At 36.5% G+C, this 144,179-nt stretch overlaps 13 protein-coding genes, 2 long non-coding RNA genes and 1 pseudogene across 24 annotated transcripts in view; 4 read left to right on the forward strand and 12 right to left on the reverse strand.

Moving 5' to 3' along the window:
- Nucleotides 1-3,099: 3,099 nt before the first annotated feature.
- LOC120331905 (uncharacterized) lies at nt 3,100-14,406 on the reverse strand. 6 transcript variants are annotated; one of them, XM_078113964.1, is made up of 9 exons: nt 14,250-14,406; nt 12,545-12,602; nt 10,313-10,412; nt 8,890-9,027; nt 7,676-8,503; nt 7,264-7,419; nt 6,531-6,673; nt 5,402-5,595; nt 3,100-4,754 (listed from the first exon to the last, which is right to left on the reverse strand). In XM_078113964.1, the coding sequence occupies exons 2-9, from the start codon at nt 12,593-12,595 to the stop codon at nt 4,667-4,669; spliced, it is 1,698 nt and encodes a 565-aa protein (XP_077970090.1). In that variant the 5' UTR covers nt 12,596-12,602; nt 14,250-14,406; the 3' UTR covers nt 3,100-4,666. The 6 variants fall into 6 exon arrangements, with proteins under 6 accessions (XP_077970090.1, XP_039255017.2, XP_039255016.2 ...); XM_039399083.2 differs by having other exon boundaries at nt 6,531-6,700; XM_039399082.2 differs by having other exon boundaries at nt 3,100-4,751; nt 6,531-6,703.
- A 2,440-nt stretch (nt 14,407-16,846) lies between these two features.
- On the forward strand, nt 16,847-19,442 carry LOC120330850 (tRNA pseudouridine(38/39) synthase-like). Its single transcript, XM_039397810.2, has 2 exons — nt 16,847-17,562; nt 17,933-19,442. The coding sequence occupies exons 1-2, from the start codon at nt 16,884-16,886 to the stop codon at nt 18,952-18,954; spliced, it is 1,701 nt and encodes a 566-aa protein (XP_039253744.2). The 5' UTR covers nt 16,847-16,883; the 3' UTR covers nt 18,955-19,442.
- A 296-nt stretch (nt 19,443-19,738) lies between these two features.
- LOC120330848 (uncharacterized) lies at nt 19,739-33,407 on the reverse strand. Of its 4 annotated transcripts, none has more exons than XM_039397807.2 (9): nt 31,041-31,545; nt 27,813-27,937; nt 27,222-27,338; nt 25,420-25,585; nt 24,137-24,253; nt 23,101-23,317; nt 21,937-22,160; nt 20,629-20,796; nt 19,739-20,207 (listed from the first exon to the last, which is right to left on the reverse strand). In XM_039397807.2, the coding sequence occupies exons 1-9, from the start codon at nt 31,177-31,179 to the stop codon at nt 19,975-19,977; spliced, it is 1,506 nt and encodes a 501-aa protein (XP_039253741.2). In that variant the 5' UTR covers nt 31,180-31,545; the 3' UTR covers nt 19,739-19,974. The 4 variants fall into 4 exon arrangements, with proteins under 4 accessions (XP_039253741.2, XP_077969624.1, XP_077969625.1 ...); XM_078113498.1 differs by lacking the exon at nt 31,041-31,545 and adding an exon at nt 31,628-31,649 and having other exon boundaries at nt 19,746-20,207; XM_078113499.1 differs by having other exon boundaries at nt 19,746-20,207; nt 27,813-27,933; nt 31,041-31,126.
- Nucleotides 33,408-34,804: 1,397 nt separating this feature from the next.
- LOC120330849 (ubiquitin-conjugating enzyme E2 J1-like) lies at nt 34,805-38,615 on the reverse strand. The gene has a single exon (XM_039397809.2). The coding sequence runs from the start codon at nt 38,555-38,557 to the stop codon at nt 37,667-37,669; it is 891 nt and encodes a 296-aa protein (XP_039253743.1). The 5' UTR covers nt 38,558-38,615; the 3' UTR covers nt 34,805-37,666.
- LOC120330847 (sarcoplasmic/endoplasmic reticulum calcium ATPase 1 pseudogene) lies at nt 38,600-46,282 on the reverse strand (annotated as a pseudogene).
- Nucleotides 46,283-54,062: 7,780 nt separating this feature from the next.
- LOC120331091 (uncharacterized) lies at nt 54,063-62,759 on the reverse strand. 2 transcript variants are annotated; one of them, XM_078114101.1, is made up of 6 exons: nt 62,694-62,759; nt 59,417-59,656; nt 57,912-58,145; nt 57,262-57,346; nt 56,582-56,690; nt 54,063-55,695 (listed from the first exon to the last, which is right to left on the reverse strand). In XM_078114101.1, the coding sequence occupies exons 1-6, from the start codon at nt 62,710-62,712 to the stop codon at nt 55,513-55,515; spliced, it is 870 nt and encodes a 289-aa protein (XP_077970227.1). In that variant the 5' UTR covers nt 62,713-62,759; the 3' UTR covers nt 54,063-55,512. The 2 variants fall into 2 exon arrangements, with proteins under 2 accessions (XP_077970227.1, XP_077970226.1); XM_078114100.1 differs by lacking the exon at nt 62,694-62,759 and adding an exon at nt 61,951-62,222.
- A 4,156-nt stretch (nt 62,760-66,915) lies between these two features.
- LOC120330726 (uncharacterized) lies at nt 66,916-74,878 on the reverse strand. Its single transcript, XM_039397630.2, has 5 exons — nt 73,562-74,878; nt 72,400-72,612; nt 71,734-71,976; nt 71,012-71,150; nt 66,916-69,001 (listed from the first exon to the last, which is right to left on the reverse strand). Exons 1-5 carry the CDS (start codon nt 73,617-73,619, stop codon nt 68,806-68,808), a joined length of 849 nt encoding a protein of 282 aa, XP_039253564.2. The 5' UTR covers nt 73,620-74,878; the 3' UTR covers nt 66,916-68,805.
- Nucleotides 74,879-76,557: 1,679 nt separating this feature from the next.
- Nucleotides 76,558-80,495, reverse strand: LOC120330725 (caspase-2-like). Its single transcript, XM_039397629.2, has one exon. The coding sequence runs from the start codon at nt 80,348-80,350 to the stop codon at nt 79,091-79,093; it is 1,260 nt and encodes a 419-aa protein (XP_039253563.2). The 5' UTR covers nt 80,351-80,495; the 3' UTR covers nt 76,558-79,090.
- Nucleotides 80,454-83,753, reverse strand: LOC120330727 (glutathione S-transferase kappa 1-like). Its single transcript, XM_039397631.2, has one exon. The coding sequence runs from the start codon at nt 83,686-83,688 to the stop codon at nt 83,020-83,022; it is 669 nt and encodes a 222-aa protein (XP_039253565.2). The 5' UTR covers nt 83,689-83,753; the 3' UTR covers nt 80,454-83,019.
- An 18,322-nt stretch (nt 83,754-102,075) lies between these two features.
- On the reverse strand, nt 102,076-103,459 carry LOC144424546 (uncharacterized). The gene is made up of 3 exons (XR_013476749.1): nt 103,244-103,459; nt 102,637-102,708; nt 102,076-102,548 (listed from the first exon to the last, which is right to left on the reverse strand). It is a non-coding gene; the product is annotated as an uncharacterized LOC144424546 (long non-coding RNA).
- Nucleotides 103,460-107,423: 3,964 nt separating this feature from the next.
- Nucleotides 107,424-111,338, forward strand: LOC120328611 (uncharacterized). Its single transcript, XM_039395144.2, has one exon. The coding sequence runs from the start codon at nt 107,493-107,495 to the stop codon at nt 109,197-109,199; it is 1,707 nt and encodes a 568-aa protein (XP_039251078.2). The 5' UTR covers nt 107,424-107,492; the 3' UTR covers nt 109,200-111,338.
- Nucleotides 111,339-113,271: 1,933 nt separating this feature from the next.
- Nucleotides 113,272-114,708, forward strand: LOC144424381 (uncharacterized). Its single transcript, XR_013476668.1, has 3 exons — nt 113,272-113,485; nt 114,022-114,093; nt 114,182-114,708. It is a non-coding gene; the product is annotated as an uncharacterized LOC144424381 (long non-coding RNA).
- A 5,439-nt stretch (nt 114,709-120,147) lies between these two features.
- On the reverse strand, nt 120,148-128,064 carry LOC120328633 (uncharacterized). Its single transcript, XM_078113338.1, has 4 exons — nt 127,755-128,064; nt 127,282-127,350; nt 126,827-127,090; nt 120,148-125,959 (listed from the first exon to the last, which is right to left on the reverse strand). The coding sequence occupies exons 1-4, from the start codon at nt 127,969-127,971 to the stop codon at nt 124,260-124,262; spliced, it is 2,250 nt and encodes a 749-aa protein (XP_077969464.1). The 5' UTR covers nt 127,972-128,064; the 3' UTR covers nt 120,148-124,259.
- LOC120330782 (uncharacterized) lies at nt 128,061-132,439 on the reverse strand. The gene is made up of 2 exons (XM_078113339.1): nt 128,920-132,439; nt 128,061-128,705 (listed from the first exon to the last, which is right to left on the reverse strand). The coding sequence occupies exon 1, from the start codon at nt 132,302-132,304 to the stop codon at nt 130,637-130,639; it is 1,668 nt and encodes a 555-aa protein (XP_077969465.1). The 5' UTR covers nt 132,305-132,439; the 3' UTR covers nt 128,061-128,705; nt 128,920-130,636.
- Nucleotides 132,440-132,552: 113 nt separating this feature from the next.
- On the reverse strand, nt 132,553-135,487 carry LOC120330781 (uncharacterized). The gene has a single exon (XM_039397695.2). It carries the CDS (start codon nt 135,423-135,425, stop codon nt 133,500-133,502), a length of 1,926 nt encoding a protein of 641 aa, XP_039253629.2. The 5' UTR covers nt 135,426-135,487; the 3' UTR covers nt 132,553-133,499.
- Nucleotides 135,488-140,806: 5,319 nt separating this feature from the next.
- Nucleotides 140,807-144,179, forward strand: part of LOC120331055 (caspase-3-like) — a 5,011-nt gene continuing 1,638 nt past the window's right edge. The window contains exon 1 of the mRNA XM_039398078.2: nt 140,807-144,179. This exon is cut by the window's right edge and continues 1,638 nt beyond it. Coding sequence (XP_039254012.2) covers nt 140,865-142,307 — 1,443 coding nt within the window. The 5' untranslated portion in view covers nt 140,807-140,864 and the 3' untranslated portion in view covers nt 142,308-144,179.

Here is a 144,179-nt window from a genome sequence, read left to right on the forward strand (position 1 = left end):
ATAATTAAAGTTCTGAAAAAATGCTACGAGAATAGGTTTGCCAACCGTCCCTTTTTTCAAAGAACAGTCCTTCAATTAAGCTCTTCTGTCCTCGTCCTTCAATGAATTAGGAAAAACGCAAATTGTCCTTTATTCCTGGTATTACTGTGAGACTTGCAAAACATTGATCTAGTCGTGGACTTCGTTTTAAGTCTCAGCTAGAGGCATGGAAGGGTAAACAGGTGAAATACTAGAATTGAAAACTAAACAAAAAGTAATAGCGCCGAAGATAACAACTTGGTTAGTGGAAACAAATGGAAAACAAAAATTAGAAACAATCAACATTCTAAATGATGGACAACGAAATAATAGGATTCGGATAATAAAGACTACTTTGGCATTGCTGTGCGGGCTACCCAAAATTCCAATTTTACATACTTGCTTCGCAAAGAACTAAGGAAAAAGAGATGGACAGGCATTTTATATGAAACATTGCACCTAGTACACTACAGCACATCACAACGTCGGATTTTATTTACAATGAGGAAATCAACCAAAAGACATTTCGATTTATTTATTACTCATTCTGACACTGCTTTTATCTAACTCACTAGTTCGCACTCGTTCACGCCAATTTCATAAACACAGCCCGATCATGTCCGTTTCGAAGTAAACAGTTTTAAATTAGAACCTACCGCACCTGCATTTTGTTTGTAACACAAGTCAGACGCCCGAACGCTGGAACGATAACACGTTCGTGTTTTTATCTTCTTTTTTGTAATATGTTTGTGAGTGTAATATCATGGGTGAACAGGCACATGTATTTATACGTGTTTTAAACCCTACTCGAGGTTTTGCCTGTTTTCCCGATTTCTCATTATTCTGTGTGTTTGTTTTATGTGTTCATTAATTGTTATGTGTATGTTTTTTGGGGGGGAAATCAAAATAAAGATTATTATTATTATTATATTTGAAAACAAGAGAGCTACGCCCAAATATATGGACACGTCTGTTCGCAGTACAGTACGGTTTACCGTACCGTCAGATCACAGTCTACAAATATATTCACACCAAGCGAAGCAGTACAGTAGGACACAAAATGGCGTCCGATGCCCGCAGAACGTTCAATGACGTCATAGCAAACAAAAACAAATCTCACAGAGCTAACAGAAATATTTAAGATGAATAAAAGTAATAGCCTTCTGGGGAAAAATTTTATCTTCAACCACTGAAAATTTCAAAGCAATTGGTCCAGCATTCGAAGAGAAAAGCGGTTTTTTAATATTTCCACTAGGTGTGTTATTCTGTGTCAAATAAAAAGAACAACATAATATTGGAACGATCGTTATGTCCACTACGTGTCCAAAAATGAATAAAACATTAAATAATTATTGTACAGTGTACACTCAAACCATGGGTTCCCAGCCATCGTGCCGCGGCACATTATTGGTGTGTCGCGAAGAGGTTTCATTTTTGAATTTATTTCAAGTGATTCCAATTTCCAATAGACAGTTGAAAGTTAGCACATCGACTTACAGACCCGCATTTTAATTTAAAACTTAGAAAGAGTATGAGAGTAAATTAAGCTGCTCATGTATTTAGTCATACTTTAAGCCAAGCACTGAAAACGCTTTTTTACGATTATTTACATTTCCTGGATTAAATTAAACTATGTCGCTGATACTTAGTTACTAGGCGTTTTCAATGAACGTAGCATTCGATAACATATTATAGAATGAGGCGCTAGTAGATGTGTGTGCGAGCGCAAGACAATCGACAACGAACGCAGGGGCTGACACTTTCCATATCCTTTTTTTTGGGGGGGGGGACTTGGATTGCCAACCAAAAAAACACCGCGGCAAGTATCGTTACGTAACAATACCCTTTCGATGTCATTCTCTCAAGTATTAGCATGTCATTTTACCACTCATATATTCAGTATCTAGGCCGCTTTCCTTGGGCACGGAGCTCGCGGGTACACATCGCTAAACCGATCTCTTGAATTCCGCGAGAATTACCCCACGGCTCTTGCTAACAAACAGAAACGACAAATTTGAGAAGTCGTATTTGGGTATTGTTTCAATTCTTAGTTTTACATGAAGCGCACCAACACCGTTTCGTAAAATTAGAAATGTCAAACAAGGTAACAAATTATTGTGCGAAATTTTTCCCAAATTTTAACAAGGAATTAACATTTGACCAGTAGAATTTCCATTATTGCCGATTTATTAAATCATCATTTGAACTCAAAATAACATTCAGGAATTACGAAATGACTTTGCAGGATTTTTATTCACCATTTAATACGAGAAATAGAAAAGTAAAATAGTCAACTATCGCCGTCATAAATATCCGCATTCCGGTGTCAGAAATTAGCTTAAAATTTGGAACTTAATTTACAAACGGTGACGAGAAACTTCAAACCCGGCGCAAAAGATTAAAATCACCGATCTGAACGTTTAGTACTCCCAGGAATATAAACTTCGACGTTCGCCTCTGCGTGGGTATTGGTCCATGTAAAAAGAAAAAAGACGGTCGGAAATAGCTCACCAACATTAGAATGACCAGTGTTCTGAATCCTGTTGTATATATATTAAAATTGCCCGATATTCGATAATTCGTTAAAAATTTCGAATTATTCGGTTCGATGAAAACATTCTATTTTTCTCGCCCTCGCGATAATATGTTTAAATCGAAACATGATGAATTGTAGTTTGTAAGATATTTCTTCTTTAGAATAACCAGAGCGAAATGAGCCGCACGAAAGTGGCGCAAGAGCCGCACGTTGTACACCACTGTTTTAGAGACCAAGTATACAGTCCTACAGTGCAAAGGGTGTTCATGTATACTGCACTGATACAGTTTTTCCGAAATTTATATGATAGGATAATTTTTCCGTGTTTATCTTAGGAAGACGGAAAGCTGATAAGCCAGTCAGCTTATTCAGATGGCCCACCATGGCAGTTTCTTCAGAAAGGCGTAGCAATCCTCTTTCACCTCAACACTGCTCAATATTTTACAAATTTTGGGTCAACCATCATTCCTTCCCCAACAGAGTAGTAAAGATCCGAGCCTAGACTTCAATTGTTTGATGAAAATAGGTTTAAAATGTACGGTATACACACTTACACAGACAATTTATTTACAAAATATTATCAATTGGAAGATAATTGTAACTTTGCTGCAACATTATGGGAAAAATAATAATAGTGTCCGTCGTGTATTTAACATATACATGGAGGTGTGGTTATTAAACAGAAAAAGACAAGTATATTTATATTTAAAGCAGTGACTCTCAAACGCTTTAGGCCACGTCCCTTTTTAAAATTTGTCAAGTCTCGCGCCCCACCCCAAAAATAATCAGCTAACAATAAGCTACAAATAACAATTATTACGGCGAAAGTATGTTTTATTTTTAAAAAATATGTTGAAAATATATGGATGGAATCACAATCTCTAAACAATGACGAAATGTAAATATCCAGGATAAGGTAAATTTAACAAATATTTTTATTTTTAATTAGCTTCACAACCCCTCAAAAATTTGTTCACGCCCTCCTTGCGGGGCGTGCCCCACCGTTTGAGAATCACTAATTTAATGTACATACATATCACAATATAATAAAACTTGATAATGTACTTTTGTGAACATTGAAAATTGAGATAAATAGCATTGCAAGATGGTGTATTGAGTAGCTTGGTCTGCAACTGTAGGCCCACACAACAATTACTTATTGATAATATATTGAAAACACACAGTGACAACAATTTATTTACAAAATATATATCAGTCGCGAAAAAATTTCCACTCGGCTAAGAAAGAATGATATAAAAAAAATTCTAAAATAATGATAATTTACAAATTGAACTGAAATGCTCTGCGACGTGGTGTATAGAATCGCAAGTGGGAGATTTTATATCAGAGGTGAGCATGTTTTTGACCAGCTAGACTGCCCAGCCATGTAAGTGTGAGGTAAAAAGTTTATAATCAAATTTAATTTTACAGTAACCCACTTACTTACAAAAGCAAAAAACGATAAGCCTCGTGCCAAAACTAAATTTAACCGCAATCTCAGCAAATTCTTAGAGCTATTTTTAGCTATAATATGAAAATTTGGTTTTAATTCGATTGTAGCAGAATCAGGCAGGCCCGTGGGCCAAGGCCTTAAACTACAGTGGGATCAAACTTCATAACTGCACATGCATATTGGAAATAAACCTTTATTATTAAAGTCAGAATAAAAGTAGAGATTAATACCTATTGATTGGACATAGTATTTTTGTAATCAACTTATTTTATCATAAAATCGTCTTGTAAACAAAAGTTCGCCAAAATATGTACAATGATACCTGAAAATTAAGTTTTTGGATTATATAGGATAGGATTTACATATTTATCCAGGGGGAGAGAAAGTTCGTAATACGGCTTAATCATATGGTGAACCACGGCTTCTCGTCTGGTTACCAGTCCATGTCGGGTATGTGAATAGCAATTGTTGGTACTGCCAAAAACAATATCAAACATCATTATTGTACCGATGAATTTTAATTTCTGCTTTTGTTTAAAAATTGTTCATAATTTTTTGGTTCCATAAAAATATACATCCCCTCCAACCATTGTACACAAATTTTGTCAAATGTGCCAGTGCTGTTCACCAGCTCTTGCTATTTTTAGGAGTTTTCCAAGTCAGTTCCACGGGTCTCCTTTGATCCCTTTCATTTTCAAAACTTGGCGAAGTTGAGTGAAATAATTCGGGTCCGGATATCCAAAACTGCTAGAAAAAATTGCATTCTAAAATGTCATGGCCATATTGTGTAAAAAAACATATTGTTGCATATATCTACGCTGTTCATCGATAGCTTAAAAATGAGTCAATGCAAATACACCAGTTACCAATGTTACAAGTTATCAGACAGAAAATTTCTGCTTTCGTAAATACATAAATTTGTGGGAATTTGTTACATATCCCGGAGGAGGGTGATTTTGATACGACGGCATAGCGAACCACAGACTTTGTTACCAGTCCACATCAGGTATGGTATACTAAGCCAATTATTAGTTTCAGATAAATGGATTTATTGTGTAAGAAGACTTGAGCGATCAGAGATCACAAAAACACCCCACGCAACAGTTGTTATATAATAAGCTGGTGGTTTCCGAAGTGGGGTCCTCGGACCTTTCGGGGTCCGTGAAGCACTTTCACGCTGCCCCATTGTATTGTCACAGAGCTGTGAGCTTGTGATATCACAGAGAGAGTTCAATTGCTGCCATTACCAGTTAAAAAAAATTCTAGGGGTCTGTCATGGACACTTTTTTAAAAAGTTTGGGAACCAGAGGTATGAGGAATCTGTCAAAAAGTTTATGCAAACGTTTAAACATCAAAAAAAAATAAAGAGAGGTGGGGTTTTATGAGCTACTTACTTTTCTGGGCCACCATCAATACTAGATTTGTGGGGAATTTCACCCCAGATTAATCTTCCTTTGCCGGATCCAAATTCAGCAAGTTTGAACGACAAGCCCGAGAGGAAAGCATCAGAAAGCAAATCACGAAGTTGGATTCCTTCATCACAATCTGGCAAGTATGCAACGAACTTACGTGCATCATATGAAATTCCCTATGAAAATAATATACTTAAATTAGGGAGATATGTAAACCAAGTCTGCCCAACCTTTTTAGTGTTGCCGTTTGCCAGCCACTTTCATGTGAGAAAATTCATTGAGGGTCGCAAACTTGAACACCAGCCAAGTTCTGATTTGAGTTAGCATTCACAAATTACATTTAAAAAACAAGTCTAGGCTAGGGCTGGGCAAAATATTAGAATAGCAGTCTACTACTCTAATGCCTGGTGTCACAATCACGAAACATACTTTAGCCCAGGGGTCAACCTTTCGTCGCTCGCGGGCCAAAATTAAGGATTGCAAGTCATTGGCGGGCCGCACATATTTTTAGAAAGTTGAAACCAAACAGATGATACTTTTATAATAAAAATCAAGCAGTGATGCATCTCTCGAAAGGAATATAAATTTATTTTCTCATTGCATCTCAAAAAATGCCATTTGAATTCTTTCGGCGCCATTGAACCCTTTGCACTTAGCATTAACTTTCCTGAGTTTTGTTGCCATTTGTCTAATTATATTTAAATTATAGGCTCATTAAATCAGTAATTGTGAATTATATACTAGGTTACTAGGTTATAAGACAATTTAGTATACATGTGTCTCACAATAAATTCTGTTACATAAAGAATATAATCTACAAAACAGCCATTTTGTTACTATAATTCAGTGAAGCGATGCGGGCCGGATTATATTACTCTGCGGGCCATATCCGGAAGCAAAGCCACGCCAGTTGACGGCAAACTAAAGCAGTTTTTCCACTTTATTTCATATTAGTCATTCAATTTTGCGACACTAAAAGTTCTACATGCCATTTAGTATTTGAGCTTATCCTTGGGTCATGAGATTTTACAAAATTCATGGGTTGCTTGAAAGAAAAGGTTGGAAACCACTGGGTTAATCCCCCCTTTTTTTTATCAGAAACATTGTTCACCTCGAAATCTCCAAAAGGAAATGAGTAAGTGATCTCCATTGTCCCAAACTCTTCATACCCTGGCAAAGGTTTATTTTCCAACCAATTAAGTAACATCTTGCCATTAGGTGGTTGGTCGTCTATTATTCTTAGGTTCTTTATATCTGATGGATATTTATCTGCAGCTGAGTCTGCTATTATAAACTTATATGAACCAAAATAAAAAAGATTTGCAGTTTGTGTGTAAATGAAAGTTTTGAGCGATCAAATTCTGAAAAAATAGATAGTCCTCCTAGGTAACAAAAGTCTAGACGAAAGCCTGTTTCAATTCCAATTTTAATGCCGAATTCGACTTATAGCTAGAATATAGCTATTTTATAAACTTACTTTGTGAAAACTGTATTTTGATAGGACTATAAACAGGGTGCAAAACGGAACCCAGGTTATTTGAAACATATTTTAGGAAGAACACAACTTTTGTGCAAAACGTTCTAGATTACTGAAATTGTCTGGTACAATCATACACAAAAATAAGTTCAAGTTTTCAATAATTTTCAAAGTAATTAAGAAATTCACGAGTTCTTGTTTTTCGGAGTCAGTGAGCGGGGTCACTCTGGATTTATTCCAGTGAGAAATGCTGATAAAACCGAGCGAACATGCACTGTCATTCACTTACAGTCGTAAACAAAGAGGGCACCATCTTAATCAAAGTAAAGGTGACCATCAAACTTCAATGGGATTACATTTCACTGACCTGCAACAGTCTCATTCTTCTTTTTCATTCGTAATTCCATTTCTTTCATCTTTTTTGCAAATTCCTGTTTCATTCTTTCAGATTCTTGTTTAGCCTTTTCTGTCTCATTTCTTTGTTTCTGGAGTTCTTCTTCGAGACTAGCGGAATTAACATTGACTGAAAAACATAATATGAAAAGTTGAGAAAACTATCAAGGTTGCATTGAGCAACTTTGAGCATTTTAATGTAGGACTGGTCCTAAATGATCAAAGTCTATTAAACAAGTCTTGTGTTAGCTAGAATCTACCGTAACATATGCTACAGAATAAATCTATATTCAGTCTGCTCCAATGAATGGCGAGACTTGACAAATTCTAAAAAGGGGGTGCGGCTTAATAAGTTTGACAACTACTGAACTATATGTTTTACTTACACAATTTTGGTAATGGGCATAGGAGATGCCCATAAAAGCATTTGTGATCTTGAATTTCTTTCAAACTCGGTCTGTCACATGGATCAAACCTGAGCATCCAACCCACTAAATCTTCAACTACATTAGGGAGTTTGGAAAGGTCACGATATTGGTTTCGTTTTATATTGCGATTCCAGTCATCAGGGTCATTGCCAAATGGGTGACATCCTTTGGTCCATATGAAATACATAACAAGTCCCATCGAGAAAATATCAGCTTTTTTGGATATAACATCAGCGTTGTATGTTTCTGGAGCTCTCCATCCATCTGTCCCAACCCGTAAGGTACTCAAATTAGTGACAGATCGTCCACTTTTCATTTCTTTGCTCAGCCCGAAATCGATTATCTTCAACTCTTTTCCATCATCAGATACCAAAATATTATCAGGTTTAAGGTCTCGATGAATAACTTCATTTTTATGAATATGGGAGATGCCATTGATAAGTTGATCTGATAATTTCAGTATCATTCTCTTCTCAATATCCTCTTTCTGTTTTACAAATTCAGTCAGGTTTTGAGGTCCACATAGCTCCATTGCAATGAATATATGTTTGATTGGCCCAGTGTTGTAAACGCCAGATTGTATTATATTGGCAACATTTGAATGCGGGCAAAGCTTGACAAGTATTTTTGCTTCTCTCTCATTATCTTCATTGTGTTTTAGCGATTTAACAGCAATTTGTTTTCGGCCAAATTTGTCATGAATCTGCCATCCTTTAAAGACTTCACCGTGCTTTGAAATTTTTTCATGGTGATTCAGAAAAATAGATTCATTCAGACGGATGAAATCTGAAAAATAAAAAGTATTACTAAACGTAAGGTTTATTGTGGGCAGAATTTAAAATCTGAAGATGTTGCAAAAAGGTCAGGTGGATAAAAGTCAGGTGGATATGGGATAAAATTATAAAGTTCCAAAAAACGAAGTACCTATATCGCTCTTCAGACATACTTTGCTGTCAAAGTTATCCAAGGCATATAAGCGCACATTTTTGTCTGTCTCGTTGAATAATGATTATTGATAGCAAGTCAGAAAACACCCGGTTTTCAGTATATCGTTCCGGAATAGAACAAAATGGTGTCGGAAAAGACATATGAATTTATGTCATACTGCAAATGCCGCAAAATTGCATGTAGAAAAATGTTGAGAATAAAAATCTAAAGCTAAAAAATCTTACCTGGAAAGGGATTCGTATCCTCATCATACGGATTTGGTTTTTCATCTGAGTTTGTTGGATTGCCCGCTTTCACTTCTCTCTGTCTCAGATTGAAATCAGAACAACCAGAGAAGACATTTGCAGCATTGACATTGTGGTCTGAAATCAGAAGCAATATTGTAGTGTATTCAATCTTTAGTTATATATATTTAAGCACTAAGTTTCCGTTTCAACTAAAGATGTATCGGTATCGGCAATATCGGCCATTTTTTGGAATCAGTAAAAGACAGTAATGTATATGTATCGGCTAAATGTAGACCGATATTTCTGATATATTTAGCTTTTCAAGATGAACCGGAATATTTTAAGAAATAAGTTATAACACTGATCTTGAGTTATTTTTTGCTCGGTTGGAGCGTGAGCTATGAGCCATGCACTCCCTACCCCAGCAAGTATAGGAACGGGAATAAGATTATCACCTGTTTTTAGCTAATTATCAGACAAACCAACTCAACTAATTTGCATGTTTTCGCTGCCAAATATTTTTGACATCTTCAATAATACCTGGTAAATGGTAATCATGAAGAAATATATTATATATCAAAAGTTATAGAATATTCGTGAATGTTGTGATGTGTAAAATACAAAACATGACATTATTATTAGCACAGACTGTATCAGTTTGATAGAAAAATAAGGGAAACATTTATTTATTCCACCATCAACAGTAGCCAAACCAAATGAGTTTTTTAATTTAACACCGAGATTACTGGCATCAGCGCCCTATGCGTCTGAAACAATTAACGCCTGTGGATCATGAGCATCAATTTCTTTTAATGTGATATATATCTTTCTCAGTCGGAAAAAAGTGTTAACTATTAATAAGCTCAAACACTATTGTTTTAACCCATCTGCCCTACACACTTGAAGTAATAGTTACATAGTATCGGTATCGAAATATATTGGCTTTTTCGAATATCGTTATAGGCGTTTCTAGTTGGTATCGGTATCGGTGAGAAAATCCGTATAAGAAGAGTTTGAAACAAAAAGTTGCCAAACCAAAGGGTGGCTCATATGCGTGCAACTCTGATCGCACTTGTACGAAATGACGACTTGAACGAAAAAGTATAACAAAATGGAAAGCCTTGCCACAATTGCAAAATATGACTGTCCACTGGTTAAAAGGTTAGACTTTTAGGATGAATTTACATATTTATCCTGGGGCAAAGGAAAGCAAATAAGGCGATAAGACAGCTTAATCATATAGTGAACCATAGCCTCTCGTTCGGTTAGCAGTATATAGTATTGGGTAGGCAAATCCGAAAAGCAAAGATTACATATTTTACAAACTTCAGTTGCCCCTCATCTAGCAGTTGCTACTTGTTAGATGCATAAGAGTAAAGCAATGGTCATATAAATAGAATTATCAAAATAAAACGGTTACCTTGCTTCAATACAATCATATTTTGCACATTCTGAGTAACAACTCTGGCTTCACCGACACTGGTTGAACATACTTGTGATATTTCTTTTCCCGAACCCAATGCTTGTAGACAGGGATGGCCAATTCGAATAAAGTATTCGAATGTATTCGAATATCTCGTCATTCGAATATCGGAATTAGCGTTCATAAGAATATCGGATATTTGTGTGACGTCACACATTTTCGACGGCGCCCTCAAAACGTTTCCGTTGAATGAAAACATTCTCGATAGAAACTTGCGCGTGATTGTTTTCATCACTCATCAGCGTAACGTGTTATTTTGAGGCCGTAAACGCCTTTACGTTTGTGTTATTTTCTTTCAAACGAAAATTTTCCACAAATTTGTTCCACATAACGAAGACAATTATTTTATTTTGTACGCGCACGGAATTGTGAATCTGGTAAATACGTTCATCGGCGGCGAGTTTCTAAAGACAACGCAACTTTTTGATTGAAAAGCGGCAATTTAAAATACTAATAATAAAACCGTAAACAATATAAGTTTTATTGAGGCCCGCGAAAATTTGAAAAACGCTTTTCTAGGCAGTGAAAATCGCAGAATTTCGTGTGCCTCTGGCACACATCATGTTTGGTCGGCGTTTAGAAACATATCGTCACGAATTGAGGGCGGGATTTGCCTGATTATCCATTACTTTAAATTGCCGTCGAATATTTTCAAAGTATATTTAATCAATTTTATTTTGATGAAATAAATTTCACTCCGAGATGTTACAGAAGATTTACGGATTTTTCGAACGGTTTTATCTAAAAATAATCAGAGTGGCAGCATTTCGATTGAGCGGAGACACTGTTAACAAGTACATCTAAATATTTGCCGAATTCGCAAAACATTACACGGATCAAAACATTATTTAATCGGGCAGTTTACCACACGTTTTTATTTTTATGACCGCGGATTGCAATGGTATATAAGAGTGGTGAGGTTTTTATTTTGTCGACGCAACCGCAGGTTAAATTGAAGACAATTAAATTAATAATGAAGCAAGACATTTTAAATATGCCCGTATCGGTCACGAATTCATCACTTTGCACAACAGAAAAATATATTGTTATATTATTTGTTGTAAAAGTCGACTCTCTTAACAGGTGGCAGAATACCTATTTTTACTGCTAAACTTTATATTCATTGTATGAAATGAATTATACTCTACTACACTCAACAGGATTTTATATCATTATTTGAGATTTTTCTAACGGCGATAACGAGTTGGCAAGATTGCAAAAATACGTATTAAAATTAAATACATCAGGCAGTTTATCTCGTACTTTTAGGTCACAGATCGCCGTGGACCGAATAGTGAAGTTTTCTTTTTTTTGACGTAAGAAGAAGCAACCGCGAGTTGCGTTGGACACATTAAATTAATATATAAAGATATTTTAGAAACTCGTAGTTGTCATGGATTGAATATTTTACGTAATAGGATGATCATTATACGCCGAAAAGACGGCTCTTTTAACGATCGCGGAATCGCGGTGGGTGTTACCAAAGTCACTTTGGGTGTTACAGGCGGCAATGGGAGTTTCCGATTTCGAAAATCCTGGCTGCGCGGCTGGCAGTGGTGGTCATTTATCCTCTACTAATTTATTTCTAATTTCAAACACAACAATATGTTACACATAATAACAATATGGTTCACATAAATTAATATACAAATATACTGGTAGGTAGTAGAATACTCTATGCTTAAATATTAGAATTTTTAAAGGCATAATGGATTTTCGATTATTGTTGCTTGTTTCAGTTGCCTGTATTGCCAATAAATTTTATTACTCTCAGAAAATATACACAATTATCTGAATACAAGTAGTATTTTTGTCAACAGACTTGACTATTATCATAATATCATGGTACCAATGATAGAAAACTCCTTGGCTATCTTTTCATATGGTCATTTGTACAAAGTGAATAATTTTAATAAACTGACTGTGTCACAAGTTGCTATTATTTTTTATTGATAGCTATAAACTATCAATTATCTTGTGTACATATATTGTTGGTTTGTGGCTTTATTCTGATATTTTTATTGAAGCTTATTTCCTAATTTACTGGGTTTTAATAAACTAAACAAAAATGTGTTATTTTCGATTTTAGAATGTATTCGGAATTCCAGATTCGAAAACATTATTTTAGAATGTATTCGGAATAGTTTAGTATTCGGAAATGGCCATCCCTGCTTGTAGAATACTTTGGACTGAAGATTCACTACTTTGAACTAGTTCCATGCTGGGACTGAAACAGAAAATAATTTCTAATTATAAGTGCAATGTGAAAGTAGTGTTTAAACATTTAGGTCTCGGAACATCTTTGATTCAAAACCAATGCCAACATTTTTTTACTATTTTGTTTACTGAGTAGTTTACCCTAAGCTTATCGCGTTTTCTTTTTTATTCAAATAATTTCTCTGTGTTTGTCTGGTGGGTGCGCATGTGAAATAATATAATAATTTTAGATGAGTGAACACGTACCATTTCTTCTTGGCAAAACCTTCCATCTTACATTCTGTACGTTTTAAGCCTTATCTAGGCTTTTGTTTGCTCTCCCGATTTCATAATGAGTTTTGATTAATTTTATCAATTGTTCAGTTGTTTTTATCAATTGTTTTTATCCCGTGTTATGCTGATTATAGAGTCGAAATAAACTTATACTTACCGTATTTCCCGGCTAATAAGTCTACCTGGCAATTAAGACATGTCTATTTTTAGCACTCAAAAAGAGGGTTTTTCTATATACCCCCCCGATAAGACAAGGTAGAAAACTTGCTTCTCTGTTGGTCAGCTAAACACTAATATGCGCTAATAATTGTATATGGTTAGAACCAGATCATGTTTATTTGGTAGAATCATACTATGAGAATTAACTATTCATAAAAATAAAAGGGTAATTTTTAGTTAAAAAGCGGCAATCATTTTGAATAACATATAATTTTATATGGTTAGAACCAGATCATGTTTGTTTGGTAAAATCATACTCACAGAATTACTATTTCCTTAACAATAAAGCGGTAATTTTAAGTTAAAAAGCGACAATCATTTTGATCGACCTATTAACCCGAATGTTGAAATAAGCTCTGAATAAGGTGTGAAAAGAAGTACAATGTACGACCAAAGTTTGTTAACAGCTGTGTTTTCCTGTCGGCGTCGAATGGGCAAAACAGAGGGGTCATAAATCACTTTATCTCTGTGCCGGTGTTTCTCTTTAAAGTACCCATAGCCGGCCGTGAATAGGTAGGGATATGAATATGACAAATAACAGCTGCAAGTACAAAGTCAATCAAATAACATGATGGGAGACCCTTTGGCGTCATCGAGTACATAATAAAAAATATGAAACTAAATATAAGGTTCACCCAAATCATGTTTTAAGCTTAACCCCTAATAAGACGACCCCCCAAAATCAGGTCACAAAATTGGGTCTAGGAAAGCGACTTATTAATCGGGAAATACGGTATATATACCTCAATATAATTGTGTGGGCAAGGCCGAATTGTAAAGGTTTCAGAGTGGTTGTGTAACAGTGGCCGCCTATAAAAAGCATTGTTTTAAGTAAAGATGAGAGAGCTTAGCAAAAAAAGTATAGACTGTATGAGAACTATTTCTCATAATAAAAATGGCTATTGTACTCTCTTGAAAATTACTGACCATGCGGTTTGTACTTGGAACGTTGGGGCTCAGTATATATATGTCATTCACTTATAATAAATTCGCGCTCCTGAAGAATGTGAACCAAGATGGCGGACACCGGAATGTTGTATGTGTACCAGGTTAGGGTTAGGCCATAATTTCAGGTACAAATACTACGGGAGTCACTTTGCTAGTCCCTGAACTCGTAACAGAACTAAAATAAAAAAAATTGGAAGGGGACCAAATACGTTTATACCTTGAAAGTTGCGATTCAGTTAATCTGGTGTCTATCCAGGTTACTGTGTCAAGATCATCGTCAATATTCTCATCTTGAATAGTGTGAACAAAAGTGTGTTATTGCAATACTGTAATAAAAAAATGTACAAAACACAATATGTAAATAGAATGTTGCTGCAATAAAAAATACTTATTGATCTCCATTCGGGTTTAATAAAATTTTGACTCCGATTCTAGCTTCAAACTCTTGAGAAAATCACATTTTGAAACAAAAATGTTGGTATATGCAAACCTTCTACAATATACTGCTTAGAACGCTTAGTAAATCTAATGCTTTTTCGTTCCTATAGTGCAGCGGTTCCCAATCTTTTTGTTCGTGCGGTGCCAAATTATCAGGAAACAATAATCATGGAGCACTTAAACAAAAACAAAAAAATGCTGCTCTTTAATAGGACTCAATATCGGGATGTTATTGTGTACTTTATGCCCTTTCACAATGGTAAAAATATATGCCTAAGGAATAAAGGCAAAAGTCAACTCTTCTTCCTAAACTCTGCCTGTCGGCTGAACTCGATTCAGCAGATATATAAATTGCAGCTCACAACGTTGCAACAAGAGGTATCTTTATCTATTGTTACGTAACAACAGAGGCAGACAGACACTACTGCACTAGTAACAGAATGCAACCAATATGAAGAAAAGGTAAAAAGAATTTATTGATTCATATACACAACATATAAAATAGGAAACAATAAAACATTTATAACAAAGACAATATATAAAATGTTAAATCATATTTTAGTTATGTTTAGCACAATTCTGTTAATTTTCGCGGCGCAGCTGACAACACGCTACGATACGATAGTTTTGGGAACCGCTGCTATAGTGCATTTTGACTCATTTTATCACCACTGAAAGTCTCAAATTCCGACACCCGACAACTAGAAAAGGCTACAGCGGGTTTAAAAAGATGGCTCCAGCAAAACATGCCAAACTCAGCAGTCCTTGTAGAGACTCAATGGTTTACACTTTCATCACTCTGCCCTTAAGAATGGAAAATCTCTGCTACCTGTATCTAAATAAGCATCTTACGGGAATAATTTCCTTAAAAATTCAAGCCCATTGTTCCAAACTACCCTACTCTACTTACTGACTTACAACTTACTGTTGTAACAAAAACAGCAATCTCAAGTAACAGTAACTCAATCTACAGTAACAATAACAGGAAGTGTGCTAAGACTGTAAAAAGGAAGTGTAGACTGGGATAGGGATAGGATAGGATTTACATATTTATCCCGGGGGAGAGGAAAGCCGATAAGATGGCTTATCCATATGGCGAACCACGGCCTCTCGTCCGGTTACCATTCCGAGTCGGGTATGGGATTAGTTATATTGTTTGTTTTCGGAGGCATGGACTTGGTGGTGGAGGAAGCCGTAACCGACCAGCGGTTACGTGAACCACCCAACGACGGCGAGGAGTCCAGCAATCCTCTCGCACATAACCATCCCTGCATGGGTTCGAACCTGCGAACCCACACAGAGTAATTAGAGGTGTGGTGGCGAGCGTATTCCTAACGCTTAGCCCGTTGAGCCACACCGCCGCGCCACATAGGCACATAGCCAAGCTAAAGTTATTGCGCGTTGCGCCATACAAAATAAGATAAAAATATCACAGTTTGGAGTAACACTATATCTACATTATTACAAACGTTGCATTTCGAGATTTATACGAAGGGTCTGCCACGTGAAATACGAGTATGTTTGTTTATTTGGCACCTGGTTACCCTCGGTGGCATCAGTGGTAATAACGCCATTGTCATGTCATTTTGCCGTTTATATCTACAAAAAAGGATAAAATAATTTTATCTTCAAATGTTATTTTATTAATTGTTATTCAATGTGAATATGAATCTAATTCAATAAAAGTCCGTGCCTGCCATAAAATGTAATGCCACTGGCACCACCTCGAGAAAAAACGTGCTTCCGTGGTTTCCCTGTTTCTCATTTGGTAAATTTTAGCAAGTGTTTTAATTTGGAAACCTATTATCATGCGTGGTATGTTTGGAAGACAAATGCCCGATTTTGGTGCCGTGCCTGCTTATTCAGATCAGTATCCTAACATTTCGAAGTTTTCTCTGGCAATGTTCTTTGTGATTAAAAGTTGCGCGATTTTATCCATATGCTGTCTGGCCAATCCCCTCTTTTTTGGACATATAGAGTGCATGCTTTATAAATCTGAATACTAAAACAACTTTGTCATTCTTGGTACCGCAAAGCAGAAAAAAATTCTGCAATGAGTTGGGGTACTTTTTTTTTTGAGTTGGGGTACCGGTACCACGGCAGCAAATTAAAAACACAAAACCAAGGCATGTAGGCTGTAATGGAAGGTACGGTATGCCCCTGCTGGTAACACATTTTGGGTATTGTAATTCGGAACATTTCCCATATGAATACAGTTTTGATTTATTTGGCTTTAGGGTTAGATGAAAAAAAGTAGATGAAATTTGCATGATGACCTAAAATCCGGTACATAACCTTGTGAATATACCGGTAATAGTGTCATAAAACGTCATTTTTTACATACAAGACGGAATAGCAAGTTGAGAACTCAAAATGATTTGATCACTATTTCTACAGATTACTAAATATCACAATGATGAATCATGTATATCGTAAGTGCAGACGACTTGTTCCACAAGTGAAGAGACATTCACTCATTTTGGTTCAATGTTGCCAACATAGTAACAAAATTGAACAAACTATATTGGCAGAAGCAGACATTGAAAAACAAAAAGAATCATTCAGATTGTATAACAAAGGCTCGCATGACTTTGAACATTTATTTGATATAAGAAAATCACAACTAGTTTATAAAGTAATACAAATGCAACGTCAAATTGATAGTTACGAAAATACGTTTGGAATTAATAACACGGAAGGGAACTCTAAGATTCGGATAAAACCTCCAGATATTGAAGATTTAATTAACTTTAAAGCGTATAATTCGAGACGTATAGCATTTAAAGTTGTGTACCTTGGTTGGGATTATATGGGCTACGCATGGAGTGAAAATTCTAACAAATTAATCAAAGGCAACACAAATGTGGTGGAAAGAGTCTTCTTAGAAGCTCTACTCCGAAAACAACTCATTCAAGATATTCATCATACTAATTTGGATCGATGTGGGAGAACTGACAAAGGCGTGAGCGGACTCGCACAAGTAATTTCAGTGAATGTGAGAAGTAACTTAGATGGGGCTTATGGTCTGTGGCGGTCAAAAAGAAAAAGAACGTCGAATATGAAACGGGCGAAACCAGATGGAATTAATGAAGGTAATTCAAATCTATGACCATTTTCAGTAATCAGTAATTTATTCCTTCACCATACTGAAAATACCAACAATACATACACAAATTCAAATATAATTTAAAAAATCACACTTCAGGGTGAAAGTAGACGTCGAAAACCAATTCTGGGTATCGAGCGGCGGCACCCGCGAGACAGTCTAATAAAACATGATAAATAGTATAAAGACATACTAAATATGTTATTCAAACAACCACAGGTATGTCAAGGCCACCTGTTACATACAAAGCAGTGGTAGTTTTAAAAAAAGAAACTCGACTCCAAGCGCCGCAATCTAGGTAACCATAGAAATAGCTGTGCAAGACTGTCTCTTATGTATAAATCTATATTTCGCAGCGTTGTCGAATACAACAATCAACTTAGCACCAGGAAATTCATCAGATCAAGATAGTGGCCTGAAATTGAACGAAGGGTCTGCCAAAATCGAAGAATGGATGAAGTATGACTTATCAGATAGATCACTAGACGAAGGGGAGATCCCGTATGTGAAATTACTCAATGAAGCTCTTCCTGAAGACATCAGAGTAATAGCATGGTCACCAGTACAAGGAAAATTTTCACCACGTCGTGCTTGTTTGGGGCGAACTTATCGATACTTTTTACCACGAGGAAATCTTGACATTGACCTTATGAGAGAGTGTGCACAAAAATTTGTCGGGAAGCATGATTTCAGTAATTTCGCGAAATTATCAGCTGATAGTATGAGAGAGGACGCTGTGCGTGTTATCAAAAATATTGATATTGAAGTCGTATCAAATCATGATAGTGGTTGTGAAAACGAATTCGATATTTGTGCGATCACAGTGACGGGGGCAAGGTTTCTGTATCGTCAAGTCAGGTTTATGGTTTCAATTTTATATCTCATTGGAAATGGGTCGGAGTGCCCGTCAGTCATAGACGATTTACTTGATATTAATAAATTCAAAGGACGGCCCACTTATTCATCGATGGCGCCTATACCGTTACTTTTATTTGACTCTGAATACCATAACAATGCTGTGGACTGGCGCTGGGATTGTGGGGCGTTAGAAACAACTGCTATCTCCATCGCTAAAATCTGGTCCGAAAAAGCTATTAAAAGTGAAATTACAAGGACTATTTGTGAATACGCTATGTCAAAATTAACATCGGAAAACAGGGAAGAAGTTGAAAACTATATACATGGTGATTTGCTGCTCCATGATGGCGATAGCCACTTTAAAAAAATTGCAGACATGGACTTGTGCCAAACTAGGCAAGAGTTTTTTGATAAACAAAAAAATAGATCAATACGAAGATTAAAAAAGAAAGGGAAGTATTATGAAGCGAGAGATTTGAAAGATGAATCAAATTCAAAACTTGTTGGATGGAGGTCTTAAAATAACGGTTTTATTAGCAATGGAAAATTCAATGCAACATATCTAATAAAAGTCATTACAGGCAGTCTGCTACTTGTTTGAATAGGGTCTTGTTAAACCAATGGATATGCCCAATTACACAAGGTGGCCCAAGCATACAGACATAACAATTCTTCAACAGAGTGAGATTAATATATCTGTAGATGGGCTAAATTCAAAACCAGATTTTCTAAAATATTGCCAAGTCCAAAATTTTAACTGTGAGGCAGTGCTTTTATTTACCAGACCCTTTAACAACTTGATAAAAAGGCTGGGATCCCTCGTACAAAAACCCACCACTAATGCAAAAATGTGAGATTTTTTATTAAGTTGTTAAAAGGTGTGGTAAATAAATCCACCATTTTTCGAGTTGGAATTTTGGATTTGGGCACCGGTAGGCTATTATCACCACCACCGCTTTCAGGCTCTCAATAGTTTGGCTATGCTGGACCAAAAGTAGCTGCTCTTGGAGACTTTTTTTGAATAAATTGGAGACTTTAAAAGGACTGGAATCTTGCCTACCCACTTCATTACACGACACTTGGCATTTGGACACCAGATATTTGATCTGCAATGCCAAGACAGTTAACTTTAACCTCCAGGAAATTGTGCCCCACAAGGTGTGGAATATAAAATAAAAACATAGGGCCATTTGAGCAACTATCACAGCTTATACTAATCATCACTTGGGATCATCCTTGACACACAAGCACACACGTTTTTATTAAATTCCTTTTGAAGCTACTTATTGCTACCATCAACCAATGTGCTTTGATAATCTTTCGCTGCCTCTCATCCATTGCAGTCAAAACATTGTACGTTTTTCGATGTATTCTTTTATTTTTTTGTTCAAAAGTACATACAATGTTTTTCACAGTTTAGAAATGTGCAAATCAATGTTATATAATTAAACTCATGATCTATTGTGAAAATAACAGTTAATGGAGTCGGGCAGAAAATAATGCCATAAAAAATCAAATTGAAAGAAATTTAAAGCTCTTGCTATAAAGATTTGGAAATTTCTAATACAGCATCAGCCAGCTTTTCATAATCCTTTATTTCATTATGTAGATGACAAGATATCCTGACATACAATTTATTCTGTATACATTTGATTGGAACTTCTATATTATAGTCGTGGTATAATTTGTCTTGTATTGCTTCCCCATCCTCAAATGATGCATCTGGTTTCTCGCTATATGATGATGAAGGTAGAGATACGCAGCAAAGAAAACCTGGAATTGAGATAAGATTTTTAGGCGCTCCGGAAATATGTGTACCAATATGGAGGTAACTAATTTTGTTCGCCTACTTTACATCAAGTTGTGTAAGTGAAACCTATTGGCTAACACAGACAGCACCCTAACACGAAATAAAACAATGCCGTAATCTGGTACACACACTACAGGAGTATCGAAAAGATGGCCTAATATCAAGTTGTGTAAAGGAACTGAAGCCTATGGGCAGAGGGTATATTTACTCACTTGGGTAACACAGACAGTCCCCGAACTCGTAATAGAACTAAAATGATGGAAAATCGGAATAAAATTATGGCCTAATCTTAACCTGGTACACACGCTACTGGAGTACCCTGGACACTCCACATCCAAAACGAATATTCTCTGCTTTATATATAAAATATATGAATCATCTCACCATTCATTACTAATGGAGCTATTAATTCAGATTTCCATTTTCTTTGTAACAGTTCAACAGCTTTTTTCAGCAATTCTCTGCCGTGACTTCTAATATTTTCCACACCGACTTGCTTCCAAAAATTCAGCACCGCATGGAGAGATAGAAAAGCAGTATTGTCTTTCAGACCTCAAAAAATGTAAAAAAAAATTTCACATTTTTGATTTGAACAAGGAAATAATGTTATCACATAGGTGTGAGCTGTATGTATGTATGTTTATTCATCTCGTAAAAGCAATATAAAAGAATTAGTAATTATAAATACTGAAGACCGGATGTATGCACAAGACCATACGGGCCTAAAACACGAATGTGCGGCATACACCCCTTTTGATATGTATAAATTATAATAAGGTAAATCAAATATGTATAATATGGTCCTTTATACAAACAGTTGTGCAAGGAGGGTGGGTGGATGCGGTAACAGGGATATGGGTGGAGTGTACAAAACTGTTTGTACAAAGGAGTTTGTTAGACAAAACAACATCTATAAATAGAGACACAACACAACATGAAACACACTGCATGTAAATATAGTAATTACAATAAGTATAAGTATAGTAAGTACAATACCATTGAGTGAAGATACCACATACTATAAAACGGGAGAATGGTCAAGTTTAAAGGGTGTGGTATGCACACTTCAGGGGTGATAGTGTTATAAGTAGTCTATGGCTGTTCTGGCAAAAATGTGACCCTACATGTTTTGGTGAAAGGCATGAGGGTTGAACAGTGAAACCTTAAATTGGGCTCAATAGGTCCACCAAAGGGCTATTTCACCCAAAAATGTAAACGCCTGTCTTTATTACACTTAAGGTTTGATTGACAGCTTCCCGAATCATACTCCATATATCAGAGCATAATTTTATTCAACCTGATTATCCTGTGGAAGTTCGAATTTTGTGAAGGGTAATTATGTGCAAGCAGAATGCAGAAATCGTCACTGTCATATTGTGGTTTACATAACTGGCGGTCCTTACAACTTACCTCATCATTTAGTCAATGCGTTTAAAGCAAGTACCTGGTTAACTATTCCCTAACCCATCATGGACTGTCTGGCCAAAGGGCCATGACCACCATTTGTTTAAGCGGTCTTATTGCCTCCAGGAATAATAGGTTGAGAATTAAGCTTTGTTACGAAGAAGCTTAATTCTCAACATATTATTCCTGGAGGCAATAAGACGGCTTAATAAAATAGTGGTCATGGCCCTCTGGCCAGACAGTCCATGATAGGTCATTCAAATTGATAAACGGAGAAGACTTTCAAACCTGTCCACAAAAATTGTGACTGAAATCCGCTCTCAAATCCATGCGAAACAACGAGACTTTTCACTGTTGGTTGCAGTTCCTTTTTCACATATAGAAAAGCACATCCTTTTGGTGCACATAACCATTTATGTGCATTTGATATGTAGTAATCTGCACCGAGATCTGTTAGATTGAGAGAAAGAGCACCTAATGCATGTGCTCCATCAATGAGAACTGGTACTCCCCTGAAATATAAATGAGTAGATTTACATCCCGAATGAGAAGAAACCTGATAAGACAGATTAATCATATAACAAATCACGGCCTCTCATCAGGTTACCACTCCATGTCTGGTATGGGATTAGTTAGTCAGTAATTTGTTTCGGATGCATGGACTTGATGGTGGAGGAGACGTAACCGACCAGTGGTTACATGAACTACCCTATGGTGGCGAAGAGTCAAACAATCCTACAGCACATAAATAACACCACGTGAATTCAAACCTATGTGGTGGTGAGCGTATTCCTACCGCTTAGCACGATGCGCCAAACTGCCGAAAAGAATTAAGACATATCGGCAGTTCGAAACTACATCTTGTTGTTGTTGTGGAAAAATCCTTTTTCTTGCAACTAATGGAGCAATTAGTTTCAAATGTTTAATATTTGAAGGGGGTTCAAGCCACCAAAGGACTATTAGTTTACAAACTTCTTATGGGACACGATATATTTCACCCAAAATTTCGCAGTTATAGTATTTTTATTGAAATGGGGACACTTATCAACACTTATCTCGCCACGCTTGTCTGCCAAAGTAAACTGCTTCAGCTTAGGCCTTTCTGAATTATGCCTTTTTATGTCCATACATTTTGAGCATCTCTTTCACGTTGTTACATATTAAAACATACCTTCCAAGATGCTCCATATTGTGCCCCAAGGCTTCGTGATAAAAACCAAGGCGCTCCGCAAGCTATTCGTTTACTCATTAGAATACTCAATATTTTTTAAATACAAAGCAGCAAATCATTTAACAAAGCAATTTTAGTTTACTCATGGACATTAATTGGTAAGTAACAATATATTTTTCATAAATTTATTGTGGGTCTCTGTAAACAATAGTCAACCTCTTCATAGGCTCTGTAACACCAAAAGATTGAGAAGGTATTAGAACATATAAAACCACAATCACCTTTTATGGCAAAGATCTACAAGTTTCTTCACAGGCATAATGAATCCATAGTTGCTGGGTATATGATCTAACACTGCAATAGTTGTTTTCTCTTTCAAGGTACGATCAACAAGATTTAAGATTTCATCTTCATTTTTTATTGGAAAGTTAATTTTTTCCTCTTGTCTTTTAGCTCCTGTTTTTTCGCTGAGGTATTTGATATTCTTTTTCACTGCACCTGATTATTGAATAAGCATATTTATAACAATGTTTTCAATGCAAGATTGCTCAAAGCAAAGCCCCGAGTCCTCAACTAAAAGTAGGAAGAGTACTGACAGAAGAGTTGCAAGTTTGCTCAACGCAAGGTCATGAACCCTTAACTAAAAGAACAAGGAACACTGATAGAAGTTTTGCTCAAAGCAAGGTCCCAAAGCCCTCAACTCAAAGCGGCGGCGTGGCGGTGTGGCTCAACGGGCTAAGCGTTAGGAATACCCTCGCCACCGCACCTCTAATTACTCTGCATGGGTTCGCAGGTTCGAATCCCATGCAGGGATGGTTATGTACGAGAGGATTGCTGGACTCCTCGCTGTCGTTGGGTGGTTCACGTAACCGCTGGTCGGTTGCGGCTTCCTCCACCACCAAGTCCATGCTTCCGAAAACAAACAATATAACTAATCCCATACCGACTTGGAATGGTAACTGGACGAGAGGCCGTGGTTCACCATATGGATAAGCCGTCTTATCCACTTTCATCTCCCCTGAGATAAATATGTAAATCCTATCCTATCCTAAAAGATTATTGGTGGGATAGTTACAAATTTGCTCAAAGCAAGGTCCTGAGCCCTCAACTAAAAGTGAAAAGAGTACTGACAGAAGAGTTGCAAGTTGGTCTCAAGAGCTGACACTATGATGCCAGTAGTCACATTTATCCTGAAATAAATTTTGAACCTATCTCAAGATAGTAGATTAGCTTGCCAACTAAATTAGCAGCCAATGATATCACAGCAGACACTGTAGTGCCAGGAGTCACATTTACAAAGAAATGAATTAAACCTACCATAAGTAGTATTGAGATAGTAGATGGTGCTGTCTGGAGTCAAGTTTAAACTTTGAAGAACTGAGTTAGTAGCTGATGTTGCATTGCTTATAAGGACCAAGTCTGAAACATCACAACCTAAATGGTGAAAATATTTCTGTGAAGTTAATGAACTCAATGCACCTAAGTAGTTTTGGAGTGATTAATATCATTTTCCAGCAGGCATAGTAATAAAAGCATAGAACCTGACTATAGAAGAACCGCTCTGGTCCTCAAAAGTAAATTGATCTCTAATGATTAGTTGCTTCAATCATATTGCTGATTAAAAATCCCCAGTTCGTGTTCTTGAAATGGCCTGACAATGGAAGCATTAGACCAGTGATTCTTAAAAGGTGGGAGAGGATGGAGCGTGGACAAATTTTTGAGGGGGTGTGTAGCTAATTAAAAATAAAACTATTCGTTAGATTCGAACTTGCCCTCCTTTTTTGAATATTTACTTTCCATCCATGTATTTGTAACGTGTTTTTCCAATAAAACATACTTTCACCTTACTTTTACTGTTGTTTGTAGCTCATTGTTAGCTAGTTATGTTTGAGGGGAGATGCGCCGCGATATTTGACAGATTCTAAAAGGGTAGCGAGGCTCATAAAGTTTGAGAACTACTGGATTAGACTTAACCATGATGGCATCGAAGATTACACATCTCAAATTCCATTCCTATGTTCACCACTTAACCCAAAGTATGATAAATTGGGTGGAAATGCTGACTCTTTGGGATGGCAATAATTTTCGTTGGTCAAATCAGGCTGGATTTCAGTTCAAGTCTAGGTCTATCCCATGACGGCCACCTACCTTGGGCAGAAGTAATCTAGGGTGTCCACTGTCCACACAAAAAAAAATTAAATTGCAAATAAAATTTATCGATACCATATATTGTTTTGGCCCTCGCAGATATATTAAATGAAGTAAAAATACTTAAACAATTACTGATTGAAAAACAACAAACCTGGTTAAGATATATTGAGAACTGACTTCATAAAAAATTGAAATCGTGAAGGGAATTTTTTATAACAAAAGTTTATTGAGGAGACAGGAAAGTTTCTTTGATATAATAGCTTTTAGGTTGTTTAAAGCCTTGTTTTGAACAGTGAAGGATATGAAATACAAAAAATTCAATTTTCATCCTGAGTAGGCTTCCAAACTATGCCATTTTGGCAATAAAACAGTCAAATTATATATCCAAGAAATATAAAATATTGCGAAATTTTTCACAAAATAAAGTAGAAAATACAATAAAATCTCACCGACAAATTCCGCTAATCTCTTTTGTGCATGAATCAGTTGTGGGAAAAAAACACGATCATAGAATCGCACTGGTTCTCGTTCAATATATCTCTGCCATTCTTGTGAATACTCTAATGCTTCTTTCAAAACTCCGCCAAATGCCCCATGATTAAGAAATATGCATTCCTGTAACAGTGTAATAGCTGATAGTTTATTTTCTCATAGAAATTCGCTCAAAGCAAAGGCACAAGAACTCAATCAGGAATTAAAGAAAATGATCCGTCCCTAAGTGAAGTTACAGGCGACCACAAATGGCAAGACCTACTTTACACTATAAAGAAACGTTTTTCAACCGGGAGGAACCGTTTTTTTTTGCAAAATTTTTGACGGGTTTTTCACTGTTTTTGCAAAATTTTTGACGGGTTTTCCACTGTTTTCATAAAGTATTTTGAGAGGATTTTTGCTCCGCGTTGCCTTCAGCTATAGTAAACACTTAGATTTTTAACTGTCTTTGCAAGATTTTCAACGATTTTTGTTTTTTGCATGTTTTTGAGACGTTTGTGGTGGTTTTTCACTGTTTTTGCGAGGTTTTTTGACCGTTTTTCACTGTTTTTACAAGGTTTTTGGGGAGGAATTTTAATCCATATTCGCTTTACCTGTAGTAACACTGAAATTTTAGGGTTTTCCATTATTACAATAATAATTATATATAAACACATAATAAACTACTGAATATAACAAAATGGAAGTTTGACAGAGCGTAGAACAATGCATTATTGGTCCAATAACGATTGAACAAATAAAGGTTTAAAATGAAATTATATTCAGCAAATAATGTTGATATATCACTCCAATATATCCAATAAAAATAAAATTTATGGCATTCATCCTCATAAAATATCTAGGTACGTACCCTAATCCCAAAGTGGATTGATAAATGAGAAAATACTAAACCATGAAATCTATTAATTGCAATGCAAACAAAAAACCACCAGGCTAATAAATCCATTAATAACTTTGCAACAGGATAGCACGCTCAGCAAATTCATTCTTTCACTCCTTTTTATGATGCTTAATCTCACTCCAAACTAGACTTTGGACATTCGATAATGGCTACTGACAAATTTTATTATTCCAGAAAATGAAGTTTATATTGTGGGCTGTCAGAGCAAAGGTTAACAAATATGTTTGTTTTGCAATATTAGCAGCAAAATTACAGACTTTACAAATTTATTCATAAATTTTTTGTGATACTCACACTTCAAAATAATCATCCGACAATGGTTACAGACAAATTTAATTATTCGAGACATTTTACTCCTAACAGGACCTTTTAAAAGTAGCCACTATGGATATGTGAAGAGTTATGATTTTGGACAGATTTCAACCCAACATGTGATGTGTGAAGCTGTTATTTTATGAAAGCAGATGCCAGATATACAGTATAAAGTAGGGGTGGGCAAGGTTTTTGAACCAGGGGCCAAAAATTTTGCCCACCCACACTGGCGGGCCATGTATGTGTGACATAAAAAAAATTACATTTTACAAACAATATTTACAGTGTTACAAAAGAAACAGTTGAAAACAAAGAGCCTCGTGCAAAAACTAAATTTAACTGCAATATCAACAAATTCCTTGAGTTATTTATAGCCAAAACATCAAAATTTGGTTTGGTTGTGGCAGCATCAGGCGGGCCAAATTGAATTAACGAATGGGCCGGATTTGGCCCGCAGGCCGTACTTTGCCCATGTCTGGTATAAAGGGTCATATTTTATTCCATTAACCGCAGTTGAAAATCGAGAAAAATCAAAGTGGAACTCACATCTTCCAGGTAAAAGTGCTTCCTTTTAGCAGCATGGCCAAATTCAAATTCTTTCTCTGCATATTCTTCAAATCCTGGAGGCTTTACTGGTAGTGCAGGTGGAATGTAGTCACAGGACTGTAAAAAATAGACAGGAATAATAATATTTATCTGTGGGATTCCCTATCTGGTTCCCTATTCGCGGGCTATAATTGACCCGCAGTTTTGGAAACACTGGTATAGAGAGTTGCTGACAATGCTGTTGCATTACTGGGCTGTACATGAACAAGTTTTATTATTTTTGGCTGTTTTTAAAGGTCTTTTTTGATTATATTTGACCTGTAACTGGTCCCTATCTAGTTTTGTTGCCTAAATAGGCTGGTTGTGCTACATTGGAGGACGGGCTTCAAACCCAGGTAATAACTGGAAAATTATGCCAATCAGGATAATTTTGGTCATTTCAAACAACATTTCAGTGGCTGCTTGTTTTGAGCCTTATTTAGAGCAAACTGTTAGTTACTCTGTAAAAATCATACAAAATAAACAAATTCAAATAAATTTATACAAATTTGCCGTCCATTGTATTAAGAAACAATAAATCTAAACACTCACCCCAGCATATTCAATCAGATCATCTATGTTCGATGACATGAACGACCCAAATCCTCTCTTGGCAATTCCTTTGCTCTCTCCAATGCTATTTGCTCCATTAGCCTCGGGTTCAGTCATTATTCTATCTTAAAATCACAAATGTAACATTCATTAATATGTTATATTATCATTTTAATATATAGCCTATACCTCATGAGGCTTTGCAGACGCATAAACAGAAAAAATTCTTTATTTTGAGAGAAATTTCCTCCTAGCTTTCCAATTCCCATCTTAATACAACCAAACATCCTATTTCCATCTTAATACAACGAAATACGCCTTCCCTATTTTAATACAACCAAATATCCAATTCCCATCTTACGGTATTCAATAGAACCAAAACATATTCCCATCTTAATACAACCAAAAAGCGAATTCCCATCTTAATACAACCAAATACCGAGTTCCCATCTCAATACAACCAAATACCCATTTCCCATTTTAATACAACCAATAACCCAATTCTCATTTTAATACAACCAAACATCCACCTTCCTTCTTAATACAACCAAATACCAATTCCCATCTTAATACAACCAAATACCCATTTAGTACAACTAATAATCCAATTCTCATTTTAATACAACCGAATGCCCATTCACATCTTAACACAACCAAACATCCAATTCCCATCTTAATACAACCAAAAACCTCATTCCCATCTTATTACAACCAAATATCCAATTCCCGTCTTAATACAACCAATAACCTCTCATACAGCCAAACCATTAATTCCTATATTAATACAACCAAATGTCTTTTCCCATCTTAATTAATACAAGCAAATGCTCCTCATAATAACAGGTATTTTACAGCTTGCTTGAATCATACAATTTGACATGGCCCAAATTTTTTGCTTGGCATTTCAGACAGACTAATTAGAGATATATGAATAGGAACTGTGGCGTATTGCGTATGTGGCTCTTGTCATGGCTTTGTTTGGATTGGGGTGTGAATGAATAAAAAATATTAACCGTAAAAATGTTTCAATAAAATAATTACAAATTGGAAATAATTAAAACAGGTGTTTACAAAAAAATAATAATGATAGATGTATCTCAATTAACCAATAGTCGTTAAAAATTGTGAGTAAAGGATAAAGGAGGCGCATTTTCAAACTTTGCCATTGGCGTGGTTTTATGTAGATGTGCCACTGTATGAGAAATATGGGTAGATATGTCTGGTGGACTCAAGTATTATTTCACCACTAGTAAAATGTTTTATTCATATGGATAAATTATATATCTACAATCTACACATTTACAGGCAGCTTCTTATTTCTAGCCTTGTTTTTCTCAAGCTAGGCTATGACATCACTACTAACTTTATGTTTTGACGTGGCAAAAATATTTGTGGTTTATTTTCCTTATTAAAACAGTGGAGTGCTACACATAACCCACTCATTTTATAAACCAATCTCTATCATATCATGTACGAACCCATACAGCTAGTTTAGATATCATTTCATTGAAGTGAAACAAATAATGGCAAAATTCAACTCTGCCAGGAGTGGGCAACTCAATATGAAAAACCATGAATAAAAAAACAGTTCAATCACAACAGTTTATATAATATTAAGAAGCACAATCTAACATTATCATCTATAATTTTAACGGGTATTTATATACGGTTAAAATTCATTGAAGTGAAATAAATAATGACAAGTGGGCAACTCAATATGGAAAACCACAAATAAAAAAAACAATTTACAACAGGTTGGCTAAGGTTTATATAATATTAAGAAGCACAATCTAACATTATCATCTATAATTTTAACGGAAATTTACATTCATAAAAACGCGCAGGCCGTAATTTGCACACCCCTGCAACTAAGCAGTTATAGATAACTATTGTTCCTTATTTCCTATCAGAGCCACATATCTTCTCAAACATCATAAATAAGTATAATAAATTTCCTTTCTGTCAAGCGAATTTTCCAGCAACGAAATCTGTATTGGTGAAATCATATGAAGTTGGAATTGACAATTATTGATCCCAATTTCCTATCAACTGGTATTTCAAATTGAAACAGTTTCCTCCTATATTCATTAACAATCTTGTTTTGCCAAGGATGGGCCGTGAATACACATGACCTACCGTACCTAGTGAATAGCAGCGGCCATACTTTTTTTTTAAATGTTTTTTTCTTATTATTTTTAACTTTTAAAACCCCGATTTGATGGCATGACCATATTGGGGCCCCCACCTCTCATTCAAGAACAATTATATTTGATCATTGAACCATTGATTGCTTAAAGTGAATTTTAAATCCAATTCTACCAGTAACTATGTTGATTATTCAGACCAGTGCTTCTCAAACAGTAGGGCCGCAACCCACAAGGGGGACGTAGGCAATTTTTTATGGGGCCGTGAAGCTAATCAAAATGAAAATATTTTTTAGATTCGAATTTGCTCTCCTTATTTTAAATATATACATTTCAAAACTTTTTATTTATTTCATTATTTATGTTCCATCCACATATTTTCAAAGTGTTTTTGAACAAAACACACTTTCGTCTTACTATTTGTTATTAGTAGCTTATTGTTAGCTAGTGATTTTTGAGGTGGGCCGCGAGACTTGACAAGTTCTAAAAAATGCGCGCGACTTGAAAAGTTTGAGAACATCTGATTTACACCATCCATACCACAAAATCGAAGTCTTTTTTGTTTTTCAAACAATTTAAAAAGCGATTAAATATAGCAAATAGAATATAAAGTGAATGATTATTACCAGACCTACTCATGTCAGCACATAACTACTGGTAAAAAAAAAAATTTTAATTTTGGAGCATTGCTAATGTCTACCCAGACATACTTTATCAGAAGTTTATAAAAAGCCTTGTAAACTCACACAAGCCCAACTGGATATTATCTATTCAATGCCACTTTGGTATGTAATCTTAGCAGTTGTGTGACCTCATTGAGTTTAGTAATAACCCAAGTATATTTATATTAACAATGACATGGTTAGGTTAGAAACGTAATTCTATGCTTTTATGCCAGTTGTTCGCAGGCCGTGTAACGATTTAATATAGCCCGCCCGCCCGCCGAACTTGAGTGTGATAGTTTACCACTTTATGTTTTTACCCTTTTGCGTTCTAGATATGCCAATTGTTACGTCATTATCACAGTTTAAGCATGTGTATATTCGTAACAATTCAATATTACCAGTATTTTAATTACACGTACCGATATTGATATCATCCCCTCTCTCGGAGTGCAAATATCCTTCCGTTTTTAATTTTGACCCTCGGTCAAACAACTTTGGGAACCACTGCTTTATGTGATTGAAATCTAATAAGCAAGTGAGATCATGCCCCGAAGACATTGTATGATGCTGAGATCCAATACCAAAGTGACACTGTCTGTCTGTTCTTATCAAAGGTATCTGTCTGACAGCATGACGAAAGGACTATATATAACAGACAAACATTACAGGGATACTTAAAAGCTAATAAGATGACGGATGTATTAATAAACTGTTATGTACAAATATACACTCTTTATTCTCTATTCATTGACGCGAAGAAATGCTTTGAAATATTGCGAAAACTACTGCTTGTACAAGCATGAACTGAACATAGTAGTTCATCTATAAGAATTGCCGTTATCAAGGTCACATTATTTATATTTATGAGACAACATATAAACCGTGCAACCACGAGTTGACTGGCTAAGTAAGGTTAAATATAAGAATAAGAAATAAAAAAGACAAGTACAATTTGGAATATTATATCATGGGCACTTTGTAAAACGTAATAAAATGTATAGGCTACCTGGCTATTCAATTGTAAAAATATCTTGTCCACAAGCCTAGCTAACGATTATCAACCAATTATTCAAATGCAACATGGAATTATTATTTCTGAAAAATTTTTTGTGCATTTCCCATCCTCACTATTAATAAGGCCATAGACACACTGCCACTGTTATATTTCAAGAGCTATTATCTTCTTGGTTTAGCATTGCCTACCAATTTTTTACACATTTGGTTGTGTTGGGCATGAAACCATTACACCAACAAAATGAGCCGTAATATAACTTGTCAAATAAATCCAAGATAAACATTGCCACATTCCCCTTATGGTCAATAAGCTATACCAATGTGATATATAGGGTGTCCATGAAGTCTTAAAATTATTAAAATTGCAAAGGGATTTTCATTGCCATATATTGTTTTGGCCCCCACAGATGTATTTAATGAGGTAAAAATACTTATTACTGTTAATTACTGATTAAAAAACAACAAACCTGGCTAAGATATATAAAGAAACCTACTTCATAACAAAAGTGTAATTGTAAAGTTATGGACATTCTGTATTCGAAAAAAATTCCCAAAAAAAAAAAAATTTTATTCTCCCGAAATGAAAAAAATTTATTTAACACTTGAACTTCTGTTTAAGATCAGTAACCCAGGTTGCTTTGCACACACTTATGTTCCAAATTAACTGAGTTCTATGTTTTTTGGGTCACTCAGAATAATAATGGATCTCGATCAATCATTAGTGACAATAGGAAATGGTTTGTCCACATGGTATTCAATTGAACTATTCAAACATAAGCATATGTCAATTAAGATATCTTTCATGCCATGTTTACACAGCAAAGTGGCAGTTTGACAACTCAAGTAGTTGTCTTTAAGGCCACGTTTACATAGCAAGCTAGCAGCGCGCCAGCACAAATTTCTGACTTCAAACTTACACAAGTTTCTTCCCCATCAAATACAGTTTAAATGATGAAGTAAAATCGGGGGAAACACCGACTGTACAGAACGCTGCGAGTAATTCAAGAAAGACCTACTAGGGGCAAGTAATGCCTAGTGTCTAAGCCTAATAACCCCCAGGATTCCCATCAGTTACACTCTAAATGGCATAAATAATGTGTAACATACAAGATATCTTATAATATCTGAATATTCAGAATATGCAAATGCCATATAGTGAAATTAAAACAGAGGATATTGCTTCCTCTAAATAGTATCTTCATGCAGCAAGGCATTAGCTGTAGCTGAACGCATTGTTTTAATAAAAAGTATCCCCATGAATGAAAATAACTGTCAAGATCAGAAATATAAAGTTTCCATATTTCATAAAATGTATCCCCATGAACAAAAATAAAACAGCAAAATTTCAGGTGAGATTTCATTGCCGAAAGCATTCCAGCGGCATCAAACATCTCTAACTACTAAAAATTTGGATGGAACAGGCAGGTTCAATAGTCACCAATAAAAACAATTTTCACAAGAAATAGACAAAACAATCCATATGCAAACTTCAGTACTCCCGTAATATGTATACCAGGTTAGGGCTAGGCCATAATTTGATTACTATTTTCCTTATTTTTTCTATCATTAGTTCGGGGACTGTCTGTATCAGCCAAGTGAATATACCCCTGCCCATAGGTTTCAGTCCCTTTACACAACTTGATGTAAAGTAGGCGAAAAAAATTAGTTACCTCCATATTGGCACACATACTTCTGGAACGCCAAAACTTCACGCCCAGTAAGCCCCGCTGTATCACTAACTATCGCTACCTATACCTTACAATGTAGAATCTAAATTATAATAAACACCATTTTAATATCTTTTATACAGTATTTATTTTCAAATACAATGTTATAATTAAAATGGAGCGAAATAAAACAAACAGGCTGCAAATATTATTTTAATCAAGCACTGTTCACAAACGTACAATGTGGGCACCTTGTTTCAGAGTGAAATAGCACAAGCCAAATAAAAATAACATCAAGTCTATATTTGTGAGTTAAGAGAGTCACACTGCCCTCATAACTTGCTCATGAAATTGTATATTATCGAATGGCTAGTAAAGTATATTTCACATAATAGCAAACTGTTTTGAGGATTGGGGGGGGGGGGGGAGTGTTCTAAGGGAACTCTAATCCAAGACAGGGGTGTGCAACAGGGAGCCAGATACAAATAACTGGGTGAAACCGCAGGCCACACATTTAGTTAACATAGGCTTTCTAGTAGTTACAGGCACAAAAAAGGCATTGTAACGTCATAGACATACATAATAAATTGGACTCGGGTATAGGCTTTGCAGCGCAATGAGATTGAAATTATTCACATGTTCCAGATTAAACTACGGTAAATTAAAACTAGTTTGACGGGCACCACACCATTTTTTCCTTGTGGGTGGCGTTTGCAATAAGATGATTATGCAAAAACGTTAATACAGAGAAAAAATAACTTTATATACACTTGTGAAAATCGAAAAACCAACCAAACCATACAGCCTAATTTTTCTGCACAATAAAATCCTACCACATGATATACAGGGTGTCCATAAAATCCCTTTACGATTTCAAATTTGATATAAAGTCTGTTCTCAGTATATCTCAACCAGGTTTGTTGTTTTTTAATTTTTTAATTCATTTAATAATATATCTGTATTAGGTCCAAAACAATACATGGTATCAATAAATCCCCTTCACAATTTTGAAATTTTTTAGGACTTTGTGGACACCCCTATATAAAGATTCCTAGCTGAACAAGGCCATATTCAGGATATGTTATATGACAAAATTGAAAATATTTTTCAGAATGTACGGTATATTAATTATCTAGTTTCGGCCATCCCTGAAGTATACCTTAAAATACTAGCTGTACCATTTAATACGAATACGGAAATGTAATAGGAAACACATATCATAACCTGTGTGACTCATTATTTCTGTTTTTATTAACCAGTGAGAATTCAATTTAACACAAAATACACGATAACTAGAAATGTTTGCATAAGAACTTGGATATTAAGCAGGAACGGCAACAACTGAATACTCTATTAAGAAAGCATTCTGATATACCGTAGTATTTTCAAATATCACTCAAAACCCAGTCACAATCTTGTAAAATCCTAGAACATGAATCTTGTAATACATTACTGCTTGATATTGCAGTCATGACCACCAATAAGTAGTTTGTATTTTCATAAATTTTTTTCAAATTGTGGAAACTATGGCAAACAGCACCAAGACATATTACATGAAGCAAATTAATACATTCTGGGGTAAAAAAAAACTCAGTCATGATCTGGCCAGAAATACCAAAATACATAGGTAGTGAAAAATGGATTATATCAGTGCTTTCCGTCCAGCTATTCAAGGTGGGTCACGAAGTATTTCCAAATGCAACGTACAGTTTTCGATTAGAAATTGTAGCATTATCATTACGTAGCAATTATGAAACAATGTTACAATTAGGATTATGTGTTGATCTGATAATATCCAACATGCAATCCAATATCAAGTTTCGCATTAATAGTAAATTGCATGGTGAGACATTGTTTCTTTTCTTATCTATTATTAACATCTGATTGTGGGTCACACAGAAAAAAAAATGGCAATAAAAGTGGGTTGCAAACTGAAAAAGGTTGGGAAGCACTGGATTATATAATATAAATGAAAAAATTCTCGCAACGATGTGACATTGTATAGTGAGCTACTCTGCAATGCAAACAATTATATAATTCAGTCAATTTCCAATAAACTTTTGAAAAGCAAATGATTATAAAAAATTAACTAGTAGTGACAATTAATTAATTATTCAAAGTTTAGATAATTTAAACTGTTATATTTAACACAATGACACTCAAAAAATGTCGATTTTAATGTCATTTTATAAAACAAATAATGTTCAGAATTCCATAAATGCATAAAACCGTCCACCCTACAAGATATCCTAATTTTAGGGTCCTGGTAATAGGGAAAAGAGATAAAGAGCCTGGGTTATAATGGATAGTTTAGGATACTTGTTTCAATTCATGAATATTTTGAAAGAGAATCTAAAACATACTGATGTCTACATGGATAGTCTGAAGTGAAGCATTATTAAGAGATATTTTCTGAGTGTTGAGTGACAACGGCCACACTAAATGGCTTGGCAGACTGGGTTCTCTAGGGCTATGTCTCATTACTCTTTCCAGTTATCACAAAGACCCCCTGATATAACTTAATTTAAAACACCAGCAAAAATTGAATTGAAGGAGATAGGCAAGCATACATAAAAACAAAACTTGGATGTATTATACACAAATAGTATTACAATAACATACATAAATACTTTTTCAAAAATTAATGTTAAGAATTTCAACATTTTAACTATGAAATCTCTAGTCATTGTACGGGTCATACACTAGAGCAGTCTTCCCCAAACTATGGGTCGCCTGGAAATACTCTTGGGTGCTTGTTACTGATTTTAACAAAGTGACTGATTTCAATTTCTAGTACCGGTAATTTTTATTATTTCATTTGGTATTGAAGAGTTCCTCATTATATATGTGTAAAGCACCACAGCATAAAAACCTGGCGACATCAGTTTTGCTAATGCCACGATTTGAAAAACTATAATAAAATAGTTTGGGTAATTAACAGGGATTGATTGAATATTGGGCGCTCCAGAAGTATGTGTACCAATATGGAGGTAACTAATTTTGTTCACCTATTTTACATCAAGTTGTGTAAAGGGAATGTAACCTATGGGCAAGGAAAAGGACTGTAACCTATGGGCAGGGGGATATTCACTTGGCTAACACAGACAGCCTCCGAACTTGTGCTAGAACTAAAATAGGGGGATTGGAATAAAATTATGGCCTAACATGGTACACATACTACGATAGTACCAAATATTCGGCGCGTATTACTACAGCCCATTTCTTTCAGCATTTGTGCCAGCAAAGATACTTAAGCAATAAATAGTTCAGTAGTTTAAAGGGCCTGCTTTCACTTTTGTAAATTTATTCTTAGACACTTTGTCTGACTAAAGACTCCTTCATTGTTGCAAATTGCTTGTCTGAGAAAGTCTTGACTTTGGTCAGGCCTACTAATAAATGAATTAAAAGTGTGATGGATAACCTTTGACCCCTCAATAAGGTATAGGAGTTGATTTTGGCAATCAATCATATTCACTTGAGTCAAAATATTGGACTAGTGGCAAAATTTGCTGACAAGAAAAATATTAAAGAGTGAAAGTTTCTTTGGACTGAAACGGTTGATAAGGCAGGATGTGGCTAAATTTTAAAATAACTTCAAATCTAACTCCGCCTCCACCTAAGTGTACCACAACCCAACTAGAAACAAAATTGAAACGTTTGTGCATTTGAAAATTAGGAAAAAGTACTAACTGAAACCCTCAGCTAAATCTAGCTTGCATGTATACAAATTTTACTGCACTATGCATATATTTTTACAATGGGCTATCATTATCATCTGGAGGTGCCAGACAATTTCAATCAGCTGAATTGTAAAGCAAAAAACTATAAAAATATACTATTTTTTCAAGATATAATTTACATGCGCCAACTATCAGCTTTAACATGACAAAATATAAGAAAGAAAATTTCCACCAATCCCATTCTAAATTTTCACAAACCCCGGTTATATTCAGAAATACACCACAAAAATTCAAATTGTATACATGTTCAACCATAGAGTATTTGTTATAAATATTCCGAATAGCTCTACCTTGCAGCTCATTCAATACATATACACACAAATCATTCCTTCAATGCAAACAGTCAATTTTACATAAAAAATTACAATTTGGATTACCGGTATATAGAATTCTTTAAATACACATTTTAGAATTCCATAAATTTGTAATTCTGCTTAAACTAAATTCTATACACTCTTATATGTCATGCTACTAAAATGTGGCATCATAAAATCACCTAATGGCAGGGCATGAAGCCATGTCACCAAGTCTATTCCACCCTAAATACACAAATTAAAATAAACTATAATAAAACTAAAAAAAGAATCAAATTTCAGACGGTCAAAGTTGAAAGGTTAAGGATCATTAAAAAAGGTTTCCTCTTAAATCATAAACCCTGTCTAATCGTCTTAGAAGCAATACGGCAAGAACTACGCTTAAAACAATTATTAACATGAATGGTGTTGAGTCCTCTTGGTGGCGCTGTGCGTTTTGTTGTGGTGGAGGTTGCTGTATTTGCGTTTGCGGTGCTGGTTGTTGGGGGGTAGTAGGGGGAGGAATCGATGAAATTTCTGGGGGGGATGTTTGTCGCTGCCGTAAGCCGTCTGTGTTCGGAGGAGTAGATGACGAATCTTCTTCGGTTGTTGAAGTGCTTGGCCCTTTCTCACTTTCCGATTTCGTTTGCGTTTTTGGTTTCGAAAAATTAATTTGTTTCGCAAGCTCCTCGTCGCGGATTTCACTTTCCGTTTTCTGGTGAGAATCCTGACCTGGTTCTTTCAACAACTGCTTTATAGAACCACAGCATTGGCAACTCCATGTCGAAGATTTTTTCGCAAGATTCTTCCTCTCCTGTGGGCTGTAATCCAGAGCGCCTATAGCTCCTTCCCCTTTAGTAGGCATGAAGCCTATGATGGCAAGAATCGCAGTACGAATACTCCAACTTGGCTGCCAACTTTCAGGATGGTAGCCAGAAATACTCAGACAAATTTTTTTATGTAGTTCAAATCGACCATTCGGTGTTAAAAGCATAATACTTGGTGGCTTCATGGGGTATTCAGGGGGCAGAATAATTCTACCATGGTACATCCCGCCATCAAAATCAGAATCAGACGGTCCACGAAACGTAAAATGCCACTCAAAAAGGTTATCGTCCAGTGGTTGCGCTGAATATTGCTCCGTTGCGTCTTTTAATTCTTGTGCTTCTCTCATTAACCGTTTAACAGCTGGATTTTTAAAGTTATACTGAGACTGTGCCATCTTTAAACGACCTAATTTAAACTAATTAATAATTAATTAATATCTGAAAATGATGAAAACATTACATTCAAGATAATCAATTTTTATCAGATAACTGTACGAAATATTCAGATAACAGGGTGACCGAGAAAAACAGAACACAAGTAACTTGAAACATATTTTAGAGAAAACATAACTTTTGTGCGAAGCATCCTAGATTACAGAAACTCCTGGGTACAATCATGCACAAACAGTAATTCAACTGTTAAATAAATTTTCTTATAATTAAAAATTTATATCTGTTTTTTTAGATCACCCTGTAGGAACTGTTTTAATGTTTTTCTAATATTCTAAAAATAACGTAAAGAAGGACAAGACTCTTGTGGTAGCATAGAGTGAGGGCCAAAAAAACTTGGGAAGGGGGATTTTTGAAACTGGGAGTGGTTGACACACAAAATTAATAAAGAATTAACTATCGCCTGGTCAGTACAGGATTCACATATTTATTCTGCTGCGAGGAAAGCCGATAAAGCAGCTTAATCATATGGTGAACCACAGCCCCTATTCCGGTTACCAGTCCATGTCGGGTATGGGATTAGTTAGCCAGTTAGTTTTCACAAGCATAGACTTAATATTTTTTTATTGAGGTAAATTCCAAATAAAAACTAAACCAGGTATTTCGATCAGTTACTAATAAGGTATTGGATAAATTGGAATTATTGCGCTTGCTAATGAAACTCAAACTAACGCCAATCAGTGTAACATCTTGGCTTGTTGTTTTTAATTTAACTATATCGAAATTACAGGCAGCACACAAGTATGGAACAAATAAAACAGCAATGTTTTACGAAACTGAGTATAAGCTCAATTTTAGATGAAGTTAAGCCACCATTAGAGATACTATCTAGTTATTCAAAGTTAAACACAAAAAAATGGATGGATAGAATAGAAATGATCTACATTTACTTATTTAAAAAGGTGATCACCCAGGGATGCCAGAAATGATTTGATTTTTCAATGATTTGGAAATAGTTACATTCAATACAGCGTATCCAAGGTCTAAGAAAATTTTCCCAATTCTCCAATTGTGATAGAAATAATTTGTTTGTTTCAACAACAACAAATCAGCCATTAGTGACATTTTGAAGCTACAAGACAGGAAATATCAATACGCAGCAAACATTCAAATTTGGACTATGAAAAAATATTTGAAAAAAAACAATTTAAAGACAAATCATTTCACTGCGAATTTTATATCCCATACTTGAAAAGTTTTTTTAAATATATTTAATTTCGGCCATCCCTGGATCAAGCACAAATAAATAACGCCATTGTAAATTTACTAAAAATCTTGAATCAACATTATTTTTACTAATCACAGCAACTCATGCAATTGACGTGAAATAATAAAAAATTATTTTTACACTAATACAATACAGCAAGATCAGGAATGTAAAAAATGAATCGAATATTCCAATACATAGGTGTGCAACCTTTTATACAGGCAGGCTAGATAATTGGTTTTTTATTGGCGGGATAATTGGCGGGTGCACACCATCCAAGATTGGCACTTCACCACGGGTCGCTCAATTTTTTCTTGTGGGCCGCATTTAGCCCACTGGCCGCAGGTTACACACCCATGCTCTAATACATTGGTATTTCATATAATTGGCCGAGGGTTTCAAGACTAAGAGGCAAATGTTAAACGGATAAAGGTTAAATAAAGCAATATTCCTCAAAGTATCCCAATAAAAAGATAGAGTTTGAAAATCAAATTTCTTCGTTTTCCCAGAACAGATTTTTTTGCAAGTTTCGTCCTTCAGATACAGTCAAGGGCATAGCTGAAGGTGGGGGGATGGAGTTTAGATGTAGAAAAACATTTTTCTGTATCAAATATAGCAATATTTCATAGCTCGCACACTTTTTATACCCTTGAAACTTCTACAAACCCATGTTTTTAGCCTCTGGCCATACCTGATAGCTGTTACAATCTAAGTCTAACTTGGTAAAATTTCAAAACTACCCTTTTTTCAATTGGAAACTTTTGAAAAATTATGAGCATACAAAGGTTTCACTCAATTGCCGAAAAAAATTAGAAAATATAATAAATTTTTAATATCCATCGGAAAAGACCATGGATCGTGAAAGTTTTAGAACCACCTTCCAGATTTAAAATTAGAATTATTCAATTTTGTTAACTCTAACTGTTTCACATTCAATAATATTATAATCACAATAAATCTTACAATTTCAATTTGAGATGAAAAAAAAAAAAATTTATGCTTACAATACAAAACAACATAAAGTTAACATCGACAACATATTTTTGTGAGGTGATTAAAATAATCACAAATCAGCAGCAACTTGTGCAAAAAGTGTGATAGGCATGCATAAATTATATTTTCAAAATACCCCGTTGAAACGTGACGACTCGAAAAAGCTAAATAGAAATAATTCAAAACTGTTTAGAGCCATTTATGCATAAATAATATAATATTCCCAAAATACATTTATCCCAACTGTTCAGTATTGCAACAGGCACGTATAAATAATATTTTCAAAATAAGCAGCCGTTAAGAAAAAACTACCCCAGCGTTTCTGAAACTGCTCTCCACAGGACACTACTGGTACACGAGCTTCTTCAAATTGTTCCGCAAAAGAGGGATCGAAATGGTCGCTAAAGAAATCCCGGTTGTACTTTGATGGATCCAGATCGTAAATTTGTCTCCCAACTGGCAACTGCCTTGCATGCTAAACAGGCGGATAGGCCTCGTGCCATGCTGGAAAGCATGGAGTTCGCGGTAACCGTCAGCCTAATTTTTTAATTATCAACTTCACAGCAACATTTTTCATTTTACCCTAGGAGAAATATTTTTGAAACTGCCCAACGACTTTACCGCCATTTTTTTGATGTTTTCTTGATATAAAAAGCGTAAGTGTTTCGGGGGCAAAGAAGTTTGAGAAACGCTGGACTAAACAATGGAAACCAAAGAAAATTAATTCAAATGATGTCCTATTTTGAACAAAGTATTGAAAACCTGGCCAATCAATAAAGAATCCACTTACTGTTCAGTATTATAACAGGCACTCATAAATAACAATTTCAAAATACGCAGCTGTTAAGTAACAGCTCTAACATAACAAATCCATAAAAAATGATACAAAATAATTCCAATTTTGAGTTGACTTTTGATAAATAACAGTAATTCAATATTGAGAGACATGCCTAAAAAGTTCGAAACACCCAGTTATAAAGCAACATTTATAACAATCCAACAAAAAATATTTCAAAATGAAATCCAAATTTGGGCAAATTCAAACGAAACAATCAATGAAGAACTTCTAATTCCTAAATATTCAGTATTGTGCCTGGGATGCATAAATAATAACTTCAAAACATGCAGCTGCAACATCACAGCTATGACAAATCAAACAAAAATAATTTAAAATGAAGTCCGATTTTTAATTGACACTGGCCTAATACAAACTGGGCAATCAATAAATATTTCCTATTACCCAGCTGTTCAGTATTTTGCAAGGCACGTATAAATTATATTTTAAAAAAAAGCAGCTGTTAGGAGAAGACTAGACTATGAAAAACCAAGAAGAAATAATTAAAATTGAATTCCAGAATTTTTATATCCCAAATTTGTGCCAGGTATCGAATTGATTTTTGACTCGATAATGATTCGCCAACCATAAAGTATGACACCCAACCTGTCCCAGGCACGCCTGAAAATATGATATTGAGCTGTTGGTAATGGAGCGACTTTCATAGGCATGTCCAATTTCGAATGACATCAACATATAAAATAAAAGAAATTTTAAATCGAATCAGACTTTCAATTGACCTAATAAAATCTGGCCAATATAACAGTTCAGTATTGAACTAATAAAAAAAAATTTCAAATTATTCCAATTTCGTCGAGCCATAATTGACTTGACCATACCGAATTTACTGTCGGTATATCAATAGAGAATGTCCATTCTCTAACAGTTCAGTATTGTGCCAATACTGGGCCTTAAATATATTAATTTTAAAACACTCAGTTCTAAAGTGAACACTAAAGCAGACCAAATAATGAGATTTATAACAAAGAAAGAATTCAAAATGAATTCCAATTTGTCTTTTTGTTGACTATATAAGTACAAACTAAATCTCACAGTTCAATACAAATTACCAAATAAGATTAATAGCCTAGGGAGCAAAATTTTGATTATTATTATCTAATTTGAAAAAGAAATGAAACTCGACTCAATATTTTAAAACTGATTTTTCCGCAGCTAATAGGAGAATTTTTCACATTCTAAAATTTGAAAAAAAAATGTAATTCTGTTTGAGTTGTCTGACTTCTTCTAATAAAGTAGCAGCACCTGCGGAAACAATGAAATTTGACAAATAACAGAACAGCAAAAACGTAACAACAAAGAGGTGAATTTCCTATATAAAGTTGTCTTGAAGTTTGTACAAGAACATAGATTATTGCTTCGGAACTAGGATGATGGAAAAGCAACTGCCAGGAAAAGAACAGAATGTTCAAAATATTCAGTGAATTGAAAAGTAAAGTCGTTTTTTTAACTGCACATGATACTTCATTGCGCCACATCTTTGTCTGAAAGTTAATCGGTTTTCTTTGAGGTGTTTTCATCTGTACTTTCCACGTACTGTCTCGCTAAATACTTCAATGCTTCGTCGATTAATATAACAGGCAGGGATATGTAGAGGACCATACTCCACTCAGTCCAATTCAGCGGGCAAATTTGGAAAACCATTGGTAGCGGATCAACGTAGAGAATCATGAAATGGAGTACCATGGACAATATAATCGCTCCTATCAGCCACATATTTTGCCATGGTGGCATTTTCAGCAAGGACTGGTTTTCAGATACACTGTTTAGGGCGTTCAGGAGTTCGATGGTAACGAGAACGGATAACGCCATTGTCATAGGGTGTGGATCTTCAAATATCTTACAATCAATTCCCTCGTAGTTTTCAGGATCGGAAGAACAAGTCATGTAATGAGTAAGCTGCCACCATGACACAGTGGGACCGTTATCTGCATACATAAACCACCAAGACGCCGCAGCGACAGTCGCAAATCCAACGTAGACACCAATTACACAATATCTAAACAACAACCATCCACTAATGAGAGTATCTTTAGTAGAACGAGGTTTTTTGGTCATTATGTCCAAATCTGGAGGATTGAAACTTAGTGCAGTAGCAGGCAGACCATCGGTAACAAGGTTGACCCACAGAAGTTGTACAGGTATAAGAGCTTCTGGTACTCCAAGCGCAGCAGCGAGGAAAATACAAACAACCTCTCCAATATTAGATGAAATGAGGTATCTGATAAACTGTTTCATGTTATTGTAAATTGCTCGACCTTCCTCAACAGCCGCCACAATAGAAGAGAAATTGTCATCTGCTAGAACCATATCTGAAGCTGTCTTTGCTACAGCGGTCCCACTACCCATGGCGATTCCAATTTCAGCTTTTTTCAAAGCCGGGGCGTCGTTCACTCCGTCCCCTGTCATAGCTGTAACATCCCCATTGGCTTGAAGATATTCCACAATTTTACTTTTGTGTGCTGGTTCGACACGAGCAAATAGTTTCCCATCAAGGCAAGCTTGTCGCTGTTGTTCTGTAGTCAGTTTATCAAATTCTCGTCCAGTGAATGAAAGTCCTTCAGTATTCTCATGTTCTTCGAATACTCCGATACGACGACAAATCGCTTCGGCAGTAGCTTTGTTGTCCCCAGTAATTACGATAACTCTGATTCCTGCACTCTTGCATTGCTGAATTGCGTCGTAAACTTCAACACGAGGGGGGTCGAGCATGCCAACAATACCGACAAAAGTAATTCCAGATTCATACTCAATAAATTTTGTTGAGTCTGCAAGATCCATATCCTTGGGATTAACCGGGTTATCAATAGTTCCAAGAGCAAGGCAACGGAGTGAGTCTCGTCCTGTACCATATTCAGCCACTAGTTGGAGTATGTGGTCCTTCAATTTCGGAGTCATAGGTTGACGATCCTTGCCGATTCGAACATATGAGCAACGCTCTAACATGCCCTCTGGAGCTCCTTTTACGTACATTTTTGGCCCTGTGCTTTCACGAGGTAGACAATACACACTCATAGACTTGCGGTCACGAGAAAACTCGAGAGTAAATTGTTTTTCAGTAAGTTTCTTGATTTCCTCGTTACAAGCATTAGCTCTATCATGTTTAGAAAGTTGCGAAACATCAGTGTTGAAAACGTTGAGTTTTTCACATAAAACGGTCAGAGCTGTTTCAGTAGCTTCCCCTACTTTTTCATAAACTCCTTTTGCTTCGTTATAATCAAGAGATGAATCATTGCATAAAGCACAAATGGTCGCCATTTCCACACAAGCCTCACTTTTTCCAGCAGTTACAGGTTTGCCATTTTCCGTAACTTCCCCTCGTGGTTCGTATGTTGAGCCACTGATTGAGAATTGTCGAAATTTGATATTGTCATCCCCGGTAACATTATCGACGACAAACATACGACATGCTGACATTTGATTGGTTGTTAGAGTGCCTGTTTTATCTGAACAAATCACTGATGTGCATCCAAGCGTTTCAACGGAAGGTAAACTTCGCACGATCGAATTTTTCTTCGCCATCCTGCGGGTTCCGAGAGCTAGACAGGTGGTAATTACAGCAGGAAGACCCTCAGGAATTGCAGCTACAGCCAAAGCGACCGCGATCTTGAAATAATAAATCGCTCCTTTGATCCAAGATCCTCCGTGAATAGGGTCGTTGAAATGACCGATGTTAATCGCCCATACAGCGATACAAATAATGGTGATTATTTTTGATAGTTGTTCGCCGAATTCGTCAATTTTTTGTGCCAATGGTGTCTTTTCCGTTTCAGTTTCTGCCATTTCGTCACGAATTTTTCCGATTTCCGTATTACTTCCTGTACCCACTACGATGCCGACTGCTTTTCCAGAAGCAATATTGGTTCCAGAAAAAAGCATGTTTTTCTTGTCTTGATTAACTGCTCTTGGGTCTGGTACTGGGTCAGTATGCTTGATGACGCTAACACTTTCACCGGTAAGTATAGCTTGATCCACACGGAGTGTCGTAGATCGAATTTGAGTAAGTCTAATATCAGCCGGGACTTTGTCGCCAACAGCAACCTCGACAATATCCCCAGGGACGATATCTTTAGCGAGAATTCTTTGCACAGTTGCTTTATCGTTTCGTATAACTTTTCCTATTTCTGGTTCGTATTCTTTTAAAGCCTCAATCGCGCTTTCAGCGTTCCGTTCTTGCCATATTCCGACGATAGCATTCGCGATGAGAATTAGTAGAATAACAAAAGGTTCCACAAACGCAGTAACAGTGTCATCACCTTCTTCAAACAACGCAAGGATGAATGAAATCACAGCAGCTAAAAGTAGAATTCTAACTAGAAGATCTTCAAATTGTTCAACGACAAGTTGCCATAGTGGTTTCCCTTCTTCCGCCGGTAATTCATTCGGTCCGTACTTTTTACGATTTTTTTTAACCTGTTCTAAAGTCAGTCCAAGACTTTCAGAGACCCCGAAATACTTCACAACTTCTTCCTTTGGCTTCATATAAGCATCTTCCATGATGGATAATAGTCAGACACTCCAACTGGAGTAGAAATTATTTGTTATGAAGACGGTGGACAGAGAGATTTATTTTGAACTACCTATTATTATTAATTACCGGTACTATTGTGAATATTTTCTGAAATATAAAGTTTTAAATTCTGTGGATGAGATTTTTATATCCATCTGTTTCCTCGAGCACGAAAAGAGGGGCTAGTGAAGTAAATGCTGTAACTGCTCAAATACCGGCTAACGAAAATGTGATGTGGAATGAATGCCGTAACTGCTCAAATAACGCTGAAGTAAAATGTGATATGAAATTTTAATGTATTTTCAAAAAAGTGTGTATGACACAGAAAGAAATTCTTGAAACACACGTTTAGTTCAAATCAAACCTACTCAATTTTCAACTGAGCAGGAAAAAATGAAACTTAGAGTTGTATTTTCACATGACATTTGTGTTTGCCGCTATTCAGGCAGTTACAGCGTTCACTTCATGAGACACAAATAAATATCAGCACTAAACCTATTTCACCACAATTTAAAACCCTAACCACCAAGAATTCAAAAATTTGTTTCAGGCGCATTTCACGATCTCAAGTAACTTAGCCCTATTCAAGTTTGCCTAATTTTGTACAAATAAAGCTCTGCCAATACTCATATCTAAAAAGATCCCATACCAATCAGACGCTTCACAAATTAGGTCTTCTAAGCACAAAAAATTTAGAAATTGAAAATTGATTTAAAAAAGACCCGCATTTTCACACACTAAAGTCAAGACTTTTTCTTTTCAATTCTTTCAATTTCTTTAATTAATTCATTAATCACATATGCGGAAAACATTAACAAACATCTACAACCCGACCATACTGCTATATTAAAAAGAAACTTCAGTAGGGCGCAATTATGCGATTCCAAGATGCCCCGACATTTTGTTTAATAAAACAAACGCTCTATTAGTTTTTGGAACAGGGGCATCTGGCACGACGGCAGATGCTTGAGATCGCAACAAGCTCGTCTCGGTACTAAGTCTTGGCCTAAAGCCTAACAACGGTAGAGATCAACATTCTGACCTTCAACACTGTCAGACTGTACGGTAACATCATTCGCTAACAGTCAAACGCCTGACAGTTAGTACCGGTACCGTACCGGGCAAGTCAGACTGTCAGACAAAAGATTGGAATAGTTTACCATGCGGTGGATTTTCAGGTCTTTCAAAGCACGCTACTGAGACTATTCAAAATGCTAAATGTGCCCTGACAAACTGTATTATAGCACATATATACATAAAACTGTGAATAAGTAACGGTACACGCTTATGAAATAAAACGATGAGCTGGCCTAAACGCCTGGCTTTCACAAGTGAATGACGTAAATTCGGAAGTCAGCTGATCAATGTGTCCCTCCAGCGACATATACGCAATGACGGTGCAGTTGCGAAATTGCGCAACGGAAAACTACTAAGAAAAAGAGAGAGAGGATTTATTTTTTTTTCGTCAAAACAGAAACATGATGATGATGATACGAATAATAATAATAATAAAACAACACATACTACTGTTTTCATTACATGATGGTAACAATACGACCATTTCCGATCATCAGAGTCAGTTACCACCAAGACGTCGAATGATTGGCACCTTCGTTTTAATTTCCTTTAATTTTGAATAAAAAAAACAGTCTTGGAGGCCCCAACTAGGCTAAAATAAATCACAAGGCTATACACGCTACTTTTTTACTTTATACACACTTCCATCGCCGAACAAGCCCCGTAGCCTACACGCGGTCACTGATTGAGCGAAACCGGAATCTGTCTGGTTCGGGATTTTTTCCAAATTGATTATACCTTGGGCGAGGTCGTGGAATGGAATTTAAATACTATATTCTTGAATTGCGATACTAACATAACTAATCCCAATGCACTTAGCTTGTGTGTATATATTAGAATTTCAGTTTCATGAGATCTTTCACAACAGCTTGGTTCGGCGGTGTGGCGCATCTTGCTAAGCGAGAATACGCTCGCCACCACACCACTAATTGCCCTGCGTGGGTTTGCGGGTTCGAATTAATTATGTGCGAGAGGATTGCTGGGCTCTTCGCCGCTGTAGGATGATTCACATAACCGCTGGTCGGTTACGGCTTCCTCCGCCATCAAGTCTATGCTTCCGAAAACAATTAACTTTTCACATACTCGACAAGGAATGGTAACCGGACGAGAGGTCGTGGTCCGCCATATGATTAAGCCGTCTCACCTCACTTAATCCTCTCCCCAGCAAGAATAAATATGTAGATCTTATCCTACGATCGCTTGTGTCGAGAATAAAAGAGCGTGATTGGTGAGAATCGCAATAATGCGAACCAATCACAGGTAGCCTACTCAGTCGATCAAATGAACACGCCTATTATCGCATTTCTGATTAGCCCTCGCGGGTTCGAATATTTCGATTCCCGCGGGAATAATTATATGCGAGAAAATTGTTATAGACTCTTCGCCGTCGTAGTGTGGTTTATGTGACCACTGGTCGGTTACAGCTTCCTCTAACTTTAAGTTCATTTATCTAAAATAACAACTAGTCAACTATTCGACCCTATTGAAATAGTACCCTAGATTTCGAGGTCTGGCTTCAATATCATCCATCTTTAGTCGCCCATGATTATGAGACCCCGGATGGTACAGATGGCCCCTGGTCCCCTGAGGGCGCCACAGAACAGTTGGAGAGGCCACAGCCCACAATGCTGGACGAAAAACTGATTTTACTTTTCTTGTTACAAGAAAACCTAGTTTCATACCGGATTATTTGACAGGGTGTTTAACTTTGTTGAGCCTGAATTGTTTGAACATAATGGGATTTGGTATCTCCCAATTAATATAACAAATTATCACTAGAATGATAAGCAGGAGGCCATGAGTGCTAAAAGCCTCCGGAAAAGGCCACAATTGAAAATTTGAATTTTCAGCGCAATCTGCATTCCTAAATAGGATAGGATTTACGTATTTATCCCGGAGGAAAGGAAAGCCGATAAGACGGCTTATCCATATGTCGAACCACAGCCTCTCGTCCGGTTACCATTCCAAGTCGGGCATAGGATTAGTTATATTGTTTGTTTTCGGAAGCATGGACTTGATGGTGCAGGAAGCCGTTACCGACCAGCGGTTACGTGAACCACCCAACGACGGCGAGGAGTCCAGCAATCCTCTCGCACATAACCATCGCTGCATGGGATTCGAACCTGCAAACCCACGTAGAGTAATTAGAGGTGCGGTGGCGAGCGTATTCCTAACGCTTAGCCCGTTGAGCCACACCGCCGCGCCCTAACCAAACCCTAACTCAATCGCCCTAATCCAACCCTAATCGGATAATTACTGATTCTTTTATTTCGAGCGTTGGCGGGGTGTTTGTTTGGGCGGGGGCTTTGTACAATCCGAGTAATAGCCTTCTAACGAATTTTAAATATCTCATATTTTAAATGGGTTGGTACATTAGTTGTGGAGGAAAGCGATTTTTGACAACATCAATAACAGGAATAATATCAAAAAGATTTTAGCAAATATTCCTTAGTGCACGTCGTTTGAAACGAGTGTAGAAGACATTTGTGAAATCATTATTCTATGGATTAAAGAGATTTCATCTGTGGGCATTCTGTTTGGATCATTCGTGTGACTCATTCTGAGCTGTATACAGACCACGTTTGATACTACTAATATTTGAGCTGATTTATATCTGCAGTTGTTAATTGCGTTTCAATGAGCAAACCCAACAACAAAGAGAATAATTTAGCAAACCATCCGTAGGTCTATTTCTTGAATAATAATTATATGCACTGTACGTTGAAAAGTATGTTTATATTTATTTTCCCGATAAAACGCACACCAACAACTACCATTACATTACAAGGATCTTTTGTACGAAGAACACGCCAGTTAATTATCCAGTTAGCGTTAGGTATGCATATTGCGCTTGGAATTTAAATTTTAAACCATTTCCAACCCCAAGTGGATAAATACTGATTTTTTAGTGTGAAACGTGGCGGGGGTGTTATTCTCAAATTTCACACTGCATTAGTGGGGGGGGCTTAATACAAATGATCCCAATATACAAAAGGTACTTTCAAGTTTAATTAAATAGGTAACAATGTTAAAGGTTAAATAATGAATCTAGATTAGATTTCTCGAGGTAACGTGGGCTATTGTTTTCACAGTGACGCTAACATCGATGTGACGCACTGGTGCAGACTTTTCACAAGGCCTGAGTATTTATCGATATTCAACATCATCTCAAAGATAGACTGAGTTCGTATATGGACAGATGTAATTTGACACAAACTGCGCGTCCCACGCTTGTCGCAAGAACGATAGTTTATCACAATGAGTAGGTTAAGATTGATTGAAGACGTACGTATCTATTAATATACATTATTACTAACCATATCGCATATGACTCCAGATTATTATAAATTAGGCAGCGATACGCTTTGTCTTCCTTGTTAAGACTAGTCTGTGCGGTGTGAAGATTGTCGGTGTAACACCAAGGGGAATTTTAGAGATTTTTGTTATATTAGGGAGATTTATGGAATTTTTGCGAATGGGAGTATCCCAGGCGGTGAATTAGAGCAGTGGTCGGCAACCACCGGGCCGCGGCCCATCGCCGGTCCGCGGAAAGGTTACTACCGGTCCGCAGAAACGTGGCACAAAAGACGGACAATGTCTTAATAACAGGTGTAATTGATTAACAACTCAAACAATAATTAGTTGAAAAGAGTCTTTGCGATTTAAGGGTACTTCGGCAGTTTTTTGGGCAATATTACTAACTGAATACCCCGGCATTGCAAAAAAGCTTTACAGGCATTTTTACATCTATGTGAATTGTGAAGTCGGGTTTTTAAAACTGACAACTACAAAATCGCAGTAGGCTGAACGTAAGAAAACACATTACTTGAATACCATTACCTTTATTCTCTGAATTTAATATCAACCTTTTTATCCTAACACATATAATATATTACATAAGCTTATTCCGTCTGTACAAGGTGGTCCGCCAAAATTTTGGTCAGGCTTTACCGGTCCGTCACCGAAAAAAGGTTGCCGACCACTGAATTAGAGTAATCCTGGTGGGGGAATTTTTTGAGCTATACAACGCATCCGCTCAGAACTAGGCTCCGGATAGGTAATTAGTAATAATTATGAGACTAGTATACGTCTTGCGTAGGGCAGGGCACTACACCCAGTGCTGGGTTAACCAATGAGCAAAATGAGTACGTGCCTAGGGCATAAGAGGAAAGGGAAAAAAAGGGGAAATTTCAATAATCAATTTTTAAATGGCCTCAGTGTATTAAGGAAACAATTCGAGTTGATCAGACCGCGATACTGGCAAGTCTAAAAATAAAGTGAATGTAGGTATGATAACATAACAGCTTCCATAATAATCACGCAAATTTATTATTCTTAAGCCCTCAATTATCAATGATACGAAAACTTTTTTATTTACATAACACCAGTTTTTATCATTATTATTTTTTAAACACGGGGCACCAAAAACTTAAGGCCTCTAAAAGGAATGATTCGGCCCTGTCTTTACCGTGAGTCCATTTCGTGTTCGGAATTCGGATATCTCTATACATAGAAGGGGTCATGAACAAAATTCGAAAAATTGTTTAGCGATATAAAAATGTATCATGTTTCCTGAACTTATTTTCAGTGACCCTTTTTTCCAGCCATCGCAAAATACCAGATATGTCAACAAAGATTTATTGCAATCTCTCTATTCCAGAAATTTTTTAATTTGTGAAATTTAGCGTAAGAATGGCCGAAGCGCCAGAACTTGTTATGAACATCAGACTTGATATACCAGCTGACCGAATTTATGACGTCATAAAGGAAATACAGCATATAAGATGGGACGAATTTGCTCGTCGTGCTTTGTGTTTGAAAGACAATTCTATCGACGAAATTAAGAGTAATTTTCCAAATAATAGCCGAGAACAAAAATACCAAATGTGCAGAAAATGGGAACAAGAATACCGAGGACAAAACCCGGTCGCGGCTTTCGAGGAAATAATCGACAAATTCCTTTACCCTGACCGACCTGAGAAACCTAGAGAAATCAATAAACGGTTTTCATCTCCATCAATGTTGACTCCAAGCACCACCAATGAATCTTTTCGTCAGCATCAAAGTATCGGGAGAAAAATTTGGAACAGCGTGAAGAAAAAACGAAGAAAATTAGTTAAATCCTTAAGTTCCTTGTCGCTCTCAAATTTTCGTCTCAGTGGGAATTACGATCCACTACTCATAAATCCCGATAATGATGAAGCAAGTTTCCGTCCAAGATCGTCAACAAGTGTTGAGAGCCGTCCTCGGGTAATTGAAACGAACAGAGATAAGTTTCGAAATCGTAAGAATACTTGTCCTTCAAGGAGAAGAGAAGATGTCAAATTTTATTAAAACAGCGGACACTGTATATTGCGTATTCAATTGCAGGTCTGTTTTCCTCGGAGGTGGGCAAATCAAGGCCCACGTGCCGGATCCACCTCACCGAATGGTTTCATCCGGCCCACTTATTTCTGCTGAAATTACGACTATAGTTTTTATATAAGACTATATTACGTTGAAAATCTCGATGAAAAACACGGCATAATGACCTTGATTGTTACGTTTTGCTTCTTCTTTTTTTTTATATAAACTGTTTTCATGCATAGTTTTTTTATATTGAGATTGGAGCCTCCCGCTCAATAACCAAGTCAAATATGTGTAGATGGCCCACTCAGTGGTGCAGATGGCCCATCTTGTTTACTTCCCACTTCGGATTTGTATGTGACCGTATGATATTTGAGCGGGATAGGATTAATCATACGGCGAACCACGGCCTCTCGTCCGGTTACCAGCTACAGGGGTGGTAGCTTAAAAGTCATATTGGGGGTGTCAAAATAGGGCTGACGAAATGCGGTCGTTGCGTGTCGAATTGGGGAAGTTGAAATCCAAGATTGTGAAGCTTTCGAACTATTCAAATATCTGACTGCGTATCCACAAAAACTTCATTGACAATTTGCCTAATATCTTATCTAGCCCCGGGAGTATAGTACAAAATTGGGCGCCCCAGAAGTGTGTGTACCAAGTATATATATTCACTTGGCTGACACAAACAGTCCTCGAACTTATAATGTAACCAGAATAAGGGAAAATTATGGCCTAATCTGGTACAAATACTACGGGAGTACCCAAAATTGAGATATCATGGCCACGACAAATATTGGTATTCTGGCACATCGGTTACCGGTATCACTTCTACTTTTATCATACTATCATCTGGATATGCGGTCTCTGTATTTTCTCTTTGATTGACCAAAGACTTGTTGGAAAAAGCGAATATAATTCTTGTCACTGATCTGTTACTTATTTGTAAACTGTTTTTTTTTTTGTTTATTTATATCTCTGTGCGTATATTTTATAATAAAACCTACCGTAAAATCATTACATTCGTTTTCCTATTTTTACAGTATTAGATTAGATCATTGCTCCATCTTCAGGATTGGGTGACAATTCAATTGATGAAATCGACAGTAATCGCCCAAATAAAAAAAGCACACTGTACATACAAATTACGATAAATAAAGAATAAACATCTCAGGTTGAGTGGCAGCCGCGGAAGCCAAATTTGGTTATCGATCAGCGGTATCCATAAGAAAGTCGGCGCTGCGAAAATATGTGTATCAAGATGACGAACAAACTGAACCCTAACCTGGTACACATACTATGTTCAGGTTGTGCGCCATCTTGGTACGGGTGCACCAGAAAGTCTAACAAGAAAATAATAATAAAAAGTCGAACTATGTATGTTATTTGAAAAAATAAATAAATAAATACGTCAAGGCATGCTAACCTGGTATGCCCAGCAATCACGCGTTTCAACAACAGGTTGTGCGCCATCTTAGTAGGAATATTTTGGGAGCACCGAATTTTGAGCAAATTAATCGGTGTAATCGAATTAGTTATGGAACACCGGGAAGATTTAAAATATATCGTGCACTTTCTTTTCAGCATTTTCACTGAACTAGTGAAGGTGAAATTCATGAGTGCCATATTGCATGACCGGGAAATTCAAGTCTACCGGCCGGTACAGCTTGTCAAAACCGGGACTATCCTGACTAGACCGTGGTAATAATTATTGAAATAAAGTTATCGACCTCAATCATGATCAATTATGGAAAATTTCAGGTTGATCAAACCGTGAATTGTGGAGAAAAGCGATTTTCACAAGAACGCCAATCACCCAGCAAGATTTACAACAACAATAATTTAGCAACGATCCAAACGGATAAGTATAAGTTTATTTCGACTCCATAATCAACATAACTGGCAATAAAATGATTGATAAAAACAAATGAATAAAAAACTGATTATGAAATCAGGAGCAAAAACAAAACCTCTATAGCGTACAGAATATAAGTTGGAAGGTTTTGCCAAGAAGAAGTGGTACGTGTTCACTCACCTAAATGGATTCAATTATATACATGGAAACTAACAGGGACGGGGAACAATCCTTTTATAGTGTTAAATTGGTCAAAATAAACTTGTGTGTTTCGATCATAAAGTAACACATACTTTATAAAGCTTCTGTGTTGGCCATTTACAGATAATACTTGGTTACTGGGCCGAAAAACTTGAAAACTATTTATTTAATAAAGGCTAACGTTTATATAAATAAGCACAATATAATAATCGGGGTCATTATGACGTGATTTTCATAGATATTTTTTACGAAAATTTATATTCATAAAAAGCATAGTCGTAATTTTAGCAGACACAAGTGGCCTGAATGAAATACTTCGGTGGGCCGAATTTGCCCACCTCTGACTTAGAGGAAATTTGAAGAGTAATAAAAAAAATAGGGTTTTATTAGGAATTAGGGTATCCAATCATCTTTAATAGGAACTGAAAACTCAAAAAAAAATTCGTTTATTATCTGCGTCAAAAAATCACTTTTTCACAGCAAAGACAATGACAAAAACTTAGCAAAGTGAATATTACAAGAACAATCGATTTTATTTTGGTCGCTCTGGTATAAAACAAAAATCGGGAAATACCTTTGAAATCAATTAAGACATGAAAACAATGATTAAAAGTAGAATCGAGCAACTTTTTTACAAACTACAAATATTTTGTGGTCGCGGTTGTCATAAGTGCAATATTTTCAATGGAGAAACATAATGCTACATAAAAATTTGTTGTATTCATATAGAGAACGATTTTGGTACTACCAAAAACACAAATATATATAACTGGAAATTTAAGGTTCAGGAAAACTGTATGTATAGCCTGCACGTGAGTAGCTTCTAGCACAAAACAATAGTTCATAGATTTTAATGCGATATTATTCAACTGAGCCATATCCTTCTGGCACTTCCCTCATAGGCTTAGCGTAGATGACGGTGTCCTCAGTAGCATTGGCAGGCAGGCCTTGATCTAGTGGAATATTACTGGGAACCTGGTAAATACTTTCCTCTACGGGTTTTAGAGTTGGCTCGTATCCACCTAGTGGTCTGTTGCTGGGTACCTGTGTATGAAAGTTATAAAAGAAAAATATCAGGAACAGTGAAACTTAACATTCATATTTAGCCGAAGCCTGTGAACACTGCGAAAAAACCGCTCTGACGGAACAAAGGTAATTCTTGGAACAAAGGTAACTCTTCTAGCGAAAAATACAATCTTCAACCGCTGAAAATTTCAAAGCTATTATTAGTGAATGAGTAAAGCTATTTTTTCATGAGTACTTGTCCAGTTGGAGTTAGGAATGATTTGAATTACCAGCGCAATATGCATTCCTAACCCTAACTGGATAATTACTAAGTTTCTAATTTTGAGCGTTGGCGGTTTTGTTGCGCAGATTTGAACACCCGGTCAGGAATCTTGAGTCTTCCTAGCTAAGTGTCTAAGTCAGGGGTCGGCAACCAATGGCCCGCGGAGCAGTAGAAACCGGCCCGCGACGCTTCACTTGGTTATAGTACCAAAACAGCTGTTTTGACGACTATATTCTTTACGTAGAAGAATTTATTTTGAGACACGTGTAGACTAAATTATATTATAACCTAACAAGTATCTAATTCACAATTACGCGTTTAATTAATTTAAATATAATTAGACAAATGGCAGCAAAACGCAGAAAAGTTGATGCTAAGTGCAAATGGTTTAATGGCGCAAAAAATATTTAAATAGTCAGTCTTTGCGCGCTGCTTAATATTTAACTTCTGATCTGTGTGAAAAAGTGATTCATCGCTCATCCGTTCGGGTTTCAACTTTCTAAAAATTTGTGCGGCCCGCCAATGACTTGCAACCTTTTATTTTGGCCCGCGAGTGACAAAAGGTTGCCGACCCCTGGTCTAAGTCTATCCTACCAATGTGGAATATCCACTCCATGGCGGTATTCATGGATTTCAATTCACCTGGTAATGTTGGTAAGGGTCTTCGTCATATTCTCCATCAAAAGTCTCAAAGCCTTGAAATTCGGATTTCTTTTTGGCGACAGCTTGAATCGCAGTCTGCTTATATTGCCTGAAAACATAATTGAAAATTGAGACTGAGGTGTGGGGGTTGGATTGCAGGTTTGAATTCTATGAGGATAGTTATGTGTGAAAAAAATTTGGATTCCTCGTTTCCTGGTATTTTGTTGGCTAAATAACAATAGTAGCCTCTAATTTTAGTAGTAATAAAAATATGTTGAACTCGACCCCGATAGTTAGTAGGGTAATCTCAATTGCCTTCTTTGTAGCGGGCATAATGGCCTGCCACATAGAAAATTAGCAATAGGGTAAAATATAAAGTTTCATTCGAATGATCTCTTCTGTAGAAGTCTATGGTATACCGTAAATACAGCAAGAAAAATGGGCAGCTACAAAACACGTGTATTGCTAATCCAGTGCGGTGTATTTTTTGGCCCTGATTAAAAATCTGAAAAGAATCTACGTTACAGTACTGCCATCTTTCGATCATATTTTATGATCATTGCTTATCCTTTTTACTGCAATGCGTACTGTGGGTATGTATTCGAAAATAAATCATTATCCCGCTCTGCGCGCGACCCTGTTTTGACTAAATTTAATTTTCTCAAAAAAAATAAACATACCTTATGATCATAATCAGGAGCAAGAGAATAACGATCGCCAACAAAACTCCCAAGATAATCGTTCCAATCGGTTGAACAGAAGTTTCTGTTAAAAATATAATTAGTAAGTCTTTATTTAGAACGTTGTTTATATGGGAATTTGTGAGGTACGGCGCATTCTCTCAAAAGTAAAGAATTTATAAAACCAAGAGTCGGGGAAAAAATGATAATTTTCATTGTCTTTCTTCAGCTTCTGAATTAATGTAACCGGTGTATGTCGCACGAGAGCAATCTTCCCAGATCATACGGTCATAGACGGTGGTCTGTAAGACCAGGACGTTTCAATTTTATGGCAAACCACGATAGGATTTACATATTTATCCCGGGGGAGAGGAAAGTCGATAAGATGGCTTAATCATATGACAAACCACAGACTCCCGTCCGGTTACCAGACCATGTCTGGTTTGGGATTAGTTAACCAGTTATTTGTTTCAGATGCATGGCCTTGAATGTGGAGAAAGCCGTAACCCACCAGTGGTTACGTAAACCACCCTACTCTATGTTTGTTGTTTCGAACGTTCTTAAAATTTTGAAACCCACAACTGCTTATGATTCAAATTCATGAATTCAATAAAACAAAAATCGAAAATATCTTAAAACAGCATTCTCACCTTTTCTTGTTATTCCAGGATCAGAGTCGCACGCTACAACTGTGTAGTTCAAGTCGATAAGAATCGGGTCAACGAGAACTCTGCGCAAGTGTATTTCAATTGTTTCTTTTTCTCCGTAGACCCAAGTGAATTTCTTGCATCTTTCCTGGTGCTTGTTCACAACGTTTTTGCACAAGGAATACTTTTGTTGGAAAACGTAGCATGTTCCGATTGCCATTTCATTAATACAATGGTCTGAAAAATTAAAAGCTGGCTTAGAACGAGTAAGAGGAAAATTGCGCGTTGCTGTGACCTTTTACTAGTTAGGATGAAGTTAAGATTTTCTATCAATGTAGAAATAGCATTCCCAAATTCGTGAGAAAGGAATGCAGATAAGACGGCATAATTAAATGGCAAATCATGGAATTTCGTTCAGTTAACGGTCCAAGTCGGTAGTTAATCGTTAAAAGTGTTTGGATGGCGCAGGAAGACATAATTCCGTCAGTAATAACGCTATCCGCAAATATTACGCGATCCTCTCTCGCACAGAGTTATTACACGTACGAACTTCCTTTTGCCATTTCATAAATACAATGGGCTAGAAAATTTAAAGTTCGACTAAAAAATTAGAATTATTACGAGGAATGGCGCGTTTCTGTCTTCCCGGTTAAGATAGGTAGAAATAGGATTTTCATACATAAACGGCTAACGGTTCAAGGCGTGGCATCACGCTTTTCCGAAACGGCTTTTTTGTGTAGGAATGTAAGTTTCGAAAAAGTATAACAACTCTGGGATTTTAGACTTGGGTAAATCTGCAAAGGTGAAGGCAAATAAATGAAGAGACAGACGCCCTGGCCTAGTGGTTAAAGCGTCATAGTTAACCGTGTTGGCGTTGCAGATTACACATCTCGGGTTTGAATCCCATTCCTGCCACCTCACCCACGGTAGGCAATGGCTAACCGTAATAATGAGTTTTCGGATATCAGTGGTTTATTGTATAGTGTCTTGTTCGGAGCGAGAGGTCGTATACGGAACCGCTACAAACAATTTTTATTAATTTTGAACTACACAAAATTTCGAGGTGAAAAACGAATTCTATAAAGCCCAAAAAAAGTTTGAAGTATACGTTTTGAACTAAATAACAGTAATAGTCTTCCAGCGAAAAATACATTCTTTAACCACTAAAAATGTCAGCACAATTGGTCTAGTAGTTAATGAGAAAAACGATTTTTTGATAAGAAGAATGATAATAACAAAGCGCCCCAAAACGTGTTCAGTACGGATAATAACGAAAAATTAGGATTTTGAACAGGAAATTCGTCGTCTACAGGTAATTATGAAGTAACTTTGATTTAAGAATCTTGCGTGCACATAATAACACGGCCGGATGGATTGTGATGGTTTAAAAGCCAGCACTGGGTACAGATCACTCGCAAGGCATAATAAAGATTGAAATATCGTCGATTATGATTTTTATTCGCAATGTAAGATACATTTTTATATTCTTGAAAAAAAATAATATTTACTTTGTATATTCAAAACGCCAGCGGCGGCCTCAAACGCCTGAAGTTGAATCCGCTCGATGTAAAGTACAACTGCCGTATTGCGAGCAATTCCGAGCTGACCAGAGCAATTCCGTTGTTCTAGTATCCAAGTTGATAATATGTCGCTGACGTCATATGGCTCCTTGAATCGAACGATCCCCGATTCATTTTGGCATAAATTCCTGGTCGATATCACCGCTGAAGAAGTTCGGAACAAGATGACTGTAAAAATGAATAGATTTGGCAAATGATGACGCCATGCTTATGACGCATTAGTCACGATAATAAAAACAAACAACAAATTGTCGTCATGCGAAGGTTTCGTTTATCGCAACTTTGTGATTCACCACGGCGTGATTTATATAAGCGCTTATTAACGCTATTCTCTCTGGACGAGGCCGTGTACAAGCCTCAACATATTGTATTTAAAAGCTACCAGGGGATCTTTTTATACAAAGCCCAAAACTCCACCATTACCAACAGGTAGCTATATCCAGTTGTGGGATTCAGCCGGTTCGCACCGATTCTATAGAACCGCCTCACGGAATTTTATGATATCAGCGAACCGGGTAAAAAATATGACTTTCGTGATGGAACCGGCTGACGAAAAAATTGAATCCCACCACTGGCTATATCTACCAACCCAGGTCACCTTCAAAAAATTTCCCCAAACTATAATTTCATGTAGATGAAGTGCGGAATACACTAACAATTTTATTGTCTGATGGCTTTCTAATAGAATCTCAAATATTTATTCATTCCTAAACATACTAGTTAATTATTGGACACGTTTATTGGACACGTTTAGTGGTCATAACGATCGTTTCAAAATTTTGTCGTTGGACACGTTTAGTGGCCATAACGATCCTTTCAAAATTTTGTTGTTATTGGACACGTAGTGGACATAACGATCGTTTCAATATTATGTTGTTGTTGTTCTTGTTATCCTTGTTGTTGTTCTTGTTCTTTGACACGTTTTTAAAAAGTCGCTTTTCTCTTCGAATACTGGACCAATTGCTTTGAAATTTTCAGTGGTTGAAGATAAAATTTTTCTCCAGAAGGCTATTACTTTTTTTTTCGCTATGACGTCATCAAAATTATTGCCATTGGGTGGCGCTACGTGTCCATATATTTGAGCATAGCTCTCTTGTTGTTATTTGTCTCCGTCTCCATTTTTAAAAAATCGAATCTTTTCTCTTCGAATACTGGACCAATTGCTTTGATATTTTCAGTGGTTAAAGATAAAAATTTTCTCCAGAAGGCTATTACTTTTTTTCGCTATGACGTCATCAAAATTATTGCCACTGGGTAGCGCTACGTGGTCATATATTTGAGCATAGCTATCTTGTTTTTCTATACAGTAAAAAAGCTATACTCTCGACAAAAACTGATCTTCTCGATCTTTTCAATTAAATATTACATCTTTGCGTGTTGCACCGTCGCTTCTCGATAACCAGCTTTGGTCTCTCGCGACCTCCCCAGTTGAAATGTGTGATTATCTTTTCTTTCCGTATTTTGTGTAGAACTTACCATTCTTACTGGTTGAAAAAAAAGCTTGACTTGCCCCCTCCACTAATGCAAAACGTGAGACTTGAGAAAAACAGCCCCACCACGTTTCAAAATAAAAAAATTAGTAATTACCCAGTTAGGGTTGGGAAGGACTTGAAAATTTGAATTCCAGAGCAATCCGCATTCTTCACCTTAACTTAGGGTTACCATATTTTTGGGACTTCAAATTGGGACGCCTCGAAAGACAACGACCCATTAGCTGTGATTTTGTAACTTCACATTTTCCGATTTTACTACATAGGCCTATATTCCTACATTTAAAGCTGTCTCGGCTGTCTTTATTGACCATATTGTTATCGAAATTTCATGCGCTTATTTTCTGTCCAAATATCGGGTTCAGTTCAAAAAGTAGGAAGGAATTGACGTTAACGATACCGGTACAAATAATTCGAATTTAGAATAATTAGTATTGGTTTTACATGCGATACGTCTGTCATCAATGGGAATCAGCGGGAGACGAACGCATTCACCCTCAGTAAGAAGGTTAGCGTTGCGCTACACAGAAACAACAGTAACAAGAATATGTTTGTGTATTATGCTGGAAAAGCGGGACTTTCGGCTGACTTATCGGGACGGCGGGACAAAACGCTGAAAAGCGGGACGTATGGCAAGCCTACCTTAACTGGATAATCACTAATTTTTTTCTTCTATTTTGAGCGGTGGCGGGGATGTTTGTCTTTTTATGGCGGAGGATTCTTACAAAAAGATTCCTACTATTTTAAGAAAGACCGTGGTTCGGGAACAGCTCACCATATTCCTTGCATTTCGAATTGGAAATAATCGAAACTCGTATTTTTACATAAATAATAACGTGCAAGTATCTCAATTCAATAACAGTCGTTAAAAATTGTCGGTCAACGATCCAGGGGGCGATTTTTAAACTTTGCCATGGACGCCATTTTACGTAGATATGCTACTGTACATCCGAACCTCTATAAATAACTTACCGAGCAAGAATAAGGTGGAGCACGCTGAAGAAAATTCCATATCGCCAAATCTGTGAGGCCAAGTTGAAAAAATGCGATAATAGATATCTTAACCTATAAATCTAGAAGCCAAAAGAGAATGCACATCTAGTTACCCGAAGCATAAATCGTTCTAGGCTTTTTGAACACAGGAATATTGAATTGGAAGTAATTTTTGCGAATTTAACATCGGGTTATAAGTTGCGATTGGTAACTTGCCATAACGGCCGACTATACCACGCCATATAATCTAAAATTTGAGTACTTAATTCTTAAATTTTACCCAAGATGACTTAGTAATAGCGAGGAAAGTCACCCTCAAGCAACGAGTTTTTAATTCTGACCAGGTTGATCGTTCCCAGTGCCCCTCAGTAATAACCACACTCTAACATTTTCCCATGATTTTACACTCGCCAATTTCATGAGAATTTTTTTATATTGGTCAATCGAAATACAAATTGAAATTGTTAGTTGGCCAGTTATTCGTTTCAGATGCACACGCTTCCTCTCGCACATAATTATCCCCAGTGGATTCGTACTCACTCGGGATAATCAGAGATGAGTTGGCAATCGTATTTCTAACGCTTAGTACGACGCACAACAACGCCGAGCCAATGAATTGGTAAACTAACAATTTTAAAACCTGACATGAACCGCGGTTCGCTATATCCTCTCCCCCATTCGGGTATAACAGGAAAACTCAAACATTGCGAAATTAATACTACCTGAAACTTGGCCAGCCATCCACTTTTAAAATGTTCCCACGTGTAGCATTCCCGAATGCCCTGCTATTCGTCCGCGAGCTGAATAATAATCTCGCACAATGAATAACAGGTGTCCGTTTGTGAATCAGCGAGTCTGTTTTCCTAGTGAAACGCTGTTGTTTTCAAATGATTAAGAAATCAGAGCGATATAATAAATAAACTTCGTGCTGCGTCGTGGTATATTGCGTATCATACGCACGCTGTCTGCTGTATGCGGTGACGACATATATTTCTCGTCACCACCTTAGTTATCTGTGTCGGCGTGCTCCCCAGCTTTTCACTTGGAGAGCGGGTGCTTTTTAGGCACTCCCGTATGAAAACCACTGATCTATAAGTAGGGGAAGGTGGGGCACGTTGGGACATGGGGAACAGTGGAAAATCAGCTCTCACGCTGATACTATATCCACAATCCTGTCCGTGGTTCGATGTTTCATTCCGCCCTTCGGTGAGTTACAACGTCCCCGCGAACGGACAAAGGACGGGTAGAGCGGCGCAAGCTATGAGGTGAAATTGGTTTTGGGGGGTTGAAACTAAAATTTTACAGTTCCAGCTTTTCTTTTTTCTATTTTAGCCTTTCCAACCTGACAAACCACCGTCTGGTATTTTTCAGCTTTAGTCCACTCTAAAATATTCATAACGTTGGCGCGTTGATGTGCCTTCCGAATTTCGCCGTGGGATGGTCTGAAAATATTTGTTTCTTATGGGGAACAATGGACTGGGGTTCAGTGGGACATGCCCTACAGGGCAAAATTCTAGAGCAGGGGTTCTCAAACTTTTGGTGTTGCGGAGCCCTTGAAAGGTTGAATATTATTCGCGGAGCCCCAAAATAAATGTTAAAATTGTTACTTTCAGATTAATATTCCTGAGCAAGTTAAAAGTACTTTACTTATTTTAAATGCTGAACCCTTTTTAATAGGGTTAACACAAGTCATATTGAATCTAAATTTCAAACATAAATTATATATCGTCACGCTAATAACCGATTTGCGTAAGTCAATTTTGGCGATCTTGAGTTTTTTATAAAATAGGTATTTATGTAATGCTGCGCACCTGTCTGTTAACTCAGATTTTATTTTGAGAATTTCGAAACCAATAAAAATAGAGATTATGACATGCACATTTGTGCAATTGTTTCGTCATAATGAATTATCATTGTTCGCGCAGGAGTATTGTGACGCCACAAAGGCAAAATAACCTCGGCGAGGTATTTTCGAGTTTTTGCATCTCGGATTCTAGCTTAGCGCGTATTAATTTGAATTTATACTACAGTATAGGAAGACGTGCACTTGCGATATTCACTGTCCGAGTCCAATTCACCTTGGTTGGTTTTTATATTGGGTGCATTGCTGTTTTATTCTTTATATTTAATCTTAGTCTTATTTCGATGGGTGTGCAGAACGTGTTATATTGATGAAATATATATTTTTAAACATGAAAAATAATGTAATTGAAACTGATTAGCTATTTTGGGGATTACGCATTGTAGATACTAAGAATTACATTCGTTTTTGGAATGTTTAGTTTTCAGGACTGGTGCATATAGTAAAGTTGCAAAATTGCGTATGTCCCCAAGTCATAGACACATTCCTGGCTAAGTCACACAGCGCCATTATGACGTCACTTAACTGCGTCATACAAATTAACGTAAATTCGGCTACGATCAAAAAATTGAACCATGGCAAATTATTGACTCTCAATGGCATAACAATATCATTAGGAAGTTTTTTACGTTTTTCTCAAAACTGCTAAAAATGACTTACGCAATTCGGTTATTAGCGTGACGTTATACTAAAGCTGTAAATTTGACACTTGACCAACATATTGATAAATTAGGGGGCGAATCTTTTCCCTTTTGACATTGAAAGACTTAAAAGGCCGCTAATAACGTGCGCGATATCATTTTGTTACAATCGCCGATTTTTTTCGTCAGCATGGCGTGTTTTTGAACCTTTAAACATCTTTACGCCGGTGTTTATTCTCCCTAAATCAAAAATTTCCCTCGGCATATACATGTATTGTTACACAATGACGACGTTAATTGCTTTTTGTTCTCGTGGGGAAGTATGAGTTTAATGTGAAAAACATGTTACCATATTATAGTCATCGGCGATGAAAGGCTAAAAATAATAATTACCGGTAATAAAGAGGTAAATCCGCAACTCAAATTTCTTAATTGAAAAACGCCTTCTAAAATATTAAAACTGAAACTTAAAATGGAAGATCACACGTTTCGTTTTCAGCAGACTCACCTCAGATTGAAAACGCTTTTATAGACATTGTAAATCATAAAATTTGGTGTTATGTTAGGTTTTCATCGTAGTAACTGCGAAATCGAAACACAGTCAATTGTGAGCGCGATCCGCGATGTACCTTTTTTCATTCTGAAACTACCGACAGAGCCGAATGCCGAATGCCGATATCTTGCTTAAAAATAATCTCAAGTGCAAAAGAACAAATCAAGTTTGACAAATCCCAAGATCGCAAAAATACGACTCCAATTTATTTATAGTTGGCAGTTTATCACATATTTTATGTTATTTTGGAATAGTATTCTTTCATTTTACTTTAGTAATCCTAATAGTAATCTCGAACCAAACGTGAGTAACGATGAGCACAATTACATGATAACAACGAGACACGTTAAATGCTTGCATCGGTCGGTGGCAGTTTATCACATATTTTATGTTATTTTGGAATAGTATTCTTTCATTTTACTTTAGTAATCCTAATAGTAATCTCGAACCAAACGTGAGTAACGATGAGCACAATTACATGATAACAACGAGACACGTTAAATGCTTGCATCGGTCGGTGGCAGTTTATCACATATTTTATGTTATTTTGGAATAGTATTCTTTCATTTTACTTTAGTAATCCTAATAGTAATCTCGAACCAAACGTGAGTAACGATGAGCACAATTACATGATAACAACGAGACACGTTAAATGCTCGCATCGGTCATGGATTGAATATTTTACGCAACAGAAATCTCGTTATCCGTTTTTTTAATCGCGAAGAATGTTGCGCGGAAATTTCCGATTCCAATTTTAAACCACCTGCCTCTTAAGAATCCTGGCTGCGCTCCTGCTTATAAATAATGTCATTTTTTAATTCCGCCTCTTTACCATATTTCGAGGCTATATTGTTGTCAGATTTTATCAATGCTGTTATTGCTTCTTTGAACAGTTACAAAATTTTGAGTCAGTATTCTGAAGAGTTCGCGGAGCCCCTGGGTTTCTCTCGCGGAGCCCTGGGGCTCCGTACGGAGCACTTTGAGAACCTATGTTCTAGAGTGTTTGATACAATAAGTGCTTAGAGACCTAGAGATGCGTTATATTTTGTGTAATATTATGGTTTCTTTCGACCCATGGCCCAATATGGAATACATTCGAGAATCAATAATATTTTCAGATTTAGATTCGAGGAAGGAAATAATCAAATTTGTTTGTCAAAATATCTGAACTATTTCAGTTGAACATTGATTTTGAAAATATTAAATCTTCAAATTTGAAGTCTCCCCGTTCTTTAGACGATTATGCTGATTAATTACCTATTTTTAAGGGCATACTTCGTTTAATTTTGACAGACTGACCCACTGTGCTCCAGGGTCTGTCCGAATGTGCCCCACAATTGGGGTTCAGTGGGACACTTGACAGACGTTTTTCAAAGTATTTTGGTAGTAAGATGTGTGTCGCAAGGGAATTTCTTAGTCGCTGAATAAAAACTACATTTACCCCTTTATGCGTTAGTCCCGCCAACCTAAGTGATATGCAGAATTAACGGCTCAAAATATGCAAAAGAAAAGAAGTGTTCCGACCCTCCCCTATACAACAGAAACTTGACAATCATTCATACGAGATAGCGATCGAAGACCGCAGACTTATCGATCTAGCGGCGTGTATCCTCGCTCTGACTCAATAGCGACACCGTGTGTCCCATCACTAATTAATTAATAACTCGCTAATTATACGACATAATTCATCCAAAATCAATAGGCTTCTGGTCCGAGATATGATGAATGCACGTGCAGAATTTGGAGCTTTGGCTTTCGTGAAATATCGCGTAACATACGAAAGTGTCTAACAGACAAACAAATACCTATCAACATACTTACCGATCGAGATCGATAATTAATAATGCAGCGATTTCCAGCCCTTCCATTAAACTCCTTAATCTATTTTGGAACCATTTATTTCTCCCTCCTTATGCATAAAAACTACATCAATGTACTCCCACTTTTGAGTGCTCCCGAAGTATGTGCACCAAGATGACGCACAACCCCGAACTTAAACCGGGTACACATACTATGTTCAAGTTGTGCGCCATTCGGGAGCTCCCACTTTCGTACAGTTTTAGTTTATAATGTGTGCATAACTGAGTATTATAGTAACAAAAAAGAACATTAGAAATATTACAGAAAATAAAAGACAAAAATTCCTCCTTAGGGAAAAATTCCCACCCTGCTTAGCAAATGTAGATATTGGTGTGAATTGCATAAATACTATCAGCACTCGGACAAATATTCTTTGTTTGACACTATTGTTCGCAACATCATTAAGATGCCGCATCTTCTTAAAATTTCTCAATCATCACCCATCTTGGACTATTATGGGCGAGAGGATTGTTGGACTCCTGGCCATTGTAGGGCGGTTTATGTAACAGCTGGTCAGTCACAGTCGCTCCACTAACATCTCATCCTGTTACCAGTCCATGTTGGGTATGGGATTAGTTAGCCAGTTATTTGTTTCATATGCATGGACTTGATGGTGGAGGAAGCCGCAACCGACCAGCAGCTACCTGAACCACCCTACGAAGCGAGGAATCCAGCCAATATTCAATGTACAGGCTGACACAAAAAAACAGAACCCAGGTCTTATGGCACAATATATTCTAAAGATATCATAACTTTTGTGCATATCGTCTTAGACTACTGAAACTTTTGGGCACAATCATACACAAAGTTCAAGTGTTGAATAAGTTTTCTTAATTTTATTAAAATTAAAATGTTTATTTATTCCATTTTTATGGGTCCAGTACCAATATACTACCCAATATTTTGATATTGAAATCTGTTATAAAGAGAAATAGGCTGTCTTATCATTTTCCCTTTCTCCCTTCGAGATGGATATGATGACTATTATATTATAATGTCATCAAGAGAGCAAAGCTCAAATATACCGAATGGAGGTCCGTAAACTAATTGCAGTGCTGGTAGCCTACGTGACTAGTACAGAAATGAGTCTGAGCCCCCAGCAAAATCAATACGGAGGACAGCTTTGGCATCGATCTTCACACTCGGCGAAATGAAACACTCGGTGTTTCCATGAATAAAAATAAAGCAGCCAAATTTCGGATAAAATATTAGACCTCGTAGGAAATTTAGAAATAAATAAAAGTATTAACCGCTTAGCGACAACAATCATCAATCTTTGAAAATTTCTGAGACAAATGATCCAGTAATTAAAGAGAGAAGAGATTTTTCACAAAAACAAGAAGAAGAATATTAACAACAACTAGAATAACAAAATATCCATCGGTCCACTTTGTGTCCAAAGAAAGTGCTGTTCAATTAAATTTAAGAAACTGTGGTAATAAGAAATTCAACCGACAGGAAAGAGAACAAAGGGAGAGAGAGGGAGTTTGTTTCATTTTGTCAAACCAAAAAAACAATATTTGCATGCATATATAAATATCAAATAAACAGATGTTTTCGGGGTACTCCCGAAGTATGTGAACCAAGATGGCGGAAACCGTAACGTAGTATGTTTACCAGGTTAGGGTTAGGCCATAATTTCAGGCACAAATACTACGGAAATTACTTGGCTCGTCCCCGAACTCATAATAGAACTAAAATAAGGAAAATTGGAATAAAAATATGGCCTAACCCTAACACATACTACGTTCTGGTGTCCGCCATCCTTGTTTACATACTTTGGGAGTACTGTTTTCGGTACATGACTGGGAGGCAACATTAAAACCTTTGGGGGTCATCAGAGTCAGTTGCCACTCGATAGTCAATTGCCACCCAATGTGGCTGCGTGGGCGCAAGTTTAAAATATCAATATCCATTTCTCATAAAGAGTACAATTCATTGACTACTATTTGTCGTTCGCTGCTCATAGGAAGATCATGATCTCTGCTAGGCCGTTGCATTGCACTGTAAACTGTGATCGCATCAGGTTGGTCATCTTTCACTTCTTCGACTTGAACTAAATCTTGACCCCTTTCTCCAAAAAGTATTGTTTTTATCAGTCCTTTTCGATGCATTCTGAGAAAGAATTTATATTAGTAGATATTCTAGTACAGTATTCCCCAACTTATGGGTCATGACTGGGTCAGCTGAACGTTTTTTTGGGTGGCTTTAACACCCCCCCCCCCTCCCCTCTTTAAAATTAAAAAAAATTTGATATCATACATAGCAATTTTTCGTGACGCCCAGACCCGCTAGCTCAGGGGTGGACAAGATTTTTGGACAAGGGGCTGAAAATTTAGCCAACATAGACTGGTGGGCCTTGTAAGTGTGACGTAAATAGTTATGAACGATATACTGTATTACACATATTGTCACAAAAGCAAAAGCGGAAAACAATTAATCTTGTGTTGAAACTAAACTTAATCACAATCTCAATTAATTCCTCCAGTCTTTTCAGCTAAAACATCAAAAATTGATTTTAGTTTGGTTGTGGCAGCATCAGGCGGGCCAGGTGGGATCACCCAACGAGTCGGATTTGGCCGAGTATGCGAACCAAGATGGCGGACATCGGAATGTAATATGTGTACTAGGTTAGGGTTAGGCCATAATTTTAGGTATAAATACTACGGGAGGCTCTTGGCTAGTCTTCAAACTGATAATAGGACTAAAATAAGGAAAATTGGAAAGAAATTATCGCCTGACCCTAACCTGTTACCCATGTTACGTTCCGATGTCCGCCATCTTGGTTCGCATACTTCGGGAGCACCAAAATGACTTACTTATACAGTCGCCCATAGTTTTTTTTTCCGGAGATACTGGTCCAGGTCTGGTTATAGAAATAGGTAACTATTTGATCGCAACGTTTGTTTGGACTAGCAGTAATAATCATAAAACAGTGGACCATGGTCTCTCATTTAGATACCAGTGCAGTATAGGTATATAATAGGCTACTAGCTAATCAGTTAATTGTCCCATTTGTATGGACTTGCAGTAATAATCATTTAGAAAGGAATTTACCTGAGACCAGGGGTCGGCAAACTACGTACCGCGGGTCAGATCCGGCCCGCGGAACAATATAATCCGGCCTGCGACGCTTCACTGAATTATAATAACAAAACTGTATTGACGATTATATTCTTTACATAACAGAATTTGCTTTGGAACACTAAATTATATTACAACCTAACAAGTATATAATTCACAATCACTCGTTTAATGAGCCTATAAATTGAATATAAATAGACAAATGGCAACAGAACGTAAAAAAGTTGATGCTGAGTGAAATTGGTTTAATGGCGCAGAAAATATTCAAATGATCAGTCTTCACGCGCTGCTTGAAATTTAACTGGAATCTGTGTGAAAAAAATGTGATTCATTTTCCCATCCCCTCGGTTTTTAACTTTCTAAAAATATGCGCGACCCGCCAATGACTTGCAAGTTGCAACCTTTAATTTTGGCCCGCGAATGACAAAAGTTTGCCGAGCCGTGCTTTAGACACACAGAGTCGAAACAAACCAACATATAAGATATAAGAGGCATATGGCAACTAAATCAATAATTAACTTTCGTTACGGCGCTTATTCAGTCTTCCAATTAAAACAAACCCTTATACAAACAAGCATTTATGATATGTCAGTGGGAGATACTATTATTTCTAATAAACAATATTCCAGGTTCGGCATTGCCCAATCTATTATACCCCTGGTGAGGTGGAAGGGAATGAGATTCAAACCAGAGATTTGTAATCAGTAATGCTACCTAACCTTTCCGTTTCATTATACTTCCGTACGTTGCCTGACAGAGACAATAAAACAAGGTTATTTATCTGATGTTTGTCTTGCCATGTTTTAAATGAGTTTACACTTCTAATAGACACCCTAGTCCCTAACGCATTTTGTACGGCCCTATGCTCGTTGAGAAAATTGTGAAATTTCTTACAACTACTGGTACCTACAAAATTTCGCCATATAAAATTTTAACCAACATATAATAATATGATCTTCTGAGAAAAAATAAGTACTTTTCTCAATGCAACCCTCTGCAAAAAATTTTCGGGGCCCTTTTCTAATAATTTTATTCTCTCACCTGAAAAGCAAGAAGCCCAGTATGATAAATGAGATCAGAAGTAAGACTCCGAGCACAACAACAACTCCAACCTCAACACCAGGTCCAGTTTGTTTTTCTGTATATGGAGTATTTTCTGTTGTCGATATCGTAGATACACCTAAAAAAATCAGGATTAGGGGTCACGTTTCAATAAAGGGGAGGATTTCATGTACTGGTTAAAGAATTGCAGAAAGCCACTAACTGACGAGGATATGTTGGCATCGCAGTTAATATCGGTTTAGAGCCCCATGACCCCTCTTCCCCCAGGCTGAAATAAATTGAATAAGCAATGCCGGCTGGGACTCTTGTAAGGGTTTTGTTTGAAGAAAATGAAATGAATGAGTGCCACACAGTATAAAAAATAAAAATGTATGTACCTAGTCAATTATACCTATATACTGGGGAGTAGCCAGGAACTTTTTAAGGGGGAAGGTGAGAGGCAGGTTCTGAAATCTCTAATTACCGAGTTAGCTAGTGGAAATTGTTGGTTTTAAAAAGTTTTGAGGGTCTAAGAAGCGTTTTTAGCAATTGCTATCTATGACACAGAAAACTGCTTTTATTCATATTTAAAAGGTGGGGGGGGGGGGGGGTCCGAACTGCGTATGGCTGCAATCCCCCTTCCCTGGGTACGCTCATGCCTATATATCAATCATCTCGGGCATTCCTGCATTATCCATTTATGATAAAAAAAATGAATATACCTGGAAATATTGTAGTAACGGGGCTCCTGGTCGTCGCAGCATTTGTAACAGTGATATTAAATTGTAGCTTAAATCTTGGATCTCCCTTCTTACGTCTTCTTTTAAACTTTATTGATATGTTTGACGATTTCATCCAAACGATACTGGTACAATTGTGAGTGCCGTCGATTTGTAAATAGTCGTTAAGCTCTCTAACTCCAGAGACAAGGCAAGTGCCAGGTTGAAAATAGCAATAGTTGTTTCCTGAAAAAAACATTTTATTTTTTATACAACACATTAATACCCTTTTTGTTCTGAATAAGGCTCTAAGCCAGCAGCCACAGCTATATGGAAGAAAATATAGTTTGTGAGAGCAAAAATTTTCAGGTTCAGCATTGCCCACACAGTTCATTACACCCGTGTGAGATGGGCATTAGCTTGGGACCAATTATATTTGTGAGCCTCATCAGCTTTCGTTAGAGCATAATCTACCGTAACTTCAAGATATAACTGAAAAGATAAAAAACAAATTAAAAAAATGTAGGAAATGAACAATGTGGTCTGTCTCCCCTTGTAAGTTAGAGTCATATTATTATATATCAGTGGCCTCTTATACGGAGTCATATTTAGGGTGTGACTTTCAAGACGGGAATAAGCGTAATAGAAAAAAATGATGATAAATATTACCTGCAATGATCACATCAGCATTGCAGTAAGTATTTACTCTTTCAGTAGCGGTATATTGCAGGTCCATTTCCTCAAGTCTCAGAAAGAGAGTCTGTTCTTTGTGTAAACTTTCGAACTCCCATATCCCGCACTGCTCATCAGGGACAGTTATAAGCCCATCTTTGTTGTTAACTGACCAAACCACACAATCGCCTGTGGCATTCGAGGTCGGAGCTGCAAGAATATGGTAAAATGTTAGATTAATGAAAAAAATGGCTCAGATCATGCTAAGGGATGCGGTGAGTGGGACTGATGGCTCGAATCTAGTGGGGAATAATTATGTGCCCTCGAGGGGGGTCAGTATTTGGTTTGCTTTATATATTATATTTATAGTCCAAATAAATTATTGCCAATGGGTTCTATGAGTTGGAGCCTGCCAATATTTTATTAGGATTCAGCTCCACCAAACAGGTTAAAAAGCTGAACTAGGCTTTTTCGATTCCATGTAAATGAGTCCTTTGGGTTTCTTAAACCGAGGGGGGACTTTGCTTTTGCTTTGTATTTTCTGTAGTAATCATTTTTAGTTCTTTACTATTACTAGGCCTATAACACTTATACACACATTATTAACCACTCTCAAACTGTACAAAAGCGAGAGTGCAACTTGTGCATATCACTAGCTAAGGATCAATTAAAGAATGAATTAAAAAATAAAGTAGTTTTATGCAAAGTCAGGGAGGAATAAAGTATTTCAAAATAAGCCCAAGGAAAAATTTAACGACGAAGGTTGGGAAACACTGCTTCAGCATGAACTAGCGGTTCAACCTGGGGCCCTTGGCCTCTAAGGGGGCCCACAATGCTAGGTACAAAACTGATTCTACTTTCCTTTTGACAGAACTAGTTATTTCTAGTTTCATTGCTTGATTTGGTAATTTTTCGGGATGTTTTCACTTTGTCAAGCATGGATTGTTTGAACATAAAGATATTTGGAATCTACCAATCATAATAACTCTATAAATACCACTGGAATGATAAACAGGGGGGCAGCCATGAGTATTAAAAGCCTTCGGGAAGGGGCCAAGAGTCATAAAAGGTTGGGAAACACTGACATAAACAAAACCAAAACCACCTTTAGAACAGTATCCTAAATATAGACACCATGCACGTATAATAAATCATTCACCTCGAGCAAACAATATAAGAAAAACTGCAAATATAGCAAACTGCTCATTACAATACATTTTTCCACTTCACACTGAGTCACAACTACGTATTTACTTCCTTTAATCTTTGACGTAAACGAGTCAAAGTCTTTCTAATACACTCTACAGAGTATAACCAGCACCCTAGTCCTAATACCAGTCACTATATAGATACACACTGAGCAAAATTTCCTGGTAGTGTTCCCCATGTTATGACTCAAATTATACTACGCAGTAAAAGCATTGAAAAATACAATGCTCAATAATGGAAGCAGAAACCAGGAAATTCCGTAATAAGGTGATTAAAAATCGCATGTAATGTGCAATGATCAGGAGATCAGAAAGTCCCACATTGATGTAAATGACACTTTAAATAACCATATGTACTCACCATATATCCTTGCATATAAACAGAGTTTAGAACTCAAATACAAAAAAAAATTGCCAAACTAAGGAGTCAGCTCATATGCGCATAACTTTGATCACACTAAAAATTCAACTCATACACGCATAACTTCCATAGCACTAAAGCAACTATTTGCTGTGATAGTAGCTTACACGTGTTAAGATTTGTATCGTCGGCTTATACACAAACTCCTGAAGTATGCGCACCAAGATGGTGCACAACCTGAACCCAAGTTGTGTACCAGGTTAGGGTTCATTGTGCGACATCTTGGTGCGCATACTTCAGGAGTACCCAAACTTTTATAATTTCACCGTTTTAAGACCTCGGCTCATATGCAAAGATATACAGATATTATAGTTCCTTCCTAACCTTTTTTGACACATTCTTCCATTGGTCTACTTTTAAGCTCCTGATTTTTACAAACAAATCTATGGGTATCACAAATACTAGGCTTTGATTAACTTAAACGTTAGCAGCACCTCAAAGCAGTTCACAATGAAATGGTAAAGCACCATCAAAACATGACTCAGACAAAAGCATGCGCAGTATGGCGCAGCGAATAAATTAGTAGATTAGTGCAGGGCTACTTTACCGAAGATCCGCATACAAAACTTCAGAAATATTTGGGTTCGATCTTTCCAGAAATTATATTCTGGCATCCTTAAACACGCACTTCCCACTACTGTTAAAAATTTCATTTGCATTTGCTATATTTTTGCGATACGTGCAACTGGTCAACTAGTACTCTGGCTTTTGTATTTTCGAATACAAATAATTATAATGTATGCATTACGCTAATCAGTGGTGTATCTACGTAAAATGGCGCCCATGGAAAAATTCAAAAATGTGCCCTCTTGATAGTTATTAGACAATTTTTATTAACAGTTGTTTTTTAAATAGATTTTTGTAAGTTATTATTGAAGTAAAAAATATGGCGCTCCCGTAGTATGTGCACCAAGATGGCGGACACCGGAATATAGTATGTATACCAGGTTAGGGTTAGTCCATAATTTTATTCCAATTTTCCTTATTTTAGTTCTATTACAAGTTCGGGGACTAAGTGACTCCTGTAGTATTTGGACCAGAAATTATGGCCTAACCCTCACCTGGTACACATACTACATTCCGGTGTCCGCCAACTTGGTTTACATACTATGGAAGTACCAAAAAAAATACGAGTTTCACTCATTTCCAAATTTTTTCAGTTTATTAAAACTTTTTACTATAAAAACTTTTTGGTCTTTTTGCACCTATATCCAAACAACGCCCATGGCTCCTAATCCTGCCATACCCTATATACGCCACTGACACCAATACTAAATAAGTAAAAAACATTGGTAATACTTTACGCAAATACAAAATTAAAATTTCCCTTCACCAAATTCCTCCCTCATTGGGAAATGTTGCATTGCATTGATATGTAAAAGCTGCTATTTTATATCGGGCATCTCAAAAATTGCATGTAGAGATCTGAAGACCAGAAAATACAACTTTTGTGGCAATGACAGTCCATAGCAAACCATGTTAGGTTATGTTACATTTTAATGATAATTCGATTGAAGAGGGGCTCTCGGCATTCCTACAATAAATTCTCACAGTACATATAGTAAATGACTTTTTAAATTTTTAGCTTTGAATAGTTTAATAAATGTAATTTACAGAAACTTAATAACTGATAACTCCTCAAATTTCAAAAATAAGAACTTTTTGTCATCTATGAAATGTTCATGTTTTTCATTCAAGAATCGCAAATATGGGCTATATCCTATATAGAACACAAAAAAGTAAAAACAAAGTGTTGAACTGTTTCACTGAAGTTCAAAAGATGGCCATATTAAATTGTTACATAGGCGGTAATTACCATTGTTTTAAGATAATCACATTTTGCTAATAGCTTGGCTCTAACAGCCAAACCAAAGAATAAGCCCATTTTAAAAAAATCTTTTGAAAAAAGAGTTTCAACACAGGCAGAGAGAGGGTTGTATAAGGTGGGTGTCCATGAAGTCTTGAAATGTTTTAAAATTGATATCAAATATTGTTTTGGCCCTCACATATAAATGAAGAAAAATTGCTTCAACAATTACTGATAAAAAACAACGAACCTGGTTAATTTAGATTGAGAACTGACTTCAAAACAAATTGAAACTGTAAAGGGACTCTATGGACAACCTGTATTACAAAAGTTGAGGACCACTGTCCTACGACATATAGAAACTTTAAAATTTACCTGCATTGCTGCATTTTCTTCCTTAGACCGGCGTATTATGGTGACCGTACATTTGAACCCACGTACATTTGAACCCATGTGTATATCCACGGGTTCAATCTATATGCGGGTGCTAAAACCCATGGGTTAGGGTTAGTATGAGTTCAACTATCCGAAAAACAAAAAAAATTCCATAGGTGCAATAGCATACAGGTGCAATTGTCATGGGTTCAAATGTGCGTGGGTTCAAATGTAATGGAACCGCGTATTATACCATTGATATATCCAATCATCCTATATGTGATCTTCGTTACCTCACATCAATAACTAAGTTTACATCCAAGTAGATAAATTTAAAGTAGAAATCTAAAGTATATATATAATAAATGCATAAAAGATTCATGAAAAATTATTTATAACAAACACTATAAATTAGGGTCTGGTGTAACATTATGCTTTGACTATAGACGTGTATTCAATTTCTCAAGTCAGGTGTTGAAATTTAAGACTTTAATGGTGGTGATTGGCGATCAAAATTTTTTATGGCAATTGGGAAAGGAATAGGAATTTCATATCTATACCTGAGGAGTGGGAAGCACACAACCCACAATATAAGGGTAGGATAGCATTTACATATTTATCCTAGGGGACAGAAAAGCAGATAAGAAAGCTTTGTCATATATTGTACCACAATCTCTCCTCCAGTTATCAGTCCGTGTGTGGTAAGGATATTGTTAACCAGTTATTTGTTTCAGATGTATGGCCATAGACAATAACGTTAGGAATAGAGATAGGTGTGTTTTCCAATAGCCATTTGTGGACCTCCTCCATAGAGGGCTATATTGAGCTGCCATAAAATAGCCTATTAAGTCAGAATAGGGATGAATATTGTCCCAATTACCATTTGGATGGCTTCCTCCGTATAGGACTATTAGGAGACTATGGATAACAGGTTAGGAATAAAGATGAATATGTGGCCCCAATTGTATTTTTAATGGGATTCATGGAGGATTATAACAGGCTACAATATAAAGCCAAATATAAGGATGAATACAAGGTCTTCAATCAAATGGCCTTCTTAAAAAGGGATATTGTATTGCCATACAGATGGCATGTTTCAAATGGGGACAAATATGTGATTATGATTATATATATATATTGAATTCGGATTGTATTTTGTTTGGGATAACCAATCATGGGCAAAAAAAGGTTACCATATCGAAAATTAGGTATACAAATGAACATATAGTCGCTATTTTATTTTCAATGACCTCATCTGTCGAGGGCTATTAGGCTTCTATATGGTCATATTTTGAAGAACACAATTATGGACTGTTACACCAGACCCTAAGTTATTATTGAAGATGTAAATACAACGATTATTAATTAAAGAAACTTCAAAAATTAAAATAAACACCATTAAATTTGCATGCTTTAAAATTTCAGTGATAAAAACCAATCATCCTAAATAATCATAAAATTGCTACATGGAGAAATCCTACAAAAACGATTCACATTGGATAACAGACTAAGAAACGCTAAATTATGCCTCCTTGACATATCATTTTTCTTTGCTAATTCAGGTTTTCAGATAGGCAGGGCCGTAGCTAGAAATTTTCAAAGGGGGGGGGGGTCGGGAATTTCTCTTTACCACGTTAAACTATAAAAAAATTGGGTCTGTGGGTTTTTATTAAGAGTCGTAGAGTCTAAGGGTCTATAAAGCATTTCAAGCTATGAATAATTGCAAAAATGATTTTTTTTACAATTCAAAAGGGGGGGGGGGGGCTACTCCCCTGTATACAGTATAAAAATATTCATTAGAAAGATAATTTGCTAACTAGTATGAACTATTCCTAATTGCAGAAACTTACTAAAACATTATTTGAACAAAATTAAAAATATACTATATACAAGTAAGCCAGCTTATATTATATAGCAGTGGTTCCCAACCATGAGGCCCATTGTCCCCCAAGGCACAGTTGGTAGGATTTTACTTTTCCCTTGACAAAACAACTCTTTGTTCTTCCTAGTTTGCTATCGCTTGATAAGGTCAGTTCACCAAGTGTTTTTTTGTTGTTAAGCATGAATTGTTTAAACATAATGGGATTTGGAATCTACCAATCATGATAACACTGTGATAAACAGGGTGGGCCACGAGTGCTTAAAGTCTCCAGATAGGGGGCCAGGGGCCTTAATAAAAGATAGGAATCCACTGTTATATATCATAAGCAAAAAACATATATCTAGGAACAGTTCAAATAATACAAACAATCAGTAACAGGATTTAAAGTCCTAATGACAGTTTCTCTTATGTATAAAACCCCACCTTTTTAGAAAAGCACGTCAATCTCATAACTCTATAACAGTGGTTCCCAAAGCTGTGGAACCTGGGGCCAAAATTAGAATCAGAAAGATATTCGCAGGCTGGGAGAGGGGAGCGCCCGCAAAAATGCACCAATATGTAATCCTAATACCGATATAAGAATTTTTACGAATATACACAAGCTTAAACTGTGATAATGACATAACAATTGATGGCATCTAGAATGCTAAATCTTAATATATAAAGTGTTGAATTATTTTAAGTTCGGCGGCCCAGAATAAATCGATACGCAGGCCGTAATTGACCAACTGGCCGCGGTTTGGGAACCACTGTTTTATAACAATACTAAAACTCTAAAACAAAAAAACAAGTATCACGATATAATAGATTTTGACAATAAGAACAATGTTGGAAAATTTCATTCAAAAATTTTAACTTTGGTATAAGCATAAATGATAATCAGACAAAAGAGCAAATTAAAAATAGGGTCGATTTAGATCTCATTATTCTATCCATACTTGTGAAAAAAAAATTTCATTTTGACGTTAAATTTTGTAAATGACCACTCAATATTTTTAGTTACGATGTCCAGGGTAGAGATAGAGCTTCTTTGTCAAAGTTGAATCGTTGTGCGACATGGCCTTCACGTCGAGATCGTCTGAGCTTGACTTCTTCTTGACAGCGTTATTGACTTTCGTCATAAGATCAACCATATGCTCTTCCTTGGCATGGCGCATGAACACATTTGCTATAGCATTGATGAACCAACTTCCGTTCTCCGTGTGACGATATGCCTGCTTCCCGTGTTGCGTTGCATACGATATCAGCATGTCTGATGTTGTTGGCAATTTTTTCTTAGTTGGATTCGCATCTGTAGCGAGTCTTCCTCTTAGTGGTGGGCTCTCTTTTCGAGGCTGTGGCACATTGCTTCTCACTGGTACTCCTTGATCTGGTTCATCGCCTCGACAGCACTGGAAGAAAAAAGCTTTTGGGATCTCCTGTAAATTCGGAGCATTTTCATTGTTAAACATTGCAATGATATCTGCAAATCGAATTTCTCTAGAATCGTTACCGAAAACAGCATCTTCCTTTCCATGGGACATTATAATGATAACACAATAATCCGGCTTGTCACAGAAATCAGAAAATTTTCGCAACTCCTCAATCATATCATTGGCATGCAAATCTTTTTGGACGTCCACAATACAGCCCAACTTTAGCCATAAATCCTCCATATTTTTCACATCGACATCAGAGCCGTGACGAGACCCATCACCATGGTGTATAAAGGAGTTATTCATTATCAAAACCCGGCCAAATCCTTCTCGACAAGCGTAATTTGACTCTCTTCTTTTATTCCGTTCCCAAAACTCCCTTGCACAGCATTTAACATCGATATAGTCAACCTTCGAACAATACTCTTCTACGGGAATATCGCTTATCCTGGTATTTCCTATTCCAGTGGCAATGTCTTGACCTGGGTCTTCATCATTGAAGCCCTCAGCGTCAGCGCATTCCTTTCCTGGAGATAGTGGCTTCTTCACATAGGCATTTGGATCAGGACACTCATCAGGAAAAAGAAAATAGTTTACTGTAGCATAAAGAAGACTAGGAGTTGCATTGTTACCCTTGCTTTGTTTCCAATGCTCCAACATTTTATGTTTTTGCTCCATTGAATTGTTACTGTTATCCGCTTTGATTTCATCAATAACATTGGAATCAATACGCAAGGCCCTCCTCGCGAAACGGGTCCAACTTCTGTGTGTTATCATTTTTCCCATGACATTATCATAGGCCTCTTCAAGGGTGATTCCCTCAGGCGGCTCCCAAGCCATTCTAGACAATTTGAAGAGCCCGAGATATGAAAAATGTCACAACAATAAAAAGAAACCACCTTTTCTAAAGAACCAATTTTTTTCATACAATATTAACTTAGAGCTGAAAATATATGAAAAAATGCATAAAACTCTTAATAAAACAGCATTGATCAACTGGGAAAGAATCCCATACACGGAAGAAAATTTTGTTGATTTGGCCAGGAGATGTGTGTGTGGTATTACTAATACCACTTACTCAGTACTATTGTGATTAGATATTCCTGTAGTATGTCAACCAGGTTAGAGTTAGGCCGTAATTTTATTCCTATTCTCCTTATTTTAATTCTATTACGAGTTCGGGGACTGTCTGTGTGAGCCAAGTGAATATACCCTGCCCATAGGTTTCAGTGCTTTTACACAACTTGAAGTAAAATAGGCAAACAACATTCGTTACCTCCATATTGGTACACATACTTCTGAAGCGCCCACATTTATGCATACATTATAAAGTATTCAAAATGTACAAAAGTCAGATTGCATATGGCATGTAACACCAGCTAAAGATCCTTGAAAAATTGAACAAAAAAAGGCAACAGACCTTTTATGCTAAGTGGGAGAGGAATAATGAGATTCAAATCAGGCAAAGGGACCTCGCTTTGAGCAAACTTGCAACTCCTTTATCAGTACTCTTTTCACTTTTAGTCTAGGGCTCAAAATCTCGATTTGAGCAATAATGAAACTCTACTAACAATACTCTTTCCACATTTAGTTGATGGCTAGGGACCTCACTTCAAGTATACTTTCATCTCTTCCATCAGTACTATTTTTCATTTTCATTTGATGGGGTGAATGTTGGGCAAAATTGCATCTTTTTTACAATACAATGTCATTAATTTTATGAATAACATGTTGTAAATCACAATTATTCAAAGCATTAATCAAATTTCTAAAATTTGTTTCTTCAGGTATCCGCCTTGTCCATAAGACTAGCATACCATGCGCTTGCATTATAAAATTATTTGAACTATGTTTACATATTTCAATTTCATTTGAAGATAACCCAAGTTCTAAACCAAGAATTTCCCAGTCATTCACAGAAAGAGATTTACAAATTTGCAGTAACTGTTTCTCTGATGGAAATTTAGATAAAAAATGGTCATCAAAATTCAGACTACTTTTGACGGAATTTGAGCGTGTAGATGTAATAGTATTTTCTGTTAATCCCTCATCATTCGCTGCTGTCAAAAGTCGTTTTTCAATCCAAGGATAATCTTCTTGTAAACAGTCACAAAATGAGAAAAATCCTACTTCACCCAAATTCTCTATACAATCAAGCAAATACGCCACTGCGTCTATGTGTATAGTTTTAGACTTTATTTCTTGATATTGCCTTTTTCCTAGTAATTCCTTTTGATACAAAGTTTCCAAAATAATTGCACAATCCTCTATTTCCTCGAGAATGTATTTTCGATTTCTTCGCAGTATTTCCTTCAGACTGCCCATTGTATCATTACCAACAATTGTATTTAATTAACTATTGCAGAACTGTACTTAACCTTATGTAGGAAAAATAAACTATATTCATATTTATCTAAGGGAGAGGAATGATGATAAGGTGGAAGAGGAATGCTGAATAGATATGGTGCACCACAAAACCGCAAATTACCAGTCCAGATTGAGTTTGGGAACACCAGATAAGCTATTAGTTTTTCGATCGATGTTTGGAGCATCATGAGCAGAGTGAAGCTACAGGGGTGGTGACTCCTCTACGGCCCGTGGCCATGTCCCATCTAATCGGGCCACGAGCCGTAGCTTGATGGGCCACCAAAAAAAATTCCATTATCCTACCGAAATTTTCTATTTTTACAAAATTGTTAATATTTGAACAAGAAAAAAATCGAAGATTAAACGATATTTTTGACCCCATGACTGATAAATATAGAAATAATTATATTTTATCTTATTACAATTATCTTGTAAATAAATGCAATTTTACCAAAATGTGAAATATTTGAATATTCCATAGCTTCGTTAGGGTTAGTGGTATGACATCCGGTACAATTCTTAAAACATTTGGCTGGAATCTTTCTGGCATTGCGGTGGCCACCTATCACGTCTTATATAACTAATGGGCCGCAACCCTCAACGTAGAGGAGTCACCACTTCCACTCGAGTGAAGGAACCTAATCCTCATTCCAACGGTGAAGCTTAGGCAGTTGGGATTGATTTTAAGTTCTGATGTTAAATACTTAGCTCAGAGTTTCCAAACTTTTTGAACACTCAGTGTATCCCACTTCCAGTAATATAAACCATGACGCATTGAAAAAAAAAATTGACTTACAGTGATAACATTGAATTACGCCGCCCGTTTTAACATATGCGAACCTTGTTTTAGATCACAAAAATAATGCAAATGCGAATAAAGTGAAAAGTAAATATAAAGTATAATAAAGTGAAAAACAATACAGTAATACAAATATGTACACATTATCTTTATACATGAAAATAATGCAAGTACCACAATTTAAATTGTGACAGGGGTTCTTTTATCAAATATGAACATGAGCTCTGTTTTTAGAAAACATAGAACTTTATTGAATTAGTACCATTTAGAATTTAAATTCAAACAATTTTGTAAGAAAACATGTCACAGAAACAAGACTTAAAACTAAAAAGCGAAGCTACACTCAGACACTGTTGACTGTTGGGGGAGGCCAGGATTCCCCCAAATAATGTGCTATCATAAACATCCTATCTGAACCAAAAAACATTTCCCTTCTCCCATTTTTATGAAGAAAAAAGGTTGGCATTCCAAATGCCCCATTATCTAGTGCTTCTCTAGTTGATTCCTTCAGCTTTAACTTAACTTTATCAGTAGTGATCATGTTTAACAGATCTTCACCTCTATTGGATGAAAATCCAGCATCTGTACAAGCTTGAAATAAATTTTGATCTTGTGTGATATCAGAATTTGTTACAAATACAGCTCTATAGACTTGCCTGGACACTCCTTCCAAATGGCTATTAAAATTCATTTCAACAGCTGTAAGTAGTCTCTGTGCTTTAAGAGATCCTTGTAATTGAAATTCCCCAAAGTTTTTCGGCAATTTAAATGGAACATTGTAATAGTTTGAAAAGCGCTTCAGTTCTGTAGACATATATTTTGATCGGGCTACTGATTTCGGCGGCGGTTGACTTCCTAGGGCTTTAAAAATGCCTCCCAAAAGTGCGGGCCTCAAACTCAATTCCATTTGCTTCCAATGACTTTTACTGCGACAAGTAACTTCAAATGAAAAATAACTATAGGGAGATAAAACATCGTAGAACAATTCCACCAAAACTTTACCGTTGGCCATCGATAATAATTCGAATGTACCGGTACCTTAGTTCACAGGTTTAGAAATTGCTGGCATATATGAGGACTTGCAGCATCAAGAATGCGGCATCAGTTCCCTGTTTGTAGGCGGTGGTCGGAGTCGGACAGTTCCAGACTCTAATAATTCGGATTCGATATTTCAACTTCCAATCAAAATACATCTTACACCAACCAAGCTAATTGAATTCGTTTATTAGTTATTACTCCGCAAGGTGCATAACAGAAAAACAAACGAAGGATAGGATTTGCATATTTATCCCAGGGAGTGAAAAGCCGATAAGACGACTGGATCATATGGAGAACCACATCCTCTCCACACAACTAATTGCCTTTGTATTTACTTCTTTACATTTATGCATTCCAAACCTGCTATTTATTATGACTACTTATATTGTTGTGTATATTTATGCGTGCCAAACCAGCTAGTAATAAATCTTACTTCTTTGCCTGAAGCTCTTATTAAAGCTTGCGTTGTTGTTATTAAGATTGAATCTGCAATGTTCTAAATATTGTTTTGATAATTTCCTTTTTTAATTGATGCTCAATCAGTATAGCTTAATTGCATTCAGTGGTTAAATACTATTCTATCAATTAATACGTATCTAAATTTTGTCTTATGAAAATTATTGGAATACTCATTTTTTCCTTTATCCTTATAGAAAATACATGTGACTGTTTCCAACTAAATTAATAAGTGACTATTCATTCCCAATGAATATGTATTTCATACCTGTGCTTACCTAATTCATGTGCTTGATAGTTTTTTTGAATTTATTACTTATGATATATTAGTTTAATTTAGTTATATTGGGCAACTCAAAAAGGAGTTGTTGTATTATGGTGTATTTAAAGCTCAATTGTAGGGGGATTATAAAATAGTCATCCAAGCTCCTAAATTTTCTTGGAGGAGATTATGACTTTATTTCCGCCTCACTTTTTCATATTTTAGTCTATGACTCTATGTTCTCAAATCTGTATATTTGTGATAATCGTTCAAGTGCCACAATTGTTCATATTGGAATTAATTTCTTATTTTTGTTTATACAACTCAAATCATCATTCATAACAGTCATTCTCATAATCACTGTTTTATAGTCACTTGGCTATGCAAACTATAGTCCAAATGTGGCATTGAGAGATGCCCATAAAATCTTATATTTCCACCTTATAGTACATGGGAATTGGTCAATAGGATTAAATGTAATGTCCTGATAGGGCCAAGTATTTCCTATTCATGGCTTGCCACTTCCTTATTTGTATTAGATGGAATATAAATGTTTTTATTAACACCCGAATCTATAAAATTTGGGCAAATATTACTCGAACTCCAAATAACTATTTGTCATTTAAGAACAGACAAAACCCTTGGTCGAGTTTCCTTTTTTTCCCCAAAGATACAAAATTTATAACCGCTTTATAATAATAAGCATTTTTACTGTGAACTTATTTCAATTGGTGCGAACATGGTGAGAGATGACTCTGATGGCCGCATGGTCGTATCGCTCCCTCCAGTCCATACCAAAGAAACGTTATTTCTATTGCTTTATTGCGGTGTGGCTCAACGGGCTAAGCGTTAGGAATACGCTCGCCACCGCACCTCTAATTATTCTGCGTGGGTTCGCAGGTTTGAATCCCATGCAGGGATGGTTATGTGCGAGAGGATTGCTGGACTCCTTGCCGTCGTTTGGTGGTTCACGTAACCGCTGGTCGGTTACGGCTTCCTCCACCACCAAGTCCATGCTTCCGAAAACAAACAATACAGTAACAAGAGAGCAATGCTCAAATATATGGACACGCAGAACAATTCCCCAAAAATCATATGCGGTGACCAACGACTAACATACCGGCGGTGACTTACCAGTACCTGTATCGGGGTACCGTGACGGTACAGGGACTGTCATAGATTAGGGTTGCCATACCATCCGGAAAATTCCGGACATGTCCGGAATTTAGGGTTAAATTTTGCGTCCGGAAAGAATTTAAAAAAATGCTCAAATGTCCGGAATTTTACTGCATCTGCAATCGTACTCTGAACACTGCTAATGCAGAACATTGTTTATTAATATCCTTCATTACTACATGAGGAAAATGCGTGCCCATTGAAAATAGATGCCAATTGAAACGTTTATTTTTCCTGATCTTGCGTTGTTTTGATTGTGACGCAACAATGTGAAATTCACGGCTTTGTAGGCAAACTGTGCAATCTCTAAAGACAGCGTACTGCGAGCATTAGAGAAAGTGATTATGGTTACTGGAACTAGGAGGAGTTTTTAAGAATTCATTAGATGGGCAGGCGACAAGGGAAATAATATCAACACGAAGATTTAATTTAGTTACATAAGGTCAATGAATTGTTGTTGCAACAAATTGTTAGTCAATATATCATAACTTTGTTCGGTGTCTGATTACAGGGGGTTCGCGTTGACAGAAAAAACTTGACAGGAAAAAGGTTGAGAACCCCTGACTTCGAACTTTCTTGAACCTATTGACCGTTGTGCTGAATATGAATTGGTTAGATATAGGTCACATGCTGCGAAAGTTACTAGAAATTCCATCTATAAAAGCAATCGATTTCGCACATATAATCAGAGATTTCCTTAAAATGTCATACAGGAGGAAGCCTAGTGAATTTTTGATACAGAATTTTTGACTGCTGACTGGCTGCGTTTATTGCCTGGATTATACTGAGTAGCTTTGCAAAGTATTGTTGATTGACTGGCTTAGCCTGGATTGACGGACTGATATCTTATTTGGTCGTTACTTGCCACAGTTATCTACCGTTTATTTCTGATTATTATTATCAAGAATAGGTCCACCGAAAAGATAAATCCGTTCAAATTGCAAATATTATACTTCCAAGTAGTCCTACATACTTTATAATTGGGCAGACTGCACCTCGCATGGGTCAAATATGCGTTATGACGCCATAAAAGCAAAAAAATGGTATTATGATATATGGTCTCATGAAAATATGTCCGGAATTTAACTCTTTCGAATATGGTAACCCTATCATAGATATTTTAGGTCCTGTGACAATTGAAACATCAGTTGAAATATCTCGTGATATGAGTCAATTATGTACCGTATTATCGGATCAGGTACTGAACCACAGTCAAACATTTCACATAAAAACGTTACTAAATAACATGCGTCAACTTAACACCAGCCGAATCGGGGTACAATTTTTGGTACAGTGACTGTCATAGCCGTTTAGGGCTGATGGACAATTCGACTACACGGACAACTCACCAGGCCTAGGGTGGTGTAGCCAGTCTGCGGACAATTTCATTCAAACCGCTATAAAACAAAAACCAATATATCTAACCCGTTAATTTTTTCACCGTGGGTGCATTGGCGGCATTTATTCTACACGCCAAACCTCGTACAGACAGCGTGAAAACATTGGGCTTCTAATTGCATTTCTGACCGTCATATATTTCAAGAACACGGTTATTTCGAACAAAACTCATTAAATTATAAACAAAGCACCACATCACAGCAATCAAACAGACGAAAACACGGTGGCCGCAAATTGGTTGACAAAGATATTATCGACGTATCGGAAATGCACACCCCCTATTCCCCCTCCTTCAAATGTAGAAACGCGAAACTTTCAAATATGGTTAAAAGAAACACAACTCTACCCACCTGCCAAGTTTCATCTTTTTATTTCTCATATTTGTATGGATTTTCAAGCTTTTGACAGCTACGAGTTAGTTCAGTGTCACCGCGCTGTGTTACGGTACCAGAACTTCTCTATCTTTAGAAGGTCCTGTCTTGTGACAGCGTGAATTGAAATTGCAAGATGGTCCGTTGGACACAAAATGGCGTCCGATAACCGTAGAACGTTTAGTGACGTCATAGCAAACAAAAACAAATCTTACAGAGCTAACAGAAATATTTGAAATAAATAAAAGTAATAGCCTTCTGGAGAAAAATTTCATCTTCAACCACTGAAAATTTCAAAGCAATTAGTCCAGTAATCAAAGAGAAAAGCGACTTTTTAAAAACGTGTCAAAGAACAAGAACAACAACAACATAATATTGAAACGATCGTTATGTCCACTACGTGTCCAAAAACTAATCCCATACCCGACTTGGAATGGTAACCGGACGAGAGGCCGTGGTTCGCCATATGGATAAGCCGTCTTATCGGCTTTCCTCTCCCCCGGGATAAATATGTAAATCCTATCCTATCCTATCATTGTATTTATGTTTTTTCTGGTTGGCAAATAATAAATCTCTCTCTTTCTCTCTCTCTCTCGTCCGGTTACCAGTCAATGTTGGGTATGAGATTATTTAGTCAGTTACTAATGGTGTTATAATTATGATGTTATAATATTAAAAGGCTATAAAGCAAGGGTCGGCAGCCTTTTGTCGCTCGTGGGCCAAAATTAAGGTTGCAAGTCATTGGCGGGCCGCACATATTTTTAGAAAGTCGAAAAACCGAACGGGTGGTACTTTTTATAATAAAAATCAAGCAGTGATACATTTCTCGAATAGAATATAGATCAATTTCCTCATTGCATCTCATAAAATTCCATTTGAATATTTTCAGCGCCAATGAACCCCCTTGCACTTAGTCTCAACTTTTCTGCGTTTTTTTTTCCATTTGCCTAATTATGATTAAATTATATGCTCATTAAACGAGTAATTGTGAAATATATAATTGTTAGGTTATAATATAATTTAGTCTGAAGTCTATATATTCGTCAAAACGGATGTTTCGTTACTATAATTTAGTGAAGCGACGCGGGCCGGATCCAGCCCGCGGGCCGTAGGTTGCCGACCCCTGGCCTGCATCTTATTATTCAAAATTTTTAGTTTTTATCACCAATTTTATGATTTTATTACTTGGGTGAACTGCAAATGCAATGCAAAAATTTTCTGCCTACTAGAAGAAATTATGATGTGTACTGTATTTTGTTAGAATCATAAACTGTATTTCAATTTTCAAGTTATATGCAATCAAACTCCTTATACATGAAGCTAATTATATTGAGTTGGAGTGTAATCACAAATGTGTTGCTCGGCTTAGCGGTCTGCCGCGACTCGCAAATATGTGCGAGGAGATTGCTGGACTCTTTTTCGTAGGGTGGGTCATGTAACCACTGGTCGGTTACAGCTTTTTCTATCATCAAGTTCATGCATCCGGGAATAATAAATGGCAACCAATCCAGTACCAAACATGGACTGGTAACTGCATGAGAAGTTATGCTTCGGTATGGGATTAGGTCAGCTTATCGGCTTAAATATATAAATCCTATCCTGAGGGCAAGGGGTCATAATCAGCGCTGGATTAACCATTAAGCAATATAAGCATGTGCTTAAGGGAACCAAGCAACGCGGGCACCACAGAGATTTTTATAGCAAAATTTTTGATAGTGCATCAGTGCATTTTTTATTCAACTATTGAACCAAGTGATTTTTGGTTGAAGATTGTTGGTGGCTCTAATACTAGGCTATTTTTTTCAATAAATTTTCTGAGAACTCATGATTGTCCAAAACGAATCGAATATTCGAATATCAAGGTATTCGAATACCTTTCCAGCTGATTTTCGAATAATTCCGAATGGTAGCCACTTTTCGCCGTAAACACGGTGTTTCGTTTTACCGGAATCTCCAAACGACTTTTTAGGCTTTCTCACGTATTGTAATGACGATGAAATAGAATCGGCACTCTGATTGTTTATATTCTGTGCGACCGTGTGTCGCATAGTGTTGCGACACATTTGCACATTTGCGTGAGAGGACATTTACACATTACGCTTTTAATTTACACATCCATTTCCATTACGTCGAAAATTGACAATTATTTATAGCCGTAATTGTTACGATATCCAATGAATAGTTGCAAGTCGAAAAAAGTAGTCGATTTATTAGGAAAAATACTTTTACTCGCTTTCTGGCAAATAATTTTGATAGCGATAGTTAAAAGTATCGATCTTTTACCGGGATGATTTTTTTTTGCCAATAATCCAATCCATGACCGATACCAGCATTTAAAATATTATGCCGTATTAATTTAATTCTGTTCAACGTAACTCATGGTTGTATCGACAATCTGTAGACATAAAATGTGTGGTAAACTGCCCAAACATAATTAATTTCGGATTCGTATTTACAAAATAATAAAACTATTATATATACCTCTAAAATACAACGGCGATCTGTGGACTTGAAATGTGTGGTAAACTGCCCGATATTATTAATTTTTGATTCGTATTTACTAAATAATAAAAGTAATAATACTCCAACACATTACGAGAATGTGTGGACATAAAATGTGTGGTAAACTGCCCGATTTACCAATATTTGAGTTATGTTAACAGAATTAAATTAACACGGTAAGACATTTTAAATAGTGCTATCGGTCATGAATTCGAATATTTTGCGCAGCACAAAATCATCCTAGTAAAAAGTCCATACTTTTAAATACAAACCAATGGCAACCATAATCCAAATTACTTACCCAAAAAGCGGGATAAAGTATAAATTAAATTCCCGACTTTTTTCACATTTTTTCCGTGAGTCCAAAATTAAGAATCAAAAATTAATTTTATTCGGGCGCACTATCACGGCAATCTGTGGACATAAATAGTGTGGCAAACTCGCGATTAATATTAATTTTTGATTCATATTTTCGTATTTACAAAATACAACGGCGATCTGTAGACTTAGAATGTGTGATAAACTACCCGATTATAATTAGTTTTTGATTCCTATTTTCGTATTTATAAAATAATAAAAGTATTATTACTTGAACATACAACGGCGATTTGCGGACTTAAAATGTGTGGTAAAATTCCTGAATATAATCAATTTTTGATTCGTATTTTTGTACTCACGAAAAAATTGTCGAAGTCGGAAATATACCTCATACTTTATCTCGCTTTTTGGCAAATAATTTGGATAATGGTTGGTATTTTAAAAGTATGGGCGTTTTACCAGAATGATTGTGTTGCGCAAATATTGAAATTCATGACCAATGCCACCATTCAAAATGCCATAATGCCACACATGGTATATAAAGGATATATCACAATAATCTGCAGACATGAAATGCCTGGTAAGATAGCCAGGTTGTAGAAAGCAGTTATTCCATTGTTTATTGTATGGAAATTCCTTCATACTCTTAGATAAGCTTCTTTTACTTGATTTTATTTTCTAAGTATTCGAAATTTCATAAAAGATAATATAATAATTTCGAATGTATTCGAAATAGTGAACTATACGGTATTGGCCATCCTTGGATCCATTGAATTCGTTTTCAATCCGAAGTTTCATGTGACGAAATCAACAAAATTAGAAATGACGCACGATGTGGCAGTTTCGCGATCTGGTGGTCGGCAAAGTCTGGAGATTTGGGATATGGAAGACTACTGGGCACCGGTAACATTTTAAGCTACAGTTGTGCATGAATAATTTTGTATTTCGATTCACGTTGAGACTGCACACATGAATCTTTATCGTCACACTCTACCAGGATATATCAAAACCATATCCGGTTACATCAGTTGATAAAAATCTAGGCAGCTTGGACGATTTCTGTACTATAGTATAAACATATAAAATATTCTAGTTCGATACCGGTACTGTATACAGTGCCGAGCACGTCAAAGGTCTAATAGTGAATTGACCTATTTACCGATAACTGCAGTAAAATTTACGTATTCTTTCGCATTTAAATATGATTAAAAATTTTGTTTCGTCTCCTTTATCATGTAGTATGCCATTGCTCATTTGTACAAAATTGTAAGAAACCTTGAAATGTTCGTAATTTTTTTTTTACTGATGGTTGTGATTTGTGAATAACTTTTTACAGTAGTTTATTGCAAGTTTGGCCATCTTTCTTTTTTTGTTAGATTTTTAACCTACTTTCGACCAAAATAAGATGAGACGGCTTATCCACATGACGAACAACGGCCTCGCGTTCGGTTACCAGTCTGGTATGGGATTAGTTAGTTATTTGTTTTCGGAGGCATGGACTTGATGGTAGAGGTAGTCGTAACCGACCAGCGGTTGCGTGAACCACCCTACGGCGGCGAGGAGTCCAGTAATCCTCTCGCACATAACCATCATCGCATGGGATTCGAACCTGCTAACCCACGCAGACTAATCAGAGGTGCGGTCGCGAGCGCTCAGCAAGATAATCGGCTCCCTAGTCATTAAAATTAGTCATAAAATTAATGCGCGGCGGTGTGGCTCATCGTGCTAAGCGTTAGGAATACGCTCGCCACCGCATCTCGATCACCGAATCCCATGCGGGGTAGTTATGTGCGAGAGGATTGCTGGACTCCTCGCCGTCGTAGGGTGGTTCGCGTAACCGCTGGTCGGTTACGGCTTCCTCTACCATCAAGTCCATGCTTCCGAAAAACAAATAACTAAAACTAATCCCATACCCGACATGGACTGGTAACCGGACGAGAGGCCGTGGTCCGCCATATGGGTAAGCCGTCTTATCGGCTTTCCTCTCCCCGGGATAAATATGTAAATCCTATCCTATAAGAATATTCTGTTCTTTCCCTATCTTTTCTCTCCCCCGTGATAAGTAGGGGAATTACAAGAAAACTATGCTCAAATGCACGTGAACGATTGTTATGTCCACTAACGTGTCCAATAAATACTATAATCGCACACAGCAAGCGATTCATGCCATTAGGATCAGGATTTACATATTTATCCCGGGAGAGAGGAAAGCCGATAAGACGGCTTATCCATATGGCGAACCACGGCCTCTCGTCCGGTTACCATTCCAAGTCGGGTATGGGATTAGTTATATTGTTTGTTTTCCGAAGCATGGACTTGGTGGTAGAGGAAGCCGTAACCGACCAGCGGTTACGTGAACCACCTAACGACGACGAAGAGTCCAGCAATCCTCCCACGCCGGCGAGGAGTCCAGCAATCCTCTCGCACATAACCATCCCTGAGTGGGATTCGAACCTGCGAACCCATGTAGAGTAATTAGAGGTGCGGTGGCGAGCGTATTCCTTTTTTTTTTACACGGATCAGAGTTTTTCCAGGCTCGGATCAGTGTCTTAAAGACACGTCATATCCGAGTCATATCGGTATTACGCTTCGTAAGCATGCCACTGCGTGAGCAGCGGTCATACACATAAGGCGGCTTCCGTATCCGCTATGTATTGCAAGACAAAGACTTCGGCCCCGAGTACATGCTATGTGCCAAATAGCAGAACGTCTGCCCAGGGCTTCCGTCAATGCCATGCTTAGCACAGCTCAACTTCCGCCACCCCCGGCTTCCGTACATACTGTGAGGCGTGTAACACGTACACAGCATGACATCCACCGAGAAGTTCCCGATTCATCATTTCCGCAGAAAGTTATGGATGGTATCATCTGAATTAATCTCCCATTTATGGGAGGTGGAGGTATGGCGTCATTTATAAAATAGTCAAAGTTGATTCATCAATTTGTAACATATCCATTTAGAATATGTTTCCAGTTTTTTCTGATACCAAATATTTCCAGGTTTTCGAATTTAGTCTCGAGTAGGGTGAGAAATTCTGTCAATTTTTTTTAGGGTTTGATCTAGAATATTTTTATCAGTATACCTGTTCGAATACCTGTCTTCTCTGTCCAGTCGGATTTTTCTTTTTATTATATTAATCTTCATGATAGTGAAACCTTTAATGACCAGAAGTTTTTGTGGGCCGTCGTAGCTATTGTCCATGATTTCCTGTCTTGATATTGTAATATTTGTGTTACATAATCCGTTGATTGCTTCCGTGGTTTCTGCGATGTATATTGCTGTTTGGCGGCAGTGGAGGAAAAGATGCTTGGAACTATCTAGTGGCAGTTTGCAGAATTTACAATTCACGATCTTAAGTTCGCCAGATGGTTTGAATCGAATGCCCATTCCTCTCATCTTATCTCCGAATATGTATCCTTCCTATCCTTCGGTAGGATACTATTCTTTCGCTGTTGGTGAAGCTGGATCGGAAAAATCTTTCGCGGAGATGGACTTTATTGGACACGTAGTGGACATAACGATCGTTTCAATATTATGTTGTTGTTGTTCTTGTTCTTGTTGTTGTTCTTGTTCTTGTTCTTTGACACGTTTTTAAAAAGTCGCTTTTCTCTTCGAATACTGGACCAATTGCTTTGAAATTTTCAGTGGTTAAAGATTAATTTTTTCGCTAGAAGGCTATTACTTTTGTTTATTCTTAAATTTTATATGAATCCTATGAGATATGATATTTCATACAAAATTTCGCGGTATTTATTTTTACTCATGGGAACACTGTTTTACACTTATTTCAAGCGGTTTCGCGATCGATTGTCTTGCTCAGTACTACAGCTTCTGTAGGTCGGTACTGGTAAGTTGCCATACAGGTACCGTAACGCAGTGAAATTGACTTATTCCTTCCGCGGTATTACTAATGCTGCAATGCAAGTTTTATAGCCTATCGTATGCGGAACGGAATATCAGACCTACAGGTTCGGTACCGGTACTGGTAGCTCAGTACGTAAGTACGATACTGGTACTGGTGCCGGTACCGGTGTCTTACCACAATGAAATTACCGTAACTTATTCTTTCACGGTCCTACCAGTGCAGTAATGCAAGCGTTGTAGCACTTGTAGCCTACTATATTTGTTTATTTTGATGAGAGTCTACTGGAAACAACATAAAATTTGAAAGGGAAGAATTGTTCTGTGATCAATTATCTGTCCTAAAGTGTAAACAACATAAAATTTGCAAGGGAACAACTGTTCTGTGATCAATTACCGTATATGGCCTACAGTGTACAGGTAAGATGCTGGCTGACTGCTAACCGGTACTGGTAGCTCAGTACGTAAGGACGATACTGGTACTGGTGCCGGTACCGGTGTCTTACCACAATGAAATTACCGTAACTTATTCTTTCACGGTCCTACCAGTGCAGTAATGCAAGCGTTGTAGCACTTGTAGCCTACTATATTTGTTTATTTTGATGAGAGTCTACTGGAAACAACATAAAATTTGAAAGGGAAGAATTGTTCTGTGATCAATTATCTGTCCTAAAGTGTAAACAACATAAAATTTGCAAGGGAACAACTGTTCTGTGATCAATTACCGTATATGGCCTACAGTGTACAGGTGAGATGCTGCCTGACTGCTAACTCAGTACCGCTTGATACGTTTTCAAAAAGTCACTTTTCTCTTCGAATACTGGACCAATTGCTTTGAAATTTTTAGTGGTTAAAGATAAAAATTTTCTCCAGAAGGCAATTACTTTTTTTTTCGCTATGACGTCATCAAAATTATGTGACTCTGCGTGTCCATATATTTGAGCATAGCTCTCTTGTGTTGTTGTTGTTGTTCTTTGACACGTTTTTAAAAAGTCGCTTTTCTCTTCGAATACTGGACCAATTGCTTTGAAATTTTCAGTGGTTAAAGATTAATTTTTTTGCTAAAAGGCTATTACTTTTATTTATTTTAAAATTTTGCGTGAATTCTATGAAATTTGATATTTCGTCTAAAATTTTGCTGTATTATTTTTTATCCATGGGAACACGGATTTTAGTCAGTGTCATGACTGGCTGTACGTTTTGATTCTGCAAAATTCTTGCTACTAGAAATTCAGAACTTTTTTGAGGGTACCGGTAAGGACTGATTCGCTCTGGTCTAACGTGTCCATATATTTGTGCGTAGCTCTCTTGTTCCAATTTGGATCGTTTTGCTGTTCGATGTGGTTTATCTTTAATTTGTGGTATAGGTCCCTGTGGCGCGCGGTCTCCCACTCGTCTCGAGAAAGGCCAACTTCCTTGAAGATGTCCAAGATATTGGTCCAATGTTTTGGGGTGATTAAGCTATGGGGCCTAGAATTACTATAGAGGTTTTTGTTGATAACTTTAATTTTGGATCCTAATGAAAATAAAGCCTCCATTTGCCAGAATTGATTTTTGGTGCAGTCATGTACCATTTGTTTCATTTTTTCCACTTTGCAAGCTTTGATTTTTGCGGTTAGGTCAATCATGTTGATCCCCCCTTTATTCCACGCTTTTTGTAAAGTTGATCTCCGTATGGCTTCAATTCGTTCCGGGTACCATAGGAATTTATAGCAAGCGCTCTGAATCCTTTTGACGGTTTTCTGTGGGACGTCCTTTACTCGGGCATGGAATATAATTACAGATATTAATATTGAATTAATAATAATCTGTTTAGCATACCAGGTTAATTTACGTGGCTTGATATAATTTAGAGTTCGAATTAATTTGTTAGCAATATCATTCCACATTTTTTCTAGCCCTATTTCTCCGAATTGTATGCCAAGGATTGTGGTGTGTTTCTTTATGTATGTCCGATATGGGGAGTTGAAAATTAATTGGTGCGAGGTTTTTGTAAGGCACAGTATTTCTGTCTTCTCGATGTTTGTTTTTTGGCCAGTTGCTATTTTGAAATGGTTTAATTCTTTGAATATTTCGCTAACTGATTCATAGTCGCGAACTGCAAAGGTTACATCGTCGGCGTATTGGTCCAACTCATGTTCGAAATTTCCTAATTTTATCCCATGTATATCTCTATTGATCAATATAGATCTGGCGAAGGGCTCAGTATTTAAAGCGTACAAAAGCATGCTCATCGGGCATCCTTGCTTAATTCCCCTTCGAATTGTTATTTCATTCGATAGCTTCCCGTTCACATCCACTTTGCTGCTGATTCCTGTATACATATTTTTTAATAAATTAAAAGCCCTATTTCCAATTCCAATTTGTTGCAAAATTTTAAACAGAAAACCATGGTTGACCCTGTTGAAAGCTTTTAGGTTATCGATTAAAATTATCGTCCCGGGGATATTTTTCATTTTACAGTGTCTTATGATTGCGTCCGTATTGTAGTGCACGTCTTCGATGCTCCTTAGGGGGAGTGAACATTTTTGAGTTTTGCCTATGATCTTATCCAGAATTGGCTCAAGGCGCTTAACCAAGATTCTCGAAATAATTTTATGGTCTGTATTTAAGGTGGTTATTGGTCTCCAATTTTTGAGTAATTTTTCGTCGCCTTTCTTGTATATAAGTCTAACTTTCGCAGTTTTAGCAGAGTTTGGTAGATGGCCGAAATAGAAAATATTGTTAATCAATTGAATAAAATGAGTTTTAATTAAATTCCAAAACGTGATATAAAACTTTTTACCAAGGCCATCGAGCCCTGGCGATTTATTGCTTGGCATGTACTTGATGGCATTATATACCTCTTCTTCCGTAATAGGCCTTTCCAAAGTGGTGTTTTCGTCCTCTGCTATTGTTGTCTGGCTCATTAGCGATATATAGTAGTTTTGGCTTGATTGTTGCGTCTCGCTCGCCTTCCCCCATAGGTCCGTGCAGAAGTTCTCCACAGTTGTTACAATTTCTTCTTGACCAGATACCACCAATTGATTGTCGGTCATTAGTTGGTCAATTGTCGTCTTTTTTGCTCTTTTCCTAATTCTCTCGTAGAAGGTCGATGTTGGCTTTTCGCCTTCTTCTAGATCTTTCATCTTCGCCATCATTAGGTCTCGCGCATTTTCTTGTTCTTGAAAGGTCTTGAGTCGCGATTTTAAGTTTTCTCGTTTTCATGGCGTTTTCTCGTTTCCCTTCGTCAATAAGTTTGAGGAGAGCTTTTCGGACGAGCGCGATATCGTTTCTTTTGTGTCGGGCCAAATTCTTTGAATATGCTATTGATTGTTTTTTTATTCTAAGTTTCACATTATCCCACCATTCTTGTAGGGTGTCGAAATTATCTAGGTCAAAGGTCGCGGCTTGGTATGTTTTTTTTATAATGTTTTTAAACGTCTGATCATGGTATAGCGTAGTATTATTTCTCCATGATTCACTCCCCCATCTAAGTTTTCTCGTCTGTTCGAGCGTTATTGTCGGACATAGAAGATGGTCCGATACGGTGTTGGGTAGGTGGGTTATTGCGGAGATGGCGCTGTCCAAGTTTGTTGAATTATAAATCCGATCTATTCTCCGACCATTCTCATGGAAATAGAAAGTAAAAATTCGCTTCTTTGGGTATCTATTTCTATAAGTATCCCTGAGGTTGTTGCATTGGATAAAGTTTTTGAATAGCTTTTCGGGCGGCCGCATCTTAAAGTTTTTTGTGTTCGTGACGTCATCAGATCCGAGCACCATATTGAAATCGCCAACAACGATCAGTTGGTTGAGATCGCAACAGTGTTCCAACACCCCGATTAATTGTTTGAAAAATTCAGTTTTTTGCGATCCGCTTTGTGCGGGCGCATATACATACATTCATGACTCTGACAATTCGATTATCTACCGATATTTCAACACTGTCGCATCGAAGCTCTATGTGCGTGGTGTAAGTTGCCGGTTGTGTCATGTCGACATCCTTTACCATTATCAGTGTTCCATGCTTGAAGGTGGTATGGTATACCTCGACCTTATCTAGAGTATTATAGAATATGCTATAACCGCAATCGTTTGCCCATTGCATTATGTATGTCTTATCCAGCTTGTGAGCCTCTTGTATACACAACACACTGGGCATCTCTAATTTTATAAAGTTGTCCAATTCATTTAAATGACACTGCACCCCATTTGCATTCATGGAAACAATTTTTAGCTTAGCCATGTTGATTTATGTATGGGACCGAATAGTCAAAGCTACAAGATGTGGTGAAATTGCATATTATCCAGAACCATTATTTTACGATTTTTAGAGATTGCGCCAGTAGACAAGTTAGATCCGAATTATATGGAAAATGATTCAACTCACGTGCGTTTTCCTTTTTTCGCTCCTGTTTTTCGGACGTTGACGTCTCTGATGAAGTATCATTTCTATTCCTTTTATAATTGTATTCTACATCTCCAGTATCTGAGTTATTTGAGTTTGGCTGTGCTGTTTCATTCCCCAAGTCTGCTGGTGCTGACATTCCTTCTTGTGGATATGCGCTGAATGTGGATGATGTTGAATCCTGTCTTTCAAAGTTATGCACCATCACCTTCACGGGAGCTCGACCCTTTGGTGGCGGATGAAAAGGCTTATTTCCGATGGTCGACCCCTGTTTTAGCCTTGCAGCCTGTCTGGTTTTGACTGGTTTGGGCTGGTCCGTTGGCGAAACCATCGGGATGATTGCGTTATGCAACTCTTCACATAGCGACCAATCAGACAGTTCTCTGAGCTGTTGGCTTGATGTCGAATCCATCTCAGCCGAGGAGAACTCGGATATCTCGATTGGTGCAGGGCGGTTCTCTTCCGTTTGAGTTTTATTCCGTTTTGTTTTGGTCGGCGTAGTTAATTCCGTTGATTGCGTTTCCTGATTAGGTGTAATTTGATCTTTGTTTTGTTTTTTATATTCCATGGTTTTACGAGGTGACTGTGTAGAGTTGTTTGTTTGCGGTCTTCGTTTTGGTATGGCCCAAGCTTGAATGGGGTTTACAGGGGTCGGATAGTCCATTTTTCTTTGTTGACAATCTTTCCTAATATGACCTGGTTCTTTACAATATCGACATACTGCTTCTTTTTCGCAATTTATAAAAGTATGTCCTGTTTCAAGACATCGTCCACATGTGGGGATGTACATTTCACGGGGGAGATAGGTCCTACATCTAATCCCATTGATGGTTAAAAAGTCGGGTAGACGTTCTTTTTTAAAGTCATCGATCAAAAACGACGTAAAGCCGTTATACACATCTGTACCCCTGTGCCAGTTTCTGACTGCATTCCTTACTTTGCCACAACCCAGTTGGTGGATTAATGCGGCAACTTTTGGATATGATGCCTCTTCAGGTATTTCTTTGATGGATATTCTTACTGGAGCTCCGCTAGGCAGAGTAACAGAGATCAGTGCATCATTGGTTGATATTTTCCCATTGGTGGCATTCAGAAACTCTTCTCTGCAGCTTGAGTTTTGGTCTTTTGTGGCAGCAAAGGTTATAATCCAGGTGCCTTTTCGGCTTTCGTATAGTCCCTTTATATATCTGACCAATGACATTAAACAACATGATAGGCAACTCTGACGTCACTCCATAAGACTACAGGCAAAACATTGTATTTCATGATACGCTCCAATGCACATATTTCTCGTCGCCTTTTGCGTCCGTTTTCCGCTCGCTTTTGCTACTCGGCGTCTTTTTTACGTGTAGTACCTGCCTTTTTGCGCCTGTAACGAAACAAAATAATCTCTATATCTAAGAAGTTTTGCTTACTTGGAAAGCTGGAATAACAGGCAAGCTGTAAAGAGCAATTCTGGACATCATAGACGTTTTTTTTTATCAGAGAAGATTACAAACGCGATAGCGGAAAGATTTGTGTGGAACATTTTGCAGATAATGACAAAGTTCAAAGTTAGTACTTTTAATGTTTGCGCTTAATCATTGAAATTTCATTTAAAGAGGGTGTCATACAAAACTGTGCTGCGATACAATTCCATAACACAAAGTTTGCACCTATCGAACTTGCTTTTGTAGGTGAATTTATTAGACATATTTATTATTCAGTTAATCGTAGGTAACATTGCTGGTACATAATGCATCGTAGATAGGTTTGTTTAAATTGAGGAATTTAGCTCATAGCCCACTAATTAATATTATCTTCTATGCAGGAGGTTGCAGGGCTGAATTCAACTTGCAGCCTTACCGATCACCTGACGATGCTCATTTAGTTTGGCTCGAGCAAGTCTTCTTGAAATGCTTGTGTGGATGGAAACTACCTATATTTTTTGCCTTCCTCCGATTTTAGACAAATTTATTCTGAGGGATTTCGCATATAATTCTCACTGATTGTTGGCTGTTTATAATTCCTATTGATTGTGAATTCTGATTATAACAATGAGTTGAAAATTTTTTTACCTAATTTACTGGCACCTTTTTCTTGTCAATACTCCAAGCTGAGGTAATAAACATGACAATACATTTATGTCATCTGGAAGCAAAATATGCACACTAATTAACAGTTTGGCACATTGAGATAATACATCATGACAGAAAATACAAGTTAAAGATATGTATGACCATCACATGGTAATTAAAATTAAAAAAAATTAATAGGGGCTGTGGAGTATGGAAAGTTCAAGACAAAGAAAAGAACAAATGTTCATAGCTCATGAACTCTCAATTTTGCCTCCATTGCTTTGTGAAGGCCAATATATTTCGAGTGGCTGAATTGGTTTACCTTTATGATAGCAACGATTTTGTATTTAATATAGCGAGATTATTTCAATTTAATTGAAGTGATATAATTTCCCAAAGCAATGCTTGAATCGTCTAGAATAGATCAGTGGTGTCAAACTCATGGGTTTTCGAGAGCCGCATTGCATTTTGAAAATTGTAAAAAGAGCCGCAAACAGTTTTTGATAATGTATACTTAAAAGATATTTTTAAGATAGTTTTAGTTTGTGACATATATTGTGATGCAACTAAACAGTTGGATTAAGTTTTATTATTTTCTTCAATTTCAAATGCAATTACATATTAATTATTCCACTATTATTGCAACATTTGCAAGTTACAGTATTTATTATAAAAAATCGTAAAATTCTATGTACAACCATCAAAATCTTTTTTGAACAAGCTTTGAATAAGGAAAGAATAATACATACACTAAAAATAACTTAATCTAAATATATGAACCTAAAATTAACAAAAATACTACAGTATAAACTCAATGTTTTATTAATTACATTTGTCCTGGCGTTTGGCATCTTTTTTGTGTCACCAGCATACTAAGGCCAGTCTGAAATGATTTTATAGTACCAACTCTAACTAACGAGGCCACATGATCATGGATTTATCTGGATCTTTACGAATGTTTAATTAATTCCAGTAATGCAAAAAAGTTACTTTTATCATTTCATGTATAGATCAGTAAAAAAACAGATGACAGATTTTTTCGACAAGACATTTCGCACTACATTGCGTGGCATAGGATTGCTTGAATTATTATTGATATTGATTTTTAGTAACTAAGTCGTTGTATAATTATATTAATATACAAACACATGGAAATTTTCTGTTCGAAGTTGGTCTTCGAATTTGTCATATTGACTGCTGAGCTTATTGTGTTCTTTGATTGTATTGATGGAAATATGACAAATTAAACAATGTGCTTCAGAATTTTGTGAAAAGCAGAAATGTTACAACTCCCATTTTCTTCGAAAATGCCACCTTCTTCATGTACTTTGCGTTTAATTTAATTACTCAAGTGTTTTATTCAAGTATTCTTTTGCTAGCTTGATGTGTATTCTTAATTGGGTCAAAATGTGGACGAAAAAAATTAATATTCCAAAACTACTTTCAGTAAATTGTTTTCTGTGTGAATAATCAATTTCACTTTAGAAGGTTTGAAAAATCTATTACATGGTAGATAAAAAAAAAACCTCCAAAATACTATTACAATTATTGTTAAGCGTTCGAGGGCCGCACTGGAAGTTCTCTGGGGCCGCGAGTTTGAGATCCCTGGTCTAGATTGAAGTTGTTCAAAAAATATATGATAGTATTTTATCATGAATGATGATTATACCCCTTCCGGAATTTCTTCTATAGTACTACCAAAAGTTGATGAACCAAATATAACACAGGTGCAGTGAGGTACCCGTAATCCTCATTTCCAAAGCTGTTTTAAGTATGTCTGGCGTGTTTTGTGCCTTTTTACAAATAAGACCGCTTATGCAATCTTACGCTTTGGAATTTTTAGTTATTTTCCTCAAGCCCTGCAGGATGTGGGGGCCATACACAACTCTACCGGAGGGTCAAATGTCTTTGCATGCCTCCATAGGTTGTTTTTCTATTGCAAATTTCTATTTTCTATTTTCAATTGCATTATATTTCTTGGAATCACACTGTCACTGATATGTCGCCAGACTTCTGATATCTCCCCGTCTGCTATAGTTGTCCTGTGAATAAATAATAGGAAATTGAGATTAGACGAATAGTTGAAAGTTTTGCTTTATGTCGGCTTAATTTCTTGATTGATATACTTACTATTTCTGCTATTGCCTCTTGTGCTGCAAGAGTCTCACAATGCTTAGACAGGTTTGTCCACAACTTTCACATCTGAAGAAAGAGAGGAGATTTATTAATTTTCGTTAAGAATAAATAAAGCAGTCTATATGATTCAGAATGGAAAAGCTAATAAATCCAATATCTCATGTTTTATTTAAAAAATATTTTACTGAATTTGGTATATAAACCAACTAATAAAAGGGTTTAGTCAGAAAATTACAAGCATTCGTGGCTCCAAATACTTGAGAAATCAGACTATACAATATAGACCGGTATGAGTGAAATGTTAGGTGAACTTGTTAACACTTTGATTCAATACGCAAATAAAAGTGAATGCGTAATAGTATGTTACAATGAGCAGCAATCAACAATGAGTATATATCCTCACTGATTAAAAAAATCTAACTGGAGGTGCATGAACTATTTGAAACCATAAGGGGTAAGTAAATATGTAATTTCGGCAAATGGGCAACTACGTACCGTACTGAATTAATAACTTCGTAGTATTTGACAAAGGCTGGCTTTCCCACATGTACTTAACAGTGCGATGCCCGGGTGTGATATACAACAATAGTATTCACCTTACCTTTTACCGATTTCTTTTTACCCCAACTTTCAAAAATATCATTAAAATCGACAACAACTGTCAAAGCAGGCACGAACACCATTCGTGCTACGCCTTGAAAGCAGCACACATCCGCTCGTTTTCGTCTCGTCAAGTATGTGCATTGGAGCGTGCTATCGAATACGATCTTCGGACAAAAATGCCGGAGTTGCGCATCATGTTGTTTAATGTCATTGATCTGACGTACTCCGTGGTGTTATTATCATTTCGTAGTATCTCCATTAATGCAGGGAAGTCTAAGTCCAGTTCGGTCTTCAGAAACAGTGATCTTGGTCTTGCGTTTCTTGTCTCTACGGTGGGTTCTTCCCTGACAGGAGTCGAGGACACAGCTGCTGAATAGCTCATCTTCCTTTATTCTTTCACCTTAAGCGCTAGCTTAGTGCATCGAAGTATACTTCCAAGCACTCTGCGCGCGACGTTTTAACCAGTGTCATCAACTAAAACAAAATCTCGGTTGACGCTCTTCAGAGGTATCCACCTACCCAGGTATTCCTAACGCTTAGCCCGTTGAGCCACACCGCCGCGCCAAAGAGGTATACATTTGTCAGTCAGTAGTTTTTTTTTTCACATTCGCAAGAGATATACATTTCTCAATTCCCCCGTCATCATTACGAGAGCCTATTTCGCCATTGTGTGAAAAGTTTGAGGAACTATAGTGCCATCATTGGTTTGACCTAGGATATTTACGTAATGTACAGTTACCGTACGTACCGGTACCAGTACTGTAATTGACGGCAAGTTTCATTTACAGTTACTTTGACCGGTACGGTACCGTACCGTATTTGTTCAAAAATAATCTTTGTCAGTCAGTACTGCAGTAGTTTCTTTTTTCACATGCCGAAAGTACCGGTACCTGGTACTGTGGTACAGAAATAAGAAAAACATTCCATATCAGAATCTTTGAATGACAGAATGAGCTGTATTTGAGTGGAAGTGGTGACTCCTCTTCGGCTCATGGGCCGGGGCCACGGCCCATCAAATTGGGCCGCGGCCCATCAAGTTGTGTAAAGAAACTATTCACTTGGCTAACACAAACAGTCCCCAAACTCATAATAGAACTATAATGTAAAAAATCTGAACAAAATTTTGCCCTAACCTGGTACACATACTACAGGAGTTTATTTTTTGGTTCGAATATTGACAATTTTGTAAAAATTGAAAATTTTGGTAAGATAATTGAATTTTTCCTGACGGGGCCGCGGCCCATAGCTTGATGGGCCACGGCCCATGTGGCCCAATTAAATGGGCCGTGGCCCCGGCCCATGGGTCGTAGAGGAGTCACCACCCCTGTAGGGTATATAACTAGTGAAAGCAACCATTTTTTTGTCTAATTGCGAGTGAGACTACAGTGAATGGAATATGCCGCAGGGTTTCAGTGAGACACAATTCTCTGATTCCAAGAATAGCCCCCACATTAAAAGACTCCGTTATAGCAGTGAGTGCAAATCCATCTATTATGAGACAGTCTGGTCCTCCATGTTGGCTCAAACCGACATTGTGCAAAAAACTAAAACTGTAAAAGAAAACGTCGCCATTTGATTACTCAAAAAAAGAATCTGGTTTACTAAAAGAAAAAAATTTCCTCGATGGATTTTAGCGAAAAAAAGGCACTTTTGTTGAAGTGTGGGTCAATGCACATTGTGATTGATTCAAATTATTATGGAGACAAGTATGGTGCGATCTGCTGTTGTGCCAGATGCCCTCGTTTCAGAGTCAAATAGAGTGTTTATTTTATTAAACCAAATGTAGGGACATCTTGGAATCCGAGAACTGTAACGGTACCCTAGGGCAGGGCTACTCAACTATTTTATATCGAAGGTCCGCAAACAAAACTTCAAAATTATTTGGGTCCGGTCTTTCCAGAAATGATATTTCGGCATCCTTAAACGAGCACTTCCTCGACCGTCTAATGATTAGTAGCAAATTAAAATTGTTTATTATGGTGTTATAGTTCTTTTAGTATATATTCAAAACTATGAAAGTCATTTTATAATAGGAAATTCAAAAAGTGGGGCTAATGATCCAAAATATATAATTAGGTGCGGTCCAAATCCAATACTCGAAAGGTCCGGATTCGGACCGCGGTCCGCCAATTGAGCAGCCCTGCCCTAGGGCAGGGGTCGGGAACCCTTTTTGGTGAAGAAAGCCATAAAAGGTACATATTTTCAATTGCATTTCCGTGCGAGCCATATAGAATTTCTTCAATTAATCAGGCCTGAAATATTTACTCAAAAGTCAAGACATACAATGTCAATATGTGTCTGATATGACTTCGGATGCTGCATGTTGTCGCTACAGGACTTGAACGGCTGCTCATATACAGCACAAGTTGAAATCTACGATACTCATGTCATCACCCTTCTTTTTGTTTAGGCATTTCCGTAGTTGTAGTATTTGAAAACTAGCTTTGCTAGTCCGATCTAAATATGACAAATAAGACTTTACTGATTTGTGATGTCACAGAATCCCCCAGTTTTGTGACAATGCCTGTCTGGTTATTCTCTTACATGCGCTGGGCTCGTGTTCTCAAAACGTATTGGCAAATTTTCCGCCATATTTGGCTATGAAAGAGTTTGAAATCTCGTCATAATAGTAAGCTTAGCCTGAGAATATTAGATTTTTATGGGAGCCATATGCCATCACCAAAAGAGCCATATATGGCTTGCGAGCCATGGGTTTCCGACCCCTGCCTAGGGGCTTTTCCCAACACTAGTTAACTGTCACTTGTCACACATTACTTGTTGGTGTATAAATAGCAATTGACTTCGAAATGGGTAAGTGCTTTTTTTCATCTCCATGGTGAAATCTTTATTGGTTTCTGACTTCTAAATAACTGTTGAAGTATGAACATCCTTATCCATTGGTTTCCAGCAACCATTAGTTTTTTCCTAATTCACCTGGGGTTTTACCTTCAACATTTCATAGCTGTTAATATTGCAACAATCACAAGTAATAGACAATTGTTTAGGTTTTATTTATGGCTCATGTCATCATGGGAAAATCAAATGATCAAAATCTATTATGTTTGTTGTGTTCTACTTTCTGTATTTATCTCGAGCTAACTTTTGTTTACATCGGTATTATAAAAAAAAATCACGAGGAAGTTTATGGACCATTAAAAGGTATCGAATTAGCTACAGGCTGACAGGCCAACTCGTGATAATAAAATCAAATGCATTGGTCATTTGGAATTGCAATTGTTTTTCAAATTGTGTATAGTATTACCTGGTTATTTTTTTTCAATATTTTCAGCGGAAGTATATCTATAAAACTATAGTCGTAATTTCAGGGGACACAAGTGAGCAGGATGAAGCACTTTGGTGGGCCAATCCAGCCCGCGTGCTGTAAATGGCCTAAGATTAACAGAATCAAAGAACAGACCATAAAATTAGTGGCCTGCCAAGTGCCAATGACTGGGTAGTGATTCATAAAAAATAAAGGGTTAGCCCCAGGTAAAATTTGTTGGTTTATAATGTCATATGTAATTATCTATTTATAAACATGATGTGTCTCTAGTATATATACAAGTGTCATATCGGTCATTAATCATTTTGATTGTTGAGACTACTTACTGAGAATATAATTGAAATTGCCTTGCCAGGTAATTAGACTTAGAGCGTTAGACAAGGCTTATATCCACTAATTTACACAGAGTCAATGAATTTCTGAAATAGTTAATTCTGGATTTTAAGAATAATTTGGGTCTGATGGTTCAAGACTTGGGTCCAAATTCCACACGCTCCACCTTACACAATGTTCAATATACATTAAGTATCTTACCAACTAGCTAAAGGAGAAATAAATTTACTTTTGTTCAGAGCAGGGATCTTCAGCTTTTAACACAGGAAGGACAGATAGAAATAAATGAGTGTTAGGGCATTGTGAAGTCATAGGCATAATTAAGATGATAAATTGGACAAAGGTATAGGCTTCGGAACACAAAGGGGTTTGAATTACTCGCATGTACCAAATTAAATTAAAAACTCGTTTCGTGGGCCGCACTTCATTCATAATTGGCACTTCTCAGCAGGATACAAGAGTCTCCCTTGAAGGTCGCAGGTTCCACACCCCTGAATTAGAGCCTGGACCGGAGCGAATGTGTGCAAAAAATTAATTTAGATCTATTTTCTCTATATTTCAGACTTTTAACTAAAACTTTTATCCGGTATCGTATTATCTGACAATTGTTGTCAGTTGCTTGCTTGGTGTCATGGCTTCATATCAAGATGAATCATATCGGATTTACGAAGTTGTTAAAGCTGTAAAAAGAAGCGAATGGCCGCAATTTGCAAAAATGAGACTGGGATTAACAGAAGTTGAGATTGAAGAATGTGAATACAATTATCAAATGCAAGGAATGATTGAACAGAGATATCAGATGGTCCTGACATGGCAAAGAAAAAAGGGAAGAACTGCTACCGTTGAACTTCTTGAACAACTTATGGAAAATTGCCATGAAAGACCTCAACAAAGGGCTCCTCTGCCACAGGAAGTCCGACTAGCGCAAAGGCAAGATTCTTCATTAGCAAGCCCCTCAGGGGATGCCCCATCATATCCCAATATAGGAGGAAATTCAATAAGTGAACAAAGTGCTAATGTATCATTCAGGAGTGCCACAGAATTTCAAAATTCTGCGTCGAATGTTACGTCTGGTGACACTAAACAGATGCCACAGAAGGGAAACGTAAATAATGGAGATTATAAATATAATGAAACTGTGCCAAAGAAAGCATTTACAGGGGACAGTCCAGCAGTGCCCTTGCCAACTAAAATATCACTTCAGATTGAAGACCCAAACGGAGTCCAAGATTCTGAAATCAGAAGAATGTCATCAGGATCTAATGATTCAAGTCTTCATGGAAGAGCAAGCCCTGTTGCTGGAGATGGAAAAAAATCTGGAAGTTTCAGGAAAAAAGCAAAAAATGCATTCAAAGGATTCTTTTGGTCGCCTGGCTCGAAAAAGAAGATTACTGAAGCACCCCGTGTGGAAGCCCCTTCATTGGAAGACATTGAAGACTTGTGTGGACTTGTGAAAAATATTGAAGTGATTCCTTGTGATAGAAAAGATTATAAGAAAAGTCTCACAGATGAGGGGATCTACAGCATCACTAAACCAAAGGGCTTAGCTTTGATTTTAAACAACACTTTCAAAGGCACCAAAAATGAGCGTAAAGGGGCTGAAATAGATGTGAAAAATATGACAACTCTCTGGAAGAAATTTGGATGCGAATTGTATGGAAATAAAACTTTTCCCAAACCCTGGGAAAGTGACAAAACTGGAAAACAAATGAAGGATTTGCTTCGTGAAGTGAGTGAAATCAAGACAAAGTATAGCTTCATTGTGATAGTGATCATGACTCACGGGGGAATGTACAATGGAAAACTCGTGTTTAGAGGCAGTGATCAAGAAATGGTGGAAGTTAAAGATATTGAGAAGATGTTCTTCAACACCAAAAATGGTAACTTGCACAACATTCCTAAGTTCTTCGTTTTTCAATTTTGCCGGGGAACGATAAAAGACCGAGGCACTGTTGCAGCTGATAATGAAATGATAGAAACTGGGATGAGAAATTTTGCAAAACCCAGCGTTCAAACAGATGGTGCTGAAAGAATACCAACGTCATCTGATATTGTTGTTGCATATGCTACACATGAAGAACAGACGGCTCTTCGAGATATCTATGAGGGTTCCTGGTTTATTAATGCAATAACGAATGTCTTCATGCGCCAAGCAGCGGAGAACCATGTCGCTGACATGCTGACGAACGTAAATCGAGCAATGAAAGGAAAAACAGCACTGTACAGTGAAACGGATAGTAACGGCGATGTCACTGCTTCGTATGAAATAAAAGCGATGAGTGAGCAAAAAACCAGCTTATCACAGCGTTTCTATCTCTTCCCAGGATTTCCAAAGTAACTCAATATTATTCATTGACCAGTGGTTCTTGAACTTTCATGGCCCTTTCAAAGATACTCAATGCTCTTCAACAGAAAAGCATGGTTTTATTTTTATTGGATTGGTCATGGCAAATGGTACCTAGGTGACCTTTGCTTGTGGCCCCCTTCTGAAGATTCTCAACACTCTGTGGCCCCCGTTCTTCAATAACAAAACACAGTTTTGTTTTTGATGTGTTCCCGATCGGCAAATATAATCTTGTCGAATTGTTCATGATGAGACCTTCATTCTCCACCTTCAAGTAGACTGCTTCGTCGTCCCCTTAGTGTAGAAGAAGGCTCAGTTTCAGAAACGCTGATCTAGATGTTCCACGACTCGTAATATGCGAGGTGGCTTGAATTATTTGTGTTTAAACTGTTTTCCTGACCACATGACTTCAACGTCTTCGAGTCTTACCTAAACTGGTATCTACTGCCACCTAGTCACCTCTCCACGTTCATACATCTGGTTCAAATGAATGGCTAACTACTCCCATACCAGACATGGACTGGTAACCGAGAACAGACTTGACGTACGATTGAGCCGTCTCATGGACTTTCCTTTCGACCTGGATAAATATGAAAATCTGGTATTTTTTGGCATCTCAGTGGTGTCGCAGCTTCATTCAAAATGGGTTTCTAGTATTTCTGAATGAAAATACATGATTCTCGTTACATTTTGCATCAACTATCGGAATAATCTTCCATTTTATGTTTCTATGTTTTACAAAAACTTAAAAATGTGTATAAATTTTTCAACCAAATAAATTATTTACTCCTAATTCTTTGTTTTTCTAAGAAATGCCATTCTTTGCGTTGCGTTCTTCCATATAACCGCATGTTAAACCCTTGTGCCCTTTCTTTGTTTACTTATAGTGCCAAATATTTGTAACCGTATCTTAACTAAAAAATTGGACTAAATTTAATTTTTTTAGTTGCCTAAACAAATTTGAACTAGATGTTAGCTTGCTTTTTTTTCGTTGCCTGATTTATGTAGCCATATCTGTATCTCATACATGTGCAACATCCTGAGTGCCACAGCAGGCTTTTGAAAAAAATGCCACGATTCTATAAGCAAACAGGCACCTATTATGTGTATGTCGCAAAAAGAGATAAGTCTTTTTAGTTGCGTGCCCTTTTCTCATTTTGCTCCTTCCATTTAGCAGCCCATTGTGACCAGTTGTTTGTTTTTTTGTTCTTAGATGCTACTTCTCATGATTTATTAGCATTGCATATAATTGCTGAAGCATTTTAAATAGTTTAAAAAAGTATGTAGATTTTATAAATTCGTGTGATTGTGTTTTAATTTTGAATTATTTTTTGGTTTTTTATTTTTCCGTGTCGATTTAGTTTATTATTCTGTGATCAATTTTTTTTCTCGCATCATTATTTTAATACTCTTTTATCATAATTTCCACTTTGTTAAATTATTCAAAATTTATGAACGGGTATTCATGGGAAAAAAAATTAAATCTGGGTGGTCCGAACCTTGGCATGGGGTCCACATAAATAATAAAAACGCCATTGATGTAACATAGCAATAAGCTGATTAGAACGGTAACTTCTCACTTTTTAATACATTTAAAGTAATGAAACTTGCAGTATTCTGATCACTTTGAAAAAAATGCCATGGTTTTATATACAAACAGGCACCACCTGTCCAGTGCACAATTTGGTTTCTGAGAGACTAACTACCTTCTATGCTTTTGTTTCGGCGGATCCATATACATATACTGCAAGGATGCTATAGCAAGAGAACAAGACCCTTGAATCACTCTATTAACTGTATGTCACAAAAAAAGATGAGTCCTTTTAGTTACAAAGCGCCCTTTTTTCTTTTCACTCCTTCCATTTAGCAGCCTATTGACTGAGTTTATTTAGCTTTTTTGTTCTTAGATGCTATTTCTCATGATTTATTGGCATTATATTATGGCTGAATCATGTTAAATAGTTTGTAAATTTTTTTAATTTGCGTAATCGTTTTGAATTTTGTATTATTCTTTGCTTTGTATTTTTTCTGTATCGATTTAGCTCATTATTCTGTGATCAAGTTTTCACCCGCATTATTATTCTAATATTCTTTTCCTACGATTTCCACTTTGTTAAATTTACCTCCGTCCTGCCGTTTCCATTCAAAAATTTTAGCGATGTTCATGAACAAAATTTGAAATTCCTTTCATGGAGTTTCTACTTACAACATAGATAGATAATGATTTATTTCCGATACAAGTACATAATACAATAAGCATGAGCAAATAACAATAAGCATAAAAATGTATACGGATCGATGGACAAGCAGGCACGGCACAACATTTTCTTTATTCATTCTTCTGTTTGTTGTATCAACATCTGAACTTTAGTCATTGAGTTTATATCTGAGTGGTCCAAACTCTGGCACATAGGCCGCCCCGCCCTTATGCCAAATAAAGCCACCGATACAACATAACAATAGGCTGATCAGAAAGGCAACTTCTCACTTTTTATTACATATAAAGTAATGAAACTTGCAGTATTCTGATCACTTTTGAGTTTCTCCGACTGCAGCCCGCAAGGCTGTCTCAAATTTTTTTTCTCTGGTCCAATCTCTCATTCTTGGACCACCCTGATTTATATTATATTTTATTACAACTGTATTGTACTGCTATATTCCATAAAAATCAAAAAAAAAATTACTGAATACCTTTTGAGAGTAGTGTACATTTATTTAGTGGAGTAGTAGAATACAATTAGGGCTTCCCAAACTGAGGGTCGCGACCCTGCAGAGGAGACGCGCAACAAACTGTGAATATTAGTTCGGGGACTGTCTGTGTTAGCCAAGTGAATATACCCCCGTGCCCATAGGTTTAAGTTCCTTTACACAACTTGATGTAAAGTAGGCAAACAAAATTTCTCCATACTGGTTCATCTGGAGAACTCTAAGTACACCTTTGATTCGAAACACAAGTATTAAAAACATAAATCTTCCATTTTCTATAGAAATACAAGGATCAAAGAAGCGGTGCACTTGTATAGGAATGTGACTTTGATTGTGAGATTCGAGAAGCGGCGCGCTTGTTTAGCATTTCAATGTGAACAGGGGTCATGGAAAATTTTAACATATTGGAAGGGGTTGTGAGCCCAAAAATTTAGGAAGCTCTGATCTATAGTATATATTATAGATTAACAATTATATAGTAAGTGTTTATAAATAACCGTTACAATTTCAGAAGCTAGTTTTTATTATATAAATAAATGGTGTGCTGTGTCCCCGCCTAAAACAATTAAAAATTTTGCCCGATTTCATAGTAATAACAATTGTAAGGATAAATGAGAACTACTGTGAGAACTATAACTTTCCTGATAATGGCCATAATAAAGAGCAGGGGTGGGATCAGGGCCAAAAAATGTGCCCGCCCACATGTAAGTATGACGTAAAGAGTTACAGAAGCAACAGTGAAAAACAATAAACCTCGTGCCAAAACTAAATTTAACCGGAATTTCAACAAATTCCTTGATCTATTTTCAACTTAAACATCAAAAATATTTACATAGCCATAGTTTATAAATGGCCATTTCTTTTTTCAGGAAAACTTGCTCAAAAATCAAAGTTTGCTGGGACCACGATACCAAATGCTTGAGTAACAAATAAGTCAAAAGTTAGTAAATGAAATAAGTAGAAAACCTTTGTTTAAAAATAAGTTGTTGATCGTACATTGAATGAAACAAAAGAAGGAATAATGAATAAATAAGAGCATATAAAGAGGGTCAATTAATATTGCATGTGATTTATTGTCACCATGTTTCAGATAACTAAAGACATTTGGAGAATCATTTTGAGCGGAGTTCCTAGTTTTATATTTTCACAATCAATCATTATTTATACCGAAATTTTACTCAGTTTGGGACCAGACTCAGTACATGAAGAATAGATGAGGTGGGAGGTTGTGCACCATTATTTATATCCTTTTTCTTGATAACAGAGCTTACGGACATTTAGCAGCATTTTAAAGTCATTAATCTGATACTATTAGTAGTGAATTTGCCGATACTAATAAATCAATACTATGTTTAAGATCAATGACATTAAACAACATGATGCGCAACTCCGGCATTTTTGTCCGAAGATCGTATTCGATAGCACGCTCCAATGCACATACTTGACGAGACGAAAACGAGCGGATGTGTGCTGCTTTCAAGGCGTAGCACGAATGGTGTTCGTGCCTGCTTTGACAGTTGTTGTCGATTTTAATGATATTTTTGAAAGTTGGGGTAAAAAGAAATCGGTAAAAGGTAAGGTGAATACTATTGTTGTATATCACACCCGGGCATCGCACTGTTAAGTACATGTGGGAAAGCCAGCCTTTGTCAAATACTACGAAGTTATTAATTCAGTACGGTACGTAGTTGCCCATTTGCCGAAATTACATATTTACTTACTCCTTATGGTTTCAAATAGTTCATGCACCTCCAGTTAGATTTTTTTAATCAGTGAGGATATATACTCAATGTTGATTGCTGCTCACTGTAACATACTATTACGCATTCACTTTTATTTGCGTATTGAATCAAAGTGTTAACAAGTTCACCTAACATTTCACTCATACCGGTCTATATTGTATAGTCTGATTTCTCAAGTATTTGGAGCCACGAATGCTTGTAATTTTCTGACTAAACCCTTTTATTAGTTGGTTTATTTTCCAAAATTCAGTAAAATATTTTTTAAATAAAACACGAGATATTGGATTTATTAGCTTTTCCATTCTGAATCATATAGACTGCTTTATTTATTCTTAACGAAAATTAATAAATCTCCTCTCTTTCTTCAGATGTGAAAGTTGTGGACAAACCTGTCTAAGCATTGTGAGACTCTTGCAGCACAAGAGGCAATAGCAGAAATAGTAAGTATATCAATCAAGAAATTAAGCCGACATAAAGCAAAACTTTCAACTATTCGTCTAATCTCAATTTCCTATTATTTATTCACAGGACAACTATAGCAGACGGGGAGATATCAGAAGTCTGGCGACATATCAGTGACAGTGTGATTTCAAGAAATATAATGCAATTGAAAATAGAAAATTGCAATAGAAAAACAACCTATGGAGGCATGCAAAGACATTTGACCCTCCGGTAGAGTTGTGTATGGCCCCCACATCCTGCAGGGCTTGAGGAAAATAACTAAAAATTCCAAAGCGTAAGATTGCATAAGCGGTCTTATTTGTAAAAAGGCACAAAGCACGTCAGGCATACTTAAACAGCTTTGGAAATGAGGATTACGGGTACCTCACTGCACCTGTGTTATATTTGGTTCATCAACTTTTGGTAGTACTATAGAAGAAATTCCGGAAGGGGTATAATCATCATTCATGATAAAATACTATCATATATTTTTTGAACAACTTCAATCTAGACCAGGGATCTCAAACTCGCGGCCCCAGAGAACTTCCAGTGCGGCTCTCGAACGCTTAACAATAATTGTAATAGTATTTTGGAAGTTTTTTTTTTATCTATAAACCTTCTAAAGTGAAATTGATTATTCACACAGAAAACAATTTACTGAAAGTAGTTTTGGAATATTAATTTTTTTTGTCCACATTTTGACCCAATTAAGAATACACATCAAGCTAGCAAAAGAATACTTGAATAAAACACTTGAGTAATTAAATTAAACGCAAAGTACACGAAGAAGGTGGCATTTTCGAAGAAAATGGGAGTTGTAACATTTCTGCTCTTCACAAAATTCTGAAGCACATTGTTTAATTTGTCATATTTCCATCAATACAATCAAAAAACACAATAAGCTCAGCAGTCAATATGACAAATTCGAAGACCAACTTCGAACAGAAAATTTCCATGTGTTTGTATATTAATATAATTATACAACGACTTAGTTACTAAAAATCAATATCAATAATAATTCAAGCAATCCTATGCCACGCAATGTAGTGCGAAATGTCTTGTCGAAAAAATCTGTCATTTGTTTTTTTACTGATCTATACATGAAATGATAAAAGTAACTTTTTTGCATTACTGGAATTGATTAAACATTCGTAAAGATCCAGATAAACCCATGATCATGTGGCCTCGTTAGTTAGAGTTGGTACTATAAAATCATTTCAGACTGGCCTTAGTATGCTGGTGACACAAAAAAGATGCCAAACGCCAGGACGAATGTAATTATTAAAACATTGAGTTTATACTGTAGTATTTTTGTTAATTTTAGGTTCATATATTTAGATTAAGTTATTTTTAGTGTATGTATTATTCTTTCCTTATTCAAAGCTTGTTCAAAAACGATTTTGATGGTTGTACATAGAATTTTACGATTTTTTATAATAAATACTGTAACTTGCAAATGTTGCAATAATAGTGGAATGCAAATATTAATATGTAATTGCATTTGAAATTGAAGAAAATAATAAAACTTAATCCAACTGTTTAGTTGCATCACAATATATGTCACAAACTAAAACTATCTTAAAAATATCTTTTAAGTATACATTATCAAAAACTGTTTGCGGCTCTTTTTACAATTTTCAAAATGCAATGCGGCTCTCGAAAATCCATGAGTTTGACACCACTGATCTATTCTAGACGATTCAAGCATTGCTTTGGGAAATTATATCACTTCAATTAAATTGAAATAATCTCGCTATATTAAATACAAAATCGTTGCTATCATAAAGGTAAACCAATTCAGCCACTCGAAATATATTGGCCTTCATAAAGCAATGGAGGCAAAATTGAGAGATCATGAGCTATGAACATTTGTTCTTTTCTTCGTCTTGAACTTTCCATACTCCACAGCCCCTATTAATTTTTTTTAATTTTAATTACCATGTGATGGTCATACATATCTTTAACTTGTATTTTCTGTCATGATGTATTATCTCAATGTGCCAAACTATTAATTTGTGTGCATATTTTGCTTCCAGATGACATAAATGTATTGTCATGTTTATTACCTCAGCTTGGAGTATTGACAAGAAAAAGGTGCCAGTAAATTAGGTAAAAAAATTTTCAACTCATTGTTATAATCAGAATTCACAATCAATAGGAATTATAAACAGCCAACAATCAGTGAGAATTATATTCGAAATCCCTCAGAATAAATTTGTCTAAAATCGGAGGAAGGCAAAAAATATAGGTAGTTTCCATTCACACAAGCATTTCAAGAAGACTTGCTCGAGCCAAACTAAATGAGCATCGTCAGGTGATCGGTAAGGCTGCAAGTTGAATTCAGCCCTGCAACCTCCTGCATAGAAGATAATATTAATTAGTGGGCTATGAGCTAAATTCCTAAATTTAAACAAACCTATCTACGATGCATTATGTACCAGCAATGTTACCTACGATTAACTGAATATGTAATATGTCTAATAAATTCACCTACAAAAGCAAGTTCGATAGGTGCAAACTTTGTGTTATGGAATTGTATCGCAGCACAGTTTTGTATGACACCCTCTTTAAATGAAATTTCAATGATTAAGCGCAAACATTAAAATTACTAACTTTGAACTTTGTCATTATCTGCAAAATGTTCCACACAAATCTTTCCGCTATCGCGTTTGTAATCTTCTCTGATAAAAAAAAAACGTCTATGATGTCCAGAATTGCTCTTTACAGCTTGCCTGTTATTCCAGCTTTCCAAGTAAGCAAAACTTCTTAGATATAGAGATTATTTTGTTTCGTTACAGGCGCAAAAAGGCGGTTACTACACGTAAAAAAGACGCCCAGTAGCAAAAGCGAGCGGAAAACGGACGCGAAAGGCGACGAGAAATATGTGCATTGGAGCGTATCATGAAATACAATGTTTTGCCTGTAGTCTTATGGAGTGACGTCAGAGTTGCCTATCATGTTGTTTAATGTCATTGTTAAGATCAATAGTATATTTAAGGAAAATTGAACCTGAAGACAATATAGAATATAGATGATTGTCAAATTGACTGCGCCTGTGTATCGCTGATTATACGATTCATTTAACCTTTCGCGACCCCTCGTCAACTGCAACAAGCCCACATTTGTTATTTGTGACATGTATTTTATTTATTATTTCATATCCGCATTTTTTTTTTTTTTTGCATGGCGAAAATGAATATCTGAATCTCGTTCTTATACATGACAGGCGATGAATATCTTGATTTAAGTTTAAAGTTATGATCACGTAAAAATAGTTAACTGAAAGTAAACTATGATTTACACTTCCTTGTGATCGCCAACTTGCGAATACACTACCGGTACCAAAACACCATCAAATACATTGCAACGGTAAAATGTCATTGAGGCGTTACACCTCAGTGTAAAATGTAGAATAATCTTCCTGGGGTCAAAGGTCGAAAACTTCCATCCTACTAAAAATACCCAAAACCATTAACTTGCCATAATATTTTTATATCAGTCATCCAAACAACATTTTTCCTTCGATAAAATTAAACTCTGCAAGTTTGACATGGTGATGATGACAATAATGTGCAAAGCCTAGTTGTGAGAGGTCGTTTTTTTGGACCGCATATTTCTCGCCCATTTTCCATTTTAGCAAGGTCTGTTTTTGTGAGTAAATATATAATTAATAATTAGTTACAAAAGGTTTTTAATTTTGAAAAACTCGTTTATCGTAAATCACTTTCCGAAGTTAGTGATTATGACGTTAAAGGTTGCAGGGGAAGTACCGAACGAGCTTAACGGGGGACTAGGCCGGTGGCTTTGCGCTTCAGCTGGTCAATCAATCATTTATTGGTAAAATATAAGATTTACATAATCATCTATAGGGAGAGAAAGTCGATAAAATGGTTAATCGTATGTCACACCACAGCCTCTCGTCTGGTTTCCAAATACCAATCCATGCCGGGTAACGTACCGTTATGAGATAGTTACGGTACCGGTAGCCAGTTATTTTTTCCGGAAGCATGGACTTGATGGTGTGGTGCTAAGCGTCGTTAGGAATACGACACATTCGACATGGACTGGTAGTCGGACAATGGCTGTACCGTTATAATAGTTTGCCTTATGATTAAGCCGTATTTTCGGCAGTTTTCTCCTCCCGTAAGCCGTATTATCGGATTTCCTCTCCTCCGGGATAAATATGTACCATCTGCTACGGAGAGAAGAAAGATTAAACAATTTGACATATAGCACAGTTCATAGATTTCAAGAATATCCCACACGATAAGACATCAATTATAACAAACTTTGCACCTTTTTTTTTTATATCTGTCCACTACTTTGACTAACTATCAACACTCACTCAATCATGATTGGTATCTTGAGACTCCGTAAATAGGTTTGTTTGTGTTGACAATGCGTTTGCTGAGACAAGTTCAAATTCTGTTTTTCCATATTGTTGCGGACCCCCGGTACAGTTATCACGGACCCCCTGGGGTCCGCCGAGCCCAGTTTGGAAAACCGTGATATAGATGACTCGAGTTATTTTAAGAAGATTCAACAAATCTGCCATGCTAGGGAATGCCGAGCCAAAAAGATCGATCACAATCTTTTCATATTGTTGCGAACCCCCATGACAGTTATCAATCTTATGACTCGAGGTTTGGGGATTTAGGAGGTGTGGCTCATTGTGCTAAGCATTAGGAATATGCTGCCACCACACCTCTGATTACTCTGCGTGGGTTCGCTGGCTCGAATCCCATGCAGGGATGGTTATCTGCGAGAGGATTGCTGGACTTCTCGCAGCCGTTGGGTGGTTCACGTATGCGCTTTACGTTACGTCTTCCTTCACCATCAAGTCCATGCTTCCGAAAACAAATAATTAACTAATCCCATACCCCAAACCTAACAGGGTGTTTAAATATATTGTGGCTGCTTTTCGAAATGAAAGCATGAAGTTGTAGAAAATGGTAATTCAGCCTGCAGCTGCCAATTTCAGTCCAAACTCAAATATTTCCCCTGATTTTCATGTCATAGGACAGGTATTTCTTAATTATTCCAGAGTCAGGAAAGTCTATAAGGCAGCGTAATCATGTGTGAATCATACCATTTCAGTTATCAGGCCACGTACGGTATGGGAATAGATAACTAGATATAAGCTATAATCACAAAGTCGGGGTCTCCTGAAATACATGCTGCAAGTACTTCTAATTGGCCTGACTCGACAATTTTTGCATATGTCATTCCTAACCCCCACTTGAATATGTCATCCGAAGTCGCATTGACGTAATACTGCCTTCTGAAGGATGGTCGCCCGAACAATCATTCCAAATTGAGCAAGCTATTTCTCTCGTTTTCTCGTCGATATGAGCGAGATCGCCGATGTCAGTGAGTTCATTACAGTCGGCACAAATGGCATTTCAGAGGATCGTGGCTATACTTTAGCAAGCTCCATGACGCAATTGTGACGTCGCAGTGATGTCATTTGTGGGTGACTAACTCAGGTGGGGGTTAGGAATATTATACTAGTAAAATCGTTGTGCTACGCCCCACTAGAAGTATCTAAGGGCGCATACTTCAGGAGACCCCACAGTTGGTATGTGTATCATCCTATGAAGGCAAAAATTCTAACAATTTTATCAATTACCCCCAGTCTGTATTTAAGTCCTGTAAGCACACACAGGGTAATCAGTGCTTTCTAGCACAATACACGCCGACCACATAACCTTTATCATTAGGTGGTTCACGTAACTGCTGGTAAATTACGGATTCTTCTACCATCAAGTCCATGAATCTGAAAACAAATGCCCGGCTAACTAATCCCATACCTGGCATGTACTGATAACCAGATGGGAAGCGTGGTTCGATGAAGCCATCTTACTGACTCTCCCCTCAGGATAAATATGTTAACCAGATGGGAAGCGTGGTTCGATGAAGCCATCTTACTGACTCTCCCCTCAGGATAAATATGTTTATGATTTCCTGCCCTTCACGCCCGATTTCTGTTCCAAACACTCCAAATTCAATACAAAGTTTCTATTCTACATTGCATACGAAATAATATGAATAGTTTTGTGTATAGAGAGTTTGATTTGAAAAGTGTAATACAGTTCATGATTCTAACAAAATACAGTATATCATAGTTTCTTCTGGTGGAAAATTAAAATTTTGCAATATGATAAACCTGATAATCCATATACCAGCAATAAAAATATAATAGAAAAAAGAAAGCAATATACAAAGTGAACTGCACTTGAACTTTTATGAGTTGCTAACTACTTGGTAATTCCAGCCAGAACAAGTATTTGTAGATATTTAAAATTAGGTAAAAACAATATGTTGGGTGAATCATTTTATTAATCACATTTGTCATTCAGACCATAATATGCTTCATACAACTCCTAAAAACTAAAACCAATGAAATTTACATATATATATATATATAACTTGAGAGACCTCATCCATTCCAAAGTTTTTTGCTATAATGCTGCTTTTTCAAAGCCTCCCTCCGAGAAAAGTGAGGAGGATATACGAAATAAAAATTACACCCGGGATAAGTTGAACTGAATTTGCTTTACTGATATAATAAATCAAACAGATCTTTGGTAACAATTTGTGGCGCTACAAAAGTATGCGTACCAATGTGGAGGTAACTAATTTTGTTCGCCTAACCTACACATACTACAGGAGTACCCAATTCGTAATACACCTTAGGTGGAGAACGTATGGCATTGACGATTAATGAGAAGTTTGGTTGACGATTAATGAGACGTATAACAAATACAGTGGAATAAAATTTCATAAGTCCAGAGTTTCCAGAAGAAAAACTTGAAATTTACATTTTAGGTAAAAACAACAGTGAATTTATTTCAACATAAATATTCATTAAAACTTAAAAAAGGCAAGACTCTAAACGAAAACTCTGTAAAAAGGCTTTTACTTTTTGTTGTCTAGAACAGGGTTTACCAAACTTTTTTGGGCCGGGGACAGATAATGTTGCATTTACAACACAAACGGCATTAATGTGCACAATTTTTTTTGCTTTTCAAAGCAATTTGTGACGACTATCTGAATGGAACAGCAGGAAGAAGACAAATTCGACAGAACGTAAAATTTAGGAAAAGACTATTTGCATAATGACGTGGGATTCAACTTGCTAAAAACTTATAAAAATTACATAGATTCCACATAAAAAGCAACCAAATTTACAAACCATTTAAAAACCCTTTGGCAGTTACGCGAATAAAACAGATGAAATTTGAACAAACGCGAAATTTCTAAATATTATTACTATAAAATCAAGCGAAATTTTTGGACACCCTGTATATAAATTCCCTTTTGCAATAAAAAAAATGTAAGGCTTTATGAACAAACACCTTATATATGTGTGCTATATCATTTTTTGATTAACTTTCCTGATAATGAATGTAATATAAAATATTTCAATTTTGATGTTTGCACTTGGTAATCAGATGACAGCAGGTTTGTTACCATCACATGCTAGTTTTTTACTGCTTTCTACATTTGATTATTCCCATGTTATTTTTATTGTATTTTTCGGCGCTTATGAAGTATGTGTACCAAGATGACGCACAACCTGGCCCTAACCTGTTGTTACACATACTATGTTCAGGTTGTGCGACATATTAATGCACATACTTCTGGAGGTCCTATTTATCCATAATTCAAGCATCTATTTATTTACAATGTCTAAAAACTTTTTCGCCTGGAATCGTATTTGTTTATTTGCTATGTCTAATATGGAATCGAAATAAACTTATATCAATTAAGACATGATGTTACTTCCAAGGGAGGTGTCCATCATAATCAATTTATGCGTCCTTCCTTGGAAATTCAGTGAGCAGTCAAAACAATTTCCCTACTTTTCATCGTATTTATAATGATTGATCACTCAATCTATACCTAATAAACAATTGTTGGTCACTGGTATTCAAAATATACTAAGGAAGAAATAGTTTTTTGGTGGGAAAACAGAGACCATTTTCAGATTGAAAAAGAATATATTTAGAACTTACAATTTATGGTTATAACAGTCTACAGACATTTTCCTGATTCCAGCTTACCGGTATTTAATACCAATTAAGACATGGTGTTATTTTCAAGAGGGGTGTCCACCCTAATCTATTTGTGTGTTTAAAAATGGTTCACAAGGAGAATTTAATTATATCATTAGAAATTAAGTTCTCTGTAAATTCAGTGAATATTGAAAACATTATTTATCGTATTTATAATGGGTTGATCAATAAATCTATGCCTAATAACCAATTGTTGGTCACTGGATTTCAAAATATACTGAAGGAAAAAATAGCTTTAGTATGGAAGAACAGAAACCATTTTTAGATTGAAAAAAGAATATATTTTAGAACTCACAATTTATGAGTATTTAGAACAGACGTTTTGGGTCACGCCGTTGCTCTATTATTAACTCACACACGCATTGATTGAGAAATAAGGGTACCTAATAGGGGGGAAGATTTTGGATAATGTGGGATTAAATTTCTGCTTATGAGACATTTAGCCAACCCTCTATGCCAGGGTTTCTCAAACAGCAGGGGGTCCACAATTATTTGAAAAGAGTCTGATCAATCTTCAATGATTGGTTATAAGCAACAATCCAGTTTGGGAAACCCTGCTCTACGCAATTTATTTTTACTTTTCCATAAGTAACAGGGGTGTCCAAATATATTGTGGCTGGTTGTTTGCAACGAAATTCTCTATAAATAGAGATAATAATCAGCCACCAATTTCAGTCCAAACCCTCAAAAAATTTCACCTGATTTTAGGTATTTATTCCAGGGAGAGGAAAGTCTATGAGGCAGCGTAATCATTCGATGAATCATACCCTTTATTTCGGTTATCAGCCCATGTAGGGTATGGGAATAGATAACTAGATATAAGTTATAATCATCCAGTTGGTATGTGTAACAACACCCTACGGCAAAAGTCCTAGCAATTTTACCAATTATCTGCGCAAAATACCCTAATTCACAACTTAAATTCCACTCCATTCTATGTTTGAAAAAAACGTATTTATCGCATAGCCTAACAATTTGCACACTCCACATCTATGAAGCTAGAATGAATGGAAAAAAATTAAAAAGGATGAAAATTTTATGAAAATAATATTGGCATAATGACAAGAGATTGAACTTCGTCATAAATAATTGTGAAAAAAAATACATTTAATGATTTACATAAAGATAAATCAAATATACAAGCTTTTTTAAATTATTTAAAAATACTTTAGCAGGTATATATGAAGTTAATAAAGCAGAAATAACAGAATAACAAGAATCTTTATAACAGAGAATAATTTTACTAATTTACATAAAAATTACAAACTTTTCAAAATTTCTCCAGCAGTTAGTTATAGTTAATGACAGCAGAAATTTTAGACAAAATAATAAGGATCTTTATCACCAAAAACATAAATTAGATTTGAACTATCAGGTTTGTAGAGACAAAATTGTGATTAATTTGCAGGCTTCATGGTTGTGATAGGAGTCAATATCCCTAACAGAAAATCAAAAGAGTTAAAAGTCGAAATTTTCAACAGAAACTCATGAAGAATGGAGCTGAATAATCATTCTCAATAGTTAATTGAGGAAATTCTACGAGTGCAGCATTTGGACAAAAGTTTTCTTAACTTGAAGTCCGCTCAGAGTTCAGAGCAGAGGTGGGCAAGGTTTTTGGCTAAAGGGCCAAAAATTTTGCTCACCTAGACTGGTGGGCCATGTAAGTGTGACGTAAAGTTACATTTTATTAACAATATTTACAGTGTTACAATATCGTGCCAAAGTCAATCGCAATCTCAACAAATTCCTTGCTGAAAAAAATTTGGTTTCAGTGTGGCGCAACAGGCGGGCCATATTGAATTACCCAACGAGCCATAATTTGCCCATGCCAGGTTTAGAGCCTGTTATTATGTGTCAAGAGCCCTGTATAAAGTATATTATTAATTAATTAGTATTGCAATAATAAGCTTATTCATCTTTGTATAGTAAAAATATGAATATATATATGGAAGCAGATAATAAGTAAGACAAGACATTTCATAATTAAAAATAATAATGATTGAAGCCATTTTGCATATGGTAAATTATGTTTTTATTTTCTCAACAAAGAGAATTATGGAACACTTGGATAAACAGTATGAGTCTGGTTACACCGGAAATCCTGGGAAAAGATAGAAAAATTGTGATAGGCTGGTTTTCTGCTCACTCATCGCTTTCGCTTCATTAGTGCCAGTTTTTTCTTTCATCGCTCGATTTACTATCGTCAGCATGTCAGCGACATGGTGCTTTGCTGCTTGGCGCATGAAGACATTTGTTATTGCATTAATAAACCAGGAACCCTCATAGATATTTCGGATGGCAGCATGTTCCTCATGTGTAGGATATGCAACAAAAATATCAGAGACAGTCGGCATTCTTCTAGCGCCATCTGTTTGAACACAAACTTTTTCGGAGCTTTCCATAACAGGTTCTTTCATTTTATTATCCGCTGCGATAGTGCTTCTATCTATTATTGTTCCCCTGCAAAATTGATAAATAAAAAACTTTGGAATGTTTTGCAAGTTTCCATTCTTAGTGTTAAAGAACATCTCCTCGATTTTTTTAACCTCCACCAATTTATGATCACTGCCTTCGAAAACTGGTTTTCCCTTGTCTATTCCCCCGTGAGTCATGATCACGATCACAATGAAGCTATACTTTGTCTTGATTTCACTCACTTCACCAAGCAAATCCTTCATTTGTTTTCCAGTTTTGTCACTTTCCCAGGGTTTGGGAAAAGTTTTATTTCCATATAATTTGCATCCAAGTTTCTTCCAGAGAGTTGTCATGTTTTTCACATCTATCTCAGACCCTTTTCTCTCTTTGCCTTTTATGCCTTTGAAAGTGTTGTTTAAAATCAAAGCTAAGCCCTTTGGTTTGGTGATGCTGTAGATCCCCTTATCTGTGAAACTTTTCTCATAATCATTTCTATCACAAGGAATCACTTCAATTTTTTCCACAAGTCCACACAAGTCTTCAATATCAGCTAATGAAGGTTGTTCCCCACTTCTAGGTTCAGTATCACGGACTCTATTTTCTCTTGGCGAATCCAGTGGGAACTTGAATTTTTTTATCTCTCTGTCAATTCCATTCTTCTCCATTTCACATTTGATGACAATTTCAGGATATTGCTGAAAGATAGGGAGAAGTTCAAATTCAAAGTTATGTCTGGGCTTCTTTAAAAAGTCGTCATTTACGAAAACGGGTTTATTGAACCACAAGTTTTCTGGGTTTCCTTCAACTCGTAGTTTGACATGAATTTTGTCACCACGTCTTAGAACAAACGGGTTAAATCTTGCTGGGAGAAGTTTAGCATCTAGGCCTTTATAAAACCCTTTAACACTTTCTTCAGTGCTCAGAGTCGAATTGAAAAATGCAAAGTTAATCTGGTTTTTGCCAACGAGATAGAATAAATTTTCCTTGACAACTGGGGCAGAAAACAATCGTTTGATAGCGGCAATTACGCGACTGAACTCTTGACAGCGGAATTCTATAGTTCTGTCCTGCATGACTAGATCAGGTTTAATAATGTTCCAGTCAGTGTCATTGGTAAAGTGAAGTATTTCAAAATCCTCTTTCTTCAGCTCGAGACACCATGACTTCATTTGTACTATTGCATTTTTGCGTAATGTTGATTCTGCACTGATGTCAAGAACTGGTGTGATGGCGACATATTCTGCTGGGCATATTGAATTGTCCAATCCAACTGACATCCAAACTTTTGTTTGTTCATTGAATGTTCCATCCGGAAAAGCAACTTTGCATTCGTTAAGATTCATTGTATCCCCTTTAATTCCAATCTTTTTGACTAAAAAAATTTGATTTTTAAGAAATAAGAAATAAGCAACTAAACAAATAAAAGGTCTCATAAAAATTTATATTCGATTCATAAGTAACATGCAATTGGACTGTATCTTCCTCGTTGAGCACTTAAAGTCATGGTGTTTTCTTCTGGACAAAAGTAAAAACCAGAAACAATTTTATTTTTAATTACGTTATATTCTATCTTCGAATACTTATTAATATATGGTTTTACTATGTTGTTACGAGACTACGGCAGGTTGGAGTCCTGATTCCATTACTAAATATTGATTATAATCAATATGGATTCACAATAGACTGGTGGATGAAGCATTTGACTTAACTGCGGCCAGCATAGAAGAGCCAATTTTGAATGGTGTGCCGGTGAAAAAAGATCTTAGTGTGGGTAATATGGTACAGGTGAGAAATTCCAATCCCTTTGCGTCACAAAGCCTATAACAGTACCTGAGTGCCACTATCATATTAGCAAAACTAGCTAGCAAAATCCTGTAAAAAATACGCAATGTTATAAAAATGTGTTTCTCACTGAATTCGTTAGTGACTGAAGTCGGCGTGACAATAAATTTGAATACTTGTGTAGGATTCTATTCGTTTTACCTCAACATTCCAGCACTACTAATAATGCTGTAAGGTTAAAAACAAAATTTTTGTGTCTGCAACTAGGATATCTTAAAGGTGCGACCTGCAGCTTCACCCAGTTACTTGTATCTGGCCCTCCTGTAATGAAGGTCGCACACCCCTGACATAATTATTCTGGGAGCTATTGACCCCTTTTATGCATATAGGCCTACTGTGTTATTCACAGAAGTCAATATCATAAAAAGTGAAAAACTAGATATTCCTCGAACTATACCTTTTATAACATTCTTTGACTGAGTCTTAGCTCCAATTTTACCCTGTTTATTCTTGGCCGAGACTTGGAAATGATATTGTTTACCAAGTGTAGGTGACTTCATTCTATACTGAGGAATCTCTGTAGTGTGAGTCTCTCTAAGTTTCACATCATCACAGAAGATTTCTATGTTGTATAGAATGTTGCTGTCAGGTACTCCATCCCAAGTCAAGAGAATGTCCGATCCACTTCTTCGAGATGAAACATTTTCAATTCGTGGCAAAGCTGAAAATAAAGTATTGAGTTAGTTAGTATAAGGATCAAATTACATAAATGTGAAATATAACCTGCAATATTTATTCTTATTTATACTTCCAAATTATTACTAGTGACTAATAAGGAATATAGGCCTACTGTGTTATTCACAGAAGTCAATATCATAAAAAGTGAAAAACTAGATATTCCTCGAACTATACCTTTTATAACATTCTTTGACTGAGTCTTAGCTCCAATTTTACCCTGTTTATTCTTGCAATATTGATAACCTGCAATATTGATATTGCATAAGTATATAGTAGCTCTGAAGTAAATGAGATATCCAAGAAAAATCTCTGTCAATATTATCATTTTTCATAAACGTCTGTATAAGTAGGACATTATGAAAACATTTCTTAAAATCAACGTCGGCTCTGACTACATAATAAATAAGTTAGCTATGGGTGTTTGTCAGAAACGTATGTAACAGCACTCTCATGAATCTCGAATCCTCGATGGCACAACGCTGCCATATTATTCTAATATGGATCACGGTATGACACTAACTTAAATGTATGTATAAATATCTCAATTATAACAGAGATTAGTGCCATCATCAGCGCAATTAGAAGAGAAAATAAAACCCAAAGGAATTAAATGTCTAGGAAAAGGATGAAATAGTTTTATTACGAACCCGATTGCTTCTTGATATTAGCCACCAGACCTTTTGAATCATCACTCTTCAGGTTAATCTCAACGTTGGCAGCAAAAGCTGTTAATATATCCAAATGAGATGATACGTTATTACACTCTATACCTATTGAATTTTTCCCTTCTACAGTTATCTTATTAGGTGACTTGATCAAGGCCAGTGGCCGTTGTGATGGGTTGTTATCACTTCTCCCAGCCATTTCCACTAATGAACATCTATTTACAACAACTTGCAATGAAGCTCAAGGACTAGTTATTCTATCAACATAAAACTACTTTTAGAAATAACCTGAAAAAAAATTGTAAATAGTCGGTGATCACAAAATATGAGAAAAACAGTTCAAAGTATATTGATAAACAAGCTGTGTTCTGCAAACCTTATAAAAGTGGCACAGGGAAAGCAGAAATAAATTTGCTTCACAAAATCATAATAGGACGTAAAATTTCCCCTGACAATTTGAATATCATCGAGAATGGGATTTGAATTGCAAATTCATAATTGAGTTACAGTAATGATAACAATAATTTTTCAATTTGATAGTGTTTTCAAATCATATTCATTTGATACTAAAATATAAATACCTAAAATTTCATAATTCTGTTTAGTATTGTTAAGAAAAGGGAGGAAATCAACAAAAAGCACAGATAATACGTAATGTTCGGAGTAAACCCAGAAAAAATATTCTTCACAATTACAGCATATAACCAGGGTAACGGTTGAATTGGCACGTTCACCTGATGCTCAATAAACCCCTAAGTTATTCATTGGTTCGACACTAAACAGCGTAAATAACAAGTAACACAAAACTCATTGTATATAAATGTCATTAGCGAAAGCAAAATACAGTTCTTATTTCCTCGAGCTCATAAGCACTTTCATAAATTGTATTGAATAGAATGCATTGAAAATATAACAGGAAATGTGAGTAAATCCCTTCCCACATAATGACGCTGCTGTACAGAAAGAATATCTTACTCCTACATGTTTTGATAAATAACCATCGAAATAATCATCAAAACTATCAACTATGACTACAAAGAATACCAATATAATGTTAATGATGAATAACTATACGAAACACAGAGATAAATTGCCAGATTAGCCATCAGTTCATGATTCAGAACCCAGTCATTCAATGGCATATTACCTTCCCACATAATGGCGCTGCTGTACAGAAAAAATATCTTACTCCTACACAGCAAGTTTTGATAAATAACCATCGAAATATTCATCAAAACTATCAACTATGACTACAAAGAATACCAATATAATGTTAATAATGAATAACTATACGAAACACAGAGATAAATTGCCAGATTAGCCATTAGTTCATGATTCAGAACCCAGTCATTCAATGGCATATTACCGGGTATTAAAAATGTTACATAATAATGCATAAAGGTGATGTCAATAAACGCATGTTGGTCATAGGTTATCGCCAACCAATTGGACATTCTTCGCTATGATATTAAAGAATTGCAATGAAACATAAAATTAAAAGCTACCCCAATATGAAAAGCACTAAAATATATTCCTAATTGAAGAATAAAACAGGTGGAACAATTCAAAAATAAATTGAAACTGGAGACATAGGTATTGCATATTTTACATGTTTTCTATAAGTAATCAGATTTCATTTGAAATGAAAAACGATTTCAATTCGTTAAAAAAATGATACAAGTAAGTAACATAACGTAGAATAAAGTTTCCTAACCGAGGAGAAAATAAAATGGAAGAGTGGGTCAGTTTTAGTAATATTATTTAGCATTATTGTGATACATATTGATGCACACACTATAAAACTAGCACAGCAGTAATTTTAAATCACAGAAACGGTTTTGGTAATTCAAAATTATATTTTGGTGTTATAAAATAAGCTTTTTCAGTGGAAATATATAAAAAGGAGTAAACAGTTTTGCTGTAGAATAATTTTTGGTTTATCATTATCACAATTTCATTGTGACAAGTCAACACATAAAAGTAATTGTTAAACGTAACATTGCGTTTAAAAGTGAAAATATAAAAGATAAATATGAGTTGTGTATTTTAGTATAAATGAATATAAGCAAAACTCACTGCCTGTAGGGAAATTAGGTCTCATAATTATTTCACTTTCTTATTATAGAAAATTTGTCGAAAGTATATTCAAGCAACTAACTGGTAACCCAGCTGGCGAAAGCATGTAAGAATAAGGCATCAAAATTAAATGCATTTCATGCTGAGGATGTATCAAAAAATTATCCACCAGAGGGCACCCAAACAACCAATGAACTTTTCATACCTCGTACCTACGGCTCTAGTGAAAGTAGGCTTATAAGAACAAGGCACAAATTTAAGTGCATTTTATGCTGAAACAATGGATGAACTTTTCATTCCTAATTCGACTATGGCTCTAGTGAAAGATATTAAAAATGAATAACACAATTCCTAAACGTAAATATAGGATTTCATGAATAATTTGTAAGTTTGATTTAAAAATAGGACATCGTGAGGATTAAACAGCTGATGGTTTATGAAATACCCAATTAGGCTATTCAATTTTGGCCATCACTTGACATTAGTATAACTGTGACATCATTAATAGCTCCAAAGGTTATTAGGATTTAATTTCACTACTATATCATTTGACTATTTCAATTTACAATAATTTATAGAAATTTCTCAGCGAAAATCTGCTTTTGATATTCACCAGTTTCAGTCCTTATTTAGTCCAAGACAGTTCTTTTATACCTTCAGGCCCGAATATGTCGCTGAACTTATTCTGAAGTGCCATATCTTACAACTTTGCTTGGTGTCTGAGTAATGGGGGTTCGGGTATCGCTGTTCCAGGGTACTTAACAAGAAAAAGGTTGAGAACCCCTGTTTTAAAGTGACATAGTCATGTTTGAAGGTGACTGGCTGCTGGGAAATAAGAAAAGTTTTTTTGACAAGGTTGAAGTGAATCCACTCATCTGTTTTTCTCCGTCAGTTTCCTTTCCTTTCCCTATTCTTTTTTCCATTGCATTATTAATTATTGCTGACATTTCAGCTACATCACGATCATGAGCATGTATCCTAAAAACATTGATAAATGCATTGCTATGATAGTTCCCATTAATAGCATTCTGGTGTCCAACAAAGCCAGGTTGAGAGCCATAAAGAATAATTGTGTCAGATATTGTTGGAATTTTCTCTGGTCTTTTACTAGCTCCTTGCGTTGAAGTTGATTCATTATCCTTTCCAAAAACGCAATCTTTGATTGAACGATGTAATTTTTCGACGCCCCAATCAATGTTTTTTCCTCTGCAAAATGTAAAAACAAAAACTTTTGGAACGCCTTGTAGCTTTTCTGCGTTCCGATTGTTGAATATAGTTAAAACTTCACTGACTTTTATACTTTTGCGATCACTAGCATAAAATATATCCTCTTCATCTTTTTCATTTCCATGTGAAAGAACTACTAGAACAAGACAAGACACTGGCACCTTCATTCGTGCAATATTTTTCAAAGTTATCAAAAGTTCATCTGACGTTTTTTCTTTGAGTACAAGGAGTTTAAAACCAATTTTTTCAAAATAAATTTTGTGATTTTCAGCATCCCGCTCAGCCCCATGTCTTTCTTCATCAGTTTCAGAAAATGTGCAAGAAATAATTACAGCAAGACGCCCTTTTTCTTTAGTGATTTGGTAAATTTCATTTGCCTGTTGATCATAGTCTTTTTTTGATGACAATGTGACTTCAAAATTTTCATTTACTCTTGAGCAATACTCAAGTGGTTCCTCTAGCAAAGGAGATTTCTCTTTTCCTATCTCAGTTATGGGTTGCTTCAAGTTGAAGTTATTTCTAACACTCGTTGCATTTTTGCCTTCTACATCAATAGTAACATCGCCGAACAAAGATGGAGGAATAGAGTTCGGATCTACTCCAGAATAGAAATTGTTCTCAATACCTGTTGCATTTTTCCCTTTTAAATTAATTTTAAGTGAGGAGAATAATGGTGCCACTGCCTTATGTGAAAATCTTCCTGTTGGCTTCATTTCATCACTGTTAGAACTTCCATCATATACGTCACCATCTAATGGTGTCCGTCCGGTCCGGTCAGTGTCACCAGACATAACATTCGAGGCAGAATTTTTAGGTACCGGGGCACTTCCTAATGGCACATTCACACTTTGTTCATTTCTTGAAATTCCTTGTGCATCAGAACTCAGGGGAGGGGCATCCCAGGAGTGAACTCCTACTACTGAAGAACCTTGCTGTGCGAGTCGGACTTCCTGTGGCTGATGAGCCCTTTGTGGAGGTCTTTCATCCCGATATTCCATAAGTTGCTCGAGAAGGTCGACTGTAGCGATTCTCCCTTTTTTTCTTTGCCATGTCAGGACCATCTGATATCTCTGTTCAATCATCCCTTGCATTTGATAATTACATTCGCATTCTTCGATCTCAACTTCCTTCAACCCCAGTTTTATTTTTGCAATTTGAGGCCATTCGCTTCTTTTTACAGCTCTGACAACTTCGTAAATCCGAGATGCTTCATTTTGATTTGATGCCATGGCTCCAAACGACTGATGACAATTATCAGATAAGACGATATCGCATAGAAAATTTCACGTAAGGAAATTTTTCCCTTTACCCTAATTTTAAGTGAAGCCAATAATGGTGCCACTTCCCTTTGTGATGAGTCTTTATCACGTCCTTCAGTCATATATTTCCACAAATGAACATGTATTTATCTCCACTGGCAATGAAGCCCCAAGACTAGTAACTCTATCAGCATAAACTAGGTACTATTATAGCTAAGCTAGACGTAAAAACAGAAATAGTCAGTGATCACAAAATATCGAAAAATGATTAAACATTATCAATAAAAATGCATCTAACCTCATAAAAGTTGGGGGAGCTAATACGAAAAAGATATTTCATTTTAATATTAAAAATTGTTAATCATACAGTTCTATTCTGGAATTTATAGTTATTTCGTTTGGACATGACATCGCTATGACAAAAAAGAATTTCAATGAAACGTAAAATTTAAATTATTTCAATCATATAACCACTAAAATATATTGATAATTGAAGAATAAAACAGTAAAAATGGAACAATTCAATCCAACAAAGCAAAATTAATAGAAATGAAATAAGAGCCATTAAAGTAAGCATAGTGATAATACAATAAGATACATTTCAATACATGAGAGTGTAGGCTTTAGTTTTTGCTATACAGAGCCTGCCTAAAAGTCACACAAGATATGGGTAAGCAAGAAAAGTAATCAATGTAAATCAGTGGTCTTTAAACTTTTTAAGCCTTTTTAGAATTTGTCAAGTCTCGCGCCCCACCTCAAAAAAAATAGATAACAATACAAATAAAAGATGTTTTATTCAAAACGAGTGTCCACGTATGTTTTATTCTAATGTTAAGTTGATGGAACGTAAATATCAAATAAAGCAGGCAAGATCAAATCCAACAAATATTTTTATTTTTAATTAAGTAGCTTTACACCCAACAAAAAATTACACTGATGTAGATTCATGATAATGGATATTGATGACATAATAATAATGCCCGTGAAGACCACATGAGTCTGGAAATAATTCGTTCCTCCCAAAATTCACTGTATGGATTTTTCAGAAAAAATGCAGTAATATCACTTAACCAAATTCTTAAAGATCAGCTTGGAATAGCAATAATCATGAATATAGTTTTATTTACATTCGTTGGACATCTCTATACACAGGAACTGCTAATAATTATATGAATTCAGCTTCGATATCTTTGGGGAAGCCGGGAAAGAAGAAAAGTTTCTTTTTTAGGGTAGATGTAAAATCACTCATTTCTTTGCCTTCATGCACTGATCGATCCTCAGTGTTGATCGCAGTTTTACTGGAAACTGCGTTATTTACGATTGTCATTAGCTCCACCAAGTGTTGATCATGAGAATGACGCATAAACACGTTAATAATAGCATTTATGTACCAGCTTCCATCTCGTTGGTGACGAAACGCTTTAAATCCAGCTTGCGTTGCAAATGAGACCATCGTGTCTGACATCGTGGGTTGTTTCGAAGTTTGAATACCGTGGCTATCTGATGCATCACCAGATGGGGGCACACCGCTACTTTGACGTACTGTAGCTTCGAGCGAGTTAAATAGATTTTCAGCTGGTATATCTACACGCTCCATATGCTCAGATCCCATATCTACATTACCTCCTCTGCAGAACTGAAAAAAGAATAGCTTCGGTATTCCCTGTAACCTTGCAGCATTCTTGTTATTGAAAATCTCCAACACATCTTTCACCTTCACCGGGGCTCTATCAAATCCATAAAAGACATCGTCACCATTAAGTTGATCGCCATGCGACATGATTACCACAGCCACAAAATCGCTCGAGCAAGCTGCCGGCGATTTAACAAAATTCCGAAAAGTTTGGATACTTTCCGCAGCTGTTATATCTGTTCTTGAAAACACCTTGCAGCCCAGTTTGTCCCAAAGAAGTTCCATATTTCGCCTATCCAAATCAGAGCCATGTCTTTCGTCTGGTTGTCCTTGAAAAGAATTGTTTAAGATCAACACAGTGCCTTTTGGCCTGTGACTTATCTTGTAGATGATATCCTGCTGCTCCAAATGTTGATCATAGTCTTCGTCATCTGCGGGTTTTATATCGATCTCCCCAACTGCAGCACAGTATTCTGCTGTTTCTGGTAGTACCGGCTTCTTCGGGCGTTTAGTTTCAACTTTCTTCCCACCAAAATAATAATTAGTTTGGATTCCGACTGCATTTTTACCGACGACATTGATTTGAACATTATTCATGAACCCTCCAAGTCCTTGAAGTTGTTTTGTCAAGTTTGGGATAGGTGATGCTTTATTTCCAATAGTTTCATATTCTGTGGTGCGAATGCGATTTGTTGTGCTGGTCCCGAGTTCTTTAGGATTAGTCAAGTCAGGATTGTCCCTATTTCTGCTAGATGAGCTGTTGTTTGGTGCACTACTTTCCATTTCGAAGGAAGAAGCTGATCTCCCAGGTGTATTAGAGCTACTGTTAACCTGCATGCTTGCCGTAAAACTTGGTGTGCCTTGGTTCAGGTGCACACAATTCTGATTTCCGCTTTGATTTGCCGGTGGTTGTCCAGGCTCAGTAAACGTTTGCTGATTGCTGTCTTGTAAGGATGAAAATGCATGAGGCATGCTTGCCTCACCATGGATAGGTATACTTCTCAAAGATTCTTGATCAATGTCCATTGGTTCGATATTATTTGCGCCAGATTGAGATGGGTGCCTTCTCATAGAGTCACAGACAGAGTTATCGCTATGGGTAGGGTTTCTGTGTCCAACGTCGTGCGTCGCAGGCTCAGGCTCTCTCGAATTTGTATTTTGCTCTGGCGGCTGGGATAAATACCTTCGAAAGCTATCCACCAATTTGTGAAGATTTTCAGGAGTGGCTTTACGCCCATTTCTTCTTTGCCATAGCGATAGCATTTGATATTTCTGTTCTTTCACATCATGAATATAGTCCGCTCTGATGTCATCGATTTGATATTCGGTTAAATTCAACCCTCTCGTTCTGCTGCGAGCAAACTCTTTCCACTCACTGTTATTGCTAAACAATTTCATGACTTTATAAAACTCATCTTCAATTCGTTGATGGCTGGCAGAGCCTTTATTTTGTGCCATCTTTGCTTTGACAACTATAATCTTGTTGTATCTTAATTTTTAATATTCAGATATTGTAAATGGTTTCTGTTATGTAGAAAAAAATTTATGAATAGCATTCACGGTAGATATTTATCCCGGGGAAGAGGATACCTAATAAAGGATATATAGCGAACCATGGCCTCTGGCAATTTGGTCTGGTTACCAGTCCATGTCGGGTAAGGGATTAAGTGATTAGTTAACCGTCTAACCCAGTGTTTCCCAACTCGAGTCCGCGGTCTCAAATGAGTCCGCGGAGCGCTTGAATTAGTCCGCAACGAGCAAGAAACACAAAACACTTTTTTCAAAGTCTTTGCTAAACTTAATCATCAACCAAGTTACGATTTACGTTAGAATTTACATAAAACATAAAAAGCAAGTTTATTCACATAACATTACTCAAGTTAATAATTACTGGATACTGAGTAGGGCTGGGCATATATTCGTCATTGCCAATTGGACAACAAACGGCAGAGTTATTGATTAAAATATAGTGAAATCATCCAAAGTTAGCTGCTTTTACGGTACCGTACGGTAATTAGAAGTGCGGTGGCGAGCTTATTCCAGTATTCAGCAGGATGCTCCACACCCCCAAAGCTTGAAAATCGGTCTTACTACTTACTGAATACAGCGCGAAACACCGCAAAGAGCGCAAAACAGTGCGAAACAGCGCAAAACAGAGGGAAACAGCGCAAAACAGTGTGGAAACAGCGCAAAACAGCGCGAAAGTGCGCAAAACAGAGGGAAACAGTGTGAAGCAGAAAAAATTTTTGCAATGAGTTCGGGGCACCTTGTTTTGAGTTGGAGTACCACGGCAGCAAATTAAAAACACAAACCAACGTATGTAGCCAGTAATGCTGTAATGACAGGTCTGCCCCTGCTGGTGACACATTTTGGGTACCATAATTTAGAACATTTTCCATATGGATATGGTTGGCTTTAGGGTTAGGGTTAGGTAAAAGGGACCTCCAGAAGTATGTGCACCAAGATGGCGCACAACCTGAAAAGAGTATGTGTGTGTGTAGCGGATTCAGGTTGTGCGACATATTGCTGCACATACTTCTGGAGCACCAAAAAGGTAGATAAAATTTCGCATGGTGACCTATAATCCGGTACATAACCTTGTAAATATGCCGGAAATAGCGCCATAAAACCATGGCGAGAGGCGCCGTGGTTCTTTCGTGGCAGGAGGTGGTAATGACTACGTCTCCTGTTTTGCGCTGTTTCCCTCTGTTTTGCGCTGGTTTCCTTCTGTTTCGCGCTGTTTTCCTCTCTTTTGCGCTGTTTCACGCTATTTTGCGCTGTTTCGCGCTCTTTTGCGCTGTTTCGCGCTGTTTTGCGCTCTTTGCGGTGTTTCGCGCTGTATTCAGTAAGTAGTAAGACCCCTTGAAAATGGTTGCAATTTGTTTCTTGAGTCATTGAGTGTATTGTTCATTTTGTCAATACATATCATAAAATTTTCATTCGATTCAGAAATTTCACATACGGTACTCTTCTGACTACCGGTATAAAAGTTATAAACAACTCACTAATATTTATTTTTTACTATACAGAAAGCACATGTGACCAAATTGTGATAATGAGGAGGCTTATGCTTCCGAAAACAAACAATATAACTAATCCCATACCCGACTTGGAATGGTAACCGGACGAGAGGCCGTGGTTCGCCATATGAATAAGCCGTCTCATCGGCTTTCCTCTCCCCCGGGATAAATATGTAAATCCTATCCTATCCTTATTCCAGTTTATAATTTGTTTCATTTTTTTTTTTTTTAAATGGATCCACAATGTGGATTATTCAATATGTAAATAATAAATAAATTAAATATAAATAAAGATATATTGTGTACCGCAAGTGAACAAACATATATATCAGTAATATCAAGATAATTCCATTTTCAAGATTAACTCCGTATTCTATCTTTCTGAAACCCTACAATTTCGCCTTTCTGTCTCACGGTAGCAGTTCCCTTTTCTTTACATATAGTCCACTAGTTGCGCTTTGAGGCTAATTTCCATGACGTCATAAATGAATTCTAATCATCGTATATAAGCAGTCCAGTATTATAATATTTTCGCTATATCTAAAAAAATATTATTAAACACATAAAGTGTTTGAAAACACACTGCAACAACTTTTACCAGAATTTAATATTAAAATTGATTATTTTTCACGTCACCGTTTCATGGGCCCTAGTTTCGTTATGATCGTAAATAAAAAAAAATAACAAGAGAGCTATGCTCAAATATATGGACACGTAGAGTCACATAATTTTGATGACGTCATAGCAAAAAAAAAAGTAATAGCATTCTGGAGAAAATTTTTATCTTCAACCACTGAAAATTTCAAAGCAATTGGTCCAGTATTCGAAGAGAAAAGCGACTTTTTAAAAACGTGTCAAAGAACAAGAACAACAACATAATATTGAAACGATCGTTATGTCCACTACGTGTCCAATAATAACAATAAATTTGTCCCGTTTTCTGGTTCATGGTGATCTCTATCCTCCATAGATTTTACGTAGGCCATTCTTCTTTAAATTCACTGTATTTATTGAAGTACGACCCCCAAGAATCTTGGTGCCTATAATGTGGTTTATATACTAAGTATCCACTACTCAATGATGCATGAAAGAATATAAGTGTAATTATAAGTTTATTTCGACTCCATAATCAGCAATAGACGATAAATAAATAGATAAAAACAAAAGTAACTGATTATAGAATCGGGAAAGCGAACAAAACCTAGAGTAAGGTTTGAAACGTACAGATTTTAGATGGAAAGGTATTGATAAAAGAAGTAGTACGTGTTCGCTCACCCACCCAAGAAAATTAGTAGTCTCATTTTGACAACAGCAAAGGCAACAAAATAAAAAAATGGGTCAAAAACGACTTAATGACAACAGATGACTGTTGACGGCACCAGCTGACGACGATGGAAAGGAAATTCCCCTCATTAGTTGCAGTAATTATGACGTCACTGGTCAGTACATGCCGGTCATGTGAATATAAAGGGGAAAACCCTGGTCTGCCTATCGGTTCTCGTTTGTTGCGAGCTTCTATCTTCCGTTTTTCGTTCTTTTGCTCAGATTTATATATCGTCGATATCTTTGTATCGTTGTATGATTCGATTTTCATTTAAAACATTAGTATAGGTCGATTAACAAATGATTTATATTGTTAGATAGATAGATTTATTTTGAAGACTCCATAATACACACAAAAAATAAAAGGCTGAAAGGAGAATTCTGGAGAGCGAGCAAAACCTTTAAAAAAGTTGAAAAAACATGAGAAATATCATGTGCCCGCCCACCAGCACACACGCAAAAAAAAATCACAAAAAACACAAACCTTTAGCCTTCCTTCCGGCTGTTTTACTTTTGAAGCACTTAATCTACAGTAATAATGATTTAAAGACAATGTTAGTGTCAAGGGGTGTAGTGGAGAATCGGAGCTTAGACAGCGTTATGTTGCAGACTCAGATTACAGATTTTTTGTAATGTTCGGTTCTGTTATAAGTTATACGGGTACCGGTACTGTTTTTTTAGGTGAACTTTTCTATTATAAAAAAAATAAGCACTGGTGCTTTTACTGCAGTACCGTATAACGTACAGGTAAATTACAGTAAAAGTGCCTAACTTCGGACAGTTCCCAACTTCGGACAAAAATTTTAAACGGCCATATCTTGACTAATAAGCACTATATATTGCCAATTTCAATTATTAATAGGTAGAGCTGTTATATACCGGTATACAGCTATTCTCATTTTTTTTAATGTTGCTTAATTATTTTTTCTTAAAAAACGGAAATACTCGCTATCCAACGGCACAGAGCGTCGCTTCTACTTAAGCTATCATCGTCAAAATACCACCATCCGGTAGAGGGCAATAACAATGTATATAATTCATCAGAGTGATCACAAGATGTCAAACGAGATTTAAATAGAACGTAAAAATCTGAATTGTAAATGCCGTAAAAATATTGGGATTTCACACTGCGTCAAAAGTTACGTCAACCTTACGTAGATCATTTTTCACTCACTTCCAAGACGACGTCACACTGCGCAGTGGAAATGAACTTTGACGCCCGCCACAATGGCGCCTAATTGACAATTTCCGTTTAAGGTAAAGACCCATTCCAGTGTCATATTTTTGTATTTTGTTCGGTCCGTGTGTGAACATATGCCAAAATCACATTAAAAAGAATACATATCTTACGTAATCAATGTCGTCAAAATTCGAAAATATAAAAACTAGAGAAATTCCAACGTCCATGTGGCACTGTATACTGACTAAAACAATTATTCTATGCTTTGAAGTCAAAATAAACAGTTACTGAATACAGCCGTTTGAAAAATTCATTGTATTTCTAACCAAAATCATGGAACCTATCTCAATGTCAATTAACGAGATTAAATTGAAGATTAAACTTCACAATTGGGTTCGCCGTATGTTTGATGAAGAATTACCTGTAAAGATAACAGCGTAACATCAACAAAGCTATCCGTCGAGAATAATATTTCAAAGACTTACAAGCCGGTTAAAATGTTTCATTGTGTTTGCATTAGATTAATTTGCGTATGTTAGTTCCTGATTCAAATGGCTAACATGTTATTATACTGATCTGATTTAACGAAAATACGAAAGAAATGGCAACGATGTAAACATAGGAAATTTCAGATAATGCCGCGACGTTGAGATGTTACATTACTTCGCCGATGGAGCGCCTTATCTTCACACAATGACTTGATTATGTCACCTGCATCAAAAGCCTCTTCCTCTCTGTGCGTCGCAGTTGCGCAGTGAGGAAAATTATTCCTATAGTAAAAATGTTCCGATAAGCCCTGAAATTTGCAGAGAATGTAAAGTAACGCATAAATGTATTACCGAGCAATTTTGGCGCCGTTTGGACAATAAATGGTCAAGTTATTGATTAAAATATGGTAATTTTGTCCGAAGTTAGGCACTTATACGGTACATATTGAGCAAAATTGTCAAATTTTAGAGACTTCCATCTGGCCATTATATCAATGTACAATGTATGTCCGTCTTTCCATGTCATCTAGCCGCCTAGCTACAGTAGGGCACAGTTTGCTGATTCAAAGATGTCCCGAAACTTGGTTTGAGAAACCACTCTGATTGTGTCTGAGAAGCGTTAAAGAGTTGAATGTTTTGACATTGCAGGGTAGTGTCTTGGATTCATATCGTACCAAGTGTTTAATAATTTGCGTAGGCAATGCAGAACACAAAAAGTTTGTTCCAAACTATGGCAGTATGGTGACTCCCGGCATAGTGATGTCTTCTTGTGCAGAGCCTTGGTGAAATACCATCGTGAATCGTCGCCAAAAAAATCTAATGAATCTTGTTCTTCATGTATTTTTCAGATCGTTTTTATTTTAAGTATTTTAGCTGACAGTCTGTGATGTCATCAAAAATTCCTGGGAAACAGATTTATAAATTCATTGATAAATTTGATACTCAACCAGAATTTCTCGAATTTGCTCGAAGTGAACTCGAAATTAGTAATCGTGAGATAAATGATGTTACCGCAGATCACTCTGGTAGCAGAGAGCAAAAATATCAAATACTATATCTATGGGTTAAAAAAAATGGCCGTGCAGCGACTCTCGAAAAGTTAGAGCAGCTGAAACATAATTTTGACACTGGTAATGAGGAAAATGATGAAGAAGTTCAACAACAGCCCACTTCGAGTTACTCGGAACCGGGAAGAGCTCGGGTTCCGCCACCAGGTGGTGTACAACAACCCAATAATACATCAGTTAAAAGAGTCGCTGTAGAAAGTTCCTCTGAATCAAAAACACCTGCACATGAAGTCCAAAAAGCATTTAACGAAAAATACAGTCACGTTGAGCAACAACTAAACTCTCGACATGAAGAAATATCGGTAGGCAGCATTGCTGATCAATTTTGCGAATTACAAACTGCTAATGAATCCCATCTATGCGGGGAAGTTGCTTCAATCAAAGTGCAGAGTTGCTCACATGAGGATATACACTCAATAATGAGGCATGATAACATTTATCAAATATCTCCAAATCCCAAAGGATATGTGCTTATAATAAACAATAATTTTCGAGGGCAAGAGGGAGAGAGAATCGGTGCGAAAAAGGATGTTGAAAACATGAATCGTTTATGGAGTGAATTGGGTTGTAAAGTTGCTGTAAAAGAGGATTTAAACGCAGTTGAAATTCGTGATACATTAGAAAAAGTAGCACGATCTCCAAATATATCAGCGTATAGTTTTGTTGTGGTCTTCATTATGTCTCATGGCGATATACAGAACGGCACTGAAGTTGTGCTTGGCGCAGACAGCTCTCCTGTTACAATCAATCAAATTTTAGCGCCATTCAGTAATGACAGATGCCGAGCATTAGCAGGAAAACCGAAGTTATTTTTCTTGCAGTTTTGCAGAGGATGTATTATTGACACTGGAGGAGAATACCTTTGTCAAGATGATAGGCTAGAAGATTTATTCAAATCTTTAATGAACCATTTTCCTTCTGAAGAAGTTTGCATGAGTGATTTGAGCAGCCAACGAAGTTTACCAGTAAGGTCTGATATGCTCATATCATACGCAACACAATCAGGTTATATGGCATTTCGCAATGGAAGAGGAAGTTGGTTTATTAATGCAATAGCAAATATATTCATGAAGTACGCTCATATTGAGCATGTCGCTGATTTAATGATTCGTGTGAGAAGTGCAGTCTGTGCAAAAACTGGGTTAACTCCGTTGAATGACACTATAAATGTACCATGCAAAGAGATGAGTGAAAGTAGTGACTTTCTGACTAAAAAACTTTATCTACTCCCTGGATATCCAAGGGATGATATATTGGATTAGGAACAGAAAATAACCAACAAAATCTGAGTTGAAATGGATCCTTTATGGCTTCATTTCATTCGCCTATTACCTCTTTGAAGTCTAAGACCAGTCATCTATGAATACAGAAATTTCGGTTCTACTTTAGCACGAGGGCTACCGTCGTAAATGGCCAATCCAGATTTGTGGACTAGTTATGCTCGAGGGCTGTAATATGTATGCTATAGCACAGGGATGGGCATTTACTTTTCTGAGTGGGCCAGTTACACAAAATAACTTTATGACTTGGGCGGTGGCTCAAAACTCACTATGAATAAAAAACAGGAGTATCCTGAAGTATGCGCACCAAGATGGCGCACAACCTGAACTCAGGTTGTGTATCAGGTTAGGGTTCAGGTTGTGCGACATCTTTGTGCGCATACTTCAGGAGCACCAAAACAGGTTATTTACAACAGCTAGGCTAACGTCTATAGCAAAAAGACATTATTTTTATCTATATTTTCAACAGAAATTTACGTCCATAAAAATTATAGTCATAATTTCATCAGACACTAAAGGGCCGGATGAAAAACTTCGTTGTGCCGTAATTTGCCCAACCATACTGTAGCACCAGCTAAATGTAGATCTCACGCTGTAATAACATCGAAATTTTTTAATTAGCACATTATATATGTGTGGTAAAAAAAAAACGATAATTGTAGATTTATTATTGTTTGAACTAGAACCCAACCCAAAAGTCTGATTGAAGTCTTTGATTTTTTGCTTGATGCGGCTTTCGTCTGTGATAAAATCCAGGATTATGATACTAAATTGCCCACATATGTTTAATTGAATTTCGAAGAATGTAATTTTCTATGATACTAAATTGCTCACTTATATTTGATTTCATTAGTTTTCATTTTTTTTGTAATTTTACAGATTAATATTTTTAGGCAACCACTGATGTACTAAGAATTAAGTGTGTATTTTATACTATATTGTTTTCAACTTTTTATCGAATTTGTATTGCTCTTATAACTGTCAATTTACCACTTTTCTAATTTTGAAACTATGAAATGATTTTTAACTCATTAAATAACTAAATAATGTTTACCATTTCTTTTATACACTTTTATCTGATAATGAAAGATTTTCATGAAATTGCCAAACGAAACGAAATTTTTTTGTTTTTTGTTTGTTCATATTACTATTGCGTAGAAAATTTCAGTGATGATTATGAATGATATTTCATCTTGTAAATGATACGTTTTTTGTCGGCTGGACAACTTTGTATAAAAAAGAAAAACAAATACTGTGGAGCCAACTGATCTGGCTACCTTACTTGATACAGTATTCAGTACTCCCAAAGTATGTGTATCAGGTTGGGGTACAAATACTACGAGAGTCATTGCTAGTCCCCTAACTCTACAATAAAACTTAAAATGAGAAAAGTTAGAATAAAATTATGGCCTAACCCTAACCTGGTACACATACTACATTCCGGTGTTCGCTATCTTGGTTTACAAACCTCAGCAGCGCCCAGTGTTCATATAGTAGACGTCAATTTGAATTATCATATTTTACGGACCATAAGAGCGATACCCTGTATTATAAGGCGCACTGTCAATAAATTGCTTGGGTTGAGTTTTTATTCCTACATAAAATACATTGGTACTCCCAAACTATATGAACCAAGATGGCGGACACCGGAACGTAGTATGTGTACCAGGATAGGCCCCAATTTTCCTTAGTTTAGTTCTATTACGAGTTTGGGGAATAGCCAAGTGTCTCCCGTAGTATTTATTTGTACCTGAAATTATGGTCTAACCCTAACCTGCTGTCTAACATCTTGGTTCACATACTTCAGGTGTACCGATACATCGGACTATAAGGCACAATGGTTTGTAAGACAAT

This window comes from Styela clava, chromosome 6 (assembly GCF_964204865.1).
Source record: "Styela clava chromosome 6, kaStyClav1.hap1.2, whole genome shotgun sequence".
NCBI classification, from domain to species: domain Eukaryota; kingdom Metazoa; phylum Chordata; class Ascidiacea; order Stolidobranchia; family Styelidae; genus Styela; species Styela clava.

Coding starts and splice junctions, on each gene's coding strand:
- LOC120331091 (XM_078114100.1), bottom strand. CDS start 61,990: ATGGAATTTTCTTCAGCGTGCTCCACCTTATTCTTGCTCG. Junction 59,657..61,950: donor CTCCACCTTATTCTTGCTCG/GTAAGTTATTTA, acceptor TCATTTTTACAG/TCATCTTGTTCCGAACTTCT. Junction 58,146..59,416: donor TGGCGTTTTGAATATACAAA/GTAAATATTATT, acceptor TTAATTTTTCAG/ACCATTGTATTAATGAAATG.
- LOC120330782 (XM_078113339.1), bottom strand. CDS start 132,304: ATGGCATCAAATCAAAATGAAGCATCTCGGATTTACGAAGTTGTCAGA.
- LOC120328611 (XM_039395144.2), top strand. CDS start 107,493: ATGGCTTCATATCAAGATGAATCATATCGGATTTACGAAGTTGTTAAA.
- LOC120330781 (XM_039397695.2), bottom strand. CDS start 135,425: ATGGCACAAAATAAAGGCTCTGCCAGCCATCAACGAATTGAAGATGAG.
- LOC120330849 (XM_039397809.2), bottom strand. CDS start 38,557: ATGGCACAGTCTCAGTATAACTTTAAAAATCCAGCTGTTAAACGGTTA.
- LOC120331905 (XM_039399080.2), bottom strand. CDS start 12,595: ATGGAACTAGTTCAAAGTAGTGAATCTTCAGTCCAAAGTATTCTACAA. Junction 7,420..7,675: donor ATGCCCATTACCAAAATTGT/GTAAGTAAAACA, acceptor TATGTTTTTCAG/TCAATGTTAATTCCGCTAGT. Junction 6,704..7,263: donor GAAGAATGAGACTGTTGCAG/GTCAGTGAAATG, acceptor AGTTTATAATAG/CAGACTCAGCTGCAGATAAA.
- LOC120330726 (XM_039397630.2), bottom strand. CDS start 73,619: ATGTATTGTAATGAGCAGTTTGCTATATTTGCAGTTTTTCTTATATTG. Junction 71,151..71,733: donor CGTTACTACAATATTTCCAG/GTATATTCATTT, acceptor TGATTTTTTTAG/GTGTATCTACGATATCGACA. Junction 69,002..71,011: donor CTGGGCTTCTTGCTTTTCAG/GTGAGAGAATAA, acceptor ATTCTTTCTCAG/AATGCATCGAAAAGGACTGA.
- LOC120328633 (XM_078113338.1), bottom strand. CDS start 127,971: ATGGCTGGGAGAAGTGATAACAACCCATCACAACGGCCACTGGCCTTG. Junction 127,351..127,754: donor TAATATCAAGAAGCAATCGG/GTTCGTAATAAA, acceptor TCAATATTGCAG/GTTATCAATATTGCAAGAAT. Junction 125,960..126,826: donor GTCAAAGAATGTTATAAAAG/GTATAGTTCGAG, acceptor AAATTTTTTTAG/TCAAAAAGATTGGAATTAAA.
- LOC120330725 (XM_039397629.2), bottom strand. CDS start 80,350: ATGGCTTGGGAGCCGCCTGAGGGAATCACCCTTGAAGAGGCCTATGAT.
- LOC120330850 (XM_039397810.2), top strand. CDS start 16,884: ATGATGAATCATGTATATCGTAAGTGCAGACGACTTGTTCCACAAGTG. Junction 17,563..17,932: donor ACCAGATGGAATTAATGAAG/GTAATTCAAATC, acceptor TATATTTCGCAG/CGTTGTCGAATACAACAATC.
- LOC120330727 (XM_039397631.2), bottom strand. CDS start 83,688: ATGGCCAACGGTAAAGTTTTGGTGGAATTGTTCTACGATGTTTTATCT.
- LOC120330848 (XM_039397807.2), bottom strand. CDS start 31,179: ATGTCTTCGGGGCATGATCTCACTTGCTTATTAGATTTCAATCACATA. Junction 22,161..23,100: donor GTAGATCTTTGCCATAAAAG/GTGATTGTGGTT, acceptor TTTATATTTCAG/GGGAGTACCAGTTCTCATTG. Junction 20,797..21,936: donor GTCACAATTTTTGTGGACAG/GTTTGAAAGTCT, acceptor ACATTTTTTGAG/GTCTGAAAGACAATACTGCT.